General features: G+C 39.1%; 2 protein-coding genes across 27 annotated transcripts; one reads left to right on the top strand and one right to left on the bottom strand.

The window, feature by feature from the left end:
• Positions 1–40,421: 40,421 nt before the first annotated feature.
• On the bottom strand, positions 40,422–116,448 carry LOC148865462 (serine/threonine-protein phosphatase PP1-like). 26 transcript variants are annotated; one of them, XM_088980210.1, is made up of 8 exons: positions 110,978–111,232; positions 110,707–110,847; positions 110,433–110,606; positions 107,031–108,172; positions 106,777–106,848; positions 104,440–104,999; positions 40,858–41,613; positions 40,422–40,770 (listed from the first exon to the last, which is right to left on the bottom strand). In XM_088980210.1, the coding sequence occupies exons 6-7, from the start codon at positions 104,671–104,673 to the stop codon at positions 41,356–41,358; spliced, it is 492 nt and encodes a 163-aa protein (XP_088836336.1). In that variant the 5' UTR covers positions 104,674–104,999; positions 106,777–106,848; positions 107,031–108,172; positions 110,433–110,606; positions 110,707–110,847; positions 110,978–111,232; the 3' UTR covers positions 40,422–40,770; positions 40,858–41,355. The 26 variants fall into 26 exon arrangements, 5 of the variants coding, with proteins under 5 accessions (XP_088836336.1, XP_088836337.1, XP_088836338.1 ...); XM_088980211.1 differs by having other exon boundaries at positions 107,031–108,184; positions 110,707–110,865; positions 110,990–111,232; XM_088980212.1 differs by having other exon boundaries at positions 110,990–111,232.
• Positions 115,958–126,236, top strand: LOC148865461 (uncharacterized). Its single transcript, XM_088980207.1, has 2 exons — positions 115,958–116,096; positions 125,379–126,236. Exons 1-2 carry the CDS (start codon positions 116,079–116,081, stop codon positions 125,898–125,900), a joined length of 540 nt encoding a protein of 179 aa, XP_088836333.1. The 5' UTR covers positions 115,958–116,078; the 3' UTR covers positions 125,901–126,236.
• The last annotated feature ends 17,943 nt before the right edge of the window (positions 126,237–144,179 follow it).

Below are 144,179 nucleotides of genomic sequence, written 5' to 3'. Positions count from 1 at the left end.
GGACAAAAATAGGGTTCTTTTCAGTCTCATCAGTATGTATTAGGTCAAGTGTGCCTGTACATCTTTCAGGTTTACCGTTAAATGGTCGTTTCGTCATCTTGCCTTGTAGGCAAGGCTCACAGGTGGAAAGATCTTCTACATTAAGAAAATCCAAAGGACCATCCTTTACCAACCTTGTGATTCGGTCAACACCGATGTGGCCAAGTCGGTAATGCCACAGACACGTGGGATTAACTGTATCATGGGCTTTCTTCTTGGGGATTTCAGCCGACATAGTTTTGGTTATGTTAGTTTCAAGAGAAGGATGTAGAACATAGAGACCGTTCTCCAGTTCCCCGTATGTGATGAATCTGTTATTTCTTTTAATAGTAATCGTATTACTAAAGAAAATAGAATAACGATCTGCACACAGTTTTGAAACAAAAATCAAATTTCTTCTTCAATTTTGTATATAAAGACAATCTTTGAGTACAATTTTTCCTTCTCTAAAAATTAACTCCACGGTTCCTATTGCCACGGCTACAATAGTTGGAGTAGTCACCAAGTAGAGAGTGACTTCTCCTTCACTCAGCCTTCTGCTTACCTTGAACCCCTGCAGTGAGTTACACGCATGAGTTGAAGCCCCGGAGTCAATACACCAGGATGCAGAAGCTACCAATAAATTGGTTTCTATAACACAAGTTTTGAAATTACCTTTCTTGGATTCTAGGTAGGCAGGACAATTCCTTTTTCAATGGCCGGTCTTCTTGTAGAAGTGACAAGCATCTGATGCTTTGTCTTTCTTCTGCTTCTTTCCCTTAGTGGCTTTCTTCTGAGGCTTCTTTGCCTTCCTCTTTTTCTTGCATGTCTTAGTAGCTTCAACAAGCATAGCTATAGGCTCATCCTTTCTAATCAGTTCTTCAGCTCTTTGCAACATATTGCTGAGCTCTTGCAAACTGACATTCAGCTTGTTCATGTTATAATTCATGATGAACGGATTAAAGGAAGGAGGCAAAGAATTAAGGATAGCATCCATCTGGGTCGCAAGGTCCAGCCCGGATCCAAGAGCCTCCAGTTCGTTGATGTAACCCATCATCCGAAGACAGTGGTTGTGAACTTGTTGGCCCTTGGACATTTGTGTGGTCATGAACTATTTCAAAACCTTTTGTCGAGTAGAACAATTTTGCTCTTCATACATCATCCTTAGACTGTCCAATATGTCCTTGGCAAGTTTGATCTAATCGAACTGCCTTTATATTGGGTTGTCCAAGGAGGCAATGATGTAACACCAGACAAGGGAGTTTTTTCTCCTCCCATTCCTGATAGTCTCTCCTTCAGGCCTTAGAAGCCCTATCACCTGGACGCTCCGAGGCAGGACTCTTTGCCACTTTGTCCAGCTTTTCAGAAGCTAGAACCAACATAAGGTTCCTGTACCAGTTGGCATAGTTTGGTCCCTTAAGCTTGTTGTCATCAAGAAACTTTGCAAATGATCCGTTTGCCATTTTCTGATAAAAGCGCAAACATCAGTCCACAACCTAATTTCATTCATGTTTATTTCATAGATATGGATTTTAATCTACGATCCATTTCCATTTATTCACCTCTGAGATTTCCCTCCTTTCTTAGTGACGGAGACTACGGGTTGTCTCTGGAAATGTGGAGAATCACATAGGGTGCATGGAGCCAACTGTTTCAGTTGCATAACCCCACCACCTTTCTGTGAAGGATCATATCCATTCATCATATGAGTTTTCCCTTTGGCCTCTGTCAAAAAAGGTTTAGAGTCATTTTCAGGTAAACCTTTCTGTCTAGTGAATGCTTACCCATCATATTCGTGAACGCCAAGGTACCGTGAGAGAGTTCCCATTTTCTGGTGAAGCCCCTCCCACATCGGTCTATGACGCCCCTATCATCTTATGAAACACTTAGACAAGCCCAACAGCAAATGGATAGCCCATTTTCTGGTGCATTTCCTCATTACTAAAGGACCCATCCTCATGCAAATGATAGAAGGCCTTTAGAGAGTTCATCATATGAATCTCCCTATCACTTGCACTCATATTAGCTGGAGGGAACAGTTAATTATGCCCTAGTTTGATTTAGGTCAAACCAAAGTTGCTCCCACTGACTTTCATAAAGCCAGATTTTGATGGGCCTTAAATTGGCTAGGGTTCCGCATGTAACCTCTTGATGAGGTGTGGGGCCCACCACTGAGGGAGGTCATCCAATGGCCAAAAGGGACACCATGGCAATGATGTCCATTCAGTCATGGTGTACGTAAGAGCCACTATCGAATAAGCATGGGCCAAATACTTATGGACCATGTACGCAGCACATCACACATCCAAACATCTCATTAAGGTATAAATTGATCCAATCAATTAAATATCTATAAGGCCCATTGGAAGCCCATTTTAAATCCATAATATTAACCATTAATATTATCTAGGTATATAGGCTGAAGTAGGATTACCTAGTTTGGCCCATATAGCTTTATCCTTTGAAGTGAGCTTTACAGGTTGGGCCGAATTAACCATTTAATTAAGTATCAATCCTTATGCCCATTAGTGGGAAATTTAGGGCTGACTTTCAGCCTTGATTAAACCCTAGATTTGGTCCAAACAGTTTGAACCAATCTTGGTTCGAATGGGTCTAGGGTTTGATCTTTAATTAAATCTTTAATTCAAGAAAGTAATCTAAAATTAAATAACTGATAAAAGAAACTCAAGAATCAGTTAATCAGGGCTGTTCGCACATTCCATCCAGCAAAACAGAGGTCAGATCACAGATTGCAGTTTCACAAACTGCAAATCGCAGACAGCGAAAGTCCCATCTACGAAATCTCCTTCTCTGCGCCGCCATCTTCGATCCAAAATTAAAAATAAATAGAAATCCTATTTCTATTAATAATTACATCAGATTGAATGCCAATACATTGAGTCTAAAAATAAAAAAAAAATATTTACAGACCAAATGTAATAAATAAATTCAAGAAACTGCAAATCTTGCAGTTCTCCCTGCGTAAACCAAGAATTCGATTTTCTCTTGTACAAACAACCCATAAATCAAGAAAATCATATAGAACTATTCTAAACAATAATCAGATTTATATAAAATTAATTTCAGATTATTTGCCCATCAATTTTGGGAACAAATTTCCCAAAACCCATATCTGTGCAAATTGGGTAAAACGCCTTCTCCCTATTTGTGCAGGTTATGATCTAAAACAAAATAGTTCAAGATTTGAACTGTGGCTCTGATACCATGGAAGGGATAGGAAATCCATCACATGGATGCCCAAAGATTGCGGAATAAGGGGGCAAATTTCAAAAATTTTTCTCTCCCTTCAACTAGGAATTGAAATCCCCAGTTAGAAAATCATATTTTCAAGGATCATTCTTGAACCATAAACTGAACCAGATCTGAACCAAAAGGAGTAGGGAGGGATAATACCTGATATAGAGAAGTAGTATCTCCCAATGGAGGTGTTCACGCCCAAGGAAGGATCCAAAATCTGCTCCCACTGAAGATGGCACAGTGCAGGGTAACACCTAGTACAGAGAAGTAGTATCTCCCCAGGTTTTGACCCCAGCTAAGGATCTCACTGATTGGTACATCAAAGACAGCCCAATCTAACACCTAGTGCAGTATCATAATCGAGTCTAGGGGTCGGGTGTAACTTTCCAGTTTTGCCCATCAATCTCCAAGGTCCAGGGAAATACTGGAAATCTGGTCCAGTTTAAAGATTCAATTAATCCTACATTGTATGTGCCTAGGGTCTCACCCCGGTAGCTGAGACAAGCCACCCCAACCGACTTGGTGGCACCACAGTGTCAGCCTTGTCAGGATAAGTCTCCCCAGATCGACCCACTGGCTGTGAACATTCTAAACTAACAAAAATCTCAGTAAGTGTTCAGTTTAAGGGTATTACACAGAACCATACCAAGGGAACATGAATCAAATATGCACTTTTATTCATTTACAATAAACTCATAAAGTACATCATTTTGATTGAAGTTAAGGGCATACAAAAATGTCTAACATTTCTTACTGTAGAAGGTCTTCCCACCTGTGAGCCTTGCCTACAAGGGAAGATGATGAAACGACCATATAACAGTAAGCCTGAAAGATGTATTGGCACACTTGACCTAATGCATACTGGTGTATGTGGTCCCCTGAGTGTTAGGACATGAAATCAACACGTGTATTTCATCACCTTCACATATGATTTCTCACGATATGGTTTTGTGTACCTAATGAGACACAAGTCTGAATCCTTTGAAAAGTTCAAAGAGTTTAGACAATAGGTCGAGAAACATTTAGGGAGAGAAATCAAAGCCCTTCAATCAGATCGAGGTGGCGGGTATCTCTCTGACAAGATCAGGGACTACTTAAAGGACAATGGGATAGTATCACAATTAGCTCCTCTTGCTACACTACAACTTAACGATGTTTCAGAGAAGAGGAATAGGACCTTCTTGGATATGGTCCAGTCACTTCTCATACACTCAGAATTACCCACATTCTTTTGGGATTACGCATTAGAGACTGTGATTTACGTGTTGAATCGGGTTCCAACCAAATCAGTTCCGAACACTCCATATGAACTTTGGACCGGAAAGAAACCAAGTATCAGACACTTGAAGATTTGGGGTTGTCCAGCACACATTAAAAAAACCAGTGCAGACTAGTTGGAATCCAAGACCAGCCATTTCCTATTTGTAGGCTACCCAAAAGGCTCTGTAGGTTACCTTTTCTATGACCCAAGTGAGCAGAAAGTGTTCTGCAATCAAAATGCACAATTCATGGAGTTCGATTACATCCTGGACACCCATCATCAGGAAATTGTTCTTGATGAGGAGAGCTCAAGAGCATTGGGAGATGTCCCACAAGTTCCAGGTAGTTACCAAGCTAGAAGATCCACTCAGGTATCCATGCCACCAGTCTGTTATGGTTATGACCAGGATAGTTACCTGGTGGAAACCTTGACTAGTGAGGAGGATCCTGTGACTTATGCGGAAGCTATGTTGGACATAGATTCCCAGAAGTGGGTGGAGGCCATTAGAGCAGAGATGGACTCAATGGAGACCAATGGAATCTGGACTCTCATAGATCCACCCTCTGGGGTAAAAATAATTGGTTGCAAATGGATTTACAAGAGGAAAAAGGGCCCCGATGGTAGGATTGAGACCTTCAAAGCTCATCTGGAGGCCATGCTCGATTATGAGGAAACTTTTTCGCCTGTGGCCATGCTTAAATCCATTAAGATCCTGCTAGCTATATAGCAGCATACCATAATTATGAGATTTGGCAGATGGATGCCAAAACTGCATTCCTGAATGGAGATCTTACTAAAAATATCTATATGCAGCAGCCACAAGGCTTCATAGCTGTGGGTCAGGAAAACATGGTATGTAAACTCAATAGATCCATTTATGGACTTAAGCAAGCCTCTAGAAGATGGAACATCTGTTTTGACTCTACTGTCAAATTGTTTGACTTCGAGCAAAATCCGGATGAACTCTGCATTTATAGGAAGTACAAAGGAGATAAGCTTACTTTCTTGGTTCTGTATGTAGATGACATTCTACTCATTGGGAATGATGTAGGAATGTTGACTATGGTGAAAGTATCACTTTTATAGCAATTCTCCATGAAAGATCTTGGGGAAGCCTCCTATATACTAGGTCTTCAACTCTATAGAGATAGATCGAGTTGGGAGTAGTTTCGTCCAGCACATCACCCATCTCGTTGTTGTGTGACAACAATGGAGCTATTGCTCAGGCTAGGGAGACATGAGCCCACTGGAAGTGCACATCGAGAGCAAGTACAATGTACTAAGGGAGATTGTTGGTAGAGGGGACGTCCAGATTTAGAAGGTAGTGTCAGTGGAAAATGTAGCAGACCCATTGATGAAGCCACTATCACAGAAAGTGTTTGAGAAACACGTGAAAAACATGGGACTCCGGCTAGTAGCTGATTGGACCTAAGTGCAAGTGGGAGCTGTTAGACAGTTTTGTATGCCCTTAGCTTCAATCAAATTGATGTACTTTATGAATTTATTGTAAATGAATAAAAGTGCATATTTGATTCATGTTCCCTTGGTATGTTTCTATGTAAAACCCTTAAACTGGACACTTAATGAGACTCGTGCTAGTTTAGAATATTCACAGCCAGTGGGTCGGTCTAGGGAGACCTATCCTGACAAGGTTGACACTGTGGTGTCACCAAGTCGGTTGGGGTGGCCTGTCTCAGCTGCCAGGGTGAGACCCTAGGCACATACAGTGTAGGATTAATTGAATCTTTGAACTGGACCAGATTTCCAGTATTGCCCTGGACCTTAGAGATTGATGGGCAAAACTGGAAAGTTACACCCGACCCCTAGACTCGATTATGATACTGCACTAGGTGTTAGATTGGGCTGTCTTTGATGTACCAATCAGTGAGATCCTTAGCTGGGGTCAAAACCTGGGTATGTTGGGATAGTCTAAGAATTCATCTGAGTGGGTGATCATAGTGACAGGATCAGCCCCTTTGTCGGACAAAGGTAATGATCGGGGATGCACTCTCATTGATGGAAAACAAGACTGCCGGCAGCCGATTTCAATCGTTGAGATTTGTTTTGCAAAATATATTTAATATGAGATATAAAAGTATATATTATGGTTTCTAAAATGTTTGCAAAAGGTTTTAATTCTCGGGATCCATATAAGCAAAGAGTGCAACATTGTTCCTTGCAACCGAGGGAGAGGTCCTCTCTTGTCGGGCAGTGTATGATCACTATGGGCTAAGAGGTTAAGTTTAAGACCATTGAGGATAATACCTGATGGGCTAATTTTGCATCTGCCCACAGTCATTGGGTGTTACAAGGTGGCTTGGCCCAGGGACCACTTAGGGTAAGTGTTGGGCCCATAGAGCCCATCTAATGGGTTTCAGGGGGTGCACTATCCATAACAATCTATTCGGCTAGGCCTTGTAACAAAGGCTGGGCCGAACCCATGTGACTGATGTGTAGATCAATGTTTGGGTCCCACGCCATACAAGGAAGCCCAACTGGGCAGCAGTTTGGAAGGCTAAATGAATATATAACCTTAAATGGGCCTTAAGCCCATTTCGAACTGGGCTAATTTGATTAGTCACTTAAGGGGTGAATTCTGAGATGGATCAACTGATAGGATTGGGCCCAAACCCTATCCAATTAGAGAGTCCAAGATCTAAATAAGATTTAGATCAGGAAGCCTCGTAATCAGATTAGGGGATGGCTGATCTAATCTGCAGATAAGATAAGGGTTATCTCTTATCACTTAAGGGGACTTCTAATTCAAATATGATTTGGGTTAACAACTCCTAATGGGATTAGGAGCTAATCCCTTTAAGATTATAAAAGGAGGAGGGGGTGGCAGCCTTTAGACATGCAAACAACACACTCTTGTCTTTAGAGCTGAGATTACAAGAGAGAATTTTGCACCCTGCAAATACTCTCTTGCCGCCTCCTTCCTACAACCGTCGCCTCCAGCAGTTCGGTCTCCAGTTCTTGAGAGAAATCAAGATTTGACCTTGATACCAATCTTTTGGAGAAAAGATTGGTTGGAATTGTATTCACAAGCCACCTAGTTGATTCTTGCGAAGGGTCAAGTTCTTTTGGAAGAACAATGTTGATTCTACTCCACCCTGCACTGCGCCATCTTCAGTAGGAGTAGATTTTTGATCCTTCCTTGGGCGTGAACACCTCCATTGGGAGATACTATTTCTCTATATCAGGTATTATCCCTCCCTACTCCTTTTGGTTCAGATCTGGTTCAGTTTATGGTTCAAGAATGATCCTTGAAAATATGATTTTCTAAATAGGGAATTCGATTCCCAGTTGAAGGGAGAGAAAAATTTTTGAAATTCGCCCCCTTATTCCGCAATCTTTGGGCGTCCATGTGATGGATATCCTATCCCTTCACATTTTTCTTTTCTATAACAACTCTCACAAGGGATATTGATGTCTCCACCCCTCCATTGGCCGTGAATATATTGCTCATCATGTTGTTTTTGATGAACTTGATTTTCTTGGGTTTTCTACATCAGATTCCACTTCTACAACTACTTTAGACCTAAGGGGAATTTATATAACTTCTCCTCCAAAATCTGGGCCTTCTCCAACCGAATCTGGTGATCAATCTATTGGTGGAGCTCTATCTAATGCCATTGTTAACAGATCAGCCAGCTCTCCTACCGATAGTACAACACGTGTCCTCTGCCATTCTTCCCCGAGGTAAACGTTTAGTTCAAGATTTATTGAATCAGACCCTTGTCATGCCTCCTCCCATGTACGCGTTCTCATGCACACATCCCATGCTCATGCGCTTGATGACTGGCTCTCTTCATAGCTCTCATCACATCCACAAATATCCTATACCATAAGGACTATTGATTAGCTTGCATGATACCTATGTAGAGCCTTCATGTTACTCTCAGGCTTCTAATGAATCTTATTGGTGTGAGGCCATGACACATGAGTTCAATGCTCTAGTGCATAATGGGACATGGAGTTTAGTCCCTTGTCATGATTACATCAATATAACTAGCACAAAATGGATATACCAAATAAAAAGAAAATCTGATGGTACTATCAATTGGTACAAACGAAGAATAACTGTGAACCCAAGATAAATGCTAAAAGCACATGCATCTTTAATTTATGTGCAAGGCAAGATGCCATGTGGGCTTAATAATTGTATGCCAACCAAACAATGACATCATTTATGCCATGTCAGTTAAGTGGGTCATGAAAGGAAGTAGCACATGCAGATTATGAGAATCCTCAAACGAAAAGGAAGTTCATCCCAGAGAAATCATGGAAGACACGTGGCACAACCCTAGTAGTGTTCCCTAACAATTGACAGTGAATCCAATATTTCCTTTCCTAGAGGGAATCAAATGTTTAAGGCTCCTTCCTTTCAGGACCTCAGTATCTCTCCCTATAAATAGGCATCTTGTAATGAAATAAACATCTTACATTTCACATATGCCCTAGCCTCTAGCTTACCCCCTGCATACGGTCTTCCTTTGTCTTTCAAGGAGACCACCATATGTAGCCTCACCACCTCACTCACAATGGTGACAATAATAAAGGCATCAAACTAGACCCCTGATGGACCCACAACTATCACAGGGGTCATTTCAAACCTTTGGTGAATCTGTAACTCATCAGATACTCATGATGAGCTCAAAGTCATTGTGGACCCGCGATGGACGAAAAGACCATTGCACGATTGCAATGAACCAAAATCACTCACAACAAGACATCTAGAAAACTAAAAAAAATACATCATACTAATTTTAATGTCACCCATACAACGTCGATACCGGAAACCTACGAAGGGAAGTAGTGCACATGCCCTATGAGAATCCATGGACGAAAGGAAATTTCATCCCAAAATGATCTTGTGTGACACATGGTGAATCCCTAGCAATGTCTTAACAACCGACCCTGAATCGAAGATCTCCTTTGCAAATCGGAGTCAAAATACTTTTGGTCGCATTCCTTTAGTGCCTCGGGATCCCCCTTATAAAAGGTGCATAGATCAAAACAAATAAGGGATTTTGACCATAGAAGATCCTCGCCTACTTCTATTATCTGAGACCCCTAGCCTTTCTTCGTCCTTCGAAGAGACTGCCATACTCTACCTTACCACACCACTTACATTAGAATCATTGGTTTCTATCGTTGGTCCTGAAGAGTGGTCATATGAAGAATTAGTCTTTCTCCTATCCTAGAAGAGCAACGTGAGAACTCTAACAACTTTAACATAGAGCTTGAGGATGTTAGACAGTCTTGTATGCCCTTAGCTTCAATCAGATTTGATGTACTTTTGTTATTTAGTGGAAATAAATTAAAGTGCATGTTTGATTCATGTTGTTTGGTATAATTCTGTGTAAGACCCTAAAACTGGACACATATAGAAACTTGTGTTAGTTTTAAATGTTCACAGCCATTGGATGTAGTTACTTTGTTTTCTTTCTTTTTAATTCAAGTATTCATTGGTTCTTGTGCACATTTTTTATTGGATGTTAATGTTAATTAGTCTGACAAACTAAATTAATGTTGATTTTCCTACTGCTATCCATGATTTCGGTGATCCGTAATTGTCACGAATAATGGTACAAGTAGCAATTAGGTTGATATCTTTTTTGGGTCAATTGTTCGTGGCAGCCTTTGACCAATGTTTTAACATGGTTCAACCTAAAAGAATCGATGGAACAAAATTCAGTAATTGCAGCTATCTCAATTATTGTTATTTTGGTTTAACTGTTTTCACAAATCTTAATGCTATCATTGTTTAACATGGAACGCTATCGTACCGAGTTAAGTGGTGATAAGTGTTGATCGAATGCTGGGTTTGGTCAACTGAATTAGGAAAACACAAGGTTTATTATGGCTATCCTAATAACTCTAAGGTTAAATGCTTGAATTGCAAGAATGCTGAATTGTACCTAGGATCGATGGCCAATCGATTCAACCTGAACCCTTGAATCAAAATTCGGTAAGACTGATTTTCTCTTATTTGTTTAGTTTGTTATTCTTTTAATTTTAGTTATTTAATTTTCTCACACAATTACTTTACCCATTCGGCTAAGAGATTACTGATTTGCTCCCTGTGGGATTCGACCTAGAACCACTTTTACTGCAAATATTTTATTGTGGGACTAGTAATAATTTTGAGGGCTTCGACAAACCCGTCACTCATCCTTTCTAATCAGTTGTTCAACTCTTTGCAACATATTGTTGAGCTCTTGCAAGTTGACATTTAGATTGTTCATGTTATAGTTCATAATGAACGGATTAAATGAAGGAGGCAAAGAATTAAGGATAGCATCTATCTAGGTTGCAAGATCCAGCCCAGATCCAAGAGCCTCCAGTTCGTTGATGTATCCCATCATCTGAAGATAATGGTCATGAACATGTTGGCCCTTGGTCATTTGTGCGGTCATGAATTATTTCAAGACCTTTTGTCGAGTAGAACGATTCTGCTCTTCTTACATCATCATGAGACTCTCCAATATGTCCTTGGCAAGTTTGATCTGATCGAACTGCCTCTGTATTGGGTTGTCCAAGGAGGAAATGATGTAACACTGGGCAAGGGAGTTTTTCTCCTCCCATTCTTGATAGTCTCTCCTTCGGGCCTCAGAAGCCTTATCGCCCGGACGCTCCAGGGCTGGATTCTTTGCCACTTTGTCTATCTTTTCAGAAACTGGGACCAGCATAAGGTTCCTGTACCAGTTAAGCTTGTTGTCGTCAAGAAACTTTGCAAATGATCTGTTTGCCATTTTCTGATAAAAGAGCAAACATCAGTCCACAACCTAATTTGATTCATGTTCATTACATAGATATGGATTTTAATCTATGTTCCATTTCCATTTATTCATCTCTAAGATTTCCCTCCTTTCTTAGTGACAGAGACTACGGGTTGTCTCGGGAAATGTGGGAAATCACATAGGGTGCATGGAGCTAACTGTTTCAGCTGCATAACCCCACTACCTTTCTGTGAAGGATCATATCCACTTATCATATGAGTTTTCCCTTTGGCCTCTGTTAGACAAGGTTCAGAGCCGTTTTCAGGTAAACTTTTCTGTCCAGTGAGTGCTTACCCATCATATTCGTGAACGCCAAGGTACTGTGAGAGAGTTCCCATTTTTTGGTAAAGCCCCTCCCACATCGGTCTATGACGTCCCTATCATCTTATGAAACACTCGGATAAGCCCAACAGCAAATGGATAGCCCATTTTCTGGTGTGTTTCCTCATTACTGAAGGACCCATCCTCATGCTAATGATGGAAGACCTTTAGAGAGTTCATTCATCATATGAATCTCCCTATCACATGCAATCATATTAGCTAGAGGGAACAACTAATTACGCCCTATTTTGATCTAGGTCGAACCAAAGTGGCTCCCACTGACTTTCATAAAGTCAGATTTCGGTGGGCCTAAATCGGCTAGGGTTCCACACGTAACCTCTTGATGAGATGTGGGGCCCACCACTGAAGGTGTGGGGCCCACCACTGAGGGAGTTCATCCAATGACCAAAAGAGACACCAGGGAAATGATGTGCATTCAGCCATGGTGTGTGCAAGAGCCACCGTTGATTGGGCATGGGTCAGGCACTTGTGGCCAATGTGCGTAGCACATCACACATCCATACATCCCATGTAGGGATAAATTGATCCAATAAATTAATCATCAGCAAGGCCCATTTGAAGACTGTTTTAAATTCATAATATTAACCATTAATATTATCTAGGTATGTGGGTCAAAAGGTTCAGTCCATATACCTTTATGTGTTAAGTGGGCTTTTAGTAGTTTTAACTATTTAAAACTTGGCCTTTAGAGGTTGGGCCGAATTAACCATTTAATTAAATATCAATCCTCATGCCCATTAGTGGGAAAATTAGGGCTGACTTTCAGCCTTGATTAATCCCTAGATTCGGTCCAAACAGTTTGAACCAATCTTGGTTCGAATGGGTCTAGGGTTTGATCATTAATTAAATCTTTAATTCAAGAATATAATCTGAAATTAAAGTACTGATAAAAAAAATCAAGAATCAGTCAAACAAGGCTGTTTGCACAATCCATCCTGCAAAACAGAGGTTAGATCACAGTTTGCAGTTTCATAAACTACAAATTGTAGATTGCAATTCTCCCATCTGCGAAAACTCCTTCTCTGCAAAATCTCCTTTTCTGCGCTGCCATCCTTGATCCAGGAATAAAAAAATAGAAATCCTATTTCTATTAATAATTACATCAGATCGAATACCTATACATTCCGTCTAAAAAAAATAAAAAATATTTTACAAACCAAATGTAATAAAGCAATCGAAAAACTACAAAATTGAAGGTTCCCTGCGCAAATCAAGATTTCGATCTCCTCTTGTACGAACAACCCATAAATCAAGAAAATCATAAAGAACAATTCTAAATAATAATCGTATTTATATAAAATTAATATCAGATTATTCGCCCATTAATTTTGGGAACAAATTTCCCAAAACCCATATTTCCGAAAATCGGGTAGAACGCCATCTGTCCATTGCACAGGTTCAGATCTGAAGCTAACTGGTTCAAGATTTGAACTTGCCTCTGATACCACTGAAGGGATAGGATATCCATCACATGGACACCCAAATCTTGTGGAATGGACTGGGCAAATTTTAAAAATTTCTTCCATCTTTGCAGGGAATCGAATTCCCTATTTTAGAAAAACATATTTTTCAAGGATCAATCTTGAACCATTAACCAAACCAGATCTAAACCAAAAGGAGTGGGAGGGAGAATGTACCTGATACGGAGAAATAAAATCTCCCAATGGAGGTGTTCACGCCCAAGGAAGGATCCAAAGACTGCTCCCACTGAAGATGGCGCAGTGCAGGATGAAGCAGAATCAACTGGACGGCTTGTGAGTACAACTCCAATCAATCTTTTCCCAAAAGATTGATATCAAGACCAGATCTTGATTTCTCCCAAGAACTGGAGATCGAACTGGAGATAATGGCGACAGTAGGAAGGAGGCAACAAGAGAGATTTCGTAGGGTGTAGAATTCTCTCTTCTTGAGATTTCAGCTTTGAAGACAAGAGTTTTTGGATTGCATCTCTAAAAGCTGCCGCCCCCTTTCTCCTTTTATAGATTTAAAGTGATCAGCTCCTAATCCTATTAGGAGCTGCTGATCCAAATTATATTTGGATTAGAAGTCCCTTTAAGTGATAAGGAAGAACCCTTATCTTATCTGCAGATCAGATCATCCATCTCCTAATCTAATTAGGAGGCTTCCAGATCTAAATCTTATTTAGATCTTGGACTCTCTAAGTGGATAGGGTCTAGACCCAATCCTATGAGCTGATCCACCTTAGAATTCTCCCCTTTTAATTGGCTGATCAAATCAGCCCAGTACGAATTGGGCTTAAGGCCCAATTAAGGTTATGTACTCACTTAGTCTTCCAAACAGCTAACCAGTTGGGCTTCCTTGTATGGCGTGGGACCCAAACATTGATCTACACATCAGCCACATGGGTTCAGCCCAGCCTTTGTTGCAAGGCCAGGCCGAATATACCGTTATGGACAGTGCACCTCCTAAAACCCATCTTATGGGCTCTATGGGCCCAACACTTTGTTAGACAGTTTTGTATGCCCTTAGCTTCAATCAAAATTGATGTACTTTATGAGTTTATTGTAAATGAATAAAACTGCTTAGTTTAGAATGTTCCCTTGGTATGTCCTTAGATTCATATTCCCTTGGTATGTTTCTGTGTAATACCCTTAAACTGGACACTTATTGAGACTCGTGTTAGTTTAGAATGTTCACAGCCAGTGGGTCGGTCTGGGGAGTCCTATCCTGACAAGGTTGACACTGTGGTGCCACCAAGTCGATTGGGGTGGCTTGTCCTAGCTACCGGGGTGAGACCCTAGGCACATACAGTGTGGGATTAATTGAATCTTTGAACTGGACCAGATTTCCAGTATTGCCCTGGACCTTGGAGATTGATGGGCAAAACTGGAAAGTTACACCCGACCCCTAGACTCGATTATGATACTGCACTAGGTGTCGGATCAGGGTGTCTTTGATGTACCAATCAATGAGATCCTTAGCGGGGGTCAAAACCTGGGTATGTTGGGACAATTCGAGAATTCATCTGAGTGGGTGATCGTAGTGACAGGATCAGCCCCTTTGTCGGACAAAGGTAATGATCGGGGATGCGCTCTCACTGTTGGAAACCAAGACTGCCGGCAGCCGATTTCAACCGTTGAGATTTGTTTTGCAAAGTATATTTTATATGAGATATAAAAGTATATATATTATGGTTTCTAAAATGTTTGCAAAATGTTTTAATTCCTGGATCCATATAAACAGAGAGTGCAACACTGTTCCTCGCAGCCGAGGGAGAGGTCCTCTCTTGTCGGGCAGTGTATGATCATTATGGGCTGAGAGGTTAAGTGTAAGGCCATTTAGGATAATACCTGATGGGCTAATCTTGCATCTACCCACAATCCCTGGGTCTTACAAGGTGGCTTGGCCCAGGGACCACATAGGGTAAGTGTTGGGCCCATAGAGCCCATTCGATGGGTTTCAGGGGGTGCACTATCTTTAACAGTGTATTCGACCAGGCCTTGTAACAAAGGCTGGGCCGAACCCAGTTGGCTGATGTGTAGATCAATGCTTTGGTCCCACACCATACAAGGAAGCCCAACTGGGCAGCAGTTAGGAAGGTTAAGTGAGCACATAAGCTTGATGCGCCTAAAGCCCATTTCGAATTGGGCTATTTATTTAGTTAATTAAAGTGGCGAATTCTGAGATGGATTAGTAGATAGGATAGGGTCTTAATCCTATCCACTCAGAGAGTCCAGATCTGAATGTGATTCAGATCTAGAAACCTCCTAATGGGATTAGGATAAAGCTAATCTAATCTGCAGATAAGATAAGGGTTTATCCTTTTCACTAGAAGAGAAGGCTGATCCAAATATGATTTGGATAAGCACCTCCTAATGGGATTAGGAGATGATCTTTTAATTTAACAAAAAAGAAGGAGGGGACGGCAGCCTAGAGAAAAAGAGAGACCAAGAAACACATCAGATCCTCTTTAGTGCTGAAATCAAGAAGAGAGAATTCTGCACCCTGCGAATACTCTCTTACCGCCTCCCTGCTCTTGCCACCCTGTTTGCCAGTTCAATCTCCAACTGTGGGAGAAGTCAATATTGGATCTTGACATCAATTCTTTGAGAAAGAATTGAAAAGGAAGCTGTGTTCACGTTCCATCCTGCTGTTTCTTGCGAAGGACAGAGTTCTTGGGGAAGAACACTGCTGATTCTGCTCCATCCTACACTGTGCCATCTTCAGTGGGAGCAGTCTTTGGATCCTTCCTTGGGCGTGAACACCTTCGTTGGGAGATATTGCTTCTCTGTATCAGGTATCTTTCTCTCCCATTCCTTTTGGTTCAGATCTGGTTCTGTTTAAGGTTCAAGATTTATCCTTGAAAATATGATTTTCTAAATAGGGAATGTGATTCCCAGTTGAAGGGAGAGGAAAAATTTTTGAAATTCGCCCCTTATTCCACAATCTTTGGGCATCCATGGGATGGATCTCTCATCCTTTCAGTGGTATCAGAGCCAAGGTTCAAATCTTGAACCATTCTGTTTCAGATCTGAACCTACGCAATTAGGGAGAAGGCGTTCTACCCAATTTGCGCAGATTTGGTTTTTGGGAAATTTGTTCCCAAAACAGATGGGCAAATAATCTGAAATTATTTTTAAATAAATCTGATTATTATTTAGAATTTTTCTTTATAATTTTCTTGATTTATGGGTTGTTCGTACAAGAGGAGATCGACTTCTTGATTTGCACAGGGAACCTACGATTTTGCAGTTCTTGATTTATTTTGGGTCTGTAAATATATTTTTTTTATTTTCTAGACTCAATGTATAGGTATTCGATCGGATGTAATTATTAATAGAAATAGGATTTTTATTTATTTTATTTTGGATCGAAGTTGGCGGCGCAGAAAAGGAGATTTCGCAGAGAAGGAGATTTCGCAGATGAGAGAAATGCTATCTGCGATTTGCAGTTTGTGAAACTGCATTCTGTGATCTAACCTCTGTTTTGCAGGAAGGATTGTGCGAACAACCCTGATTGACTGATTCTTGTTTTTCCTTTTATCAGTATTTATTTTAGATTATTTTCTTGAATTAAGGATTTAATTAAAAATCAAACCCTAGACCCATTCGAACCGAGATTGGTTCAAAACTGTTTGGACCAATTCTAGGGTTTAATCAAGGCTGAAAGTCAGCCCTAATTTCCCACTAATGGGCCTAAGGATTGATATTTAATTAAATGGTTAATTCGGCCTAGCCTGTAAAGGCCCAGTTTTAAATAGTTAAAACTGCAAAAGCCCATTTTAAAGGATAAAGCTATATGGGCCGAACTGGGTAACCCTAATTTAGCCCATATACCTAGATAATATTAATGGTTAATATTATGGAATTTTAACAGGCTTCCAACGGGCCTTACAGATAATTAATTGATTGGATCAATCTATCCCTGCATGTGATGTATGGATGTGTGTTGTATTGCGTACATGGGCCATAAGTACTTGGCCCATGCTCATTTGACAGTGGCTCATGCGCACACCATGGCTGAATGCACATCATTGCCATGGTGTCCCTTTTGGTCATTGGATAACTTCCCTCAGTGGTGGGCCCCACACCTCATCAAGAGGTTACTTGCGGAACCCTAGCCAATTCAAGGCCCACCGAAATTAAACTAGGGCGTAATTTTGTTCCCTCCAGCTAATATGAGTGCATGTGATAGGGAGATTCATATGATGAACTCTCTAAAGGCCTTCCATCATTAGCATGAGGATGGGTCCTTCAGTAATGAGGAAACGCACCAGAAAATGGGCTATCCATTTGCTATTGGGCTTGTCTGAGTGTTTCATAAGATGATAGGGGCGTCATAGACCGATGTGGGAGGGGCTTCACCAGAAAATGGGAACTCTCTCACGGTACCTTGGCGTTCACGAATATGATGGGTAAGCACTCACTGGACAGAAAGGTTTACCTGAAAATGGCTCTGAACCTTGTCTGACAGAGGCCAAAGGAAAACTCATATGATGAGTGGATGTGATCCTTCACAGAAAGGTGGTGGGGTTATGCAGCTGAAACAGTTGGCTCCATGCACCCTATGTGATTTCCCACATTTCCAAAGACAACCCGTAGTCTCCGTCACTGAGAAAGGAGATAAATCTCAGAGACGAATAAATAGAAATGGATCATAGATTAAAATGCATATCTATGAAATGAACATGAATCAAATTAGGTTGTGGACTGATGTTTGCTCTTTTATCAGAAAATGGCAAACGGATCTTTTGCAAAACTACTTGATGACAACAAGTTGAAGGGTCCAAACTATGCTGACTGGTACAGGAACCTTATCCTGGTCCTAGCTCCTGAAAAGCTGGACAAAGTGGCAAAGAATCCTGTCCCGGAGCGTTCGGGTGATAGGGCTTCTGAGGCCCGAAGGAGAGACTATCAAGAATGGGAGGAGAAAAACTCCCTTTCCCGGTGTTACATCATTGCCTCCTTTGACAACCCGATATAGAGGCAGTTCAATTAGATCGAACTTGCCAAAGACATATTGGACAGTCTCAGGACAATGTATGAAGAGCAGAATCATTCTACTCGACAAAAGGTCTTGAAACAGTTCATGACCGCACAAATGTCCAAGGGTCAACAAGTTCACGACCATTGTCTTCGGATGATGGGATACATCAACGAACTAGAGGCTCTTGGATCCGGGCTGGACCTTGCAACCTAGATAGATGCTATCCTTAACTCTTTGCCTCCTTCCTTTGATCCGTTCATCATGAACTATAACATGAACAAGTTGAATGTCAGCTTACAAGAGCTCAGCAATATGTTGCAAAGAGCTGAAGAACTGATTAGAAAGGATGAGCCTGTAGCCATGCTTGTTGAAGCTGGCAAGACAGGCAAGAGAAAGAGGAAGACAAAGAAGCCTCAGAAGAAAGCCGCTAAGAGCAAGAAGCAGAAGAAAGACAAAGCATCAGATGCCTGTCACTTCTGCAAGAATACCAGCCACTGGAAAAGGAACTGTCCTGCCTACCTAGAATCCAAGAAAGGTAACGTCGAAACTTGTGTTATAGAAACCAATTTGTTGGTAGCTTCGGCATCCTGGTGTATTGACTCCGGGGCTTCAACTCATGCTTGTAACTCACTGCAGGGGTTCAAGGTAAGCAGAAGGCTGAGTGAAGGAGAAGTCACATTCTTCTTGGGGACTACTGCAACTGTTGCAACTGCGGCCATAGGAACCGTGGAATTAATTTTTAGAGAATGAACAATTGTACTGAAAGACTATCTTTATGTGCAAAATTTAAGGAGAATTTTGATTTCTGTCTCAAAACTGTGTGCAGATGGTTATTCTGTCTTCTTTAGTAATACGATTACTATTAAAAGAAACAACAGATTCATCGCATACGGGGAACTAGAGAACGGTCTCTATGTTCTACATCCTTCTCTAGAAACTAACATAACCAAAACTACGTCGGCTGAAATCCCTAAGCTCGTGAAACAGTTAATCCCATGTGTCTGTGGCATTATAGACTTGGCCACATCAATGTTGACCGAATCACAAAGTTGGTAAAGGATGGTCCTTTGGATTTTCTAGCTGTAGAAGATCTTCCCACTTGTGAGCCCTGCCTACAAGGCAAGATGACGAAATGGCCATTTAATGGTAAGCCTGAAAGATGTACAGGCACACATGACCTAATACATACTGATGTATGTGGTCCCCTGAGTGTTAGGACACAAAATCAACACGTGTATTTCATCACATTCACAGATGATTTTGCACGATACGGTTACGTGTACCTAATGAGACACAAGTCTGAATCCTTTGAAAAGTTCAAAGAGTTTAGACAAGAGGTCGAGAAGCAGTTAGGGAGAGAAATTAAGGCCCTTCAATCAGATCGAGGTGGCGAGTATCTCTCTGACGAATTCAGGGACTACTTAAAGGACAATGGGATAATATCACAATTAGCTCCTCCTGCAACACCACAACTTAACGGTGTTTCGGAGAGGAGGAATAGGACCTTATTGGATATGGTCTGGTCGCTTCTCATACACTTAGAGTTACCCACATCCTTTTGGGGTTACGCATTAGAGACTGCGATTTATGTGCTGAATCGGGTTCCAACCAAATCGGTTTCGAATACACCATATGAACTTTGGACCAGAAAGAAACCAAGTGTCTGACACTTGAAGATTTGAGGTTGTCCAGCACACGTTAAAAGAACGAATGCAGACAAGTTGGAATCCAAGACCAGTCGTTGCCTATTTGTGGGCTACCCAAAAGGCTCTGTAGGTTACCTATTCTATGACCCAAGTGAGCAGAAAGTATTCTGCAGTCGTAACGCGCAATTCTTGGAAATCGACTATATCTTGGACACCCATCGTCAGGAAGTTGTTCTTGATGAGGAGAGCTCAGGAGCAGTGGGAGATGTCCCACAAGTTCCAGGTAGTGACCAACCTAGAAGATCCACTTGGGTATCCAGGCCACCAGTCCGTTATGATTATGACCAGGATAGTTACCTGGTGGAAACCTTGACTAGTGAGGAGGATCCCGTGACTTACACGGAAGCTATGCTGGACATAGATTCCCAGAAGCAGGTGGAGGTCATGAGAGTAGAGATGGACTCAATGGAGACCAATGGAGTTTGGACTCTAGTAGATCTACCCTCTGGGGTAAAAGCAATCGGCTGCAAATGGATTTACAAGAGGAAGAAGGGCCCCGATGGTAAGGTTGAGACCTTCTAGGCTCGTCTGGTGGTGAAAGGGTACACTCAGAAAGAGGGCATCGATTATGAGGAAACCTTTTTGCCTGTGGCCATGCTTAAATCCATTAGGATCCTGCTAACTGTAGCAGCATACCATGATTATGAGATTTGGCAAATGGATGTCAAAACTACATTCCTGAATGGAGATCTTACTGAAGATGTCTATATGCAGCAGCCGCAACGCTTCATTGCTGTAGGAGTTAACTAACTTAATAGATCCATTTATGGACTTAAGCAAGCTTCTAGAAGTTGGAACATCCGTTTTGACTCTGCCGTCAAATCGTTTGACTTCGAGCAAAATCCGGATGAACCTTGTGTCTACAGGAAGTACAGTGGAGATAAGTGATGTGTAGCTCATTGTGACACTAGCAAGTGCACTAGCCGTTCAAGTAATAAAGTAGTGAGTGAAGTATCGTTCCCACGAGGATTTAGGAAATAATTACCAATACTAAATTGAGCACTTCTTATTTGATCAACAAATAAATCAAAACTTTAATGAAAGCTAAAAAATCCTAAATTAAAATCTATCTAAATCATTGGCCCAATTGCCTTCAAATCAGGTTAGAAGAGTAAGCAGTAAATGTCAATCTCAGAATTCAGCAATCTATCAATTTGGATCATTCGAATAAATCATGATTGAGCCTTGGTTTGGTGAAACCCCAAGGTCATGAACAACCTCTCTCAAGTGCATGTTCATCCTATGCATGAGTGACGGTTCTTCTATCTCTAGCAAGAACCTAATCCCCATGCATGCATTTCTTCAAACACTTCTAAGGCATCAATTCAAATCTGAATTGATCACCAACTGAATTGTGCAAGTTATCTCTAACCTTGCACTCAATTCAGTTATTGAATAGTAGATCTGAATTCCTAGAGTCTCTCTCAAGCACTCTAGGAATTCCAAGCTGTAGATTAATTCGGTCAATCTGAAAATTGCATATCTGAATTCTCTTTCAAGCAATTCAGATCTTGCAATCTTAGATCTGAGAATTCAAATCTGATTTTTGAAGGTTAGTTGGCCGAATTAATCTACAATAACACCCTTATTCAAGAAACTTCAAGTACAATTCATGACCATTTGAATGAATCAAAAAGAATTAGATTGCTGAACTGAAATTTTACAAGCTGAAATACATCAAGGAAGAATGGAAAAAAAGGAGAAAGAAGAAAGAAAAATATAACAAAAAAACTAAATTCGAATCAAAAGAGAATGAAACTACAATTGATTTATTACAAAAGATCTTTGAATCACAAACCCTCAATTCGAACTCACCTTCTCTTCTAGCTTGCTTGTCTTGAACTTCCTTCAGCCCTTCTTCTTCTTCTTCCTTGCGCCTAGCCTTCTTCTCTTCTCTTCTCTCAAGGTGGCCGAACCTCTAAGAGTGGGAGAACCTTCCTCTCAAGCAATTGAACACCTCTCCCCCTTCCTAGATGCCTCCTTATATAGTTTTTCAAGGGGGCTCTTGCCCCTTCTTGAAGCCTCTAGAATGGGGTGTATTACACCCCTTTCTTGAACTTTCTAGAGCTCTCTTGAAAGCCTCCTAAGGGCTGCTATTTGGGCTGCACTTAGGCTCTCTCTTAGCACATGATAGCTATACATTGAGCTGCACTTTTGGGCTGAGAATGGGCCTTTCTTGCTGGGCCGAATTCTACTCATAGCTAGGCTTTCTTTTCTTGGGTTTTCTCAAGAAATTCACTTGCTCTTCTTGGGCTGAAGTGCTCTCTCTTGCTTCCACGACTGGGCTGAACTGAAATTGGTCTTTTTGAACCTTCTTTTCTTGCCTTTTTCTTTCCTTTTCTTGGATTAATTATCCCTGAACTTATTCTTAGCATTAAGCTAAATTAAGGCAAAAATTAATAAAACCGGCATAAAAATCCATGCTAAAGTCCTCAAAAATTATAGATAAATTGTAACTTTATCAATAAGGTTACCTTCTTGGTTCTGTATGTAGATGACATTCTACTCGTTGGGAATGATGTAGGTATGTTAACTACGGTGAAAGTATGGCTATCACAGCAATTCTCCATGAAAGATCTTGGAGAAGCCTCCTATATACTGGGTCTTCGACTCTATAGAGATAGATTGAAGCGGATAATAGGATTTCCCAATCTGCCTACATTGACAAAATAGTGAAAAGATACAACATGGAAAACTCCAAGAAAGAAAATGTTCCTTTCAGGCACGGAGTCACTCTCTCCAAGAAGATGTCTCCCAAGACTTCTGAGGAGATTGATGGCATGAAAGACGTTCCCTATGCCTCTGCCGTAGGGAGCATCATGTATGCCATGCTGTGCACTCGCCCTGACATAGCTCAGGCAGTGAGTGTAGTAAGCAGATTTCAGGCCAACCCAGGGCAGGAGCATTGGACTGCTGTGAAAAACATACTTAAGTACCTTCAAAGGACAAAAGAGTTTTGTCTAGTATTCGATGGTAGCTCACTACAGATCCAAGGGTATACAGATGTCGATTTCCAGTCAGACCTAGATGATAGAAAGTCTACATCTGGATACGTTTTCACGATAGGATTGTGTGCTGTTTGCTGGAAAAGCAACAAACAGGGGTCCACAGCAGACTCCACAACCCAAGCCGAGCGCATTGCCGTAAGTGAGGCTGCCTTATGAATGAAGGTGTTCATTCATGAATTCGGAATTCAGCACATCACCCATTCCATTGTTGTATGACAATAATGGACCTACGGGAGGATGATAATAAGAGGTAGCATCAGCGGAGAATGTGGTAGACCCATTAACTAAGCCATTGACACAGAAAGTGTTTATGAAACACGTGGAAACTATGGGACTCCGGCTAGTACCTGATTGGACCTAAGTGCAAGTGGGAGTTGTTAGACAGTTTTGTATGCCCTTAGCTTCAATCAAAATTGATGTACTTTATGAGTTTATTGTAAATGAATAAAAGTTCATATTTGATTCATGTTCCCATGGTATGTTTTTGTGTAATACCCTTAAACTGGACACTTATTGAGACTCGTGTTAGTTTAGAATGTTCACAGCCAGTGGGTCGGTCTGGGGATACCTATCCTGACAAGGCTGACACTGTGGTGCCACCAAGTAGGTTGGGGTGGCTTGTCTCAGCTACCGGGGTGAGACCCTAGGCACATACAGAGTGGGATTAATTGAATCTTTGAACTGGACCAGATTTCCAGTATTGCCCTGGACCTTGGAGATTGATGGGCAAAACTGGAAAGTTACACCCGACCCCTAGACTCGATTATGATACTGCACTAGGTGTCGGATTGGGGTGTCTTTGATGTACCAATCAGTGAGATCCTAAGCAGGGGTCAAAACTTGGGTATGTTGGGACAATCCGAGAATTCATCTGAGTGGGTGATCATTAGTGACTGGATCAGCCCCTTTGTCGGACAAAGGTAATGATCAGGGATGCGCTCTCACTGTTGGAAACCAAGACTGCCGGCAGCCGATTTCAACCGTTGAGATTTGTTTTGCAAAGTATATTTTATATGAGATATAAAAGTATATATATTATGGTTTCTAAAATGTTTGCAATGGGTTTTAATTCCCGGGATCCATATAAGTGGAGAGTGCAACACTGTTCCTTGCAGCCAAGGGAGTGGTCCTCTCTTGTCGGGCAGTGTATGATCATTATGGACTGAGAGGTTAAGTGTAAGACCATTGAGGATAATACCTGATGGGCTAATCTTGCATCTGCCCACAGTCCCTGGGTGTTACAAGGTGGCTTGGCCCAGGGACCACATAGGGTAAGTGTTGGGACCATAGAGCCCATTCGATGGGTTTCAGGGGGTGCACTGTCTTTAACAGTGTATTCGACCAGGCCTTGTAACAAAGGCTGGACCGAACCCATGTGGCTGATGTGTAGATCAATGCTTGGGTCCCACGGCATACAAGGAAGACCAACTGGGCAGTAGTTAGGAAGGTTAAGTGTGCACATAAGCTTGATGGGCCTAAAGCCCATTTAGAACTGAGCTATTTATTTAGTTAATTAAAGTGGCGAATTCCGAGATGGATTAGTAGATAGGATAAGGTCTTAATCCTATCCACTCAGGGAGTCCAAATCTGAATGTGATTCAGATCTAGATATCTTCTAATGGGATTATGATAAAGCTAATCTAATCTGCAGATAAGATAAGGGTTTATCCTTATCACTAGAAAAGAAGGCTGATCCAAATATGATGTGGATAAGCACCTCCTAATGGGATTAGGAGCTGATCTTTTAATTTAACAAAAAAAAGGAGGGGGCGGCAGCCTAGAGAAAAAGAGAGACCAAGAAACACATAAGATCTTCTTTAGTGCTGAAATCAAGAAGAGAGAATTCTGCACCTTGCGAATACTCTCTTGCCGCCTCCTTGCTCTTGTTGCCCTGTTTACCAGTTCGATCTCCAGCTGTGGGAGAAGTCAAGATTGGATCTTGACATCAGTTCTTTGAGAAAGAATTGAAAAGGAAGCTGTGCTCACGTACCATTCTACTGATTCTTGCGAAGGGCAGAGTTCTTGGGGAAGAACACTGCTGATTCTGCTCCAACCTGCACTGTGCCATCTTCAATGGGAGTAGTCTTTGGATCCTTCCTTGGGTGTGAACACCTTCGTTGGGAGATATTACTTCTCCGTATTAGGTATTATTCTCTCCCATTCCTTTTGGTTTAGATCTGGTTCAGTTTAAGGTTCAAGATTTATCCTTGAAAATATGATTTTCTAAATAGCGAGTGTGATTCCCAGTTGAAGAGAGAGGAAAAATTTTTGAAATTCGCCCCTTATTCCGCAATCTTTGGGCGTCCATGGGAAGGATCTCTCATCCTTTCACACTTACCCTAAGTGGTCCCTGGGCGATGCCACCTTGTAACACCCAGGGACTGTGGGTAGATGCAAGATTAGCCCATCAGGTATTATCCTCAATGGTCTTACACTTAACCTCTCAAACCGTAATGATCATACACTGCCCGACAAGAGAGAACCTCTCCCTCGGTTGGAAGGAACATTGTTGCACTGTTTGCTTACATTGATCTTGGGAATTAAAACCTTTTGCAAATCATTTCGAAACCATAGCATATATATATAAAAATATATTTTGCAAAACAAAATCTCAACAATTGAAATCGGTTGCCGGCAGTCTTGGTTTCCATCAGAGAGAGTGCATCCCCGATCATTACTTTTGTCCGACAAAGGGGCTGATCATTTCACTATGATCACCCACTCAGATGAATTCTCAGACTATCCCAATATACCCAAGTTTTGACCCCCGCTAAGGATCTCACTGATTGGTATATCAAAGACAAACCAATCCGACAATCGAGTCTAGGGGTCGGGTGTAACTTTCCAGTTTTGCCCATCAATCTCCAAGGTCCAGGGCAATACTGGAAATCTGGTCCAGTTCAAAGATTCAATTAATCCTACACTGTTTGTGCCTAGGGTCTCACCCTAGCAGCTGAGACAGGCCACCCCAACTGACTTGGTGGCACCACAGTGTCAGCCTTGTCAGGATAGGTCTACCCAGACCGACCTAGTAGCTGTGAACATTCTAAACTAACACGAGTCTCATTAAGTGTCCAGTTTAAGGGTATTACACAGAAACTTACCAAGCGAATATGAATCAAATATGCACTTTTATTCATTTACAATAAACTCATAAAGTGCATCATTCTGATTGAAGCTAAGGGCATACAAAATAGTCTAACATGTTTGAGAGTCATTGATCTTTGTAATAGTAGCCGCAAGGTGCTTCACATCTTAGATTGTATTTGTTCCATTTGGTCAAAGCGGGACTTGATTCTATAAACCTTATGGGATAGGACGATGGTATCTGTATGTTCTGCCATCTCTTGATTGTCTTGGTCCTCTGAAAGAATGGTAGGATCCCACTAATTGATGCCAAGAAGGGTGCGGATTGGGGGGCGAGTTTCAAAAAAATTTCCTACCTTCTTCCAACTGGGAATCATATTCCCTAAATTTAGAATACATTCTTCAAGGATCCTATTTGAACCATAAACAAACCAGATCTGAACCAAAAGGAAACAGGAAGGATTATACCTAATCCGGAGAAATAATATCTCCCAAAGTTGGTGTTCACGCCCAAAGAAGTAACCAAGATCCACTCCTGCTGAAGATGATATAGCTGTGGATGGAACGTAACCAACAGGGTGCGTCCTACACACTGAATTCTTCACAAGAACCCTCTGGAAACATTGAACACCGAATCCTTTTGTCTATCTTGCAAGACTATTGTCAAGAATTGCTTTCTTGACTTCTTGTTGCTGCAAAGATCCAATCTTCCAACAGGTAGTGGCGGCGGCTGAATTTGGAGAAGTCTAGGGACGAAGAGGGCAGAACTGTCTCTTCTCTCTAGAGTTTGTGTGAAATCAAATCTCAGATTGCAGGATGTGTATCTTGCTTGCTCAAACCCCCTAGTTCGAAATCTGATATTTCTGCTAGGGTTTTCTCCTATTTCTTCTTGATTAAGAAACCTCACAATATTTTGGGAGTTATCCCAATCCAAATCAGTATTTGGATAGAGGTTAATATTAATCCTATATGCAGATTAAGTTAGTTAACTACTGATCTTGTCAGGAGGTTACCAGATTCAAATCTAATTTGAATTTGGTCTCTTAGAGTGGATAAGGTCAAAGACCCAATCCTTTTACTAACACTAATCTCAGATTCGCCCTATGAACTGGTGATCATACCAGCCCAGTTCGAAATGGGCTTTTGGCCCATTAAGTGTTCAGTGTTTAACTAGTTTCCAACTTGCTACCCAGTTGGGCTTCTTTGTATGGCATGGGACCCAAACATTGATCTACACACCAGCCACATGGGTTCGGCCCAGCCTTTGTCACAAGGGCCCAGCCGAATTCACTTAAAGACTCAGTGACCCCCTTGAGTCCATCACATGGACCCTATGGGACCAACACTTACATTAAGTGGTCCCTGGGCCAAGGGCAGGTGCAAGATTAGCCCATCAGGTATTATCCTAAATGGTCTTACACTTAACCTCTCAGCTCTTAATGATCAAGCACTGCCCGATAAGAGAAGACCTCTCTCTTGGCTACAAGGAACTGTGCCGCACTCTCTACTCACATGGATCCCGGGAATTAAAACCTTTTGCAAATCTTTTGAAACCATACATATACAAATATATATATATATATATATATCTTATTTCTGCAAAACAAAATTCCAACGATTGAAATCAACTGCCGGCAATTTGGTTTCCATCAGAGAGAATGCATTCCTGATCATTACCATTGTCTGAGAAAGGGGCTGATCCTGTCACTATGACCACTCACTCAGATGAATTCTCAGACTGCCCCAACATGGCCAGGTTTCGACCCCCACTAAGGATCTCACTGATTGACACATCAAAGATAGCCTGATCTAACACCTAGTGATGTGTCATAATCGAGTCCAGGGGTTAGGTGTAACTTTCCAGTTTTTCCCATCTGTCTCCAAGGTCAAGGGCAATACTGGAAATCTGGTCCGGTTCCAGGGTTCAAGCAATCCCATACTGCATGTGCCTTAGGTCTAACCCTGATGGCCGAAACAAGCCATCCCAACACTTGGTGGCACATCAGTATTAGCCTTGGCAGGATAAATCTCCCCAGACTTATCCAATGGCTGTGAACATTTAAAACTAACACAAGTTTCTATAAGTGTCCAGTTTTAGGGTCTTACACAGAATTATACCAAACAACATGAATCAAACATGCACTTTAATTTATTTCCACTAAATAACAAAAGTACATCAAATCCGATTAAAGCTAAGGGCATACAAGACTGTCTAACAGCTCCCACTTGCACTTAGGTCCAATCTGGTACAACTCAGAGTTCCATACTTTCCACGTGTTTCTCAAGCACCTTCTGTGTCAGTGGCTTAGTCAATGGGTCTGCAACATTATCCGCTGATGCTACCTTCTGAATTAGGACGTCCTCTCTGCCAACGATCTCCCGCAGTACATGGTACTTCCTCTCGATGTGCTTTGACTTCGAGTGGGCCCGAGGCTCTTTAGCCTGGGCGATCGCTCCATTGTTGTCACACAACAACGGGATGAGTGATGTGCTAGATGGAATCGGTATACCCCAAATTCGTGTATGAATTTCTTCATCCACACGGCTTCCTTGGCATCTTCACTTGCGGCAATGTACTCGGCCTCGGTTGTGGAATCTGCAGTGGACCCCTGTTTTCTGATTTTCTAGCAAACAACATACGATCCTATTGTGAAAACATACCTAGATGTAGACTTTCTATCATCTGGATCTGACTGGAAATCGGCATCGGTATACCCCAAAAATTGTAGTGAACTACCATCGAATACCAGACAAAACTCTTTTGTCCTTCGAAGGTATTTAAGTATGTTCTTCACAGCAGTCCAATGCTCCTGCCCTGGGTTAGCCTGGAATCTGCTTACCACACTCACCGCCTAAGCTATGTCCGGACGAGTGCACAGCATGGCATACATGATGCTCCATACGGCTGAGGCATAGGGAACGTCTCTCATGCCCTCAATCTCCTCAGAAGTCTTGGGAGACATCTTCTTGGAGAGAGTTACTCCATGTCTAAAAGGAACATTTCCTTTCTTGGAGTTTTCCATGTTGTACCTTTCTTGGAGAGAGTCGAAGACCCAGTATGTATGAAGCTTCTCCAAGATCTTTCATGGAGAACTACTGTGACATCCATACCTTGACCGAAGTCAACATTCCTACATCATTCCCAATGAGTAGGATATCTTCCATGTACAATACTAAAAAAGTAATCTTATCCCCACTGGACTTCCTGTAAACACAAAGCTCATCCGGATTCTGCTCAAAGTCAAACGTTTTGATGGAAGAATCAAAACGAATGTTCCAACTCCTAGAAGCCTGCTTAAGTCCATATATGAATCTGTTGAGTTTACATACCATGTGTTCCTTACCAGCAGCAATAAAGCCTTGTGGCTGCTGCATGTTGATATCTTCACTAAGATCTCCATTCAGGAACGCAGTTTTAAAACCCATTTGCCAAATCTCGTAGTTATGGTATGCTGCTACAGCTAGTAGGATCCATTTGCCAAATCTTGTAGTTTTTGCCTATGGTGCAGTAGAGATCAAAAGTCTCGACACAGGTAAGATCTTCAAGGTGAATAGACATCGATTGAAGTTGTTCCATGAGGATGCAAATGTCCCCTCTATGGTAGACATCTCATTGGACATTCCACGGTATTCATTGGATTAAAGGAGAAAAAAGAGGACGTCGAGCATAACGACGTTAAACAATTGCGCTTGTGGGAGGCAACCCATTGTGTTTAGTTAATTTTGTTATTTCGTTTGGTTTTTTAATTTTGTGTTTAGCAGGAACCCAACAAGACAAACAGGAAAGTACCCCCAAATCCTTCTACTTTATGCATAATCACATACATTAGGGACAATGTATAACTTAAGTGTGGGGGGATTATGGAAATCTAATGGAAATTTGGGATACCTTATCTTCTTGAAATTTCTACTCCCTGGAAACTTATCCTTAAACGATTTGAACTTATCAGGAATCATGTGCTTAGGCTGAATAGATAAGATAGGATGCAAGCATGACTAACTGAATCTTTCTTGGCTGCATATGGTACCTCATGATTTTAATCGATCAATAGGCAAGATGCATAAGGGTTTGATTGATTTTCACATAATTATCTGTCAAACATGGGTTGATTATTCTAGAACTTGCTGTGTTAGGCATATAGAGACCACGATCAATGAATTCATGGATCAGGTGGTGAAACTCTATGATTCTTGTGAAAAAAAAAAGAGGGAGTTTGAAACTAAAATCGTGACTAATGTGAGATGGAGCATAAAAGGCACTCACATCTAGAAACAATAAAACAAGTGAGACGGAGCATAATATGCACTCACATCTATAACTGAAAGCAAGTGTGAGATTGAGCATAAAATGCACTCACATCTTGAAAAGAAGGCAAGGGTGAGATGGAGCATAAGATGCACTCACCCTAGAACCCCAACCCCATTCTCACCTTCAGATCCTAGGAATTCACACTAAGTGGTGAAGATGTGATACATAGTAAGATTATGGCAATAAGCACACCTTGTTTTGATTCTAAGGAAAGTAATTGCATTTGGCTGAATTGGTTTGTTAAAAGCAATGAGCACCCGTGCAATCTAAGGAGTTTCAGCCCTGGAAGGCTTGTCTCCTAGACTATCGATTTAACTTGGGACCATGAGGAATGGTGATTTGCGATCACTCTTGGACAAGAAAAAGGGGAGAGAGAGATGAAAAGGGAAAGGTTATCAAGTCTCAACTAAAGCATGAAATGAACCAGGCCTCATGTAGAGAAAAAGAAAGATTGAAAATCAATAGTTATTCTCTCTTGTGTTACTTGAGTTTTTGCCTTGCCCGAGGACGGGCAAAGTTTAAGTGTGGGGGGATTTGATGAGACCAAGAAGAACCCTATTTTTATCCCCTAATATTCACTCTTTTATATTTATTTATCACTTAAATGAACTCATTACTCTTGTCTTTTGATATAGGGCAATAAAGAAGGCAATTGGAAGAAAACAGGGCAAATCGGGTGATTTTGCACAGTTTCGGCGACAATCAGTAATCTGGGCCTAACTCTCAATTCCGGACACCGAATTGGACAATTCAAAAGCATTAGAAAGATGAAAGGAAGGCCCACAACTTTTATGCTTTGGGTTTTGACAGATTCGGCCCGCATCGAGTACGAAAATGAGCCCAAAATCGGAGCAAGTTCGTAGTCAGGCCCATTTCACAACTTAAGACCAACTCGCAGAAGTACCTTGAAGCAGCCCAACTCAAATTCAAGAGTTAAGAGTCTGAATTTCGAATGTATTCTCCAAGGAGAGAGTTTTATCAGATCTAAAGTCTTGAATGTAATCCTAGAGAGATAAGAAGATTGAGATTAGAGCATTAGATAAGAGATAGGATAGGATTAGTTCAAGATAAGATCAAAACTCCCTAAGGATAAGATGATCTCCTAGAAGGAGTTGGAAAACAGCCCTCTCCTTTGGCTATATAAAGACGGGGGCGAACCAGTTCTAGAAATCACTCATTCCAAGATCCAAGAGATCATCAAGAAGACCAAGAAGCAAGAAGGCAGTTCGGCTATGGAGAAGAAGAGCATGGAGATTGCGCAGATCATGAGTAGCTAAGCTTCTTTTTCTGGTTCAAGGGGGGAGGTTCGATTGTGTCATTGTGAGGTTTTGTAGTTACTTTATTTTCTTTCTTTTTAATTCAAGTATTCATTGGTTCTTGTGCACATTTTTATTGGATGTTAATGTTAATTAGTCTGACAAACTGAATTAATGTTGATTTTCCTACTGCTATCCATGATTTCGGTGATCCGTAATTGTCACGAATAATGGTACAAGTAGCAATTAGGTTGATATCTTTTTTGGGTCAATTGTTCGTGACAGCCTTTGACCAATGTTTTAACATGGTTCAACCTAAAAGAATCGATGGAACAAAATTCAGTAATTGCAGCTATCTCAATTATTGTTATTTTGGTTTAACTGTTTTCACAAATCTTATGCTATCATTGTTTAACATGGAACGCTATCATACCCAGTAGAGTGGTGATAAGTGTTGATCGAATGCTGGATTTGGTCAACTGAATTAGGAAAACACAAGGTTTATTATGGCTATCCTAATAAATCTAAGGTTAAATGCTTGAATTGCAAGAATGCTGAATTGTACCTAGGATCGATAGCCAATCGATTCAACCCGAACCCTTGAACCAGAATTCGGTAAGATTGATTTTCTCTTGTTTGTTTAGTTTATTATTCTTTTAATTTTAGTTATTTAATATTCCCACACAATTACTTTATCCATTCGACTAAGAGATTACTAATTTGCTCACTGTGGGATTCGACCTAGAACCACTTTTACTGCAAATATTTTATTGTGGAACTAGTACTAATTTTGAGGGCTTCGACAAACCCGTCACTGGACCATGTCCAATAAGGTCCTATTCCTCCTCTTTGAAACACCATTGAGTTGTAGTGTAGCAAGAGGAGTTAGTTGTGACACTATCCCATTGTCCTTTAAGTAGTCCTTGAATTCGTCAGAGAGATACTCGCCACCTCGATCCGATCGAAGGGCCGTAACTTCTCTCCCTAACTGTTTCTCGACTTTCTATCTGAACTCTTTGAACTTTTCAAAGGATTCAGACTTATGTCTTATTAAGTACACATAACCATATCGTGAAAAATCATCTGTAAAGGTGATGAAGTACATATGTTGATTTCGTGTCCTAACACTCAGGGGACCACATACATCAGTATGTACTAGGTCAAGTGTGCCTCTAGATCTATCAGGCTTACCGTCAAATGGCCGCTTAGTCATCTTACCTTGAAGGCAAGGCTCACAAGTGTGAAGATTTTCTACGGTTAGAAAATCCAAAGGACCATCCTTTACCAGTCTTGTGATTCGGTCAATACCGATATGGCCAAGTCGGTAATGCCAGAGACACGTGGGATTAATTGTATCACGATTCCTTTTCTTGGGATTTTCAACCGACATAGTTTCGGTTAGGTTAGTTTATAGAGAAGGATGTAGAACATAGAGACCATTCTCCAGTTCCCTGCATGCGATGAATTTGTTATTCCGTTTAACAATAATCATATTACTAAAATAAACAGTATATCCATCAGCACACAGCTTAGAAACAGAAATTAAATTTCTTCTCAAGTTCTGTACATAAAGACATTCTTTAAGTACAAGGACTCCTCTAAAAACTAATTCTATAGTTCCTATCGCCGCAGCTGCAACACTTGCAGCCGTTCCCAAGAATAGTGTCACCTCGCCATCACTCAATCTTCTACTAACTTTGAACCCCTGTAGTGAGTTACACGCATGAGTTGAAGCCCTAGAGTCAACACACCAGGACACAGAAGTAACTAACATATTAGTTTCTATGACACAAGTTTTGATGTTACCTTTCTTAGATTCCTGGTAGGCATGACAGTTCCTCTTCCAGTGGTCGGTCTGTTTGCAGAAGTGACTGACATCAGATGCCTTGTTCTTCTTCTGCTTCTTGGGTTTGACAGCTTTCTTCTGGGGCTTCTTTGCCTTTCTCCTTTTCTTGCCTGATTTGTTAGCTTCAGCAAGCATAAACATAGGCTCATCCTTCTTTAAAAGATCCTCGGCCATCTGCAACATATTGCTGAGTTCCTGGACGCTGACATTCAGCTTATTCATATTGTAGTTCATAATGAACGCATTGAAGGAAGAGGGCAAAGAATTTAGGATGGCATCCACTTGCGTGCCAAGATCTAGCCCGGATCCAAGGGCTTCAAGTTCGTTAATGTATCCCATCATCCGAAGACAATGGTCATGAACTTTCTGCCCCTTGGACATCTGCGCGGTCATGAACAATTTCAGGAACTTCTGTCGAGTAGAACGGTTCTGCTCTTCGTACATTGTTCTTAGACTGTCCAATATGTCCTTGGCTAGTTTGATCTATCGAACTGCCTCTGTATTGAGTTGTCTAATGAGGCAATGACAAAGCAGCGGGCTAGGGAGTTCTTATCCTCCCAATCTTGGTAGTCCCTCCTACGGGCCTCAGAAGCCCTATCACCCGGACGTTCCGGGGCAGGATTTTTCACCACCTTATCTAACTTTACAGAAGTTAGGACCAGCATAAGATTTCTGTTCCAGTTGGCATAGTTTGGGCCCTTAAGCTTGTTATCATCTAGAAGCTTTGCAAATTGACCGTTTTCCATTTTCTGATAAAACAGCAAAAACATTAGTCCACAACCTTAGTTTGATTCATATTACCTACATAGATATGGCTTTTAATCTATGTTCCATTACCATTTATTCATCTCTAAGATTTTCCCTCCCTTCTCAGTGACAAAGATGACAGAATGTCTTTGGAAATGTGGAAAATCACATAGGGTGCGTGAAACCAACTGTTCCAGCTGCATAACCCCACCACCTTTCTGTGACGGATCATATCCACTCATCAGATGAGTTTCCCTTTGGCCTCTGTCAGACAAGATTCAGAGCCATTTTCAGGTAAACCTTTCTATCCAGTGAGTGCACACCCATCATATTCAGGTTACGCTAAGGTACCATGAGAGAGTTCCCATTTTCTGGTGAAGCTCCTCCCACATCGGCCTATGACGCCCCTATCATCTAATGAAACACTCTAATAGATCCAATAGCAAATGGATAGCCCAATTTTATGGTGCATTTCCTCATTACTGATGGACCCATCATTGTGCTAATGACGGAAGGCCTTTAGAGAGTCCATCAAATGGATCTCCCTATCACACGCACTCATATTTGCTTGGAGGGAACAAAATTATGCCCTATTTCTAATTTAGGTCAAACCAAAGTGGCTCCCACTGACTTTCATAAAGCTAGATTTCTGGTTGGCCTCAATCGGCTAGGGGTTCCGTACGCATTCCTTTTCAGGGTTGTGGGGCCCACCAAGTGGAGAGGGGTCATCCAATGACCTTAAGGGACACCATGGCAATGATGTGCATTCAGCCATGGTGTGCGCAAGAGCCACTAACGAGTTAACATGGGCCAAGTGCTTATGGCCCATGGTCGCAGCACATCCTACATCCAAACATCACATGTAAAGGAAGAATTGATCCAATCAATTAACTGCTGTAAAGCCCATTGAATGGCCCATTTAAAACTTAAAGCATTAACAATTAATGTTACTAGATGTATGGGCTGAATTGCAGTTAGCAATTCGGCCCATACAACTTTTCTCACAACAATGGGCTTTTGCAGTTTTAACCCTTTAAAACTGGGCTTTATAGGTGGGCCGAATTAATCCCTGTAATTGAACATCAGATTTGGAATAATCAGTGTGAGAAATATGGACTGAAAATAGCTCCCTTCAAATCTCAGATTCGGTCCAAATAGTTTTGGTCCAATCTAGTCCGAAATGGTCCAAAACTGATTTTCAATTCAAGAATTAATTCATGAGAGATCTGAAAATTAATAATTTTTTTATTTTAGACAATCACAAATAAAAAAATATGGACTGTTTGTACCACCTGCAAAACAGAGGTTAATCACAAAAGTTACATTTTCATAAACTGTAAATCGCAGTATGCAATTTCTCCATCTGCAAATCTCCAGCACCGCCATCTTCTTCCTTCTTCTTTAATCAAGAAAATAAATAAAAAAACAGAAATCCTATTTCTATTAATTAATTACATTCTTGATCAAATCCTATACATTCACTCTAGAAAAATAAAAAAAAAAATTATTTACAGACCGAATCTGCACTGCGATCTCCAAGTTCGAATAGTCCATTAAATCAAAAATAAATAAAGAACAATTCTAAATAAATTTTTTGATTTAAAAAATTAATTTCAGATCAAACGCCCTTAACAAAAAACCATTTCTTGAAAAACAAGAAAGCAATCTGCGCAGATCTTGGCAGAACATTTTCTGTTCATCTGCGCAAGGTCAGATCTGATTTTCTTTTGGTTCAAGGTTCGAACCTGTGTCTCTAATATCACTGAAAGAATGGTAGGATCCATCTAATGGATGCCAAGAAGGGTGCGGAATGGGGGACAAATTTCAAAAAAATTTCCTACCTTCTTCCAATTGGGAATCATATTCCCTAAATTTAGAATACTTTATTCAAGGATCCTACTTGAACCATAAACAAACCAGATCTGAACCAAAGGAAACATGAAGGATTATACCTGATCCAGAGAAATAATATCTCCCAAAGTTGGTGTTCACGCCCAAAGAAGTAACCAAGATCTGCTCTTGCTGAAGATGACACAGCTGTGGATGGAACGGAACCAGCAGGGTGCATCCTATACACTGGATTCTTCACAAGAACCCTCTAGAAACCTTGAACACCAAATCCTTTTGTCTATCTTGCAAGACTATTGTCAAGAACTGCTTTCTTGACTTCCTGTTGCTGCAAAGATCCAATCTTCCAACAGGTAGTGGTGGCGGCTGAAGGAGGAGAAGTCTAGGGACGAAGAGGGCAGAACTGTCTCTTCTCTCTGGAGTCTGTGTGAGATCAAATCTCAGATTGCAGGATGTGTTTCTTGCTTGCTCAAACCCCGTAGTTTGAAATCTGATATTTCTGCTAGGGTTTTCTCCTCTTTCTTCTTGATTAAGAAACCTCACAATATTTTGGGAGTTATCCCAATCCAAATCAGTATTTGGATATAAGTTAATATTAATCCTATATGCAGATTAAGTTATTTAACTCCTGATCTTGTCAGGAGGTTACCAGATTCAAATCTAATTTGAATTTGGTCTCTTAGAGTGGATAAGGTCAAAGACCTAATCCTTTTACTAACACTAATCTCAGATTCGCCCTATGAACTGGTGATCATACCAGCCCAGTTCGAAATGGACTTTTGGCCCATTAAGTGTTCAGTGTTTAAATAGTTTCCAACTTGCTACCCATTTGGGCTTTTTTGTATGGCACGGGACCCAAACATTGATCTACACACCAGCCACATGGGTTCGGCCCAGCCTTTGTCACAAGGCCCCAGCCGAATTCACTTAAAGACTCAGTGACCCCCTTGAGTCCATCACATGGACCCTATGGGACCAACACTTACATTAAGAGGTCCTTGGGCCAAGCCATCTTATAAAAACCCTGGGACTGTGGGCAGGTGCAAGATTAGCCCATCAGGTATTATCCTAAATGGTCTTACACTTAACCTCTCAGCCCTTAATGATCAAACACTGCCCGACAAGAGAAGACCTCTCTCTCGGCTACAAGGAATAGTGCCGCACTCTCTACTCACATGGATCCTGGGAATTAAAACCTTTTGAAAATCTTTTGAAACCGTACATATACAATATATATATATATATATCTTATTTTTGAAAAACAAAATTCCAACGATTGAAATCAACTGCCGGCAGTTTGGTTTCCATCAGAGAAAGTGCATTCCCGATCAATACCATTGTCCGACAAGGGGGATGATCCTGTCACTATGACCACTCACTCAGATAAATTCTTAGACTGCCCCAACATGTCCAGGTTTCGACCCCCACTAAGGATCTCACTGATTGACACATCAAAGGCAGCCCGATGATGTGTCATAATCGAGTCCAAGGGTTAGGTGTAGCTTTCCAATTTTGCCCATCTGTCTCCAAGGTCTAGGGCAATACTGGAAATCTGGTCCGGTTCAATGGTTCAAGCAATCCCATACTGCATGTGCCTTGGGTCTTATCATAATCGAGTCTAGGGGTCGGGTGTAACTTTCCAGTTTTGCCCATCAATCTCTAAGGTCGAGGGCAATACTATAAATCTGGTCCAGTTCAAAGATTGAATTAATCCCACACTATATGTGCCTAGGGTCTCACCCGGTAGCTGAGACAAGCCACCCCAACCGACTTGATGGCACCATATTGTTAGCCTTGTTAGGATAGGTCTCCCCTGACCGACCCACTGGCTGTGAACGTTCTAAACTAACACGAGTCTCATTAAGTGTCCAGTTTAAGGGTATTACACAGAAACATGACAAGGGAACATGAATCAAATATGCACGTTTATTCATTTACAATAAACTCATAAAGTACATCATTTTGATTGAAGCTAAGGGCATACAAAACTATCTAACAACTCGCACTTGCACTTAGGTCCAATCAGGTACTAGCCAGAGTCCCATGCTTTTCACGTATTTCTCAAATACTTTCTAAGATAATGGCTTAGTCAATGGGTCTACCACATTCTCCATTGATGCTACCTCTTAACATCATCCTCTCATAGGTCCAGTGTTGTCATACAACAGTAGAATGGGTGATGTGTTGAATTCTAAAATCAGGAATGAACACCTTCATTCATAAGGCAGCCTCACTTACGGCAATGCACTCGGCTTGGGTTGTGGACTATCAATTTGCTACTTAGGACCCCTGTTTGCTGACATTTAAGAAACAACACACAATCCTATCGTGAAAACATATCCAGATGTACACTTTCTATCTTCTAGATCCGACTGGAAATCGGCATCTTTATACCCTTGGATCTGTAGTGAATTACCAACGATTACTAGACAAAACTCTTTTGTCCTTCGAAGGTACTTTAGTATATTTTTCACAGCAGTCCAGTGTTACTGCCCTGGATTGGCCTGAAATCTGCATACTACACTCACTGCCTGAGCAATGTCAGGACGAGTGCACAGCATGGCATACATGATGCTTCCTATGGCAGAGGCATAGAGAACGTCTTTCATGCCATCAATCTCCTCAGAATTCTTGGGAGACATCTTCTTGGAGAGTGTAACTCCGTGCCTGAAAGGAACATTTCCTTTCATGGAGTTTTCTATGCTGTATCTTTTGACTATTTTGTCAATGTAGGCAGATTGGGATAATCCAATTATCCTCTTCGATCTATCTCTATAGAGTCGAAGACCCAGTATATAGGAGGCTTCTCTAAGATCTTTCATGGAGAATTGCTGTGAAAGCCATACTTTCACCGTAGTCAACATTCCTACATCATTCCCAATGAGTAGAATGTCATCTACATACAGAACCAATAAGTTAAACTTATCTCCACTGTACTTTCTGTAAACACAGGGTTCATCCGGATTCTGCTTGAAATCAAACGATTTGACAGTAGAGTCAAAACGGATGTTCCAACTTCTAGAAGCTTGCTTAAGTCCATAAATGGATCTATTAAGTTTACATACCATGTTTTCCTCACCCGCAGCTTTGAAGCCTTGCGGCTGCTACATATAGATATCTTCAGTAAGATCTCCATTCAGGAATGCAGTTTTGACATCCATTTGCCAAATCTCATAATCATGGTATGCTGCTACAGCTAGCAGGATCCTAATGGATTTAAGCATGGCCACAGGCGAAATGGTTTCCTCATAATCGATACCCTCTTTCTAAGTGTACCCTTTCGCAACTAGACGAGCTTTGAAGGACTCAACCCTACCATTGGGGCCCTTCTTCCTCTTGTAAATCCATTTGCAACTGATTGCTTTTACATCGGAGGGCGGATCTACTAGAATATAGACTCCATTGGTCTCCATTGAATCCATCTCTGTTCTCATGGCCTCCACCCACTTCTAGGAATCTATGTCCAACATAGCTTCCGCGTAAGTCCCGGGATCCTCCTCACTAATCAAGGTTTCCACCAGGTAACTATCCTGGTCATTACCATAATGGACTGGTGGCCTGAATACCCGAGTGGATCTTCTAGGTTGGTCACTTCCTGGAACTTGTAGGACATCTCCCACGGCTCCGGAGCTCTCCTCATCAAGAACAATTTCCTAGCGATGGGTGTCTAGGATGTAATCGGTCTCCAAGAATTGGGCATTTCAACTGCAGAACACTTTCTACACACTTGGGTCATAGAAAAGGTAACCTACAGAGACTTTTGGGTAGCCTACAAATAGGCAACGGCTGGTCTCGGATTCTAACTTGTCTGCACTCGTTCTTTTAACGTGTAATGGACAACCCCAAATCATCAAGTGTTTGACACTTGGTTTCTTTCCGGTCTAAAGTTCATATGGAGTGTTCGGAACCGATTTGGTTGAAACCCGATTCAGCACGTAAGTCATAGTCTCTAATGCGTAACCCCAAAAGGATGTGGGTAACTCTAAGTGTATGAGAAGTGACCGGACCATATTCAATAAGGTCCTATTCCTCCTCTCTGAAACACCGTTAACTTGTGGTGTAGCAGGAGGAGCTAACTGTGATACTATCCCATTGTCCTTTAAGTAGTCCCTGAATTCGTCATAGAGATACTTGTCACCTCGATCAGATTGAAGGGTTTTAATTTCTCTCCCCAACTGTTTCTCGACCTCTTGTCTAAACTCTTTGAACTTTTCAAAGGATTCAGACTTGTGTCTCATTAGGTACACGTAACCATATCGTGAGAAAGCATTTGTGAAGGTGATGAAATACACGTGTTGATTCCATGTCGTAACACTCAGGGGACCATATACATCAATATGTATTAGGTCAAGTGTGCCTGTACATCTTTCAGGCTTACCGTTAAATGGCGGTTTCGTCATCTTGCCTTGCAGGCAAGGCTCACAGGTGGGAAAATCTTCTACAGTTAGAAAATCCAAAGGACCATCCTTTACCAATTCGGTCAACACCGATGTGGCCATGTCGGTAATGCCAAAGGCACGTAGTTTTGGTTATGTTAGTTTCTAGAGAAGGAGGTAGAACATAGAGACCATTCTCCTGTTCCCCGTATGCGATGAATCTGTTATTTCTTTTAATAGTAATCATATTACTAAAGAAGATAGAATAACCATCTGCACATAGTTTGAAACAGAAATCAAATTTCTTCTTATGTTTTGTACATAAAGACAATCTTTGAATACAATTTTTCCTTCTCTAAAAATTAACTCCACGGCTCCTATTGCCATGGCTGCAACAGTTGCAATAGTCCCCAAGTAGAGAGTGACTTCTCATTCACTCAGCCTTCTGCTTACCTTGAAACCTTGCAGTGAGTTACCTGCATGAGTTGAAGCCCCAGAGTAAATACACCAGGACGCAGAAGTTACCAATAAGTTGGTTTCTATAACACAAGTTTCGAAATTACCTTTCTTGTATTCCAGGTAGGCAGGACAATTCCTTTTCTAGTGGCCAATCTTCTTGCAGAAGTGATAGGCATCCTATGCTTTGTCTTTCTTCTGCCGTTTGCTCTTAGTGGCATTCTTCTGAGGATTCTTTGCCATCCTCTTTCTCGTGCCCATTTTGATAGTTTCAACAAGCATAGCTACAGGCTCATCCTTTTTAATCAATTCTTTGTTCTTTGCAACATATTCCTGAGCTCTTGGAAGCTGACATTCAGCTTGTTCATGTTATAGTTCATGATGAACGGATTAAAGGACGGAGGCAAAGAATTAAGGATAGTGTCTATCTGGGTTGTGAGGTCCAGCCCGGATCAAAGAGCCTCCAGTTCGTTGATGTAACCCATCATCCGATTCTTGATAGTCATGAATTGTTTCAACACCTTTTGTTGAGTAGAACGATTCCGCTCTTCATACATCATCCTCAGGCTGTCCAATATGTCCTTGGCAAGTTCAATCTGATCAAACTACATCTGTATTGGGTTGTCCAAGGAGGCAAGGATGTAACACCAGGCTAGGGAGCTCTTCTCCTCCAATTCCTGATAGTCTCTCCTTCGGGCCTCAGAAGCCCTGTCTCCCAGATGCTCCGGGGCTGGACTCTTTGCCACTTTGTCCAGCTTTTCAGAAGTTAGAACCAGCATAAGGTTCTTGTACCAGTTGGCATAGTTTGGGCCCTTAAGCTTGTTGTTGTCAAGAAGCTTTGCAAATGATCCTTTTGCCATTTTCTGATAAAAGAGCAAACATCAGTCCACAACCTAATTTGATTCATGTTCATTTCATAGATATGGTTTTTAATCTACGATCCATTTCCATTTATTCATCTCTGAGATTTCCCTCCTTTCTCAGTGACGGAGACTATGGGTTGTCTCTGGAAATGTGGAAAATCACATAGGGTGCATGGAGCCAACTGTTTTAGCTGCATAACCCCACCACTTTTCTATGAAGGATCATATCCACTCATCATATGAGTATTCCCTTTGGCTTCTGCCAGACAAGGTTTAGGGCCATTTTCAGGTAAACCTTTCTATTGAAGGGATAGGAAATCCATCACATGGACACCCAAGATTGCAGAATAAAGGGGGCGAATTTCAAAAATTTTTTTTTCCCTTCAATTGGGGAATCGAGTTCCCTATTTTAGAAAATCATATTTTCAAAGATCATTCTTGAACCATAAACTGAACCAGATCTGAACCAAAAGGAGGAGAGAAAGATAATACTTGATACAGAGAAATAATATCTCTCAATGGATGTGTTCACACCCAAGGTAGAAACCAAAAACTGCTCCCACTGAAGATGGCGCAGTGCAGGGTGGAGTAGAATCAGCAGTGTCCTTCCTAAGAACTTGATTCTTCCTAAGAATCACCTGGACGACTTGTGAATACAACTCCTACCAATCTTTTATGCAAAAGGTAGGAATCAAAATCCAATCTTGATTTCTCCCAAGCAATGGAGATCAAACTGATATAGGAGGCGGCTGCAGGAAGGAGGCAGCTAGAGAGAATTTGCAGGGTGCAGAATTCTCTCCTCTTATGATCTCAACTCTGAAGACTAGACTTGTGTCTATTGGATGTTGTTGTGGATGTCGAAAGGCTGTCGACCCCTGTTCCTTTTATAGACTTTAAGGGATCAGCTCCTAATCCCATTAGGAGTTGCTAACCCAACTCATATTTGGATTAAAAGTCCCTTTAAGATAAGGGATAATCCTTATCTTATCTATAGATTAGATCAGCCAGCTCCTAATCTAATTAGGAAGTTTCCTAATCTAAATCTCATTTTGATTTTGGACTCCCTAAGTGGATAGGGTGTGGGCCCAATCCAATCAGCTGATCTTATCTCAGAATTCGCCCGTTAAAGACTAATCAAATTAGCCTAGTTCGAAATGGGCTTAAGGCCCATTTAGGGTTATGTATTTATCAAACCCTCCAAACTGCTGCCCAGTTGGGCTTCCTTGTATGGCGTGGGACCTAAACATTCATCTACACATCAGCCACATGGGTTCAACCCTGCCTCTGTTACAAGGCCTGGCCGAATACACTGTTATGGACAGTGCCCCACTGAAACCCATCAGATGGGCTCTATGGGCCCAACACTTACCCTAAGTGGTCCCTGGGCCAAGCCACCTTGTAACACTCGGGGAATGTGGGCAGATGCAAGATTATCCCATCAGGTATTATCCTCAATGGCCATACACATAACCTCTTAGCCCATAATGATCATACACTACCTGACAAGAGAGGACCTCTCCCTCGGCTGCAAGGAATAGTGTTGCACTCTCTCAAATATGGATCCCGAGAATTAAAATTTTTTTGCAAACATTTCGAAACCATAATATATATACTTTTATATCTCATATAAAATATATGTTGCAAAACAAATCTCAACGATTGAAATCGGCTACCGGCAGTCTTGGTTTCCATAAGTGAGAGTGCATCCTCGATCATTACCTTTGTCCGACAAAGGGGCTGATCCTATCACTATGATAATCTACTCAGATGAATTCTCAGACTGTCCCAACATACCCAGGTTTTGACCCCCGCTAAGGATCTCACTGATTGGTACATCATAGACAGCCCAATCCGACAACTAGTGCAGTATCATAATCGAGTCTAGGGGTCGGGTGTAACTTTCCAGTTTTGCCCATCAATCTCCAAGGTCCAGGGAAATACTGGAAATCTGGTCCAGTTCAAAGATTCAATTAATCCTACACTGTGTGTGCCTAGGGTCTCTCCCTGGAAGCTGAGACAAGCCACCCCAACCAACTTGGTGGCACCATAGTGTCAGCCTTGTCTGGATAGGTCTCCCCAGACCGACCCACTGGCTGTGATCATTCTAAACTAACACGAGTCTCATTAAGTGTCCAGTTTAAGGGTATTACACAGAAACTTAACAAGAGAACATGAATCAAATATGCACTTTTATTCATTTACAATAAACTCATAAAGTACATCATTTTGATTGATGCTAAGGGCATACAAAACTGTCTAACAACTCCCACGTGCACCTAGGTCCAATCAGCTACTAGCCGGAGTCCCATGCTTTCCACGTGTTTCTCAAACACTTTCTGTGATAGTGGCTTTGTCAATGGATCTGCTACATTTTCCGCTGACACTACCTTCTGAATCAAGACGTCCCCTCTACCAACAATCTCCCTCAGTACATGGTACTTCCCCTCGATGTGCTTCAACTTCGAGTGGGCTCGAAGCTCCTTAGCCTGAGCAATAGCTCCATTGTTGTCACATAACAATGGGATGGGTGATGTGCTGGATGGAACTATTCCCAACTCGTGAACGAACTTCTTCATCCACACGCCTTCCCTGACAGCCTGACTTGCGGCAATGTACTTGGCCTCGGTCATGGAGTCTGTAGTGGACCCCTGTTTGCTGCTTTTCCAGCAAACAGCACATGATCCTATCCTGAAAACATATCCAGATGTAGACTTTCTATCATTTGGACCCGACTGGAAATCGGCATCTGTATACCCTTGGATCTGTAGTGAGCTACCATCGAATACTAGACAAAACTTTTTTGTCCTTCGGAGGTACATAAGTATGTTTTTCACAGCAGTCCAATGCTCCTGCCCAGGGTTGGCGTGAAATCTGCTTACTACACTCACCGCCTGAGCAATGTCAGGGCAAGTGCACAGCATGGCATACATGATGCTCCCTATGGCAGAGGCATAGGGAACATCTTTAATGCCATCAATCTCCTCAGAAGTCTTGGGAGACATCTTCTTGGAGAGAGTGACTCCGTGCCTGAAAAGAACATTTCCTTTCTTGGAGTTTTCCATGCTGTATCTTTTGACTATTTTGTCAATGTAGGCAGATTGGGATAATCCTATTATCTGCTTCGATCTATTGCTATAAAGTCGAAGACCCAGTATATAGGAGGCCTCTCCAAGATCTTTCATGGAAAATTGTTGTGAAAGCCATACTTTCACCGTAGCCAACATTCCTACATCATTCCCAATGAGTAGAATGCCATCTACATACAGAACCAAGAAAGTAACCTTATCTCCACTGTACTTACTATAAACATAGGGCTCATCGGGATTCTGCTCGAAGTCAAACGATTTGACGGCAGAATCAAAATGGATGTTCCAACTTCTAGAATCTTGCTTAAGTCCATAAATGGATCTATTAAGTTTACATACCATGTTTTCCTCACCCGCAGCTATGAAGCCTTGCGGCTGCTGCATATAAATATCTTCAGTAAGATCTCCATTCAGGAATGCAGTTTTGACATCCGTTTGCCAAATCTCATAATCATGGTATGCTGCTACAGCTAGTAGGATCCTAATGGATTTAAGCATGGCCACAGGCGAATAGGTTTCCTCTAAGTGTACCCTTTCGCCACCAGACGAGCTTTGAATGTCTCAACCTTACCATCGGGGCACTTCTTCCTCTTGTAAATCCATTTGCAACTGATTGCTTTTACCCCAGAGGGTGGATCTACTAGAGTCCAGACTCCACTGGTCTCCATTGAATCCATCTCTACTCTCATGGCCTCCACGCAGTTCTGGGAATCTATGTCCAACATAGCTTCCGCGTAAGTCACGGGATCCTCCTCACTAGTCAAGGTTTCCACCAGGTAACTATCCTGGTAATAACCATAACGGACTGGTGGCCTGAATACGCGAGTGGATCTTCTAGGTTGGTCACTACCTGGAACTTGTGGGACATCTCCCACGGCTCCTGAGCTCTCCTCATCAAGAACAATTTCCTGACGATGGATGTCCAGGATATAATCAGTCTCCAAGAACTGGGCATTTCGACTGCAGAACACTTTCTGCTCACTTGGGTCATAGAAAAACGTAACCTACAGAGTATTTTGGGTAGCATACAAATAGGTAATGGCTGGTCTTGGATTGCAACTTGTCTGCACTCATTCTTTTAACGTGTGCAGGACAACCCCAAATCTTCAAGTGTCTGACACTTGGTTTCTTTCCGGTCCAAAGTTCATATGGAGTGTTCGGAACCAATTTGGTTGGAACCTGATTCAGCACGTAAATCGCAGTCTCTAATGCATAACCCCAAAAGGATGTGAGTAACTCTGAGTGTATGAGAAGTGACCGGACCATATCCAATAAGGTCCTATTCCTCCTCTCTAAAACACCATTAAGTTGTGGTGTAACATGAGGAGCTAATTGTGATACAATCCCATTGTCCGTTAAGTAGTCCATCAACTCTTTAGAGAGATACTTGCCACATCGATCAGATCGAAGGGCTTTAACATCTCTCCCCAACTGTTTCTCGACCTCGTGTCTAAACTCTTTGAACTTTTCAAAGGATTCAGACTTGTGTCTCATTAGGTTCACGTAACCATATCATGAAAAATCATCTGTGAATGTGATGAAATACACGTGTTGATTCCATCTCCTGACACTCAAGGGACCACATAGATCAGTATGTATTAGGTCAAGTGTGCCTGTACATCTTCCAGGCTTACCGTTAAATGGCCGTTTCGTCATCTTGCCTTGTAGGCAAGGCTCACAGGTGGAAAGATCTTCTACATTAAGAAAATCCAAAGGACCATCCTCTACCAACCTTGTGATTCGCTCAACACCGATGTGGCCAAGTCGGTAATGCCACAGACACGTGGGACTGACTGTATCATGGGCTTTCTTCTTGGGGATTTCAGCTGACATAGTTTCGGTTATGTTAGTTTCAAGAGAAGGATGTAGAACATAGACACCGTTCTCTGGTTCCCCGTATGTGATGAATCTGTTATTTCTTTTAATAGTAATCGTATTACTAAAGAAAATAGAATAACGATCTGCACACAGTTTTGAAACAAAAATCAAATTTCTTCTTAAATTTTGTATATAAAGACAATCTTTGAGTACAATTTTTCCTTCTCTAAAAATCAACTCCACGGTTCCTATTGCCACGGCTACAATAGTTGGAGTAGTCACCAAGTAGAGAGTGACTTCTCCTTCACTCAGCCTTCTACTTACCTTGAACCCCTGCAGTGAGTTACACGCATGAGTTGAATCCACGTAGTTTCGGTTATGTTACCTTTCTTGGATTCCAGGTAGGCAGGACAATTCCATTTCCAATGGTCGGTCTTCTTGCAGAAGTGACAGGGATCCGATGCTTTGTCTTTCTTCTGCCTTTTGCCCTTGGTGGCTTTCTTCTGAGGCTTCTTTGCCGTCCTCTTTCTCTTGCCCGTTTTGCTAGCTTCAACAAGTATAGCTACAGGCTCATCCTTTTTAATTAGTTCTTCAGCTCTTTGCAACATATTGTTGAGCTCTTGCAAGCTGACATTCAACTTGTTCATGTTATAGTTCATGATGAACGGATTAAAGTAAAGAGGCAAAGAATTAAGGATAGCGTCTATCTGGGTTGCGAGGTCCAGCCCAGTTCCAAGAGCCTCTAGTTCGTTGATGTAACCCATCATCCGAAGACAATGGTCGTGAACTTGTTGGCCCTTGGACATTTGAGTGGTCATGAACTGCTTCAGGACCTTTTGCTGAGTAGAATGATTCTGCTCTTCATACATCGTCCTCAGGCTGTCCAATATGTCCTTGGCAAGTTCGATCTGATCGAACTACCTCTGTATTGGGTTGTCCAAGGAGAGCATAAGGTTCCTGTACCAGTCGGCGTAGTTTGGGCCCTTAAGCTTGTTGTCATCAAGAAGCTTTGCAAAAGATCCGTTTTCCATTTTCTGATAAAAGAGCAAATATCAGTCGACAACCTAATTTGATTCAAATTCATTTCATAGATATGGCTTTTAATCTACGATGCATTTCCATTTATTCATCTATGAGATTTCCCTCCTTTCTCAATGTCGGAGACAACGGGTTGTCTCTGGAATTGTGGGAAATCACATAGGGTGCATGGAGCCAACTGTTTCAGCTGCATAAACCCACCACCTTTCTGTGAAGGATCATATCCACTCATCATATGAGTTTTCCCTTTGGCCTCTGTCAGACAATGTTCAGAGCCGTTTTTAAGTAAACATTTCTGTCCAGTGAGTGTTTTCCCATCTTATGAAACACACAGACAAGCCCAATAGCAAATGGATAGCCCATTTTCTGGTGCGTTTCCTCATTACTGAAGGACCCATCCTCCTGCTAATGATGGAAGGCCTTTAGAGATTTCATCATATGAATCTCCCTATCACATGCACTCATATTAGTTGGAGGGAACAAAAAAATTTTGCCCAAGTTTGATTTAGGTCAAACCAAAGTGGCTCCCACTGACTTTCATAAAGCCAGATTTTGGTGAGCCTTAAATCGGCTAGGGTTCCGCACGTAACCTCTTGATGAGGTGTGGGGCCCACCACTGAGGGAGGTCATCCAATGACCAAAAGGGACACCATGGCAATGATGTGCATTCAGCCATGGTGTGCGCAAGAGCCACTATCGAATGAGCATGGGCCAAGTACTTGTGGCCCATGTACGCAGCACATCACACATCCATACATCTCATGCAGGGATAAATTGATCCAATCAATTAATTATATGTAATGCCCGTTGGAAGCCCTTTAAAATTCCATAATATTAACCCTTAATATTATCTAGGTATATGGGCTGAATTAGGGTTACCCAGTTCGGCTCATATAACTTTATCCTTTAAAGTGGGTTTTTGCAGTTTTAACTATTTAAAACTGGGCCTTTACAGGTTGGGCCGAATTAACCATTTAATTAAATATCCAACCTCATGCCCATTGGTGGGAAAATTAGGGCCGACTTTCAGACTTGATTAAACCCTTAATTGGTCCAAACAGTTTGAACCAATCTTGGTTCGAATGGGTCTAAGGTTTGATTTTCAATTAAATCCTTAATTCAAGAAAATAATATGAAATTAAATAACTGATAAAAGAAAATCAATAATCAGTTAATCAGGGCTGTTCGCACACTCCATCCTGCAAAACAAAGGTTAGATCACAGATTGCAGTTTCTCAAACTGGAAATCGCAAATAGCAAATCTCCCATCTACGAAGTCTCCTTCTCTGTGCCGCCAACTTCGATCCAAATTTAAAAATAAATAGAAATCCTATTTCTATTAATTATTACATCAGATCGAATGCCTATACATTGAGTCTAAAAATAAAAAAAAAAAATATTTATAGACCAAATGTAATAAACAAATTCAATAAACTGCAAATCTTGCAGTTCTCCCTACATAAACCAAGATTTCGATCTCCTCTTGTACGAATAGCCCATAAATCATGAAAATTATAAAGAACTATTCTAAATAATAATCAGATTTATTTAAAATTAATTTCTGATCATTTTTCCATCTGTTTTGGGAACAAATTTTCCAAAACCCATATCTGCGCAAATTAGGTAGAATGCCTTCTCCCTATTTGTGCAGGTTCAGATCTAAAACAGAATGGTTCAAGATTTGAACCATGGCTCTGATACCACTGAAGGGATAGGAAATCCATCACATGGACGCCCAAGATTGAGGAATAAAGGGGGCGAATTTCAAAAATTTTTCTTTCCCTTCAACAGGGAATCGAATTCCCTATTTTAGAAAATCATATTTTCAAAGATCATTCTTGAATCATAAACTGAACCAAATCTGAACCAAAAGGAGGAGAGAGAGATAATACCTGGTACAGAGAAATAATATCTCTCAATAAAGGTGTTCACGCCCAAGGTAGAAACCAAAATCTGCTCCCACTGAAGATGGCACAGTGCAGGGTGGAGTAGAATCAGCAGTGTCCTTCCTAAGAACTTGATTCTTCCTAAGAATCACCTGGACGGCTTGTGAATACAATTCCTACCAATCTTTTTTGCAAAAGATTGGAATCAAGATCCAATCTTGATTTCTCCCAAGCAATAGAGATCGAACTGCTATAGGCGGCGGCTGCAGGAAGGAGGCGGCTAGAGAGAATTTGCAGAGTGCAAAATTCTCTCCTCTTGTGTCTGTTGGGTGTTGTTGTGGATGTCTAAAGGCTGCCACCCCCTGTTCCTTTTATACACTTTAAGGGATCAGCTCCTAATCCCATTAGGAGTTGCTAACCCAAATCATAACTGGATTAGAAGTCCCTTTAAGATATGGGATAATCCTTATCTTATCTGTAAATTAGATCAGCCAGCTCCTAATCTAATTAGGAAGTTTCCAAATCTATATCTCATTTAGATCTTGGACTCTCTGAGTGGATAGGGATAATCCTTTTCTCAGAATTCGCCCCTTAAAGACTAATCAAATTAGCGCAATTTGAAATGGGCTTAAGGCCCATTTAGGGTTATGTATTCATCAAGCCTTCCAAACTGCTGCCCAGTTGGGCTTCCTTGTATGGCGTGGGACCCAAACATTGATCTACACATCAGCCACATGGATTTAGCCCAGCCTCTGTTACAAGGCCTGGCCGAATACTCTGTTATGGACAGTGCACCCCTTGAAACCCATTAGATGGGCTCTATGGGCCCAACACTCCTAAGTGGTCCCTGGGCCAAGCCACCTTGTAACACCCAGGGACTGTGGGCAGATGCAAGATTAGCCCATTAGGTATTATCCTTAATGGCCTTGCACTTAACCTCTCAGCCCATAATGATCATACACTGCCCAACAAGAGAGGACCTCTCCCACAGCTGCAAGGAACAGTGTTGCACTCTCTCAAGTATGGATCCCGGGAATTAAAACCTTTTGCAAATCATTTCGAAACCATAATTTATATACATTTATATATCATATAAAATATATTTTGCAAAACAAATCTCAACGATTGAAATCGGCTGCCGGTAGTCTTGGTTTCCATCAGTGAGAGTGCAACCCCGATCATTACCTTTGTCCGACAAAGGGGCTGATCCTGTCACTATGATCACCCCCTCAGATGAATTCTCAGACTGTCCCAACATACCCAGGTTTTGACCCCCTTTAAGGATCTCACTGATTGGTACATCAAAGACAGCCCAATCCGACACCTAGTGTAGTATCATAATCGAGTCTAGGGGTCGGGTGTAACTTTCCAGTTTTGCCCATCAATCTCCAAGGTCCAGGACAATACTGAAAATCTAGTCCAGTTCAAAGATTCAATTAATCCCACACTGTATGTGCCTAGGGTCTCACCCCGATAGCTGAGACAAGCCGCCCCAACCGACTTGGTGGCACCATAGTGTCAGCCTTGTCAGGATAGGTCTCCCTAGACCAACCCACTGGCTATGAACATTCTAAACTAACACGAGTCTCATTAACTATCCAGTTTAAGGGTATTACACAGATACATACCAAGGGAACATGAATCAAATAAGCACTTTTATTCATTTACAATAAACCCATAAAGTACATCATCTTGATATAAGCTAAGGGCATACAAAACTGTCTAACAGCTCTCACTTGCACTTTGGTCCAATCAAGTACTAGCCAGAGCCCCATGCTTTCCACGTGTTTCTCAAACACTTTCTGTGATAGTGGCTTCGTCAATGGGTCTGCTACATTTTCCGCTGACGCTACCTTCTGAATCAGGACGTCCCCTCTACCAACAATCTCCCTTAGTACGTGGTACTTCCTCTCAATGTACTTTGACATCGAGTGGGCTCGTGGCTCCTTAGCCTGAGCAATAGCTCCATTGTTGACACACAACAATGTAAATGGTGATGTGCTGGACGGAACTTCTCCCAACTCGTGATCTTCATCCACACGGCTTCTTTGGCAGCCTCACTTGCCGCAATGTACTCAGCCTCGGTTGTGGAGTCTGCAGTGGACCCCTGTTTACTGCTTTTCCAGCAAACAGCACACAATCCTATCGTCAAAACATATCCAGAAGTTAAATTTCTATCATCTGAATCCAACTGGAAATCAGCATCTGTATACCCCTTGGATCTGAAGTGAGCTACCATCGAATATTAGACCAAACTCTTTTGTCATTCGAAGGTACTTAAGTATGTTTTTCACAGCAGTCCAGTGCTCCTGCCCTGGGTTGGCCTGAAATCTGCTTACTACATTCACTGCCTGAGCAATGTCAAGACGAGTGCACAGCATGGCATACATGATACTCCCTACGGCAGAGGCATAGGGAACGTCTTTCATGCCATCAATCTCCTCAGAAGTCTTGGGAGACATCTTCTTGGAGAGAGTGAGTCCGTGCCTGAAAGGAACATTTCCTTTCTTGGAGTTTTCCATACTGTATCTTTTGACTATTTTCTCAAAGTAGGCAGATTGGGATAATCGTATTATCCACTTTGATTTATCTCTATAGAGTCGAAAACCCAATATATATGAGGCTTCTCCAAGATCTTTCATGGAGAAGTGCTGTGATAACCATACTTTCAACATAGTTCACATACCTACATCATTCCCAATGAGTAGAATGTCATCTACATACAGAACCAAGAAGGTAACCTTACCTCTACAGTACTTCTTGTAGACACAGGGTTCATCCGGATTCTACTCGAAGTCAAACGATTTGACGGCAGAGTCAAAACGGATGTTCCAACTTCTAGAAACTTGCTTATGTCCATAAATGGATCTATTAAGTTTACATACAATGTTTTCCTGACCTGCAGCAATGAAGTCTTGCGGCTGCTGCATATAGATATCTTCAGTAAGATCTCCATTCAGAAATGCAGTTTTGACATCCATTTGCCAAATCTCATAATCATGGTATGCTGCTACAGATAGCAGGATCCTAATGGATTTAAGCATGGCCACACGCGAAAAGGTTTTCTCATAATCGATGCCCTCTTTCTGAGTATACTCTTTCGCCACCAGACGAGCCTTGAATGTCTCAACCTTACCATCGGGGCCCCTTCTTCCTCTTGAAAATCCATTTGCAACCGATTGCTTTTACCCCGGAGGGCGGATCTACTAGAGTACAGACTCCATTGGTCTCCATTGATTCCATCTCTGCTCTCATGGCCTCCACCCACTTCTAGGAATCTATGTCCAACATTGCTTCTGCGTAAGTCACAGGATCCTCCTCACTTGTCAAGGTTTCCACTAGGTAACTATCCTGGTCATAACCACAACGGACTGGTGGCCTGGATACCCGAGTGGATCTTCTAGGTTGGTCACTACCTCGAACTTGTGGGACATCTCCCACTGCTCCTGAGCTCTCCTCATCAAGAACAACTTCCTAACGATGGGTGTCCAGGATGAAATCGATTTCCAATTTGTCCACACTCGTTCTTTTAATGTGTGTTGGACAACCCCAAATCTTCAAGTGTCTGACACTTGGTTTCTTTTCGGTCCAAACTTCATACGGAGTGTTCGGACCCGATTTGGTTGGATCCCGATTAAGCACATAAATCACAGTCTCTAATGCATAACCCCAAAAGGATATGTGTGGGTAACTCTGAGTGTATGAGAAGCGACTGGACAATATCCAATAAGGTACTATTCCTCCTCTCTGAAACACCGTTAAGTTGTGGTGTAGCAGGAGGAGCTAATTGTGATACTATCCCATTGTCCTTTAAGTAGTCCCTGAATTCGTCAGAGTGATACTCGCCACCTCAATCTGATCGAAGTGCCTTAATTTCTCTCCCTAACTGTTTCTTGACCTTTTGTCTAAACTCTTTGAACTTTTCAAAGGATTCAGACTTGTATCTCATTAGGTACACGTAACCATATCGTGAGAAATCATCTATGAAGGTGATGAAATACACGTGTTGATTTCATGTCCTTACACTCAGGGGACCACATACATCAATATGTATTAGGTCAAGTGTGCTTGTACATCTTTCAGGCTTACCGTCAAATGGCCGTTTCGTCATCTTGCCTTGTAGGCAAGGCTCACAAGTGGGAAAATCTTCTACAGTTAAATAATCTAAAGGACCATCCTTTACCAACCTTGTAATTCGGTAATGCCACAGACACGTGGGATTAACTGTATCACGAGTTCTCTTCTTGGGGATTTCAGTCGACGTAGTTTTGGTTATGTTAGTTTCTAGAGAAGGATGTAGAACATAGAGACCGTTCTCCAGTTCCCCGTATGCAATGAATCTATTATTTCTTTTAATAATAATCGTATTAATAAAGAAGACAAAATAACCATTTGCACATAGTTTTGAGATAGAAATCAAATTTCTCCTTAAACTTTGAACATAAAGACAATCTTTTAGTACAATAGTTCATTCTATAAAAAATAACTCCATGATTCCTATGGCCGCGGCTGCAATAGTTGCAGTAGTCCCCAAGTAGAGTGTGACTTCTCCTTCACTCAGCATTTTGCTTACCTTGAACCCCTGTAGTGAGTTACATGGATGAGTTGAAGCCCTAGAGTCAATACACCAGGATGCAGAAGCTACCAATAAATTGGTTTCTATAATATAAGATTCGAAATTACCTTTTTTGGATTCTAGATAGGTAGGACTGTTCTTTTTCCAGTGGTCGATCTTCTTGCAAATTTGGTAGGCATCCGATGCTTTATCTTTCTTCTGCTTCTTGGTTTGGCAGCCTTCTTTTGGGGCTTTCTCTTTGCCTTCCTTTTTTTGGCCGATTTGCCAGTTTCAACAAGCATGGCAATGAGCTCATCCTTTTTAATCAATTCTTCATCCCTCTACAACATATTGCTGAGTTCCTGTAAGCTGACATTCAGCTTGCTCATGTTGTAGTTCATGATGAATGGATTAAAGGATGGAGGCATAGAGTTGAGAATAGCATCGATCTATGTTACTAGATCAAGCCCGGATCCAAGAGCCTCCAATTCGTTGATATAACCCATCATCCAGAGACAATGGTCATGAACTTGTTGGTTCTTGGACATCTGCACGGTAATGAACAGTTTCAAGACCATCTACCGAGTAGAATGATTCTACTCTTCGTACATTTTCTTGAGACTATACAATACATCCTTGGCAAGTTTGATCTGATCGAACTGCCTCTGAATTGGATTGTCCAAAGAGGCAATGATATAGCAGCGGGAAGGGAGTTTTTCTCCTCCCATTCTTGGTATTCTCTTCTTCGGGCCTCAGAAGCCCTATCTCCCGGACGATCCAGGGCAAGATTCTTGGCAACCTTATCCAAATTTTCAAAGGTTAAAACCAACATAAGGTTCCTATACCAGTCGGCATGGTTTGGGCCCTTAAGCTTGTTATCATCAAGAAGCTTTGCAAAAGACCCATAAAAGAGCAAACATCCGTCCACAACCTAATTTGATTCATGTTCATTACATAGATATGGATTCTAATGTACGTTCCAATTCCATTTATTCATCTTTGAGATTTCCCTCCTTTCTCAGTGACGAAGACTACGGGTTGTCTCTGGAAATGTGAAAAATCGCATAGGTGCATGGGGCCAACTGTTTCAGCTACATAACCCCACCACCTTTCTGTGAACGATCATATCCACTCATCATATGAATTTTCCCTTTGGCCTCTGCTAGACAAGGTTCAGAGTTGTTTTCAGGTAAACATTTCTGTCCAGTGAGTGCTTACCCATCATGTTCGTGAATGCCAAGGTACCGTGAGAGAGTTCCCATTTTCTGGTGAAACCCCTCCCACATCGGTCTATGACGCTCCTATCATCTTATGAAACACTTAGACAAGCCCAACAGCAAATGGATAGCCCATTTTCTGGTGCATTTCCTCATTACTGCAAGAGTCATCCTCATGCTAATGATGGAAGGCCTTTAGAGAGTTCACCATATGAATCTCCCTATCACATGCACTCATATTAGCTGGAGGGAACAACTAATTATGCCTTAGTTTGATTTAGGTAAAATCAAAGTGGCTCCCACTGACTTTCACAAAGTCAGATTTCGATGGGCCTTAAATCAGCTAGGGTTCCGCACGTAACCTCTCGATGAGGCATGGGGCCCACTACAGAAGGAGGTCATCCAATGACCAAAAGGGACACCATAGCAATGTTGTGCATTCAGCCATGGTGTGCGTAAAGCCACTGTCGAATGAGCATGGGCCAAGCACTTATGGCCCATGTACGTAGCACATCATACATCCATACATCTCATGCAGGGATAAATTGATCCAACCAATTAATCATCTGTAAGGCCCATTGGGAGCCTGTTTTAAATCCATAATATTAACCATTAATATTATCTAGGTATATGGGCTGAATTAGGGTTACCCAGTTCGGCCCATATAGCTTTATCCTTTGAAGTGGGCTTTTAGCAGTTTTAACTATTTAAAACTGGGCCTTTACAGGTTGGGCCGATTTAACCATTTAATTAAATATCAATCCTTAGGCCCATTAGTGGGAAAATTAGGGCTGACTTTCAGCATTGATTAAACCCTAGATTTGGTCTAAACAGTTTGAACCAATCTTGGTTCGAATGGGTCTAGGGTTTGATCTTTAATTAAATCTTTAATTCAAGAAAATAATCTAAAGTTAAATAACTGATAAAAGAAAATCAAGAATCTGTTAAATAGGGTTGCTCGCACAATCCATCCTACAAAACAGAGGTTAGATCACAATTTGCAGTTTAATAAACTGCAAATCGCAGATAGCGAATGTCCCATCTGCGAAATCTCCTTCTCTCCGAAATCTCCCTTTCTGTGCCGCCATCTTCGATCCAAAAATAAAAATAAATAGAAATCCTATTTCTATTAATAATCACATCAGATCAAATGCCTATACATTGAGTCTAAAATTAAAAAAAAAATGTTATTTACAAACCAAATGAAATAAATAAATCAAGAAACTGCAAATCTTGCAGTTCTCTCTACACAAACCAAGAATTCGATCTCCTCTTGTATGAACAACTCATAAATCAAGAAAATCATAAAGAACTATTCTAAACAATAATCAGATTTATATAAAATTAATTTCAGATTATTTGCCCATCAATTTTGGGAACAAATTTCCCAATACCCATATCTGCGCAAATTGGGTAGAACACCTTATGCCAATTTGCGCAGGTTCAGATCTGAAACAGAATGGTTCAAGATTTGAACCTGAGCTCTGATACCACAGAAGGGATAGAATATCCATCAAATGGATGCCCAAATATTGCGGAATAAGGGGGGCGAAGTGCAGGGTGGAGCAGTATCTCCCAATGGATTGAAATCGAGATGTCCTAGTGCAGTATAACACCAGTGAGAGTGCATCCCCGATCATTACCTTTGTCTGGCAAAGGAGCTGATCCTATCACTATGATCACCCACTCAGATGAATTCTCAAACTGTCCCAATATACCCAAGTTTTGACCCCTGCTAAGGATCTCACTGATTGGTACATCAAAGATAGCCAATCCGACACCTAGTGCAGTATAACAATCGAGTCTAGGTGTCGGGTGTAACTTTCCAGTTTTGCCCATCAATCTCCAAGGTCCAAGGCAATACTGGAAATCTAGTCTAGTTCAAAGATTCAATTAATCCTACACTGTATGTGCCTAGGGTCTCACCCTAGCAGTTGAGATAGGCCACCCCAACCGATTTGGTGGCACCAAAGTGTCAGCCTTGTTAGGATAGGCCTCCCCAAACCGACCCACTGGCTGTGAGCATTCTAAACTAACACGAGTCTCATTAAGTGTCTAGTTTAAGGGTATTACACAAAAAATACCAAGGGAACATGAATCAAATATGCACTTTTATTCATTTACAAGAAACTCATAAAGTACATCATCTTGATTGATGCTAAGGGCATACAAAACTGTCTAACATTAAGCCCATTTCGAACTAGGCTGGTTTGACCAGTCAATTAAAAAGGGGTGAATTCTGAGATGGATCAGTTGATAGGATTTGGCCTAGACCCTATCCACTTAGTGAGTCCAAGATCTAAATAAGATTTAGATCTGGAAGCCTCCTAATTAGACTAGGAGATCGCTGATCTGATCTGCAAATAAGATAACGGTTATCCCTTATCACTTAAAGGAACTTCTAATCCAAATATGATTTGGATTAGCAACTCCTAATCGGATTAGGAGCTGATCCCTTTAAGATTATAAAAGGAGGAGGGGGCGGCAGCCTTTTGAGATGCAGCCAACACATTCTTGTCTTCAGAGCTGAAATCACAAAAAGAGAAAATTCTGCACCCTGCGACTACTCTCTTGCCACCTCCTTCCTACAGCCGCCACTTCCAGCAGTTCGATCTCCTACTCTCTACAGGATTAATCAAGATTTGATCTTAGTACCAATCTTTTGGAGAAAAGATTGATTGGAGCTGTATTCACAAGCCATCTTGTTGATTCTTGCGAAGGGTCAAGTTCTTTTGGAAGAACACTGCTGATTCTACTCCATCCTGCACTGCGCCATCTTCAGTGGGAGCAAACTTTGGATCCTTCCTTGGGTGTGAACACCTCCATTGGCAGATACTATTTATCTATATCATGTATAACCCCTTCCTACTCCTTTTGGTTCAGATCTAGTTCAGTTTATGATTCAAGAATGATCCTTGAAAATATGATTTTCTAAATAGGGAATGCGATTCCCAGTTGAAGGGAGAGAAAAATTTTGAAATTCGCCCCCTTATTGCACAATCTTTGGGCAGCCATGTGATGGATATCCTATCCCTTTACTTGCGCACACCATGGCTGAATGCACATCATTGTCATGGTGTCCTTTACGGTCATTGGATGACCCCTCCTATCATGGTGGGCCCCACAACCCTAAAAGTGGTTGCATGCGGAAACCCTAGCCAAATTGGGCCACCAGAAATCATACTTTATGAAAGTCAGTGGGAGCCACTTTGGTTTGACCTAAATTAACTAGGGTGTAATTACTTGTTCCCTCCGGTAATATGAGTGCATGTGATAGGGAAATCCATATGGACTCTCTAAAAGCCTTTCGTCATTAGCACGATGATGGGTCCTTCAGTAATGAGGAAACACACCATAAAATTGGGCTATCCATTTGCTATTGGGTCTGTCAGAGTGTTTCATAAGATGATAAGGGCGTCATAAACCGATGTGGGAGGGGCTTCAGTAGAAAATGCAAATTCTCCCATGGTACCTTGTCTAATAGAGGCCAAAGGGAAACTTATATGATGAGTGGATATGATCTGTCACAGAAAGGTGGTGGGGTTCAGCTTTGGTCCAATCTAGTCCGAAACGGTCCAAAACCAATTTTTAATTCAAGAAACAATTCAAGAAAGATTTAAAATTAATATTTCTAATTTTAGACAATCACAAATCAGATATGGACTGTTCATACCACCTGCAAAACAAAGGTTAGTAATCAAGGGTTGCAGTTTCATAAACTACAAAATGCAAAATGCGATATCACAATCTGCAAATCTCCAGCACCACTACCATCTTCAATCAAGAAAATAAAATTACAGAAACCTAATTTCTCTTAATTAATTACATTCTTGATTGAATCCTATACATTCAGTCTAGAAAAATAAAAAAAAAAATATTTTACAAATCGAATAGATTGTACGAACAACCCATTTAAATCAAGAAATAAATTAAGAACATTTCCAAATAAATTTTAGATTTAACAAAAATTATTTTCAGATCAATCACCCACATCCAGAAACAATTTCTTGGAATAAAAACAACATTCTGCGCAAATCCAAGTAGAACAGCTTCTACCCATTTGCGTAGGTTCAGATCTGATTTTCTTGGTTCCAGATTCAAACCTGTATCTGATACTACTGAAATGAGGGAGAGATCCATCATATGGATGCTAAGAATGTAGCAGAATAGGGTGGGCAAATTTCAAAAATTTCTCTCCTCCCTTCCAATTGGGAATCATATTCCCTGATTTTAGAATACAATATTCAAGGATCTAATCGAACCAAACCGAACCAGATCTGAACCAAAGAGAAAGGGAAGGGTTATACCTAATATGGAGTGTCGGTATCTCCCAACGTTGGTGTTCACGTTGAAAGAATAATCCCAAGATCTGCTCCCACTGAAGATGACACAGCGATACTGGAGCAAAACCAGCAGTGTTTGTCCTACGAACAAAATTCTTCACAAGAATTTGATGGAAGCAAAGAGCACCATACACAATCAGCCTTTCAGCAAAGACTGATGTCAAAAACACCTTCTTGATCTTTCCCTCTCAGAGAGATCGAACTAGGCAGCAAATGGCAACGATGGCTGGAGAAGAACTCTGAGATCCTATCTCAAATTGCAGGAGAATTTTTCTACTAAAAACCCTTGGTTCGAATTTTGGTAATTCAAGACTAGGATTTCTCCTCTTTCTTAGTGATTAAGAAACCACCTAATCCTATTACAAGTTATCCCAATCCAAATCTATATTTGGATAGGGAATTATCTTAATCCTATATGTGTTAGAAAGTTTTGTATGCCCTTAGCTTCAATCAAAATTGATGTACTTTATTAGTTTATTGTAAATGAATAAAAGTGCATATTTGATTCATGTTCCCTTGGTATGTTTCTGTGTAATACCCTTAAACTGGACACTTAATGAGACTCGTGTTAGTTTAGAATGCTCACAGCCAGTGGGTCGGTTTAGGGAGACCTATCTTGACAAAGCTGATACTGTGGTGCCACCAAGTCGGTTGGGGTGGCTTGTCTCAGCTACCGGGGTGAGACCCTAGGCACATACAGTATGGGATTAGTTGAATCTTTGAACTGGGCCAGATTTCCAGTGTTGCCCTGGACCTTGGAGATTGATGGGCAAAACTGGAAAGTTACACCCGACCCCTAGACTCAATTATGATACTGCATTAGGTGTCGGATTGGGCTGTCTTTGATGTACCAATCAGTGAGATCCTTAGCGGGGGTCAAAACCTGTGTATGTTGGGATAGTCTGAGAATTCATCTGAGTGGATGATCATAGTGATAGGATCAGCCCCTTTGTCGAACAAAGGTAACGATCGGGGATGCACTATCACTGATAGAAACCAAGACTGCCGGCAGCCGATTTCAATCGTTGAGATTTGTTTTGCAAAATATATTTTGTATGAGATATAAAAATATATATATTATGGTTTCGAAATGATTTGCAAAAGGTTTTAATTCCCGGGTTTCATACTTGAGAGAGTGCAACACTGTTCCTTGCAGCCGAGGGAGAGGTCCTCTCTTGTCGGGCAGTGTATGATCATTATGGGCTGAGAGGGTAAGTGTAAGGACATTGAGGATAATACCTGATGGGCTAATCTTGCATCTGCCCACAGTCCCTAGGTGTTACAAGGTGGCTTGGCCCAGGGACCACTTAGGGTAAGTGTTGGGCCCATAGAGCCCATCTGATGGGTTTCAGGGGGTGCACTGTCCATAGCAGTGTATTCGGCCAGGCCTTGTAACAAAGGTTGGGCTGAACCCATGTGGCTGATGTGTAGATCAATATTTGGGTCCCACACCATACAAGGAAGCACAACTGAGCAGCAGTTTGGAAGGCTAAATGAATATATAACCTTAAATGTGCCTTAAGCCCATTTCGAACTGGCCTAATTTGATTAGTCACTTAAGGGGTGAATTCTGAAATGGATCAGCTGATAGGATTGGGCCCACACAATATCCGCTTAGAGAGTCCAAGATCTAAATAAGATTTAGATTTGGAAACTTCCTAATTAGATTAGGAGCTGGCTAATCTAATCTGTAGATAAGATAAGGATTATCCCTTATCTAAAAGGGACTTCTAATCCAGATATGATTTGGGTTAGCAACTCCTAATGGGATTAGGAGCTGATCCCTTTAAGTCTATAAAAGGAAGAGGGGGCGGCAGCCTTTAGACATCCAACAGACTCACCAGCAACAGTCTTGTCTTCAGAACTGAGATCACAGAAGAGAGAATTCTGCACCCTGCAAATACTCTCTAGCCACCTCCTTCCTGTAGCCGCCGCCTACAGCAGTTCGATCTCTAGTTCTTGGGAGAAATCAGGATTGGATCTTGATTCCAATCTTTTGGAGAAAAGATTGGTGGGAGTTGTATTCACAAATCGTCCAGGTGATTCTTGAGAAGGATCAAGTTCTTTTGGAAGAACACTACTGATTCTTCTCCACCCTGCACTGCGCCATCTTCAGTGAGAGCAGATTTCGGATCCTACCTTGGGCGTGAACACCTCCATTGAGCGATTATCAGGTACTATCTCTCCCTACTCCTTTTGGTTCAGATCTAGTTCAGTTTATGATTCAAGAATGATCCTTGAAAATATGATTTTCTAAATAGGGAATTCGATTCCTAGTTGAAGGGAGAGAAAAATTTTTGAAATTTGCCCCCTTATTCCGCAATCTTTGGGCGTCCATGTGATGGATTTTCTATCCCTTCAGTGGTATTAGAGCCAGGTACAAATCTTGAACCATTCTGTTTTAGATCTGAACCTGCGCAAATAGGGAGAAGGCATTCTACCCAATTTGCACAGATATGGGTTTTGGGAACAAATTTCCCAAAACAGATGGGCAAATAATCTAAAATTAATTTTAAATAAATCTGATTATTATTTAGAATAGTTCTTTATAGTTTTCTTGATTTATGGGCTGTTCGTACAAGAGGAGATCGAATTCTTGGTTTGCGCAGTGAGAATTGCAAGATTTGCAGTTTATTGAATTTATTTATTACATTTGGTCTGTAAATATTTTTTTGTTATTTTTAGACTCAATGTATAGGCATTCGATTTGATGTAATAAATAGAAATAGGATTTCTATTTAATTTTAATTCTGGATCGAAGATGGCGACGCAGTGAAGGAGATTTCGCAGATGGGAGACTTAGAATCTGCGATTTTGTGAAAATGCAATCTGTGATCTAACCTCTGTTTTGCAGGATGGAGTGTGCAAACAACCCTGATTAACTAATTCTTGATTTTCTTTTATCTGTTATTTAATTTGAGATTATTTTCTTGAATTAAGGATTTAATTAAATATCAAACCCTACACCCATTCGAACCAAGATTGGTTCAAAACTGTTTGGACCAAATCTATGGTTTAATCAAGGCTGATAATAATCCCTAATTTTTCCCATTAATAGGCCTGAGGATTGATATTTAATTAAATGGTTAATTAGGCCCAATCTGTAAAGCCCAGTTTTAAATAGTTAAAAATGCTAAAAGCCCACTTCAAAGGATAAAGCTATATGGGCCGAACTGGGTAACCCTAATTCAGCCCATATACCTAGATAATATTAATGGTTAATATTATGAATTTTTAACGGGCTTCCAATGGGCCTTATAGATAATTAATTGATTGGATCAATTTATCCCAGCATGAGATGTTTGGATGTGTGATGTGTTGCGTGCATGGGCCATAAGTGCTTGGCGCATGCTCATTCGACAGTGGCTCTTTCGCACACCATGGCTGAATGCACATCATTGCCATGGTGTCCCTTTTGGTCATCGGATGACCTCCCTCAGTGGTGGGGCCCACACCTCATCAAGAGATTATATGCGGAACCCTAGCCGATTTAAGGGCCATCGAAATCTGGCTTTATGAAAGTCAGTGGGAGCCACTTTGGTTTGACCTAAATCAAACTAGGGCGTAATTATTTGTTCCCTCCAACTAATATAAGTGCATGTGATAGGGAGATTCATATGATGAACTCTCTAAAGGCCTGCCATCATCAGCATAAGGATGGGTCCTTCAGTAATGAGGAAACGCACCAGAAAATGGGCTATCCATTTGCTGTTGGGCTTGTCTAAGTGTTTCATAAGATGGTAGAGGCGTCATAGACCGATGTGGGAGGGGCTTCACCAAAAAATGGGAACTCTCTCACAGTACCTTGGCGTTCAAGTATATGATGGGTGAGCACTCACTGGACAGAAAGGTTTACATGAAAATGGCTCTGAACCTTGTCTGACAGAGGCCAAAGGGAAAACTCATATAATGAGTGGATATGATCCTTCACAGAAAGGTGGTGGGGTTATGCAACTGATACAGTTGGCTCCATGCACCCTATGTGATTTTCCACATTTCCTGAGACAACCCGTAGTCTCAATCACTGAGAAATGAGGGAAATCTCAAAGATGAATAAATGGAAATGGATCATAGATTAAAAGTCATATCTATGAAATGAACATGAATCAAATTAGGTTGCGGAATGATGTTTGCTCTTTTATCAGAAAATGGCAAACAAATCTTTTGCAAAGCTTCTTGATGACAACATGCTTAAGGGCCCAAACTATGCCGACTAGTACAGGAACCTTATGCTGGTCCTAGCTTCAGAAAAGCTGGACAAAGTGGCAAAGAATCCTGCCCTGGAGCGTCTAGGTGACAAGGCTTTTGAGGCCCGAATTAGAAACTATCAGGAATGAGAGGAGAAAAACTCCCTAGCCCGGTGTTACATCATCGCCTCCTTGGACAACCCAATACAGAGGCAGTTTGATTATATCGAACTTGCCAAAGACATATTGGACAGCCTGAGGATGATGTATGAATAACAGAATCGTTCTACTCGGCAAAAAGTCTTGAAGGAGTTCATGATCATTCAAATGTCCAAGGGCCAACAAGTTCATGACCATTGTCTTCGGATGATGGGTTACATCAATGAACTGGAGGCTTATAGATCCGGTCTGGACCACGTAATCCAGATAGATGCTATCCTTAATTCTTTGCCTTGTTCCTTTAATCCGTTCATCAAGAACTATAACATGAACAAGTTGAATGTCAGCTTGCAAGACCTCAGCAATATGTTGCAAAGAGCTGAAGAACTGATTAAAAAGGATGAGCCTATAGTTATGCCTGTTGAAACTTACAAAACGGGCAAGAGAAAGAGGAAGGGATTAAAAAGGATGAGGCTGTACCCACTAAGGGCAAGAAGTAGAAGAAAGACAAAGAGATGCCTATCACTTCTGCAAGAAGACCTGCCACTGGAAAAGAAATTGTCCTACCTACCTGGAATCCAAGAAAGGTAATTTCGAAACTTGTGTTATAGAAACCAACTTATTGGTAGCTCCTGCGTCCTGGTGTATTGACTCTGGGGTTTCAACTCATGCGTGTAACTCACTGCAGGGGTTCAAGGTAAACAGAAGGCTGAGTGAAGGAGAAGTCACTCTCTACTTAGGGACTACTACAACTGTTGCAGCCGTGGTAATAGGAACCGTGGAGTAAATTTTTAAAGAACAAAAAATTGTACTCGAATATTGTCTTTATGTACAAAACTTAAGAAGAAATTTAATTTCTATTTCAAAACTGTGTGCAGGTGGTTATTCTGTCTTCTTTAGTAATATGATTACTATTAAAAGAAATAACAGATTCATCGCATATGGGGAACTGGAGAACGGTCTCTACGTTCTACATCCTTCTCTAGAAACTAATATAACCAAAACAACGTCAGCTGAAATCCCCAAAAAGAGAGCCCGTGATACAGTTAATCCCATGTGTCAGTGGCACTACCGACTTGGCCACATCGGTGTTGACCGAATCACAAGGTTGGTAAAGGATGGTCCTTTGGATTTTCTAACTGTAGAAGATCTTCCCACCTGTGAGCCTTGCCTACAAGGCAAGATGATGAAACGGCCATTTGACGGTAAGCATGAAAGATGTACAGGCACACTTGACCTAATACATACTGATGTATGTGGTCCCCGGAGTGTTATGAGACGAAATAAACACGTGTATTTCATCACCTTCATAGATGATTTCTCACGATATGGTTAGGTGTACCTAATGATACACAAGTCTAAATCCTTTGAAAGGTTCAAAGAGTTTAGACAAGAGGATGAGAAATAGTTGGGGAGAGAAATTAAAGCCCTTCGATCTGATCGAGGTGGCGAGTATCTCTTTGACGAGTTCAGGGACTACTTAAAGGACAATGGGATAGTATTACAATTATCTCCTCCTGCTACACCACAACTTAACGGTGCTTCAGTGATGAGTAATAGGACCTTATTGGATACGGTCTGGTCACATCTCATACATTTAAAGATTTGGGGTTGTCCAGCACACATTAAAACTGCTACACCACAACTTAACGGTGCTTCAGTGAGGAGCAAATAGGACCTTATTGGATATGGTCTGGTCACATCTCATACACTTGAAGATTTGGGATTGTCCAGCACACATTAAAAGAATGAGTGCAGACAAGTTGGAATCCAAAACCAGCCATTGCCTATTTGTAGGCTACCCAAAAGGCTCTGTAGGTTACCTTTTCTATGACCCAAATGAGCAAAAAGTGTTCTACAGTCGAAATGCCCAATTCTTGGAGACCGATTACATCTTGGACACCCATCGTCAGGAAAATATTCTTGATGAGGAGAGCTCAGGAGTAGTGGGAGATGTCCCACAAATTCCAAGTAGTGACCAACCTCGAAAATCCACTCGGGTATCCAGGCCACCAGTCTGTTATGGTTATGATCAGGATAGTTACCTGGTGGAAACATTGACTAGTGAGGAGGATCCCGTGACTTACGCGGAAGCTATGTTTGATATAGATTCCCAGAAGTGGGTGGAGGCCATGAGAGCAGAGATGGACTCAATGGAGACCAATGGAGTCTGGACTCTAGTAGATCCGCCCTCTGAGGTAAAAGCAATCGGTTGCAAATGGATTTACAAGAGGAAGAAGGGCCCTGATGGTAGGGTTGAGACCTTCAAAGTTCGTCTGGTGGCGAAACGGTACACTCAGAAAGAGGGCATCGATTATAAGGAAACATTTTCGCCTGTGGCCATGTTTAAATCCTTTAGGATCCTGTTAGCTGTAGCAGCATACCATGATTATGAGATTTGGCAATTGGATGACAAAACTGCATTCCTGAATGGAGATCTTACTGAAGATATGTATATGCAGCAGCCGCAAGGCTTCATAGCTACGGGTTAGGAAAACATGGTATGTAAACTTAATAGATCCATTTATAGACTTAAGCAAGCTTCTAGAAGTTGGAACATCCGTTTTGACTCTACCGTCAAATCATTTGACTTCGAGCAGAATCCGGATGAACCCTATGTTTACAGGAAGTACAGTGGTGATAAGGTACTTTCTTGGTTTTGTATGTAGATGACATTCTACTCATAGGGAATGATGTAGGAATGTTGACTACGGTGAAAGTATGACTTTCACAGCAATTCTCCATGAAAGATCTTGGAGAGGCCTCCTATATACTGGGTCTTCGACTCTACAGAGATAGATCGAAGCGGATAATAGGATTATCCCAATCTGCCTACATTGACAAAATAGTCAAAAGATACAACATGAAAATTTCCAAGAAAGAAAATGTTCCTTTCAGGCACGGAGTCACTCTCTCCAAGAAGATGTCACCCAAGACTTTTGAGGAGATTGATGGCATGAAAGACGTTCCTTATGCCTCTGCCGTAGGGAGCATCATGTATGCCATGCTGTTCACTCACCCTGACATTGCTCAGGCAGTGAGTATAGTATGCAGATTTTAGGCCAACCTAGGGTGGGAGCATTGGACTGCTGTGAAAAACATATTTAAATACCTTCGAAGGACAAAAGATTTTTGTCTAGTATTCGATGGTAGCTCACTAGAAAAACAGCAAATAGGGGTCCACTACAGACCCCACGACCGAGGCCGAGTACATTGCCGCAAGTGAGGCTGCCAAAGAAGCCGTGTGGATGAAGAAGTTCGTTCACGAGTTGGGAATACTTCCATCAAGCACATCACCCATCCCATTGTTGTGTGACAACAATGGAGCTATTACTCAGGCTAAGGAGCCACGAGCCCACTCAAAATCGAAGCACATCGAGAGGAAGTACCATGTACTGAGGGATATTGTTGTTAGAGGGGACGTCCTGATTCAGAAACTGCATCAGCGGAAAATGTAGCAGACCCATTGACAAAGCCACTATCACAGAAAGTGTTTGAGAAACACGTGGAAAGCATGGGACTCCGGCTAGTACCTGATTGGACCTAAGTGCAAGTGGGAGCTGTTAGACAGTTTTGTATGCCCTTAGCTTCAATCAAAATGATGTTCTTTATGAATTTATTGTAAATGAATAAAAGTGCATATTTGATTCATGTTCCCTTGGTATGTTTCTGTGTAATACCCTTAAACTGTACACTTAATGAGACTCACTTTAGTTTAGAATGTTCACAGCCAGTGGGACGATCTGGGGAGACCTATCCTGACAAGGCTGACAGTGTGGTGCCACCAAGTCGGTTGGGGTGGCTTGTCTCCGCTACCGAGGTGAGGCCCTAGGCACATACAGTATGGGATTAATTGAATCTTTGAACTGGACCAGATTTCCAGTATTGCCTTGGACCTTGTTGATAGATGGGTAAAACTGGAAAGTTACACCCGACCCCAAGACTCGATTATGATACTACACTATGTGTCGGATTGGGCTGTCTTTGATGTACCAATCAATGAGATCCTTAGCGGGGGTCAAAACCTGGGTATGTTGGGATAGTCTGATAATTCATCTGAGAGTGTGATCATAGTGATAGGATCAACCCCTTTGTCGGACAAAGGTAATGATCGGGGATGCACTATCACTGATACAAACCAAGACTACCGGCAGCCGATTTCAATTGTTGAGATTTGTTTTACAAAATATATTTTGTATGAGATATAAAAATATATATATTACGGTTTCGAAATGATTTGCAAAAGGTTTTAATTCCCAGGATCCATATTTGAGAGAGTGCAACATTGTTCCTTGCAGCCGAGGGAGAGGTCCTCTCTTGTCGGGCAGTGTATGATCATTATGGGCTGAGAAGTTAAGTGTAAGGCCATTGAGGATAATACCTGATGGGCTAATCTTGCATCTGCCCACAGTCCCTGGGTGTTACAAGGTTGTTTGGCCCAGGGACCACTTAGGATAAGCGTTGGGCCCATATAGCCCATTCGATGGGTTTCAGGGGGTGCACTGTCCATAACAGTGTATTCGGCCATGCCTTGTAACAAAGGCTGGGCTGAACCCATGTGGCTGATGTGTAGATCAATGTTTGGGTCCACGCCATACAAGGAAGCCCAATTGGGCAGCAGTTTGGAAGGTTCAATGAATATATAACCTTAAATAGGCCTTAAGCCCATTTCAATTTGGGCTAATTTGATTAGTCACTTAAGGGGTGAATTCTGAGATGGATCAGCTGATCTAATCTGTAGATAAGATAAGGATTATCCCTTATCTTAAAGGGACTTCTAATCCAGATATGATTTGGGTTAGCAACTTCTAATGGGATTAGGAGCTGATCCCGTTAAGTCTACAGAAGGAAGAGGGGGCAGCAGCCTTTAGACATCCAACAGACTCACCCGCAATAGTCTTTTCTTCAGAGCTGAGATCACAGAAGAGAGAATTCTGCACCGTGCAAATACTCTCTAGCCGCCTCCTTCCTGCAGCCGCCGCATACAGCAGTTCGATCTCAAGTGTTTGGGAGAAATCAGGATTGGATCTTGATTCCAATGTTTTGGAGAAAAGATTGGTGGGAGTTGTATTCACATGCCGTCCAGGTGATTCTTGAGAAAGATCAAGTTCTTTTGGAAAAACACTACTGATTCTGCTCCACCCTGCACTGCGCCTGAAAGGATGAGAGATCCATCACATGGACGCCCAAAGATTGCGGAATAAGGGGCGAATTTCAAAAAATTTTCCTCTCCCTTCAATTGGGAATCATATTCCCTATTTAGAAAATCATATTTTCAATGATAAATCTTGAACCTTAAATTGAACCAGATCTGAACCAAAAGGAATGGGAGAGAATAAAACCTGATACGGAGAAGTAATATCTCCCAACGAAGGTGTTCACGCCCAAGGAAGGATCCAAAGACTGCTCCCACTAATGATGGTGCAGTGCAGGATGGAGCTGAATCAGCAGTGTTCTTCCCCATGAACTCTGTCCTTCGCAAGAAACAGTAGAATGGAACGTGAGCACAGATTCCTTTTCAATCCTTTCTCAAAGAACTGATGTCAAAATCCAAACTTGACTTCTCCCAAAGCTGTAGATCGAACTGGCAAATAGGGCGACAAGAGCAGGGAGGCGGCAAGAGAGTATTCGCAGGGTGCAGAATTCTATGTTCTTGATTTCAGCACTGAAGAGGATCTGATGTGTTTCTTGGTCTCTCTAAAGGCTGTCGCACCCTTTCTTCTTTTGTTAACTTAAAAGATCAGCTCCTAATCCCATTAGGAGGTGCTTATCCAAATCATATTTGGATCAGCCTTCTCTTCTAGTGATAAAGTTAAACCATTATCTTATCTGCAGATTAGATTAGCTTTATCCTAATCCCATTAGGAGGTTTGTACATCTGAATCACATTCAGATCTGGACTCTCTGAGTGAATAGGATTAAGGCCCTATCCTAACTGCAAATCCATCTTAGAATTCGCCCCTTTAATTAACTAAATAAATAGCCTAATTCGAAATGGGCTTCAGGCCCATCAAGCTTATGTGCTCACTTAACCTTCCTAACTGTTGCCCAGTTGGGCTTCCTCGTATGGCATGGGACCCAAGCATTGGTCTACATCAGCCACATGGGTTCGGCCCAGCCATTGTTACAAGGCCTGGTCGAATACACTGTTAAAAATAGTGCACCCCCTGAAACCCATCGAATGGGCTCTAAGGGCCAAACACTTACCCTAAGTGGTCCCTGGGCCAAGCAACCTTGTAACACCCAGGGACTGTAGGCAGATGCAAGATTAGCCCATCAGGTATTATCCTCAATGGTCTTACACTTAACCTCTCAGCCCTTAATGATCATACACTGCCCGACAAGAGAGGACCTCTCCCTCGGCTGCAAGGAACAGTGTTGCACTCTCCACTTATATGGATCCCGGGAATTAAAACCTTATGCAAACATTTTAAAAACCATAATGTATATACTTTTATATCTCATATAAAATATACTTTGCAAAACAAATTTCAACGGTTGAAATCGACTGCCGGCAGTCTTGGTTTCCAACAATGACTGTGCATCCCCGATCATTACCTTTGTCCGACAAAGGGGCTGATCCTGTCACTATGATCACCCACTCAGATGAATTCTCGGATTGTCCCAACATACCCAGGTTTTGACCCCTGCTAAGGATCTCACTGATTGGTACATCAAATACAGACCGATCCGACACCTAGTGCAGTATCATAATCGAGTTTAGGGGTCGGGTGTAACTTTCCAGTTTTGCCCATCAATCTCCAAGGTCCAGGGCAATACTAGAAATCTGGTCCAGTTCAAAAAATCAATTAATCCCACACTGTATGTGCCTAGGGTCTCACCCCGGTAGCTGAGACAAGCCACCTCAACCGACTTGATGGCACCACAGTGTTAGCCTTGTCAGGATATGTCTCCCCAGATCGTCCCACTGGCTGTGAACATTCTAAACTAACATGAGTCTCAATAAGTGTCCAGTTTAAGGGTATTATACAGAAACATACTAAGGGAACATGAATCAAATATGTACTTTTATTCATTTACAATAAACACATAAAGTACATCAATTTTGATTGAAGCTAAGGGCATACAAAACTGTCTAACAGCTCCCACTTGCACTTAGGTCCAATCAGGTACTAGCCAGAGTCCCATGCTTTCCACGTGTTTCTCAAACGCTTTCTGTGTCAGTGGCTTAGTCAATGGGTCTACCACATTCTCCGCTGTTGCTACCTCTTACTGTCATCCTCCCGTAGGTCTAGTGTTGTCATACAACAATGGAATGGGTGATGTGCTGAATTCCAAATTCATGAATGAACACCTTCATTCATAAGGCAGCCTCACTTGCGGCAATGCGCTCGGATTGGGTTGTGGACTATTAATTTGCAACTTAGGACCCCTGTTTGCTGACACTCAGAAAACAACACACGATCCTATCGTGAAAACATATCCAGATGTACACTTTCTATCTTCTGGGTCTGACTGGAAATTGGCATCTGTATACCCTTGGATCTGTAGTGAGCTACCGTCAAATACTAGACAAAACTCTTTTGTCCTTCGAAGGTACTTAAGTATGTTTTTCACAGCAATCCAATGCTCCTGCCCAGGGTTGGCCTGAAATCTACTTACCACACTCACTGCCTGAGCTATGTCAGGATGAGTGCACAGCATTGCATACATTATATTCCCAACGGAAGAGGCATAGGGAACGTTTTTCATGCCATCAATCTCCTCAGAAATCTTGGGAGACATCTTCTTAGAGAGAATGACTCCGTGCCTAAAAAGAACATTTCCTTTCTTAGGGTTTTCCATACTATATCTCTTGACTATTTTGTCAATATAAGCAGATTGGGATAATCCTATTATCCGCTTCGATCAATCTCTATAGAGTCGAATACCAAGTATATAGGAGGCTTCTCCAAGATCTTTCATGGAGAATTGCTGTGACATCCATACTTTCAACGTACTTAACATACCTACGTCATTCCCAATGAGTAGATTGTCATCTACATACAGAACCAATAAGGTAACCTTATCTCTACAGTACTTCCTGTAGACACAGGGTTCATCCGGATTCTGCTCGAAGTCAAACGATTTGACGGCAGAATCAAAACGGATGTTCCAACTTCTAGAAACTTGCTTATGTCCATAAATGGATCTATTAAGTTTACATACAATGTTTTCCTAACCTACAGCAATGAAGCCTTGCGACTGCTGCATATACATATCTTCAGTAAGATCTCCATTCAGGAATGCAATTTTGACATCCATTTGCCAAATCTCATAATCATGGTATGCTGCTACAGCTAGCAGCATCCTAATGGATTTAAGCATGGCCACAGGCGAAAAGGTTTCCTCATAATCGATGCCCTCTTTCTGAGTGTACTCTTTCGCCACCAGACGAGCCTTGAAAGTCTCAACTTTACCATCGGGGCCCTTCTTCCTCTTGTAAATCCATTTACAACCGATTGCTTTTACCCTGGAGGGCGGATCTACTAGAGTCCAGACTCCATTGGTCTCCATTGAGTCCATCTCTGCTCTCATGGCCTCCACCCAATTCTGGGAATCTATGTCCAACATAGCTTCCGTGTATGTCACGGGATCCTCCTCACTACTCAAAGTTTCCACCAGGTAACTATCCTTGTCATAACCATAACGGACTGGTGGCCTGGATACCCGAGTGGATCTTCTAGGTTGGTCACTACCTGGAACTTGTGGGACATCTCCCACTGCTCCTGAGCTCTCCTCATCAAGAACAACTTCCTAACGATGGGTGCCCAGGATATAGTCAGTTTCCAAGAATTGCGCATTACAACTGCAGAACACTTTCTGCTCACTTGGGTCATAGAATAGGTAACCTACAGAGCCTTTTGGGTAGCCTACAAACAGGCAACGGCTGGTCTTGGATTCCAACTTGTCTGCACTCGTTCTTTTAACGTGTGCTGGACAATCCCAAATATTCAAGTGTCTGACACTTGGTTTCTTTCCGGTCCAAAGTTCATATGGAGTAATCGGAACCGATTTGGTTAAAAACCGATTCAGCACATAAATCGCAGTCTCTAATGCGTAACCGCAAAATGATGTGGGTAACTCTAAGTGTATGAGAATTGAACAAACCAAATCCAATAAGATCCTATTCCTCCTCTCCGAAACACCGTTAAGTTGTGGTGTAGCAGGGGGAGCTAATTGTGATACTATCCCATTGTCTTTTAAGTAGTCCCTAAATTCATGAGATAGATACTCGCCACCTCGATCTGATCGAAGGGCCTTAATTTCTCTCCCTAACTGTATCTCGACCTCTTGTCTGAACTCTTTGAACTTTTCAAAGGATTCAGACTTGTATCTCATTTGGTACACGTAACCGTATCGTGAAAAATCATCTATGAAGGTGATGAAATACACGTGTTGATTTCGGGTCCTAACATTCAAAGGACCACATACATCAGTATGTATTAGGTCAAGTGTGCCCGTACATCTTTCAGGCTTACCGTTAAATGGCCGTTTCGTCATCTTGCCTTGTAGGCAAGGCTCACAAGTGGGAAGATCTTCTACAGTTAGAAAATCCAAAGGACCATCCTTTACCAACCTTGTGATTCGGTCAACACCGATGTGGCCAAGTCGATAATGCCATAGACACGTGGGATTAACTGTATCACGAGCTCTCTTCTTAGGGATTTCAGCCAACGTAGTTTCGGTAATGTTAGTTTCTAGAGAAGGATGTAGAAAATAGATACCGTTCTCCAGTTCCCCGTATGCGATCAATCTGTTGTTTCTTTTAATAATAATCATATTACTAAAGAAGACAGAATAACCATTTGTACATTGTTTTGAGACAGAAATCAAATTTCTACTTAAATTTTGCACATAAAGATAGTCTTTCAGTACAATTGTTCCTTCTCTAAAAATTAACTCCACGGTTCCTATGGCCGCGACTGCAACAGTTGCAGTAGTCCCTAAGTAGAGTGTGACTTCTCCTTCACTCAGCCTTCTACTTACCATGAACCCCTGTAGTGAGTTACAAGCATGAGTTGAAGCCCCAGAGTCAATACACCAGGATGCAGAAGCTACCAACAAATTCGTTTCTATAACACAAGTTTCAAAGTTACCTTTCTTGGATTCCAGGTAGACAGGACAGTTCCTTTTCCAGTGGCCGGTCTTCTTGCAGAAGTGGCAGGCATCCAATGCTTTGTCTTTCTTCTACTTCTTGCTCTTATCGGCTTTCTTCTGAGGCTTCTTTGCCTTCCTCTTTCTCTTGCCTGTCTTGCCAGATTCAACAAGCATGGCTACAGGCTCATCCTTTCTAAAAGGGACACCGTGGCAATGATGTGCATTCAGCCATGGTGTGCGTAAAAGCCACTGTCGAATGAGCATGTGCCAAGAACTTATGGCCCATGTACGCAGCACATCACACATCCATACATCAAATGCAGGGATAAATTGATCCAATCAATTAATTATCTGTAAGGCCCATCGGAAGCCCGTTAAAATTCCATAATATTAACCATTAATATTATCTAGGTATATGCGATGAATTAGAGTTACCCAGTTCGGCCCATATAGCTTTCTCCTTTAAAATGGGCTTTTGCAGTTTTAACTATTTAAAACTGGGCCTTTACAGGCTTAGCCAAATTAACCATTTAATTAAATATCAATCCTTAGGCCCATTAGTGGGAAATTATGGTTGACTTTTAGCCTTGATTAAACCCTAGAATTGGTCCAAACAGTTTTGAACCAATCTTGGTTCGAATGGGTATAAGGTTTGATTTTTAATTAAATCCTTAATACAAGAAAATAATCTGAAATTAAATACTGATAAAAGGAAAAACAAGAATCAGTCAAACAGGGCTGTTTGCACAATCCTTCCTGCAAAATAGAGCTTGGATCATAAAATGCAGTTTCACAAACTACAAATCGTAGATCGCATTTCTCTCATCTACGAAAACTCCTTCTCTGCGAAATCTCCTTTTCTGCGCCGCCAACTTCGATACAAAATAAAAATAAATAGAAATCCTATTTCTATTAATAATTACATCATATCGAATACCTATACATTGAGTCTAGAAAATAAAAAAAATATTTACAGACCCAAAATAAATCAAGAACTGCAAAATTGCAGGTTCCCAGCGCAAAACAAGAAATCAATCTCCTCTTGTACGAACAACCCATAAATCAAGAAAATTATAATGAACAATTCTCAATAATAATCATATTTATTTAAAATTAATTTCAGATTATTTGCCCATCTGTTTTGGGAACAAATTTCCGAAAAACCAAATCTGCGCAAATTGGGTAGAACGCCTTCTCCCTAATTGCGCAGGTTCAGATCTGAAACAGAATGGTTCAAGATTTGAACCATGGCTCTGATACCACTGGAAGGATGAGAAATCCATCCCAAAGACGCCCAAAGATTGCGGAATAAGGGGCGAATTTCAAAAATTTTTCCTCTCCCTTCAACTTGGAATCACATTCCCTATTTAGAAAATCATATTTTCAATGATCAATTTTAAACCTTAAACTGAACCAGATCTGAACCAAAAGGAATGAGAAAGAATAATACCGGATACGGAGAAATAATATCTCCCAACGAAGGTGTTCACGCCCAAAGAAGGATCCAAAGACTGCTCCCACTGAAGATCGCAGTCGTGTTCTTCCCCAAGAACTCTGTCGTTCGCAAGAAACAGTAGAATGGAACATGAGCACAGCTTCCTATTCAATCCTTTCTCAAAGAACTGATGTCAAGAACCAATATTGGCTTCTCCCAAAGCTGGAGATTGAACGGGCAAATAGGGCGACAAGAGCAGGGAGGCGGCAAGAGAGTATTTGCAGGCTGCAGAATTCTCTCTTCTGGATTTCAGCACTAAAAAAGATCTGATATGTTTCTTGGTCCCTCTCTAGGCTGCCGCCCCCTTCCGTCTTTTGTTAACTTAAAAGATCAGCTCCTAATCCCATTAGGAGGTGCTTATCCAAATCTTATTTGGATCAGCCTTCTCTTCTAATGATAAGGATAAACCCTTATCTTATCGGCAGATTAGATTAGCTTTATCCTAATCCCATTCGTAGGTTTCTACATCTGAATCACATTCAGATCTGGACTCTCTGAGTGGATAGGATTAAGGCCCTATCCTATCTACTAATCCATCTCAGAATTCACCCCTTTAAATAATTAAATAAATAGCCCAGTTCGAAATGGGGTTCAGGCCCATCAAACTTATGTTCTCACTTAACCTTCCTAACTGCTGCCCAGTTGGGCTTCCTTGTATGGCGTGGGACCCAAGCATTGATCTATACATCAGCCACATGGGTTCGGCCCAGCCTTTGTTACAAGGCCTGGTCGAATACACTGTTAAAGACAGTGAACCCCCTGAAACCCATCGAATGGGCTCTATGGGCCCAACACTTACCCTAAGTGGTCCCTGGGCCAAGCCACCGTGTAACACCCAGGGACTGTGGGCAGATGCAAGATTAGCCCATCAGGTATTATCCTCAATGGTCTTACACTTAACCTCTCAGCCCTTAATGATCATACACTGCCCGACAAGAGGGGACCTCTCCCTCGGCTGCAAGGAATAGTGTTGCACTCTCCACTTATATGGATCTTGGGAATTAAAACATTTTGCAAACATTTTACAAACCATAATGTATATACTTTTATATCTCATATAAAATATACTTTGCAAAACAAATTTCAACGGTTGAAATCGGCTGCCGGCAGTCTTGGTTTCCAACAGTGAGAGCGCATCCCCGATCATTACATTGTCCGACAAAGGGGCTGATCCTGTAACTATGATCACCCACTCAGATGAATTCTCGGATTGTCCCAACATATTCAGGTTTTGACCCCTGCTAAGGATCTCACTGAATGGTACATCAAAGACACCCCGATCCGACACCTAGTGCAGTATCATAATCGAGTCTAGGGGTCGGGTGTAACTTTCCAGTTTTGCCCATCAATCTCCAAGGTCCAGGGCAATACTGGAAATCTGGTCCAGTTCAAAGATTCAATTAATCCCACACTATATGTGCCTAGGGTCTCACCCCGGTAGCTGAGACAAGCCACCTCAACCGACTTGATGACACAACAGTGTCAGCCTTGTCAGGATAGGTCTCCCCAGACCGACCCACTGGCTGTGAACATTCTAAACTAACACGAGTCTCAATAAATGTCCAGTTTAAGGGTATTACACAGAAACATACCAAGGGAACATGAATCAATTATGCACTTTTATTCATTTACAATAAACACATAAAGTACATCAATTTTGATTGAAGCTAAGGGCATACAAAACTGTCTAACATGTACTCCCCACGGCAAAGGCATAGGGAACGTCTTTCATGCCATCAATCTCCTCAGAATTCTTGGGAGACATCTTCTTAGAGAGAATGACTCCGTGCCTAAAAAGAACATTTCCTTTCTTGGAGTTTTCCATACTATATCTCTTGACTATTTTGTCAATATAAGCAGATTGGGATAATCCTATTATCCGCTTCGATCTATCTCTATAGAGTCGAAAACCAAGTATATAGGAGGCTTCTCCAAGATCATTCATGGAGAATTGCTGTGACAACCATACTTTCAACGTACTTAACATACTTACGTCATTCCCAATGAGTAGAATGTCATCTACATACAGAACCAAGAAGGTAACCTTATCTCCACTGTACTTCCTGTAGACACAGGGTTCATCCGGATTCTGCTCGAAGCCAAACGATTTGACGGCAGAATCAAAATGGATGTTCCAACTTCTAGAATCTTGCTTAAGTCCATAAATGGATCTATTAATTTTACATACCATGTTTTCCTAACCTGCAGCAATGAAGCCTTGCGGCTGCTGCATATACATATCTTCAGTAAGATCTCCATTCAGGAATGCAGTTTTGACATCCATTTGCCAAATCTCATAATCATGGTATGCTGCTACAGCTAGCAGCATCCTAATGGATTTAAGCATGGCCACAGGCGAAAAGGTTTCCTCATAATCGATGTCCTCTTTCTGAGTGTACTCTTTCACCACCAGACGAGCCTTGAAAGTCTCAACCTTACCATCGGGGCCCTTCTTCCTCTTGTAAATCCATTTACAACCGATTGCTTTTACCCTGGAGGGCGGATCTACTAGAGTCCAGACTCCATTGGTCTCCATTGATTCCATCTCTGCTCTCATGGCCTCCACCCAATTCTGGGAATCTATGTCCAACATAGCTTCCGTGTATGTCACGGGATCCTCCTCACTGGTCAAGGTTTCCACCAGGTAACTATCCTGGTCATAAATATAACGGACTGGTGGCCTGAATACCCGAGTGAATCTTCTAGGTTGGTCACTACCTAGAACTTGTGGAACATCTCCCACTGCTCATGAGCTCTCCTCATCAAGAACAACTTCCTAACGATGGGTGTCCAGGATATAGTCAGTTTCCAAGAATTGCGCATTACAACTACAGAGCCTTTTGGGTAGCCTACAAACAGGCAACGGCTGGTCTTGGATTCCAACTTGTCTGCACTCGTTCTTTTAACGTGTGCTGGACAACCCCAAATCTTCAAATGTCTGACACTTGGTTTCTTTCCGGTCCAAAGTTCATATGGAGTATTCGGAACCGATTTGGTTAGAAACCGATTCAGCACATAAATCGCAGTCTCTAATGCGTAACCGCAAAATGATGTGGGTAACTCTGAGTGTATGAGAATTGAACAGACCAAATCGAATAAGGTCCTATTCTTCTCCGAAACACCGTTAAGTTGTGGTGTAGCAGGAGGAGCTAATTGTGATACTATCCCATTGTCCTTTAAGTAGTCCCTGAATTCATGAGAGCGATACTCGCCACCTCGATCTGATCGAAGGGCCTTAATTTCTCTCCCTAACAGTATCTCGACCTCTTGTCTGAACTCTTTGAACTTTTCAAAGGATTCAGACTTGTGTCTCATTTGGTACACGTAACCGTATCGTGAAAAATCATATGTGAAGGTGATGAAATACGTGTTGATTTCGGGTCCTAACACTCAGGGGACCACATACATCAGTATGTATTAGGTCAAGTGTGCCCTTCAACTTGTTGTCATCAAGCAGTTTTGCAAAAGATCCGTTTGCCATTTTCTGATAAAAGAGCAAACATCAATCCACAACCTAATTTGATTCATGTTCATTTCATAGATATGGATTTTAATCTACGATCCATTTCCATTTATTCATCTCTGAGATTTCCCTCCTTTCTCAGTGACGGAGACTACGGGTTATCTCTACAAATGTGGAAAATCACATAGGATGCATGGAGCCAACTGTTTCAGCTGCATAACCCCACCACCTTTCTGTGAAGAATCACATCCACTCATCATATAAGTTTTCCCTTTGGCCTCTGTCAGACAAGGTTCAAAACCATTTCCAGGTAAACCTTTCTGTCCAGTGAGTGTTTACCCATCAAATTCGTGAACGCAAAAGTACCGTGAGAGAGTTCCCATTTTCTGGTGAAGCCCCTCCCACATCGGTCTATGACGCCCCTATCATCTTATGAAACTCTCAGACAAGCCCAACAGCAAATGGATAGCCCATTTTCTGGTGCGTTTACTCATTACTGAATGACCCATCCTCATGCTAATGATGGAAGGCCTTTAGAGAGTTCATCATATGAATCTCCCTATCACATGCACTCATATTAGCTGGAGGGAACAAAATTACGCCCTAGTTTGATTTAGGTCAAACCAAAGTGGCTCCCATTGACTTTCATAAAGCCATATTTCGGTGGGCCTTGAATCGGCTAGGGTTCCGCATGCAACCTCTTGATGAGGTCTGGGGCCCACCACTGAGGGAAGTCATCCAATGACCAAAAGGGACACCATGGCAATGATGTGCATTATGCCATGGTGTGCGCAAGATCCACTGTCGAATGAGCATGGGCCAAGTACTTATGGCCCATGCACGCAACACATCACACATCCATACATCACATGCAGGGATAAATTGATCCAATCAATTAATTATCTGTAAGGCCCGTTGGAAGCCCGTTAAAATTCAATAATATTAACCATTAATATTATCTAGGTATATGGGCTGAATTAAGGTTACCCAATTCGGCCCATATAGCTTTCTCCTTTAAAATGGGCTTTTGCAGTTTTAACTATTTAAAACTGGGCCTTTACAGGCTTAGCCAAATTAACCATTTAATTAAATATCAATCCTTAGGCCCATTAGTGGGAAATTATGGCTGACTTTTAACCTTGATTAAACCCTAGAATTGGTCCAAACAGTTTTGAACCAATCTTGGTTCGAATGGGTATAGGGTTTGATTTTTAATTAAATCCTTAATTCAAGAAAATCTGAAATTAAATACTGATAAAAGGAAAAACAAAAATCAGTCAAACAGGGCTGTTTGCACAATCCTTCCTGCAAAATAGAGCTTGGATCATAGAATGCAGTTTCACAAACTACAAATCGTAGATCGCATTTCTCTCATCTACGAAAACTCCTTCTCTGCGAAATCTCCTTTTCTAAGCCGCCAACTTCGATCCAAAATAAAAATAAATAGAAATCCTATTTCTATTAATAATTACATCAGATCGAATACCTATACATTGAGTCTAGAAAATAAAAAAAATTAATTACAGACCCAAAATAAATCAAGAACTGGAAAATCGCAGGTTCCCTGTGCAAACCAAGAAATCGATCTCCTCTTGTACGAACAGCCCATAAATCATGAAAATTATAAAGAACAATTCTAAATAATAATCAGATTTATTTAAAATTAATTTCAGATTATTTGCCCATCTGTTTTGGGAACAAATTTCCCAAAAACCAAATCTGCGCAAATTAGGTAGAACGCCTTCTCCCTAATTGCGTAGGTTCAGATCTGAAACAGAATGTTTCAAAATTTGATCCTTGGCTCTGATACCACTGAAAGGATGAGAGATCCATTACATGGACGCCCAAAGATTGCGGAATAAGGGGCGAATTTCAAAAATTTTTCATCTCCCTTCAATTGGGAATCACATTCCCTATTTAGTAAATCATATTTTCAAGAACAAATCGTAAACCTTAAACTGAACCAGATCTAAACCAAAAGGAATGGGAGAGAATAATACCTGATACGGAGAAGTAATATCTCCCAACGAAAGTGTTCACGCCCAAGGAAGGATCCAAAGACTGCTCCCACTGAAGATGGCGTAGTGCAGGATGGAGCAGAATCAGTAGTGTTCTTCCCCAAGAACTCTGTCCTTCGCAAGAAACAGTAGAATGGAACGTGAGCATTATCCCCTATCCAAATACTGATTTGGATTGGGATAACTCCTAATAAGGAGGTTTCTTAATCAAGAAGAAAGGAGGAGATTTAGAACCAAGAAAATTCGCAAGAAAGGTTCCTACGAATTCAGATCAGATCTCATACTCTCCAGAAAAAGAAAAAAAAGCAGTTCAGCCTTTTTCGTTTTGGAGATCTCCTCCTGCCGCCGCCATCTGCCATTACAAGATTAGATCTTTGCAGAAAAGAAAGTCAAGAAATCTGTTCTTGACATCAGTCTTGCAAGAAAGACTGAAAAAGATTCAGTGTTTAATACTTCCAGAGGATTCTTGTGAAGGATCCAGTGTGTAGGACGCACCCTGCTGGTTCTGTTCCATTCACAGCTGTGTCATCTTCAGCAGGAACGGATCTTGGAGCATTCTTTGGGCGTGAACACCAACTTTGGGAGATACTGCTTCTCCGGATCAGGTATATTCCTCCCATTTATCTTTTGGTACAGATCTGGTTTGATTATGGTTCAAGTAAGATCCTTGAATATTGTATTCTAAATTTAGGGAATATGATTCCCAGTTGAGAGAAGGTAGGAAATTTTTGAAATTCGCCCACCCATTCCGCAACCTTTATGGCATCCATTAGATGGATCCTACCATTCTTTCAGTAAGACCATTGAGGATAATACCTGATGGGCTAATCTTGCATCTGCCCACAGTCCCTGGGTGTTACAAGGTGGCTTGGCCCAGGGACCACTTAGAGTAAGTGTTGGGCCCATAGAGCCCATTCGATGGGTTTCAGGGGGTGCACTGTCTTTAACAGTGTATTCGACCAGGCCTTGTAACAAAGGCTGGGCCGAACCCATGTGGCTGATGTATAGATCAATGCTTGGGTCCCACGCCATACAAGGAAGCCCAACTGGGCAGCAGTTAGGAAGGTTGAGTGAGCACATAAGCTTAATGGGCCTAAAGCCCATTTCCAACTAGGCTATTTATTTAGTTAATTAAAGGGATGAATTCTGAGATGGATTAGCAGATAGGATAGGGTCTTAATCCTATCCACTCAGAGAGTCCAGATCTGAATGTGATTCAGATCTGGAAACCTCCTAATGGGATTAGGATAAAACTAATATAATCTGCAGATAAAATAAGGGTTTATCCTTATCAGTAGAAGAGAAGGCTGATCCAAATATGATTTGGATAAGCACCTCCTAATTGGATTAGGAGCTGATCTTTTAAGTTAACAAAAAGAAGGAAGGGGGCGGCAACCTTTAGAGAGACCAAGAAACACATCAGATCTTTTTTTAGTGCTGAAATCAAGAAGAGAGAATTCTGCAGCCTGCGAATACTCTCTTGCCGCCTCCCTGCTCTTGTCGCCCTGTTTGTCAATTCGATCTCCAGCTGTGGGAGAAGTCAAGATTGGATCTTGACATCAGTTCTTTGAGAAATGATTGAAAAGGAAGTTGTGCTCACATTCCATTCTACTGTTTCTTGCGAAGGACAGAATTCTTGGGGAAAAACACTGTTGATTCTGCTCCATCCTGCACTGCGCCATCTTCAGTGGGAGCAGTCTTTGGATCCTTCCTTGGGCGTGAACACCTTCGTTGGGAGATATTGCTTCTCCGTATCAGGTATTATTCTCTCCCATTCCTTTTGGTTCAGATCTGGTTCAGTTTATGGTTCAAGATTTATCCTTAAAAATATGATTTTCTAAATAGGGAATGTGATTCCCAATTGAAGGGAGAAGAAAAATTTTTGAAATTCGCCCCTTATTCCGCAATTGGGAAGGGGGATGTGGGTAAAACTTTGATAAGTAATGAAGTTTTGAACATAGATAATGGGAAAAGGAAGAGTCGAGTGGACTTAAGGAAACTAGTGGAGAGGGATATTGAAGTTGGTAAATCTGCAGGCCTATTCTTTTTGGGTGGTGAGGCTTTTGCTAGAAGGGTTTTTGAAAGAGTTCGAGAAAAAGAAAAGGCGAAGTGAAAGAGCAACACTCAAGAGGAAGGTGGAGAGGCATGGGATGAGGGAGAGGGTCGGGATTTCAGACGTGGAGGACTAAGTGCGATTGATGGGAGGAGTTGTGGAAGTTTGATCGGCTGGTTTTTACAGGAGGCGGATGCTGTTGTTTGAAGTGTTCAAGAGGGTTTTGGTTGGAGGTTTTCTCATCTTGATCAGGGCTAGTGTTGCTTTGTTTAGTTCTTGGAATATGGTTTTAGTTTAGTTTTGTGTATTGACCATGGATTTGTGCTGTAATTTTTTTTTTTATCTTTTGTTGTTTACTGTTGTGGGAGTTTTTTTTTTTTTTGCTTTCAGATGATGTTTTATCACCTTTTAATTGTAATCCCTTGTTTTCTTTTTTAATGAAATTTACACTTGAAAAAAAAATATTTTGTTCTCTACGCTCCTCATATGGTGTTAAATGAGTTCAAAGACTACTACTGCTTTAAAGTGTTCTTTCTGCATATAATCTGTGGGGGTAGTTTTGTAGTGCCCTTGTCCACCTTACTTGTGTTTCTTCCATTTTTTTAAAATACTTTCTTTGTTTTTTTTTTATTGTACAGTTAATGTTTAGGAGTTCCTGGTATTTGGAGTTTTTAAAATAGCTATTGCCCACCTTATCCCATTCTTCTGTTCCTTCTCCTCCTAATCGTGTTTGCTCTTTCGACCCAAGTCCATACTCTAATTTTATCCTGACACATATATACATGCATTGATAGGCCGAATAAACTGAAAATCCCCTCCAATTTATTGTTGTTTATTAAGTGAATTCCAATAGGGAATACAATGAGTGAGAGAAATCTTTGTAAGTGTGAGACTCTATTCTTGTGAATGATCCAAACTTATCACAATTCATGATGTTAAGGAAGCTGAATATGACTTTCACCATGACCAGCCCTAACTACCTTCATGTGTACAATGCACTTGATTGAATAATTGATAATCGTTCGAGCTTGTTCACATCTGAATTGCTAATGCATGAGGTTCAACAATTGAAAAAGAGAAAAAGAAAGGGACAAAGTCCAAATGACTCTGCTGGCATGAAGTGAATAGTAAAACTAGCGGTTTATGACATGAATCAGTCTCAATTCCGCTATTCCGAGCTGGGGTATTTGCTTCAAACCTATGACCAGTGTGAGATGGAGCATAAAATGCACTCACACCAAAAACAAAAAGAAAAGAAAAAGAGAAAAGAAGCAAATACCCCGTGTTAGATGGAGCATAAAATGCACACACAGAAAAAAAAAACAAAGAAAAGAAAAAGAAGAAAGAAGCAAATACCCTGTGTGAGATGGAGCATAAAATGCACACACAAAAAAAAAATAGAGAAAAGTAAAAAAAGAAAGAAGCAAATACCCCGTGTGAAATGGAGCATAAAATGCACTCACACCAAAAAAAAGAGAAAGAAAAAAAAAAATTAGGTGACGGCTGAGGTTCAAAGGGACAAAATGTGGTTAAACACTCAATGAGGTGCAGTGACAGATTTGAGACCAAGCTCAAAGTAAGGGTTAAATTTGGCGGTCAAGGAGTTGATTTACATATTGAATGGAAGTGAATGTTGGGGCATGAAAATTTTCATATTCTCCCCTTCATTAACTCTTATGTATGTGATAAGAATGACAATTCAGATGAATGAATCAGAATACCTACACAGGTTTCCCAACCACTCAATGTATTCTCATCCTAGAATTCATCCGGTAAATGGTAATAATAAGGGAGGATGATCAGTTTATGGCTGAGGTCTTTGCTTGAGGACAAACAAAAGCTTAACCCACTTGTGAAGGGGTACCTTTCCCCTATGCCCAGTCCTTGCCAATGTTTCCTTGAAGGGTGCAATGCCTACCTTCATCTCATCATACAAAGGCACCATCGCTCTATGGAAACTCTACATTGGCTAACCATTCTTGGGTGATGGTGCCCCTCATGTGCATTGAAAACAGAGATGACACATCCTCTGCTGATATCCAAAACTCCCCAAAAGGCCCAAAAAATGTGTGTATAACAGCAATGGCCCAGTAATGGGTCCATACCTTTTTGATAGGCAAGTACTCTCTTTCTTTGTTTTTCGGTTGTTCTAGAGATTAGTGATTTTAGTTCAAGTTGGTTCAGAATGATGTGCTTTGCCTAAGTTTTCTAACTCAGTTATAATACAATTTTTAGTCTTTTTTCTTGGTTACACTAAGAACAATTGTTTGTGGTAGTTTGCAATAAATTATAGAGGTTTAAGATAGTTTTAGGGACTTGTTAAATGCTTGGATTTTGTGGTTTTTATTCTATTTTCCTTTAGAGTTGTGGTTCAATCGTGCAATCTCTCTCCTCTCTCTCCCCGGGTGAAGTGCTTGTTATTTTTGCTTTTTGAGTACCATAACTTAATCCAGTTGTGAAGGGGTACCTTTCCCCTATGCCCAGTCCCTGCCAATGTTTCACTGAAAGTTGCAATGCCTACCTTTATCTCATCATACAAGGGCACCATCGCTATGGAAGACACTCCGCATTGGTTAACTATGCTTGGTTGATGGTGCCCCACATCCTCTGCTGATACCCCAAACTCCTCAAAATATCCCAAATGTGTATATAACAACAGTGAGCCAATATTGGGTTCATATCTTTTTGATGATTATGTACAACTTTAATCTTACAATGCTGGGCTTTCTGCGGGAATGGCAACCTATATTGTTGGTGATGATGGAATCAGGTAACTAGGTAATGCTTCAATTGTTTTAGAGATTAGTGATTTTAGTCTGTGTTGGTTCACATTGATGTGCTTTTTCCAAGTCTTTTTTTGTCCTAGTTAGACAGAACAATTGTTGCTTGTATTTTGCAAAAATAATAGAGGTTTGAGATAGTTTAAGGACTTGTTAAATGCTTGGATTTTTTTCTCATCGATTCTTATTTTCATTGGTCATTTAAATGTTTAGAAGGAAATGCTATCTGATTTCAATCAAGGAGCAAAAAAAAAAACGAAACAAAAGTAAAAGCAAAAAAAATAAAAAGTTCCTAGCAAGGAAAAATTCAAAAGAAATCACAATCAAGGGGCAGAGAAAAGATAGAAAAATGAAAAGTGGCAAGCAGTGGAAAAATCAAAATGCACAAAAATCAAGGGGTAGAAAAAAAGTAAAATAATGATGATGAATGTCAAGCAAAGGGGAGAAATGAAAAAGCACCGCCAACAAGTGGTTGATGCAAAGAGCCACAAAGAAATTCAAGCAAGGGCAAGAGTTTCGTTTTGGGAGATGACGTAGTAGTTTCCTAACTAAGGCAAGACATGTGCTTTGAGCCAAATTTTCTTTGGAATCCATAAACCTAAGAACCTCTTTATAACCTATATCTTGAGGCCAAAACATGGCTAGACTCTTCGAATTGGCGACGATGGAATTTGACACTTGAAGTAGGGGAACCCAAGTGTTGTCCATTTGAACTACATATGGCCTGATTCTTGGGACTTAGCTTGAGGAGGTGATTCAGGTGCGGTCAATTTATTTGGGTTTTGTGCCATTTATCCTTCTTTGATGAAACCTGACCTAAGACCTCCCGGAGGTGTGTACACTAGGGGCATGAAGACATTTCCTTTCAAACTAGGGCAAGGGTGCTCAATTACTCATTTTGAGTCCTAGAGGTTTAGAATTTACTTGGGCAAAAAAAAAAAGATCAAAAAAGGAAAGGAAAAAATGGAAAGTAAAGAAAAAATAAGAAAATAAAAGTGAGGTAAAGGGGAAGAGATGGAGTGTTACTTTTGGCTTAGTCTAGAAATGCATGATAAGTGTAATGTTGAGAACGTCATTGACTATTTGTTACCCTTTTAAGGAAGAATGAATCATATCAACCCTCTTGGGTCAGGTTTAAAGATATATCAAATATTGAATTGTTATTTATAAAAAAAATATAAACAAGGGAGGGGAAGTGGAGTTATGGGTGAAAGGATTTATGTTTGAAAGTAGGGAAGCCAACATGGCAAAGGTGTTTCTGATTGGAGAAGAAGCTATGGGATGGTTTCAGACTTTCATGGAGGAAAGGAAACTTGTATGTTAAGAATCATTTGAATTTCCTGGGAGGAGGTATGTAGTGGAAAGAAGGGGAGTATTTTGGGGAAGGAAAAAGCTTGAAGGAGGAAACTAGAGAAGATAGAAGAGTGGAGACTCTGAACTTGTAGAAGAAACACAGGAGGTTACTGGAGACTCTGAAGTGGGAAAGCAGAAGGAGAAACCCAAAAAAGAAATAGAAATGAAAATTTTGGCTAAAGCAGCAAAGGATTGCAGAATGGTAGAAATTTATTGTAAGTTTGATAGTACCACCGCAAGATTGCAAGAAGAATTGCTGAATTGTTGAAGTTAACCCCCTTTGAAAAATGTAAAGCCCTTCTAGAGTTTTTTTTTTTTTTGACGAGTAAAGAGATAAGATTCATTAATAGAGAACTAAAGCAACAAGCTTCCCATGGAGAGGCACGAGTTGCGTCCTCTCCAAATAGCAGGGAGAAAGACAAAGGGAGACAGAAAACAGAAACCAAAAAACTGAAAACAGTAAACAGATTCAATCTATAATTGAGCCCAATATATGCTTTCCCTATTTACCCCTTGCTTTGCAAGCCATAGAGTTAGCAGAAATCCCCACCCATTGTATTCTCACTGCCAAACTTCTTGTTAGACAGTTGAATTTTTTAATTTCATTCTTAGAGCACCACACTATAGAGTCCGGGTTTTGTAGCCATCCCAATACCACCTTGTTGTCCCCTTATATTATCAGATGCTCCACACCTATCTGCACAGCTAGCTGTACTCCTTGGATAGCAGCTGCGAGTTCCGCCCTAACAGAGTTTCTAGCTCCTATGGGCCCCAAGTAGATAAGAACCACATTCCTAGCCTCATTCCTCAATACCCCTCCCACCCCTGACGGACCTGGGTTACCAAAACTAAGTTAGCTGAAGACAATCACTTTGGATACAAGAGAATCCTCAAGCACACAAACATACAATAAAGACCAAAAGCAGTTTCACCTTACTGCCCCCCCCCCCCGGTTTAGCAAGTACTGCAGCAAAAGTGTCAAAGAGTTGGCACTTCTCACTTCCATATTATGGGTCCGCCACTTAAATATAAATATCAATTTTTTGATTTACACAAGTCCTTTTTGTAGCCAATTAGAAACGAACTTAGAGTCATCTTCAACAATTAATCTCCTAATATTTTGCTCTTTTGGCCTTTGCATTCCTTGCAGTATCAACTCTAAGTGAGTCACCTGTACCAATTGGCCTCAAAAACAAAGCCAGAACTTTTCCTTCATCTTTGAAAACACCTCCAATTTGTTGTATTATATTAGTAATTTAGGTATCGAAAGTTCTGAATTAATTGTTCTATGCATTTCTATAACCTTACATAGTTCCAGCTTTAGAAGATGGAGTGACAATTATGAAAAGATGATTGGTTGGTTTTATAAGAAAAATAGGTTTGTAATTGGGTCTGATTTTGATCTGATCCAAAATCCACTTTATTATGTATAAAATAAAGAATATTTTAAATGCATTTTCAAAAGTTAAATGCTTTTTAAAGCATACACATATAATAAATTTATAGAAATATAAAATACTGAATTGTTATTTATAAAAAAAATATATAAAGAAGGGAGGGGAGGTGGAGTTATGGATGAAAGGAAATTTCAGAAGAATGAGGTTTAAAGAAGACCTCTAAGGATTGTTCTGTTTGAAAGTAGGGAAGCCAACATGGCGAAGGTGTTTCTGATTGGAGAAGAAGCTATGGGGTAGTTTCAGACTTTCATGGAGGATGCTATTCAGGTGCATAGGAGCTTGTATGCAAAGAATCCTGGTAGGAGGTATGTAGTAGTAAGAATATGCCAGCTGAAGAAATCACTTAAGAACTTCTTTTTTGAGTTAACCTAACCATTTCTCTATTTTAAATGACTTGCTAGTTGGGATATTTATGTTTTATGCTTTTTGCTTGTCATTAGTTATGAGACTTTCTTTTATTATTGATTTTAGTGCTGGCCACCCTACTAAGGGCCAAAAATTTCTTTTTATTTAATTAGATAATGCTATCGAACCATTATGATTCCAATAATATACATGCTTGCCCATGGTTGCTCATGGTTGGGTCATGCAACCTAATCCCTTGCCCTCAACTTTATTCAATCATAGAATTTCATACTCAGCTTGGATATTTATTTATTAAATTATTCAAAAACTTTTATTTATTTGATTTTCCCAATAACAAATGATTTATTTATTTAATTTTCTAAATTATTTAATTTTGTAAGAAATATTTCCCTCTCGCTCCCTTCCTGAGTCCAATATTTAGGGTTGCCAACTAGTTGGGTTGGGTTTTAGATAGATAGGAAATTTATTTATTTTTTACTTTATTAAATTAATTTAATTATATTGATTTAGTTTAATGAATTCTTCCGTAATTGCTTTATTTTTTCTCCCTCCCTAGAGCCTAAATTTTAGGGCTATCAACGAGTTGGGTCTTGTGTCGTGTCCGAATATTTTGTCTCAAAATTATTTATTGAATTTACTAAATTATATACTTTAATAAACAATCTCCTCCTCTCTCTCACTTTCTCTCTCTCTCTCTCCCTCTCCCTCTCCCTCCTCGAGTTAGATATTTACGACTATCAATGGGTTGGTTCTGGAATGCTTGGACCAGTCTTGCACCAATAATAAGTGAATATTTATTTATTTATTTATTATCCATAGATTTGTTTTTACTTAATTTACTGAATTCTATAATTAATTAATTAATTAATTTCCTAACAATAGGGTCTCGGTTGATTTCCCTTCCTTTAGCTATTCTTTCATTAATACAAGTTATTGATTTATTTATTTTACAAACTTAAGTAAATTGTTATTCATAGATTTCTATTTATTTAATTTACTAAAAAGTAACCCGAGCCTAATATTTAGAGCTCTCAATTGAATAGGTATCGATTGGGATTAAACCTTTTTTATTGGTCGGGCCACATTCAGGTCGGGCTTTGCCTTTATATCAATAGAACTAATTCATGCCCAAGTCTAAGCTCGGGCCATCCATCAGGCCTAGATTTTGATCCTGTGCCCAGCCATCATATAAAGCTCTAATTGCGAAAAGGAAATGTCTTATTTTCTTGCCTAAGTAATTAATTTCAAATATCAGTAGCAGAAGTAGTTTCTGACCATAATTACTCTCTGTATTAAAATTTGTGCCCAATGCTGGTTCTTTGAGATAATAGCTGCTATCGAAATCTCTCTCTCTCCCCCTAACCTAATATTTATAGCTATCAATTGGATAGGTGAGGAAGAGAAGATAGAAGAGTGGAGACTCTAAAGTTGTAGAAGAAACACAGGGGATTACGGGAAACATATTCAATCTATAATCGAGTCCAATATATGCTTTCCCCGTTTACCCCTTGCTTTGCAAGGCCATCAGCCATAGACTTAGCAGATCTCCCCACCCATTGTATTCTCACTGTCAAACTTCTTGTTAGAAACAAATAAATCAATAATTTTGTATCGATAGCTTGTTGATAACCATAAAACTTAGGCCCTTTAGAGGGAGAAAAAATTATGTTAACAAATAAAATTAATTTATTAAATTATCTAGGCTTGATGGTTGGACCAGGCTGACTTGGGATGGAATAAGTTTTGTTGATATGAAGGCAAATACCGGCCCAAATGCGACCCGACCAATGGAAAGGTTTAATCCCAACCGATACCTATTCTATTGATAGCCCCATTATACACAAATATGTAAGTTTAAATATATGTGGGCCGGGCCAGGCTTGAAGTATTAATCCCAAGCCCGACCCTAAAATTTGCAAAACTGATGTGGGCCCGGTCCCGGGCCGGGCTTGAACACAAAACCCAGGCCCAAGCCTAGAATTTCCGGGCTGGGCCGGGCTGAAAATTTGACAACCCTAAATATCTAACTCGAACAAGGGGAGAGAGAGAGAGAGAGAGAGAGAGAGATTAATAGTAAATAAATTAGTAAATTCAATAAATATTTTTTAACTTAATAACATATAAATGAGAAAGAAACAAAGATCATGGATAATAATTTACTTAATTTTGTCATAAATAAATGAATAATTATCCAAGCTACCCCACCCATTGAAAACCCTAAATATTGGACATGAAGTAGTAAGAAAGAGAAGGAGATAATTAAATAATCTAGTAAATTAAATGAACAAAATCTATTAACTTATTAAAAAAAGTATATAGTTAGGATAAGAGAGAATAGTTAGTAGTTTATTAATTGTATCATTGTAAATAGTTACATGTTTATTAAAAAGAGATTACTAGAAAGTGAGAGAGAAAGAAAGAATAAAAATTTCCTTTTCGCAATCCGAGCTTTATATGATGGCCAGGCATAGGCTCAAAATCTAGGCCTGTTGGTTGGCCCGAGCTTAGACTTGGGCATGAATTAGTTCTATTGATATAAAGGCAAAGCCGTGGCCCAACCAATAAAAAAGGTTTAATCCCAACCGATACCTATCCAAGTGAGAGCTCTAAATATTAGGCTCGGGAGGGGGGGGGAGAGAGAGAGAGAGAGAGAGAAATTACTAGTTAGTAAATTAAATAGATACAAATCTATGAATAACAATTTACTTCATTTTGTAAAATAAATAAATCAGTAACTTACATTAATGAAAGAAGTTAAGATCCATTTATTATTGGGAATTGGTTGAATCAAATAAATAAAAAACTTATGGATAATTATTATATTTATTAAAATAAGGAAATTATTCATTTGGTTTAGTAAAATAAATAAATAAAAGTTCATTTATTCATTTATTATTGGGACTCCACCTCACCAAACATATTGATTGCCCTAAATATAAGCTCTAGGGAGAGAGAAAAAACTGATCGATTTTTTAATTAAAGAATTCAGTAAATTAAGTGAATTTCTATGGATAGTAATTTACTTAATTTTGTAAATAGATAAATCAATAATTAACTTTAATAAAATAAATAAATATTGGTGCAAGACTAGTCCCAGCAACAAATAAAATAATCAAACAAAATTTTAGTTATTACTGGGACAAGATATGTACAGCCTATTTGACACCAAAACTAATTTCATTTTATAAAGGGAGAAAGAAACAAAAATAAAAGTTTCATAATTTAAATCATTAATTAGTTGAATAATTTAGCTAAGTAAATAAATAATAATTTACTCAATTTTAGTAAAATAAATAAATATCCAAACTATCTAGGTCTAAACCCAACCCATTGACAACCCTAAATATCTAACTCGAGGAGGGAGAGGGAGAGAGAGAGAGAAATTGTTAATAAAAGTAATAATTTAGTAAATTCATTAAATATTTTCTAACTTAATAACATAAATATATAAATAATTAGGAAAGAAAATGAGAGAAAAAATAATTTCCTAATGGATAATAATTTAATTAATTTCGTCAAATAAGAAAATGAATAATTTTAATTTAATAAAAGAGAAATAAATAAATAAATTTTTATTTATTATTGGGACAGAATAGGTATAGCCTATCCCACACTTGACCAAACATATTGATTGCCCTAAATATAAGTTCCATGGAGAGAGAAAAATAATTTGTTAGGATAATAATTGATTAATAAATTAATTAAATAATTCAGTAAACTAAGTAAATAGAAATCTATGGATAATAATTTACTTAATTTTGTAAATTGATAAATCAATATTTGACATTAACAAAATAAATAAATAAATATTCACTTATTATTGGTGCAAGACTAGTCCAAGCAATTGAGAAACAAACCCGAACCATTGACAACCATAAATATTGGTCAGAGCTTGAATTAAATAAATAATAATTTATGGAGAATAATTTATTTCCTATTCACAATCCGTGCATTATTTGATCGTCGGGCACGAGCTCAAAATCTAGGCCTGATGGTTGGTCCAGGCCTAGACTTGGAGTATTAATCCCAAGCCCGACCCTAAAATTTGCGGGACTGATGTGGGCCCGGGCCGGGCCTAAACACAAAACCAGGGCCCAAGCCTAGAATTTCCGGGCTAGGCCAGGCTGAAAATTTGACAACCCTAAATATCTTACTCGAGCAAGAGAGAGAGAGAGAGAGAGAGAGAGAGAGAGAGAGAGGGAGAGTTAATAAAAGTAAATAAAATAGTATATTCAATAAATATTTTTTAATTTAATAACATAAAAATGAGAAAGAAACAAAGATCATGGATAATAATTTACTTAATTTTGTCATAAATAAATGAATAATTATCCAAGCTACCCCACCCGTTGAAAACCCTAAATATTGGACATAAAGTCGTAAGAAAGAGAAGGAGATAATTAAATAATCTAGTAAATTAAATGAACAAAATCTATTAACTTATCAAAATAAGTATATAATTAGGCAACAAAATAAGAGAGAATAGTTAGTTGTTTATTAATGGTATCATTGTAAATAGCTACATGTTTATTAAAAAGAGATTACTAGAAAGTGAGAGAGAAAGAAAGAATAAAAATTTCCTTTTCGCATTTCGAGCTTTATATGATGGCAGGGCATAGGCTCAAAATCTAGGCCTGTTGGTTGGCCCGAGGTTAGACTTGGGCATGAATTAGTTCTATTGATATAAAGGCAAAGCCCGGCCTGAATGTGGCCCGACCAATAAAAAAGGTTTAATCCCAACCAATACCTATCCAATTGAGAGGTGTAAATATTAGGCCGGGAGGGGGGGGAGAGAGAGAGAGAGAGAGAAATTACTAGTTAGTAAATTAAATAAATACAAATCTATGAATAACAATTTACTTAATTTTGTAAAATAAATAAATCAATAACTTATATTAATGAAAGAAGTTAATATTCATTTATTATTGGGAATTGGTTGAATCAAATAAATAAAAATTTATGGATAATTATTATATTTATTAAAATAAAGAAATTATTAATTTGGTTTAGTAAAATAAATAATAAAAGTTCATTTATTATTGGGACTCCTACACCTCACCAAACATATTGATTTCCCTAAATATAAGCTCCATGGAGAGAAAAAAAATGATTAATTTATTAAGTAAAGAATTCATTAAATTAAGTGAATTTCTATGGATAATAATTTACTTAATTTTGTAAATAGATAAATCAATAATTAACTTTAATAAAATAAATAAACATTGGGGCAAGCCTAGTCCCAGCAATAAATAAAATAATGAAACAAAATTTCAGTTATTATTGGGACAAGACATGTATAGCTTATCTGACACCAAAACAAAAATAATTTTTTTATAATTTAAATCATTAATTAGTTTAATAATTTAGTTAAGTAAATAAATAATAATTTACTAAATTTTGGTAAAATAAATAAATATCCAAGCTATCTAGATCTAAACCCAACCCATTGACAACCCTAAATATCTAACTCGAGGAGGGAGAGGGAGAGGGAGAGGGAGAGAGAGAGAGAGAGAGAGAAAGAGAGAGAGAGAGAAATTGTTAATAAAAGTAATAATTTAGTAAATTCAATAAATATTTTCTAACTTAATAACATAAATATATAAATAATTAGGAGAAAAAATGAGAGAAAAAAAGAGAAACAATTAAATAATCTAGTAAATCAAATCAACAAAATCTTTTAACTTATTAAAATAAGGCAGAATAGTTGGCGGTTTATTAATGGCCAGCATTGGGCTCAATTTTTAACATAGAGTGAGAGTAATTATGGTCAGAAACCACTTCTGCTAGTTAGATACAGTAGCACAAACAATTGGAAAGTAATTATTTAAAAAAACTGATAAGCTCTAGAATAAAGGCAAAAATAACAAGCTAACTCACCTAGAGAGAGGGATTGCACGATTGAGGGAGGTTAGGCCAATGGTTCCCTTGTATGATGGATAAATAGTTACATGTTTATTAAAAAGAGATTACTAGAAAATGAGAGAAACAAAGAATAAAAATTTCCTTTTCGCAATTCATAATTACGATTCATTTATTGATATAAAGGGAAGGTCCAGCCTGAACGTGGCCCAACCAATAAAAAAGGTTTAATCCCAACCGATACCTATCCAATTGAGAGCTCTAAATATTAGGCTCGGGGAGAGAGAGAGAGAGAGAGAGAGAGAAAGAAAGAGAACATAAATAATGAGAGAGAATAAAGAATTTCCTCATTGATAATAATTTAATTAATTTTGTCAAATAAATAAGAAAACCCTAAATATTAGGCACGAAGTGGTAAAAAAGAGAGAAATAATTAATTTGGTCTAGTAAAATAAATAAATAAATAAATTTATTGATTGCCCTAAATATAAGTTTCGAGAAGTGAGAAAAATAATTTGTTAGGATAATAATTGATTAATTAATTAATTAATTAAAGAATTCAGTAAATTAAGTAAATAGAAATCGATGTATAATAATTTACTTAATTTTGTAAATAGATAAATCAATCAATAATTAACTTTAATAAAATAAATAAATAAATATTCACTTATTATTGGTGCAAGACTAGTCCAAGCAATCTAGAACCAAACACGAACCATTGACAACCGTAAATATTGGTCAAGCTTAAATAATAATTTATGGAGAGCAATTTATTTAATCTATTAAAACAAATAAATAAAGAAATAAAATTTCCCAAGCAATCTAGAACCAAACACGAACCATTGACAACCGTAAATATTGGTCAAGCTTAAATAATAATTTATGGAGAGCAATTTATTTAATCTATTAAAACAAATAAATAAAGAAATAAAATTTCAGTTATTATTGGGACAAGACAAGTACAGCCTATCTGACACCAAAACTAATCCATTTTATAAAGAGAGAGAGAAAGAAAAATAATTTGTTTATAATTTAAATCATTAATTAGTTGCATAATTTAGTTAAGTAAATAAATAATTTACTAACTATCTAGATCTAAACCCAACCCATTGACAACCCTAAATATCTAACTCGGAGAGGGAGAGGGAGAGAGGGAGAGAGAAATAGTGTCAATAAAAGTAATAATTTAGTCAATTCAATAAATATTTTTAACTTAATAACATAAATATATAAATAATTAGGAAAGAAAATGAGATAGAAAAAAAGAATTTCCTCATGGATAATCTAATTAATTTTGTCAAATAAATAAATGAATAATTTAAATTAATATAAATAAATATCCAAACTACCCCACCCATTGAAAACCCTAAATGTTGGACACGAAGCGATAAAAAAGAGAGAAATAATTAAATAATCGTAAATCGAATCAACAAAATCTTTTAACTTATTAAAATAAGACAAAATAGTTAGCGGCTTATTAATGGCATCATTGTAAATAGTTACATGTTCAAGAACAAATATGAAAGAGAGATTACTAGAAAATGAGAGAGAAATAAAGAATAAAAATTTCCTAACCACACTTTGGGCTTTAAATGAAGATCGGGCTTAGGCTCAAGATGTAGGCCTGATGGTCGACCCAGGCTTAGACTTAAGTTTGAATCTGTTTTGTTGATATAAAAGACAAAGCCCAATCCAAACCTAGTCGGCCCGTGAACAGGTTTAATCCCAACTGAGGCCTAACCTATTGATGGCCCTAAAATATTAGCTTCGGGAGAGATGGTGAAATAACTTATTAGTTAAATTAATTATTAATTACTTGAATAATTTAATAAATTAAATAAAAAGAAATCTATGGATAAAAAATTACTTAAATCTTATAAAAGAAATATGTCAATAATTTATTTAATAAAAGAAATAAATATTCATTTATTATTGACCACCGATTCAAATCAAATAATTAAAATTGTGTAATAATTTACTAAAATAAATAAATAAAATTTCATTTATTATTCGGATAGGATAGGTACAAGCTATCCCACACAAGACACAACTCGTTGATAGCCCTAAAATTTAGGCTCTAGGGAGAGAGAAAAATAATTCGTTAGTAAAATAAATTATTCATTAATTGAAGAATTCATTAAACTAAATCAATATAATTAAAATAATTTAAGAAAGTAAAAAATAAAAAAAAAAATTCCTATCTATCTAAAACCAAACCCAACTCATTGGCAACCCTAAATATTGGACTCAAGGTGGGAGCGAGAGGGAAATAATTTGTTAAAAAACAACTTGACGACAAAATGATAGAGTAGCAAAGAATAATAACTTCCTGGCTAGACTAGACACAAGATCTAGGCTCGATTGATGTGACATCGAACTTGGGCTTAAATATGTTCTGTTGATATAAGGATGAAGCCCAACTTGAACCTTTACCTGTGAATAGGTTTATTCCCAACCTAGACACTAACCTATTAATAAATTATAAATTAATTGAATAATAGAAATCTATGGACAATAATTTACTCAATTTTATAAAATAAATAAAAGTTATCTAGAACCAACCCAACCCATTGACAACCCTAAATATTAGACTCGGGGCAGAAAGAGAGGAAGGGAAATGATTTGTTAATAAAATTAAATAATTTAGTAAATTAAATAAAAAAAATAAAATCAGTACGCTCAAGATCTAGGCCCAATGGTCAGCTCGGGCTCAGACTTGGGCTTGAATACGTTCTGTTGATATAAAGGCTAAGCCCAAACTGAGCTTCGCTCGGCCCGTGAATAGGTTTAATCCCAACCGAGACCTAAGCTATTGATAGCACTAAATATTAGGCTTGGCAAGAGAAAGTGAAATACCTTATTAGTCAAAAAAATTATTAATTACTTGAATAAGTAAGTGAAATAAATAGAAATCTATGGATAATAATTTATTTATTTTTGTAAAACAAATAAATCAATAATTTTGTACCAATAGCTTGTTGACAACCCTAAAACTTAGGCTCTTTAGGGGGAGAAAAAATTTTGTTACTAAATAAAATTAATTTATTAAATTAAATAAATAAAATGTATAGATAACAACTTAATTAATTTAGTAAAATAATAAATGAATAAATAAGTATCCCAACTATCTAAATCCAAACCCGACCCATTGACAACCCTCAATATTGGACTTGGTGAGGGATAGAGGGGAATAATAAGTTAATAAAATTAAATAGTTTAGTAAATTAAATAAATAAAACTTTTCATTTACTAAATTAAATATATAAATAAATTGTCAAGAAAATGAGAGAGTAATAAAGAATATTAATTTCATGGTTGGGTTGAACTCAAGATCTAGGTCTGATGGTTGGGTCGGGCTCAAACTTAGGCTTGAAAATATTCTATTGATATAAAGACAAAGCCCAGCTACCCAACCCGTAAATAGGATTAATCCCAACTTGTTAATAAATTATTGACTTTGAATAAATTAGTAAATTAAATAAATACAAATCTATGGATAATAATTTACTTAATTTTGTCAAATAAATAAATGAATAATTTAATAAAATAAAATAAATAAATAACCAAGCTACCCAACTAATTGAAAACCCTAAATATTAGACCCGAAGTGGAAAGAAAGTTAGTTGTTTGTTAATGGCACCATTATAAATAGTTACACGTTCAACATCAAATATGAAAAAGATTAGAGAAACAAAGAATAAAAATTTCCTTATCACAATCTGACGTTTATATGATGGTCGGGCATAGACTTGGGCTCGAATAAGTTCTATTGATATAAAGGCAAAGCTCAACCCGAACATGGCCCAACCAAAGAAAAGGTTCCCTAAATATTAAGGCTATAAATAAAATTTGATTTATTATTGGGACGGGACAGGTACATGCTATCCCACCTAAACATATTGATTGCCCAAAATATCGGCTATGGGTGAGTGAATAATTTGTTAGGAAATTAATTAATTAATTAATCAAAGAATTCAATAAATTAAGTAATTAGAAATCTATGGATAATACTTTTGTCAAGCAAGAGGCCGCGAATGCAGGGGTCATTATTGGTGCAAGATTTGTCCAAGAATTCCGAAAGCAAACCCGAACCATTGACAACCATAAATATTGGTCACATGTTGAATTAAATAAATAAATAAATAATTTATTTATTATTGGGACAAGACCTGTATAGCATATCTGGCACTAGAATTAATCCATTGATGATAGCCTTAAAAAGGGGGGAGAGAGAGAGAGAGAGAGAGAGAGAATGTTCATAAATTAAATCATTAGTTTAGTTAAGTAAATAAATAAAATCTATCGATAATAATTTACTTAGGCAAGAAAATAAGACAGAACAGTTAGCGGTTTATTAATGGCATCATTAGGCTTGATGGTTGGCTTGGGCTTAGACTTGGGCTTGAATAAGTTCTGTTGATATAAAGGCAAAGCCTGGCCCAAACGTGATCCGACCAATGGAAAGGTTTAATCCCAACCGTTACCTATTTTTTCATAATTTAAATCATTATTTACTTGAATAATTTAGTTAAGTAAATAAATAATAATTTACTAAATTTTTGTAAAATAAATAAATATCCAAGCTATCTAGATCTAAACTAAACCCATTGACAACCCTAAATATCTAACTCGAGGAGGGAGAGGGAGAGAGAGAGAGAAATTGTTAATAAAAGTAATAATTTAGTAAATTCAATAAATTTTGTCAAATAAGTAAATGAATAATTTAATTTAATAAAAGAGAGAGAAATAATTAATTTGGTTTAGTAAAATAAATAAATAAAAGTTTCATTTATTAAAACATATTGTTTGCCCTAAATATAAGTTCCAAGGAAAGAGAAAAATAATTTGTTAGGATAATAATTGATTAATTAATTAATTAAAGAATTCGGTGAATTAAGTAAATAGAAATCTATGGATAATAATTTACTTAATTTTGTAAATAGATAAATCAATTAATAAATTAAATAAATAAATAAATATTCACTTATTATTGGTGCAAGACTAGTAGTCCAAGCAATCCAAAACCAAACCCGAACCGTTGACAACCGTAAATACTGGTCATAGCTTGAATTAAATAAATAAAGAGAGAAAATTAAGAGCTCTAAATATTAGGCTCGTGTTACTTTTTAGTAAATTAAATAAATAGAAATCTATGAATAACAATTTACTTAATAATTTTGTTAAATAAATAAATCAATAACTTATATTAATGAAAGAATAGCTAAAGGGAAATCAACCGAGACCCTGTTGTTAGGAAATTAATTAATTAATTAATTATAGAATTCAGTAAATTAAGTAAAAACAAATCTATGGATAATAAATAAATAAATAAATATTCAATTATTATTGGTGCAAGACTGGTCCAAGCATTCCAAAACCAACCCATTGACAGTCGTAATAATCTAACTCGAGGGAGAGAGAGAGAGAGAGAGAGAAGGAGAAGGAATTTGTTTATTAAAGTATATAATTTAGTAAATTCAATAAATATTTTTTAATAAATAATTAGGAGACAAAATATTCGGACAGGACACAAGACCCAACTCGTTGATAGCCCTAAAATTTAGGCTCTAGGGAGAGAAAAAATAAAAAAAATTATCGAAGAATTCATTAAACTAAATCAATATAATTAAATTAATTTAATAAAGTAAAAAATAAATAAATTGTTGGCTACCCTAAATATTGGACTTAGGAAGGGAGCGAGAGGAAAATAATTTTTTAAAAAATTAAATAATTTAGAAAAATAAATAAATAAATCATTTATTATTGGGAAAATCAAATAAATAAAAGTTTTTGAATAATTTAATAAATAAATACCCAAGCTGAGTATGAAATTCTATGATTGAATAAAGTTGAGGGCAAGGGATCAGGTTGCATAACCCCACCATGAGCAACCATGAGCAAGCATGTATATTATTGGAATCATAATGGTTCGATAGCATTATCTAATTAAATAAAAAGAAATTCTTGACCCTTAGTTGGGTGGCCATCACTAAAATCAATTATAAAAGAAAGTCTCATAACTAATGACAAGCATAAAACATAAACAGGACTCAATTAAACTATGGCCCTCAAATTAGGATTACTGATTTTGCATTTTAATTGAATAGGATTCAGTAGTTTTGTTTGGCTCCAGTAGCTCTAGCCAAGTTAAACTGAATGGTCCTAGGAGTGACTCAAAATGAGGGCAAGAGTGGAGAGGGGATTAGCTTTACAAGATGTGTTAAATATCTCAACTAGCAAGTCATTTTAAATAGAGAAAAGGTAGGGTTAACTCAAAAAGGAGCGACTAAACAGAAAAGGGTGAATGACTAAACTGAATGGTCCTAGGAGTGACTCAAAATGAGGGCAGGAGTGGAGAGGGGAAGCTTTACAAGATGTGTTAAATATCCCAACTAGCAAGTCATTTAAAATAGAGAAATGGTTGGGTTAACTCAAAAAAAAGTTCTTAAGTGATTTCTTCAGCTGACATTCTTTCTACTACATACCTCCTACCAGGATATTCAAATGACTCTTTGCATACAAGCTTCCTATGCACCTGAATAGCATCCTCCATGAAAGTCTGAAACCACCCCATAGCTTCTTCTCCAATCAGAAACACCTTCGCCATGTTGGCTTCCCTATTTTCAAACAGAACAATCCTTAGAGGTCTTCTTTGAACCTCATTCTTCTGAAATTTCCTTTCATCCATAACTCCACCTCCCCTCCCTTCTTTATATTTTTTTTTTATAAATAACAATCAGTATTTTATATTTCTATAAATTTATTATATGTGTATGCATTAAAAAGCATTTAACTTTTGAAAATGCATTTAAAATTTTCTTTATTTTATACATAATAAAGTGAATTTTGGATCAGATCAAAATCAGACCCAATGACAAACCTATTTTTCTCATAAAACCAACCAATCATCTTTTCATAATTGTCACTCCATCTTCTAAAGCTGGAACTATATTGAGGTTATAGAAATGCATAGAACAATTAATTCAGAACTTTCGATACCTAAATTACTAATAAAATACAACAAATAGGAGGTGTTTTCAAAGATGAAGGAAAAGTTATGGCTTTGTTTTCGAGGCCAATTGGTATAGGTGGCTCACTTAGAGTTGATACTGCAAGTAATGCAAAGGCCAAAAGAGCAAAATATTAGAAGATTAATTGTTGAAGATTACTCTAAGTTCGTTTCTAATTGGCTACAAAAAGGACTTATGTAAATCAAAAATTTTTTATTTATATTTAAGTGGCTGACTCATAATATGGAAGTGAGAAGTGCTAACTCTTTTGCTGCAGTACTTGCTAAAACGAGGGTGGCAGTAAGGTGAAACTGCTTTTGGTCTTTATTGTATGTTTGTGTTTTGAATCTGTTTTGTTGATATAAAGACAAAGCCCAATCCAAACCTAGTCGGCCCGTGAACAGCTTTAATCCCAACTAAGGCCTAACCTATTGATGGCCCTAAAATATTAGCCTTCGGGAGAGATGGTGAAATAACTTATTAGTTAAATTAATTATTAATTACTTGAATAATTTAGTAAATTAAACAAAAAGAAATCTATGGATAATAATTTACTTAATCTTATAAATTAAATACATCAATAATTTATTTAATAAAAGAAATAAATATTCATTTATTATTGACCACTGGTTCGAATCAAATAATTATAATTTTGTGTAATAATTTAGTAAAATAAATAAATTCGGATAGGACAGGTACAAGCTATCCCACACAAGACACAACTCGTTGATAGCCCTAAAATTTAGGTTCTAGGGAGAGAGAAAAATAATTCGTTAATAAAACAAATTATTCATTAATTGAAGAATTCATTAAACTAAATCAATATAATTAAATTAATTTAAGAAAGTAAACAATAAATAAATTTCATATCTATTTATTTATTTTTGTAAAACAAATAAATCAAAAATTTTGTATCGATAGCTTGTTGATAACCATAAAACTAAGGCCCTTTAGAGGGAGAAAAAAAATTGTTACTAAATAAAATTAATTTATTAAATTATCTAGGTTTGATGGTTGGACCGGGCTTAGACTTGGGCTGGAATAAGTTTTGTTGATATGAAGGCAAAGCCCGGCCCAAACGCGACCCAACCAATGGAAAGGTTTAATCCCAACCGATACCTATTATATTGATAGCCCCATATAATGTAAAATAACATGTATACATTATACACAAAATGTGTAAGTTTAAATATATGCGGACCGGACCAGGCTTGAAGTATTAATCCCAAGCCCGACCCTAAAATTTCCGAGACTGATGTGGACCCGGGCCCATGCCGGGCCTCAACACAAAACCCAGGCCCAAGCCTAGAATTTCCGGGTTGGGTAGGGCTGAAACTTTGACAACCCTAAATATCTAACTCGAGTAAGGGGAGAGAGAGAGAGAGAGAGAGAGAGAGAGTTTATAATAGTAAATAAATTAGTAAATTCAATAAATATTTTTTAACTTAATAACATAAGAATGAGAAAGAAACAAAGATCATGGATAATAATTTACTTAATTTTGTCATAAATAAATGAATAAATATCCAACCTACTCCACTCGTTGAAAACACTAAGTAAGAAAGAGAAGGAGATAATTAAATAATCTAGTAAATTAAATGAACAAAATCTATTAACTTATTAAAATAACTATATAATTGGGCAACAAAATAAGAGAGAATAGTTAGTTGTTTATTAATGGTATCATTGTAAATAGTTACATGTTTATTAAAAAGAGATTACTAGAAAGTGAGAGAGAAAGAAAGAATAAAAATTTCATTTTCGCAATCCGAGTTTTATATGATGGTCGGGCATAGGCTCAAAATCTAGGCCTGATGGTTGGCTCAAGCTTAGACTTGGGCATGAATTAGTTCTATTGATATAAAGGCAAATCCCGGCCTAAATGTGGCCCAACCAATAAAAAAGGTTTAATCCCAACCGATACCTATCCAATTGAGAGCTCTAAATATTAGGCTCGGGAGGTGGGGGGAGAGAGAGAGAGAGAGAGAGAGAGAAATTACTAGTTAGTGAATTAAATAAATACAAATCTATGAATAACAATTTACTTAATTTTGTAAAATAAATAAATTAGTAACTTATATTAATGGAAGAAGTTAATATTCATTTATTATTGGGAATTGGTTGAATCAAAGTGAATTTCTATGAATAATAATTTACTTAATTTTGTAAATAGACAAATCAATAATTAACTTTAATAATAATTGGGACAAGACATGTACAGCCTATCTGACACCAAAACTAATTCCATTTTATGAAGGGAGAGAGAAACAAAAATAACTTTTTCATAATTTAAATCATTAATTAGTTGAATAATTTAGTTGTTAAGTAAATAAATAATAATTTACTAAATTTTGGTAAAATAAATAAATATCCAAGCTATCTAGATCTAAACCCAACCCATTGACAACTCTAAATATCTAACTCATGAAACATGCACTAATATAGACCATGATTTGATGTTATATGCATAACTGAAATCTATAGGCCAAGACATAAGCCGATAGATGCATATGTTAATGAAGTAACAAAAGTTGATTAAGCAAGCCAAAAGAGCCAGGGTATGGCATTTGAATCATATCTACCTGACGAGCACGGCAAATGAGATCTAGATCATGTTTTTGAAGGAATTCAGTGACCTTGTCAGCTCCAAATGTATAAGATACACCTCTATCATTTTCTCCCCATCCTTGTATATCTTTATCAGGATCAGCCCATAGCAAATCACAGAGAAGTCCCTGATTGGGCACATCAACAGGGCGAGCAATATTCCGTATCTGATCCAAGTTCTTCAAGTCAGGGGACAATCCTCCATGCATGCAAAAGATCTTGTCATCAATAAGAGCAACCACTGGCAGGCAGTTGAAGCAATCTATAAATGTTTTCCAAAGGTGGACATTAAACCTTCTCTTGCACTCGTCATAAAACCCATATATTCGGTTGATGGAAGCACACTCATGGTTGCCCCGAACAAGGAAAAAGTTCTCCGGGTATTTAATTTTGTATGCAAGGAGAAGGCAAATGGTCTCTATGCTCTGCTTACCACGGTCCACACAATCCCCAAGGAAGAGATAATTTGCTGCAGGTGGGAGTCCACCATATTCAAAAAGCTGAAGAAGATCAGAATACTGACCATGGATATCTCCTGCCAAAGAGTCAAGTAGTTCAGCAATGGAGATTTCATTATTAAAGCAAATGAGTGGAGCTACACTTTTACTCCACACAAGATATTTGCAGTTTAACAGAAAATGTTGTAATTGAATTAGAGAACTTGGTAAATATGATAATTATCTTTATGCATTTGCATCGGCTGTGTAGACACATGGGTAGATGCCCAACAAAACAAACAACTTGCTCCTTCCGGTACTTAATAAAATTCAAAATATGGATGCCTTTGCTCCGAGATATTCATTACTCAATCGAAATCCACAATCATTTTTCTCAAATATCAATCAAAACAATCATAAAAGCATGTAGATAATGGGAGTTGTCATTTTTGTATCTAAGATAGCAGGCTTTGGAAAGGCAAACATATGCTGTTACCATGTGTTAGACAATGTCTGTTATAAAATCTGATTAATCTTAACACCTATGATGCGACACATAGGATGAAGTCAACAAAAAGATAAATGCTTAGATATGAATATTTGTCCGCTATTAGTTCTTTATTGGGTAAAAACCAACCTGGTGGAGTTTGTGGATGAGACACTGATCCTGAACATTACAGGAGTTGGTCCATGAGGGTCCCCCATGTTTCATTGATCTTGACTTGTTCAACACTTGATTGTTCTAAACATGTTCACCAAATAGTTTGGCTAAGGCAAACAACATCAGGGAAAGAAAGTTGGATGTGAGTGTGAATTCACATCCAATTAGTCTTCTTGGCTCTATGTTCCCTGCTCTTCCAAGCCATTTGAACGACTATCACCAATCTTGTAGTTCTTTCCATTGGCCCTTTACTCCCAATCTTTTCTTCTCTCTTTTGCCCTTCCATCTCCCTTTATTCTCCTTTACTTTCTTCTAAAGTTCATCATGGATCTTTCCATGCTACAAAATGGAGAAAATCTCATTTCATTTGAAGCTAAAACCTTTCCCTCCATCATATCTCTGACCCTAGTGACTCAATCTTTCAATGAGGGAGAGTAGTAGAGAGAGACGTAATTACATGACATTCAGATTTTCTGCTCACAGGCATCTGATCTAATACATCTCCAAAACTATGGGATAAGTTCCTTGGAATCTTGGACAGAATAAGCATTTTTTATGGTAAAGAAAAATTCATTAAAACAAAATGAAGACACAAAAATAGGTTGTAAGGAATTACCCACAAAGGACAAGAGAACCAACAAGCATCCTAAACTCCCCATCATGACCAATCAAATAAGAACTTACATAGACTAATGGCGGTATGGCACACATAATGGGTATGGCACACTTTGAAAACTATGACCCAAATATAAGAACTTACAAACAAGAAAAAACAAGGATTCTCTCAGACCTCTATCCAAAAACCATACTCCAGCCATCAGAATCGCCCTCATCAGGTATCAAAAATGTGTCTCCAAATATGGTTACCGGTGTCAACTAAACTCCTACCCCATTCTTTTTTTTTTTTTTTTGATAATTAACTCCCACCCATTCTTTTCAATTGACCCTCACATAGTGTTCTGTTTCTAAAACACCCCTCCTAAATATAACACTCCCAACACTTCCCTCATTTCAACTTGAGTTTCTTTACCAATGACTTTCTTCAGAATAAGCATTTTTTTAAGTGGTATATGATTATATTGCTGTAAAGCAGGGAAACTCCTACTTCATTTATAATGGAGTATTGAGATATATACTCAGATGAACAAAACAAAGAACAAAATGTACACAAGGCGACTTGCATCAAAGAGAGAGAGAGATGGAATCCCAGTTACATTGGATTGCTTAGCTGTAACCCCTGGAATTGCTGAGTCCCTCTTTGCCAGCAGATCAGGTATCACTCAGTCCTATGCATAACAACCACATGGAAGCTTTTGAGTCAAAGATCTGGCTGTAGCACTCTTTCCAGATAGCTTAAAAAAGAGCAAATGGTGTTACTTTATTTTAATTTTTGAGAAAGGATAACAAAAATTTTATTAAAAAAAAAAGGTAGTACATGAGAAGATGTACATCAGAGAAAAAGACATACACAAGGTGATGAGGACCAAATCGCGTTGAGTCTCTGCTGGCAATGACAGCTCGAACAATGTGAACCAAGGTCATCAAGTCGTATCTACAAGATCAAACACATCAAAGAGCCCGAGAGGATGACCCAGGCAAGGGGACTCTAACAGGCAAGTTAGTACCAAGCTGCCAAAGAGAACCAGAGCTAGTGGGCAGAGAATCAGAGCCGAGAGCTTAGTAAAGTAAGTGTATGTCCAATATGTCCAAAGGTGATAAGCCTTATCCACCCGTTGCTTACAAAGTACGCCCTCACAGAGTCATGGTGGCCCTTATCTGGTTCCTAGCAAAGCGGAAGGAGCCAAGTTTAACATTGCTAGGTGAGCATCGTGTCCGCAGACTTTCCAGGGGCACTCAGTGGTGCGAATGGATGAGGAGAGACATGCCCCATAGGCTGGATCCATCCTTAGGTAGGAGGCTGTTGAACAGAAACCCTGCTAGAAAGGCCAATTTATAACCCTGGCAGGAAATTTTTGGTAAGGGAGGAAAAAGGAATGTGTATATTCCGATAGGTAGAAGGTTAGAACTTAGAAGGGTGGGATGTTTTCTGAAAATCTTGATGAGCTTCCCAACTCTGCTGGGTAAGATAGATAAGGAATACATGCATGGAGGAACAGAAAAAAATAATAATGGGTCTCAAGAAACAAAGAATCCCATTCTCCACAAACTCTCTCAATGTTTTTAAACAGTGGTATTAAGGGCTAAGGAGAGTTCCTATGGCGTCTAGGAGTCAGGATGGATTATCTCTTACATAGAAAGTATTGAAATGGGCTATAGTGGCCACTGCCATTAAGATAGCTGATCCTCACTGCAGAGATCATCTGAGACCATTTGAAGCAAATAAAACTTTTTTCTTTCCAAATCCTGGTTTTGGCCTTCTAAAAGGGAAGTGCTAGTCATGGAGCTGAGAAATGCATTCTTTACCAAATAAATGCCTGGAAGTAACACGATTTTAAAGCCTTTCTTTCCAGATGTAAATTGTTTGCTTCCCTTTCGACCAGAGGTTGCTAGAGATTTTCACTTGAATCAGGGAGCTATATAGAGGTATTGTAGGTGTTGGATAGAGCACATTGATGCTCTGTGACCTCAAGATGGATATGATCAGGGTGTCTGGCAACAAAGCTATAACAATTCCTCAGTCAACTAGCTCAGTTCTGTTAAAAATTGTTATCACAAAATGCAATGCCCAATCATCTCTACCGAGACCAAATTTTTTTTTATATGACTGCTTAGACCTGATCAAATTTAATCATGCCTCAACATATAATATATAAGCAAATGAGTCTAATCTCTTTGGTAAGATTATGCATGTTATAGATGACATAGTAAGACAGAAGGCATTTATACTAATGAGTTCTATTTGCAAATTTCAGGTGCAAATATAATTATCATTTCCATTTTCAGGATTTGACATTGGAGAAAGTAATTTTGCTTTGTTATGGAGAACAAAAAAAGGAACCTCCTTCTAAAACCATTTCCAATAAGTTTCAGATTTATCGTGACACGATGCATTGCAATGTTTTGAGAAATTGGTGCAAAACTGCATCAAATTACTTGCAGAAAATAATGGATTTTTAGCTCCTATAAAGTGCTACAAGAAATGGTAAAGTGCAAAAGGCATCATCAGGCTGGCATAGAGATACAAATGTGGACAACCAGAAGCAACACCAAAAAAACTTAAAAATTATTTTCATTTGAGTCATAAATCACAGCCATAAAATCTAATAGACCATTCAGGTATTGAATGGTCTTTATATTTATTTATTTTAAAAGCCAATAGACCATTACTACTAATATAAACAGCAATAAAAGGTACTTGACAAGTTGACAAACCATTACAAAGGCATATAACACAAAAGAATCTACCAAACAAAATATAAACAAAGGAAGGCATTTTTAAAATAGGTGCATGCCTTTTGAAAAGGGCAATGCCATGGTACCCTATGTTTCAAATCCAGAACAATCATCCAACAAGCCAAATTCTCTGAAAACTGGACTCAACTTGATTCAGTTCAACAGAGACATATACCAATTATACTGGGTCAGCTATATTTATCATATCATAATTCCAGCCCATCCTAGGTCCCTATGCCAAACCATGAGTCATCAGGTCATTTCTCAGTTTTCACAACCTCGACCCATAGCTTTTGGCATTCTCCTAGTACCTGGATGACCATCAGCTCGCATCAAATAACTCCTTATTGGTGCTCTAGATGGTTTTTGAGAACATCTCCAAGCCACTTAGTCCGCTTCTCATATTTTGTGTAGAAGATGCTTTAGTTCAAGTTATTTTTATTAGCACTTGAATGTACAATGTCCTCATCTGAAATGGAATCATTTATGGTCATTAGGGAAAAGTTCATTGCTTGATATCTTGAAGCGATCACATCCCCATCTTGACTTAGAATCCAAAACAATAAAGAATGCAATGAAATCATTTTATTGCAGATGCCAAGCACACCAAGGTTCAAAGTGGTTTTCAGGGTCACTGATACTTTAAATAATAAGGGTTATGTGATTTTAATTGTTTTAAATATTAATAACTGATTAGACATGTCCACTGTCAAATTGTCAAACCAACAGACTTAAAAAAAAAAAAAGAGTATTGATAGAAATAAACTCTCTAGAAATTTTAAGTAGCATGTTGCTGATCAAAACTGAGGAAGGGGTAATTTGGCAGCTAAGGAATGAATTCAGGCACTTCAAACAGCTTTCTACAAATATGCTCATCCAAATAAGATGGATTAGAAGATCTGCAAACAGTATGGCAGATGGCCTAGCTAAACAAGGAATTCAGAGACAACCCATGTTTTGGGCTTATGTGAAAATTTGGGCTGCCTTTTTGGGTTTGCTGTTTTTTTTACAACCTCTAGTTGTATCTTTCTATTCTAAATTAATATTTCAATTTTTCTGTTGCTGATCAAAAAAACAAAAAAAAAAAAAAAAAATTGCTTATCATGTTACTTTGAACAGTGAAAGAAACAGGGCCTTTTACCTCTTCTGACCGCACTATATAGCCCTCCCCCCTCCCCCATAACAGAAATATTTTCCTTCGATTCAGTCCTAGATCCTAAACATCCTAAAGACCACCACTTTAGATTACATTCTATCATTTATGGGCAATAATTGGTGACAGTTGCTGCATTACATACTAATACGATTTTATGCCCATTACTCGCTGTCTCGGAATCAAAGCATCTACTGGCCAACGTAAAATAGAGTTACACATAGTACACCTTTACACATATCATAGAAAGATCATTCGCTATGATCTTTTACAATCTCAACCCAAAACCATAAACTGCATAAAAAAATGAATTCAAATTCAACGTTTACGCATTCAAGCTGCAGATCCTATAATAGTACTCACCCGAAGGAAGACTTCAAAATCCTATACCTCCTCGTCCATGTCCCGATACGATTCGATCAAACACGCAGCCCTCTCTTCCTCAGTCAAAGACTCTCCAACGTTTTTCAGCTCCGACGTCCTGGAAAGCAAGTTTCTGATTGTCACTCGCCCGATCTCCCTCCTTATTGAGAGGAACTGCAGAAACCAGCCGCCAAATCAAGAAAATAGACAAAACATCGAAGTAACCCACAAACAAGAAAGCTACTTGGGTTTTAGGGTTTTGAGGATTACTCACATAGGAATTCAAGCTGCGAAGCTCCACCTGAGTGAACTGGCTCTGGAGCCATGGATCGCCATTCGCAGGTAAGTCTGAGGAAATCGAGTGGTTTTGTTCTCTGCTTTCTCTTTTCTAAGAAGCACGATATCGAGCTCTTCTCTGAATGGAAAACACCAACTATTATATAGAAATTAATCGATGATCTCAGGTCGATTGATAAGGATTTAGACCGTTACAAAATCAATTTAAATGACAAGGCAAAGCCTATCAAAGATTGCAGAATAAATACCACGATTCTTACAACGGTATGTTTAAAATTCTAACAGAATTATTCATCGAGCGGTGGTGGCCTTCGAGAATTACCGTGTCCTTTGGGAATAAGCAGCCAGACAGAAAAAGAGAACGGAATGAGGAGAGGGAATTTTCAGAATGTCCAACGACTGTTCATTGGTCGGGCTTGGGCTTGGGTTTGGTCAAAATTCTAATGGGCCTGGCCAGAAGTCCGAGTCCGAGATAGTGTGAAGTTAGGATCAGAAGTGACCACATTGGCATTTCGACAAAAACACTAATATTAATGGGTGTTCAGCCGTTAGCTGAACAAACCCAGTTTAACCACCGCAAAAGGACAAATTTCAAAAACAGGGATTCTTTCAAAAGTTTTAAGGTCATTCGAACTCTCCCCTCCCCATCTCTTGTCCTCATCTTCTTCGAGCCCCAACCCGAGCATCCCGTTGGCCACTCACCACACACCGGCGCATTGGACTGTGGAACAGAGTGGTGAGAGGGAATTTTGAGAATGTCCGAACATAAAAGAGGGACTCTATCATAATACAAGGTATGATTTGAGAATTCAGAATATGACGAAAGTGTCCCTTACATAACTGTTTAATTTATATGACAAGTAGGGGTGTACATTCGGTTTGGTTCGGTTCAAACCGATGACCTAACCCACTATTTAGTTTGGTCATATCCCTCAACTGAACCGAACAAAACAGGGTTTAAACTGAACCAATCCACACCGTATTTAAAAAACAAAAGGACTGAGTTAGTAGAGAAAGGGAAAAATCAAACAAGAGTTAGTAATTAGTAAATACTAATTAGTAATTACTCTTTGATAGTTTGACTCCTAACCCAACTCGGCCACTCCAATGTGGTTGTCTTTTGTGTTTCCCACTTACTAGTTATTAGTAATTACTAAATACTAATTAGTAAAGTAGTAATTAATTTAAATTAGTGTTCTTATTTAGTATTGATACTAACAAAAATTCCGATTGGGCTCAATGCCTAAAGGGAGATTTAAGAAAAAGAGTAATATGTAAAACAATAATTAAATTAAGGGAAATTTCCTAATTAGTACCGTATACTTTGGGCCTAGTGTCACTTTGGTCCCCAAACTTTAAAACATGAATTCAATACCTGAACTTTCAAAATGTGCCAATCCAATACCTATCGTTAACCAACCCATTAAACAGTCGTTAAGTGGCATTTAAAAAGACATAAACACCCTTTGAGTGTCATCTAATTGTCTTTAGCAACCATCCAAACGTTGACGAAAAATGAATAGTCTCAAATCATTGTCTCTTATCTTCATGAAAGTTGGGGTCATGTCTTAGTGGGCATTACAGTGACTCCAACTTTCTTGAATAGAAGAGGCAAGGACTTGGCACTGTTCATTATTTTATCAACATTTGGATGGTTGATAAAGAGAATTAGATGACACACAAAGGGCATTTGTGTCTTTTTAAATGCCACTTAACGCATGGTTAATAGTAGGTACTGATTGGCAAGTTTTGAAAGTTCGGGTACCGAATTATTGTGTTTTAATGTTTAGGGAGTAAAATGACAATGGGACTAAAGTACAAGGTAGTAATCGAGAATTTTTCCTTAAATTAGTGAAACATAATACAATTAATATAAATAATTAATTATATAATATACAATTTTATATAGTGTAGTAGTTTGGTTTTTTGTTCGATTTTATTAAATTTTTAACACATCAAAAACCGAAACAAACCAATACTTGAATTAGCTTATTCAGCTTGGTTCAGTTCAGTTTTCGGTTTTTGATCCAAATTTGAGCACCCCACTTTCCAAGGGAGAGGATTAGAGGTGTAAATCAAGTTGTTCTGGGCCATAACAAGATTTTGGACCAGACCTACACACGGGCCGTGCTGGGCACAACACAATCATGTGGATCATGTTGGGTCGGGGGTTTCAAGCCCATAGGCCTACATGACACAGCCTAACAAGTAGCACAACCTACAAGCCCGCAATGGATCGAGTGTAGCCCATTCAAGAAACTAGCCATTGGGGCCATTGGGGCCCTTGGGGGACACCCCCCCCCAAACAACTATCAACTTTTTTTCAAGGGGCTTTTACAGACATACCACCTCAATCATTAACTATAAGCCTATAAATAGCTAGTTTGGGACAATAATGCCCCTTCAATAACTATATCCTATAATTATATATCAACTAGTTTGAGACATTTGGGGCATTTGGGTAAAGTGATAGATACTTTACAATAACCAAAATACCCCTCTCAACAACTGAAAAACTGCTAGTATTTAGGGTATTTTAGGCAATAGAATTATTTTCAATTCCTATAAATAACCCTATCCTCCACTATTCTCACCACACCAATTTAGCAATTCTTTTCTCAATTCTCATACTCACAATCTCATCTCATACAATCGCATACTGTCCTACACTTAGCAATTTAGGAGGCTTTGAGGCTTCAACTGTTAAAATCAAGTTGAGATTCTAAACTGGTAATCCGATCATGCAAGTAATTGCAATTAAATAAATTTTTATTTGTTAGAATTAAAAAAAATAAATGGTTGGCTCCTCCTCCTAGCCATTTGCCAAAAATGTAGGATTGGCTTTAACTTTAGTAGCAAGGGTAGCATTAGTCACTTGGATATACATTTGCTCTTCTATGAGAAACAAGAAAAAGACATCTACTTCAAAGATTATTTGTTAGATGTTAATGATAAATTACAAGACAAAGGAGGTCATGACACTACTACACTTGATGGAGCACATGATTAAAGTCATGGAGATGGAGTAATTTTTTCAATTTTATTTAAATTATTTGTTATTTTTCAACAATGTAATTTTTTATTTTCAATTTATAATTTTTATATTTTAAATGAAATAAAATTCCTATTTTTTTACAATTTGTTATCCATTTTGTATTTTGGTAAACATTTTTTTTTTCATTTCTTTGTTAGATTTTTTGTTTTTTCAATTTGTTCCCAAATGAAAGTTAAGTATTTTAGTTTTACTTAGCAAAAAAATAAAAATAAAAAAACAAAATGTCAAAATGACAACAAGAAAAATCAGTATGGGCCTTTCTGGCCCGATTCGGCCCAGGCACAAAGCCCGACCCATATTCCCAATTAGTACGACTTGTAGCTCGCTTGTCCCAAACCTGCACGGGCTCGAGTTGTGGATCGTGTTGGGCTAACCCCACAAATTATCCCAAGGGAGGGAAGCACGGTCCGGCTCGGCCCACAAGCCAGCATGACACAATCTACTCTTTGAGCGATCTACATGCGGACAGTGCCATGCTGGCCCAACATGACCCGATTTACACCTCTAGTTAGAGGATACTAAGCTTCATGCAACAATGTTGTTGTTTGCAACATACAATTTTGACCACAAATCTGTAATCATTTGTATCAAGACTTTTTCTTTCTAGTTTCAAGGGTCAATTCCAAAATTTTCACTATCCAATTCATTAACCATTGCATACCCAAAAAAAGAGTTGTTTGATCACTCAGTTTTTTTTTTTTTTAGGAAAAGGTGAAAACAACTTCGAAACCAAGCTTTTTGATCATTCAGTTTAATTTTATAGATTTCAACCCTTTAGGCATGAAGTTTGGAAGACGAAATTTAAGTAAAACACAACCCTTGATAAAGGGAACAAATTGAGATTATCATAAAACACTAAGACTAGATGCATAATACTAAACAAATCATAAGTGTCGTTAACTTGTTTAGGTTATCTACGCTTATCAGAACTTTGATTTTCAAGTTGCAAATGCGAACTTGCATATGTAAATTCACAACACATCCCCCACCACCACTAGGGGTGTTCACGGGTCGGGTTGGGTCGATTTCTTGGGATTTTCCCAACCGACCGGACCTGGTCGGGTTAGCTAAGGTGGGAACCGAAACCGACCCACTGACAGGCCAAACCGATCTAGTCGATTTGAGTCGATTGGGTCGATTTCGGTTGGTTTCGGTTTTGTTCCTGTACAAAGCCAAATAAAATCTGAATTAATTGATAATTTGATATTCAAGAGTCTAAGATAAATCTAAATTTAATTCAGGTAAAGAATAAAATCAATATATTCTTCATGTAAAAACAAGTGTCAATAATGGGCTTTCTAGAGTAAAAAACTAGGTAAATCTAGGTAGGTAAATCAATAAAATAAAAATTTATAAACCTTCTAAATTCTAATCTAGGTAAAAAACTAAAAAAGGGCACCTAATTGAATCCTAATTGTAATTGCCTAATGGACCTTCTAGAGTTCTAGTTCTAGTAGAAGTTTAAAAGTAGAAGACTAGTAAGAATTAGGAAACTACTCAAACTAGGAAGTAGGAACTACCAAACTAGTAGAATACTAGTTCGGTTCGGGTTGGGTTAGTTTCGGTTTTCATGCAAGAAAACCGAAACCAACCCGAGATTTCAGTTTATGTATGTGCCCAACCTAAAACCGATCGGTATGGATGAAAACCCGGCCGACTCGGGTTGGATCGGTTCGGGTTGGTTGGGTTGGGCATTCTTATGAACAGCCCTAACCACCACTAGAATAAAGATAATAAAACAAAAAGAAATTCTTCGAATGAAGTTGGGAAAATATTTATATATATTATATATATATATATATATATATAATAAAGATAATAAAACAAAAAGAAATTCTTCGAATGAAGTTGGAAAAATATTATATATATATATATATATATATATATATATATATATATATATATATATATATATATATACCTACATATCATACTAGATGCACAATCAACATGTCAGACCATGTTGACGTGGCACTGTCTGATACTCACCCGAAGGAAGACTTCAAAATCCTATACCTCCTCGTCCATGTCCCGATACAATTCGATCAAACACGCAGCCCTCTCTTCCTCAGTCAAAGACTCTCCAACAGTTTTCAGCTCCAACATCCTGGAAAGTAAGGGTCCGATTGTCACTCGCTCGATCTCCCTCCTCATTGAGAGAAACTGCAGAAACTAGCCTCCAACATCGAAGTAACCCACAAACAAGAAAGCTACTTGGGTTTTAGGGTTTTGAGGATTACCCACATAGGAATTCAAGCTGCGAAGCTCCACCTGAGTGAACTGGCTCTGGAGCCATGAATCGCCATTCGCAGGTAAGTCTGAGGAAATCGAGTGGTTTTGTTCTCTGTTTTCTCTTTTCTAAGAAGCACGATATTGAGCTCTTAGACCATTACAAAATCAATTTAAACGACAAGGTAAAGCGTATCAAAATTGCAGAATAAATACCACGATTCTTACAACGGTATATTTAAAATTCTAACAGAATTAGTCATCGAGCGGCGGTGGCCTTCACGAATTACCGCGTCCTTCACCTCCATCCAAAGTATCCAGACAGAAATACTTATGAAAAAGGGAATAAGCAGCCAGACAGAAAAAGAGAACAGAGTAGGGAGAGGGAATTTTCAGAATGTCCGAAACCTGTTCATTGGCCGGACTCGAGCTTGGGTTTTCTCAAAATTATAATGTGCCCAGCCGGAAGTCCGAAACCGAGATAGTGTAAAGTTGGTCCCAAAGTTCGGATTGTGAGAGTCCACGTTTTGTGCACCCGTAGATTTACTGGATGGTGACCACATAAGCACTTCGTAAAAGCACTAATATTAATAGATGTACAGCCGTTAGATGAACAAATCCGGTTCAACCACCCACAAAAGGACAAAACTCAAAAACAAGGCTTCTTTCAAAAGTTTTAAGGTCATTCGAATTCTCGCCTCCCCATCTTTTGTCCTCATCTTCTTCGAGCCCCAACCCGAGCATTCCGCTGGCCACTCACACCACACACGGCATTGGACTGTGGAACAGAGTGGTGAGAGGGAATTCTGGGAATAGACTCTAAACATAAAAGAGGGACTCTATCATAACACAAGGTATGATTTGAGAATTCAGAATATGACAAAAGTGACCCTTACATAACCATTTAATTTATACTATTTAGTAATTACTCTTTGATAGTTTGACTCCTAACCCAACTCGGCCACTCCAATGTGGTTGTCTTTTGTAATTACTATTTAGTAATTACCACCTTCGGGGAGCCCCCCCAGGTAAACAGCTAGTTTCAACTTTTTTTCAAGGGGCTTTTATAGACATACCACCTCAATCAACAACCATAAGCCTATAAATAGCTAGTTTGGGACAATAGTACCCCTCCAATAACTATATCCTATAATTATATATCAACTAGTTTGGGACATTGGGGGCATTTAGGTAAAGTGATAGATACTTTACAATAACCAAAATACCCCTCTCAGCAATTATTTTCAATTGCTATAAATAGCCTTATCCTCCACTACTTTCACCACACCAATTTAGCAATTCTTTTCTCAATTCTCAATTTAGCCCAGCATGGCCCGATTTGTACCTCTAGTCAGAGGATACTAAGCTTCATGCAATGATGTTGTTGTCTACAACATACAATCTCGACCACAAATCTGTAATCCTTTGTATCAAGACTTTGTCTCTCTGGTTTCAAAGGGTCAATTCCAAAATTTTCGCCATCCAATTCATTAACCATTGCATACCCAAAAAAAGAGTTGTTTGATCACTCAGTTTTTATGTCTTCTTACATTGAAACTAGGGCTTCAAATGGTATCTATTGACCTTAAATAAATTTCTACATAGCAATATCTTGCACTTAATGCTTTGGAATTGATTGATGTTAAATTCAGAAAAATACATGGGCATTGCTTTTTTTTTTTCTTTTAGCCTCAAACTATACTCTAGAAAACTACAAGGGAGGCTACTTAGCCCCCTAAACCTAGCGACACATCTCTCCCTCTCACTGTCAACCCTACCCATTACAATACAAACAAAACCAGAAAAATAAAACTCCCTATTTTCCATTTTATCCTGGCTACAGGTAATCCAATGTAGTAGTCCTAATTGGGAGTCTTTTCCCTCTTTCCAGCTCCAATCTCATCCTAGTGAGGGCACATGAATATAGGGCCAAGGTCTTTTTGGCCCAAAACCATGTTTCTAATGGATGATTCTGGGGTCATTTGTTATATGTTTTGTCATGAAGAAAGCAAGAAAAAAGAAAAGACAATATAGTTTTCTTTTAGGAGTTGGGTGAGTGCTTTCATCTCACACTCCACTATTTTCCTCTACTTTCTCTACCTTTTAGGAGAGAAAGTAAAAGAAGTTCAGAAGAAACTTTGCCTTTCTATTTTGTTTTTACTTTCTTTTGTCTTTTGGCTCCCCTTATCAGCCAAATCAAGGAAAATGTAGAAACACAAAACTTATTATCGTCTCACTTAGTAATAAGACAGAACCCTCCAATATAATAATAAAGATTGCATTAATAAAGATTAGTTATGGATTTGAATTTTATTGAGCCAGAAACAAGAATAATAAATATTAGCACAAAAGGTATAGAAACTAAGTATTACAATGACCTCCCAAAAAGTGAAAACATTGTTAGACCCATTGCTACCCCTCAAGTTGTAATTGCAAGCCCCAATCTAAGAACATTGTTGAAATGTTGTTATTTTGTATGTTTAGTACCACAGGGGTACTTTAGTCCTTTTAGCATGTTTTATTTTAAGTTGTATTGCCCTAGTATAAATAACTACAAAGCTAGCACCGCCAGAAGTTTTTTGAGACTCCAAATTTTTGTCTCTTCTCTCTCTCTCTCTCTTCCTTCTCCTCTAGATAACATGGTATTAGAGTGGGACTGTTAGATCCAAAAGAAGAGATCAAGCACACATTCCCTGTCTTCTCCATTTGCCAGATCCAGATCCAGATTAATTGTAGATCTAGGTCTAGATTCAGATCAGACTAAAGTACTCTCTTACCCTTCTCTTTTTTATTTTTTTTATTTTTTTTGGTCATGTGCCAGGATAGAACCTATAATAGGTTTCGACTGTTAACGTGAGGCGAGCAGTCCCTCTTCTTTCCTTTTTTGTGGGATCGGTTGATCCTTGTAATAGACTGTAGGTCAATAATGACCTTTACATGCTGAGACAATAGCCTTTTGGTGAACTTCTAGGTCAAGTGATGACCTGTATATGCTGTAATAGCAGCCAAATCGATTTGTAGGTCAAGAGAGGACCTGTATATGCTGCTACAACAGCCATACCTAATTTATGGTAGGACAGCGATGACCTGTGGTAACAACAGCTAATTTTAATTGAAGATCTGAGTTTTAAAAGAAGGGAAAGGAGGGGAGTGGTTGTCTCTAATTCCCTAGTACAAAATATTTTTTTGGGTGTTTGGTTGCTTCTTTTTGGCCTTCCTTGTGTTCAGTTGAAGTGTAACCCGAAGTTGATTATGAGTGGTGAAGACTCTGCCACATATGGAGTCTCCTCAATATAGAACGAAATAAGTGGGGGAATAGATTTATATCCTTCTCCATGGTTGTTATACCCCTGAATGGTCTGAATTACTTAGAATGGTCGAGGGGGACAAGTTATACATTACTGCAAGGGGAAAAATAGGATATATAAATGAGAGAATTAAAGAACCGAATTCTGGGAATGCTGAGTATGATAGATGGAACTAGGAAAATAGCATGGTTATGTCCTGGCTTTTGGTGTCTATGCAACCTCTGGTGAGAAGAAACTTTATATGGGTTGAAACGACTTATGAGATTTGGGAGCAGGAAAAATTGACCTATTCTGATCTGCGTCACTACACAAAAATCTAGCAGTTATAAACAGAACCATCCACTTGTAAACAAGGGGAAATGAACCTTTCTGCATACTATTTAGATTTGACCACCATCTAGGAGTTAGATCACTATCAGAGTGTAGATTTGAAGTGTGATGAAGATGCAAAAGCATACAAGAAGCTTTTTTCCCAATAGAAAGTATTTGCATTTCTCCATGGTTTGAATCCATTATATGAATCCATCAGATTCCAGATCCTATGCAGCAAGGATCTTCCCTCTATCCAAGAAGTTTATTTATTGGTACAGTCGGAAGAGAGTAGAAGAAATTTAATGAATAGCTCTGAAGGGGATGTAGTTGTTTGGCAGCAATACCATAAGTGAGGGAAATTTTTTTAAGAAGGAGGACCCTCAGAAAAGGGTGGAAGACAAAGACAAATTATGGTGCACCCACTGCTAGAAACCCCAATATACCCAAGAAACATGTTGTGATCTTCACAAAAAGCCCAAATGGGCCCAGGATTTAAGCAAGAAGCAAGGTTCAGACCTGAATAAGAAGCCAAGGCAGCAAGAAAGTTCACCACCATAGCAAATGTGGCTTCTCAAGAGAATTAGCCCCCTACTACTGCTATGACTCATACATACACTTCTGGTTCTGACCCGATGGAGGATATTATCAATTCCATCCATGACCATTTGGAACTCTATGTTAGAGCAATTCGTCAGATGGATTCTTCTCCTCCTTTAACTTTATTTGCATCTACATCAGGTAATTCTGCCATAGCTTTCCATGTATCATCTCATCTCCTTGACACTCCTTGAATAATTGATTATGGAGCATCAAAAACGTATGAATGGTAAATCCACTTATTTTCATACCTACCACCTCCTCTCTAGAAGAGACAATGTGAGACTAGCTAATGTTCATATTCTACCATAGCTGGTCAAGAAACCATCTCTCTTCCCTTTGGCATCACCCTGACTAATATCTTACATGTTCTAAAATTCCCTATTAATTTGTTCTTTGTTGTGTACTCCAGGATTTGGCCTCAGGGAAGATGATTGGTAGAGGATATGGTGGACGGACTCTACGTGCTAGAGAATAAGGCTGGTCTTATAGTCACAGAGTCTAAGAGTCAGTCTAGTACAAGTCAGATCTATTTATGGCATAGTCGTCTCAGTCATTTGTCTATGGAGTCTTTAAAATTGGTGTTTCCAGAGTTATTTAAGTCAGTGTCAGTGCCACAATTTACATGTCAAACTTGTCAATTGAGTAAGCATTGTAGAACTCATTTTTCTTCAAAGAATAATAAATCTGAATTTCCTTTCCATATTATTCATTTTGATGTTTGAGGCCCTATTATTTTACCGTCCGATAGTGGCTACAAATATTTTATTACCTTTGTTGATGATTATTCCAGATACACATGGATATATCCTATGCAAACCAAAGATGAAGTTCCCAAAATTATCCAAGATTTCCACCGAATGATCTTCACTCAATTTCAAACTGATATCTAAATTTTCTAATCTGATAATGCAAAAGAATATTTTCATAATGATCTCACAAAATTCTTTGCTTCGCATGGATCACTTCACTGTAGCTCCTGTGCCCAAAAATCACAACTAAATGGTGTTGTTGAAAGAAAGAACTAACGCCTTCTTGAAGTGGATAGGGGTTTACTCATACATATGAATGTACCAAAACTTTTTTTGGCTTGAGGTGGTCCTTTGTGCTACTTATCTCATTAACCGTATGCCTCCTCACTGGTTAGAGTGAGAGGGCATACGGTGAAAGTTGGACCCTCATGCTAGTCCTTGCATCTTAGGGTACTCCCTCACTCAAAAGGGGTACCGATGTTTTGATCCTATCTCCCAGAGATATTATGTTTCTATGGATGTCTCTTTCTTTAAGAGTGAGCATTTCTTCTCTGTTTCTCCTTAGGGGGAGTGTAGAAATGAGGAGAAACTAGTTTAGTTGCCCCCTATTCCTGATCTTCCTTCTTTTCGTGTTTTCTTTCAACGTCACAAAAGCCAACCAAGTTCAAGAGCTATGGAGAATTCAGAAGTTGTACCACCAATACCATCAAACTCTCCAAGGTGGATCCTTTCCAACAAGGTACCTTGGTTTCCATTGATGTTCTTGACCCTATTGTCATTGATACTTCTATTGTTGATGACCTTAACCTTCCTATTGCTCATTAGAAAGGTGTTAGGTCTTGCACCACTAAACACTCCATGTCCCACTCCGTTTCCTATGAGAACATTTCACTGTCCTTTTGGGCCTTTCTCTCTTCCATTGACAATGTTCTTATTCCTAAGAATGTGACAGAAGCTCTTTTGCATACTTGAACGGACAAATGCTATGAAAGAAGAGATTAATGCTTTACATAAGAATGGTACATGGGAACTTGTAGATCTTCTTGAGAGTAAAGAATCAGTTAGGTGTAAATGGGTTTTCACAGTAAAACATAAGGCTAATGGCACTGTGGAGTGGTATAAAGCTCGTCTACTAGTGAAGGGGGTTACACAAGTGTATGGAGTGGATTATGCAGAAACTTTTGCACCCATTGGTATGATGAACTCCATTAGAGTTCTTTTCTCCTTAGTTGCTAATATTGACTGGGAACTTCATCAACTTGAAATCAAGAATGCATTCTTGAATAGTGACATTGAAGAGGAAGTATACATGGTGCAACCTCTTGGTTTCCAAGCTCAAGGAAAAAGCATAAAGGTTAAAAAAATCATTATATGGCCTAAAACAATCACCAAAAGCCTGGTTTAGTAGATTCCATGTAACATTTCAGTAAAAAGGATACAAGCAATGTTAATTTGATCACACACTGTTTGTGAAAAGAGGGGAAGGAAAGATTGTAGCACTAATGGTATATGTTAATGATATAATTATCACTGGTGATTGGAATGATGAAATTCAAAAGTTGAAGAATTTCCTTACTACCCAGTTTGAAGTAAAGGATCTAGGTTCTCTACTTCCTTGGAATTGAAGTGGCCCGCTCAAAAAAAGGTATCTTCATTTCCTAGAGAAAGTATGTCCTAGATCTACTCCAGGATATAGGAAAATTGGGAGTGAAGCCCGTTGATTTCCCTATTGATCCTAACCACAAGTTAGGAGACTGTCAAGATGAACCCGTTGAAGATATGAAACAGTTTCAGAGACTTATAGGAAGACTGCTATATCTTTCTATGACTCGACCAAACATTACTTATGTAGTGGGAGTTCTTAGCTAGTTCATGCATGCCCCTAAGACTACCCACCTTGAAGCAGTAGAAAGAGTTCTCAGATATCTTAAGAAGTTCCCAGGTGTAGGCTTCTTGTTTCAAAAGCATGGGCATTTGAAAGTTGAAGTGTATATTGATACTGATTGGGTAGGATCCTTGAATGACTGGAAGTCAACAAGTGGCTATTGTACCTTTATAGGTGGGAACCTAGTTACTTGGAGAAGCGAAAAGCAGAATGTGGTAGCTAGGTCTAGTGCTGAAACTGAATAGCGGGCAATGTCTCATGGAATGGAAAAAATCATGTGGTTAAAGAATTTGTTGAGTGAGTTGGGCTTTCCAGTTGATGGACCTATGAATCTTTACTGTGATATCAAAACAGCCATAAACATCGCTTCTAATCCTGTGTTGCATGATAAAATTAAGCATATCGAAGTTGTCAAACATTTCATCAAAGAAAATGTTGTTACAGGGTAAGTGTGTACTCCCTATGTCAATTCTGAAGACGAACTTGCAGACATCTTCACAAAGGGGTTACATCACTTGCGACATTGTGATTTATGTGGAAAATTTGGTATGATTGATATCTATGTCCCAACTTGAGGGGAGTGTTGAAATGCTATTATTTTTTGTGTTTAGTACCACAGGAGTATTTTAATCCTTTCAGCATGTTTTATTTTAAGTTGTGTCGCCCTAGTATAAATAACAACAAAGCTAGCGTCGCCGGTAGTTTTCTGAGACTCCAAACTTTTGTCTCTCTTCTCTCTTCTCTCTCTCTCTCTCTTCCTTCTTCTCCTCTGGATAACAAACACAATTTTTTATTTCATGAGTATGTTCCTCAATAAGTGTCTACTAGCTCCTTTTCTTGATAAAGCATCAAAAACATTATTTGTCGATGCACATTACATGTAATATATCCACTAGATTAATGATTCAAGTCTGCAACACTTGTGTATATTTGCTACCATCTACGCACATAATATATGCGCATTATCTATGTAAACAAATTTAATGATTCAAAAATGTTTTGTGAAGTTTTTCCAAATTTCATGCATTTTCTTCATGGTTGGATTCTTCTCCCTTACTAAATTTCCTGTCTAGAACCATTAATACTAAATCAACCAATTATGTTACTTTGCAGATTATTGAATTTGAAAACTTGTTAAAGCCCGTCCTTTATGCTTAGAAAGCTCCAGGTTAAGATGTTTTCTAATGAATTTAATTCATACTCTCAAGTTCAGTTGCATTCTTGTCGAAGACATTTTTTTTGTTTATTTATTTTAGAAAATTAAATCAGGATTTTGACCATATAAGATCCTAAAAATGATCTCTCTCTCTCTCTCTCTCCTTTTAGATTTTTTTCATTTTCACCTAGATAGGAAAGTACAAGGTTATCCTTTCTGTTACAAATTTAAACCAAGATAGAGTCCAGATGTTAAACAGGTCCCACTATTATCCTTCTCTCCAAAGTAAAAGGTTGGCTTCCTTCTGTGGAAAAAACAACTCAAAAGCAAACCAAAAGACTAGGCCATTGTCATACAACCTGTTATGGTACTTAGTGGTAAGAGTATTTGTTTAAAAGTCAATTTTCTTGCAAATAAGAACAATATAATAAAGAAAAAATAAAGAATTAATTGGTTTTCATGAAATCATTTTGCCTAATCAATGATTTCCAAGTCTTTTTCCTTCAATTCTTTGGGCATGCCAGTAGTTAAATCCAGCTTCACCTCACCCACCCAAGTCTTTCTCCCCTCTTCTTGTATCCCAAGAATCTTCTTGTATCCCCAAGAATCTCATGAAAGCTCTTGGCTCCCATCTCTCATTTTGTCCTTTCTATCATTAAGAATGGGAAAGTGGTAAAGTGATGAGGTAGTATACATGTTTTGTTCCTAATTCTTTTCTCTTTTTTACTTTGTAGGAGAGAGTATAGTTTTCCTTATCTATTTTCTTTCTTATTTCTAGCTTTTACAAGTATTAAAAGGATAGGAAGATCCAGATGGACAACATTCAGTCCCTTCCCTACATGAAGTCCCCCTCACTTAGGCATGCGGAGTGATGATATATCTAATTAGACTGTGCATTAAATAGGGAGATCCAAATGGACAACATTCTATTTCAATTATGATAGCTGTGAAATCTGCTCTGTTCAACTCTTTCCTTGTTAACATTTGTCACTGAAAGAACAAATTTGACACTAAGGCTAAGTTTGGAAGGAGTACAAATATGTACTATATTATTAAGGTGTTTCACATTCTGCTACTTCTTATATCACTATTGTCCCACATGATGAGGTGCCCAATTGATTCAATATTCCATTTTATTTATATTAAGATAAGATTGTAGCTAGGATGTCACTGTTTGACATTCTGTTACTTCTTAGATCTTAAGAAATGCAACTTCTTGATGCATTAACACTGCTTAACTCAAAAGGAACCAAATTAATTTTTATTCTTAGAAGACTGCCATGCATAACACATTCTCTTCACAAATGATGGGATTAACAAATAACTTTTTTTCCTTTTATTTTTACCTTTCACAGGCACTAGAAGGGTTAGGAGAAAGTCAAGCTGTGAGATCACAAGATGTTGGGTTGTTGAGGTCAGACCTTACAAGTGAGGCTGTTGTATTTGATGACAAGGAAGGAGATATATTCTCCAGAGCTAGTGTAAGCAGCAACTTGGAGTTTCTGGATGTTGGTGAATTTTCATTGCAAGCTGATGGATGGGTTTCTCCTCTTGATAGTATCTATAGTGAAAGCCCCAATTCTGGCATTGCATCACTTGAATCAAGTCTTCTTGACAGCTATAATGATCTGAGAAATGTTATGGAACAGTTTTCACATGGATTCAGCAATGGAGAAACTATAGACGATTTGAATGTTGTTTCCTTGTCTGGTACTGGTTATCAAGAATGGTCAATTTTTGTGCAGCTAGAATCCAATTATGTTGAAGTCAGGAATGTTGGTACTAAATTTGTCAATTTTTGGCACCATCAATTGATGAAGTTACACCTGACATTGACTCTTTACATCCATTGGACAAGGAAAAGTCAGAGGAGGTGACTTTGGGAGATAAAGGTGAAGCATCCACATCAAACCAGATCAAGGGTTCTGGGAATCATGAAGCTCCTCTTCTCCATACAGATGGTGGTATTTGAATAACAAGGGTTTTGGGAATCATCCACATCTAGAGGATGAAACTGTATACTTTACTGAGCTATAGTTTGAATCATTATGCATGGCAAATATTCAATGAACCACAAGTGTTTTGAGAATGGATTATGAAATTTGTATTAGAGAATGTATCAATTTGAAACTTAACATGTATTAATTTGTGATTTGGATGTATTAATTTTTTTAGTAAAAAAATATTTTGAATGGAAGTAGATCTTTTAAATTGTATTTGTATTGACTTTTTTACTTCATTCCAATTTAGATGAATGTAGACAGCACAAGTTATTTGAAGCAAAGTAGGAATAATTTAAAAACAAATTATGAATTTGTAGAGAAGATGGGCCGAATGGCCCATGGGCTGTTTGTCTTATTTTATCATTTTATGTTCTTTGTTGTAATGGGCCTCAATTTGGGTCTTATTTCTCTTATGTTATGTTTCTTAAATATCTACCCCACTAGGGTCTCTTTGTAAATTACTAAAGTTTAAGTTAATGAAATAAGATTAGGGGTGTAAGAGGGGATTAAGTTTGAAATCTCTCTTTGAACCCCTATTGCCACCACCTTCTTCTTCCTCTTCTTTCTTCTTGAAACCTGATTTCTGCTACGCTCAATTGATTCTCTGCAATATTTTGAACAATCATTTCATTTCAAAAGGCTATTTTTCTTCTTGGTACCAAGCAAGCTCTTCGTCTCTTTTTCACCTCTTTTTTCCCATACATAGTGTGTATGGAGAACTAAATCGTATGAATAGTTAAAGAAACCTGTATAAGCCCAATTGTTAGTGTTTTCTGGAGAGGAGTCTGTTTTTGTCAGCCTCTTGACAGCTTCAAGTGTGTTGCCCGAAACCCTAATTTTTGGAGAAATCTGATTGTGGGCTCCATAGGGAGTATGACCTGTGTGCTCAGTGACTGAAAGAATTCTTATTCTTCATATTGAATATCGATTCAAGTTGCTTAGTGTTTTGTGAAGTCTACAAAGTGTGGTTGAGTTTTCTCTGTTTTTCCTGGGTTCCGGGTGTGACACAAGTTAAGCATAGATATCCATCATGCCTAGCTTGCCCATATAATGAACCGGCTTTCCTTTAGGAATGAATACCTTTTGTCAAAACATCAGCCAACTGTTCTTCAGAAGCAACAAATGGTAGATAGACTTCTCCTAAGGCAATTTTCTCTCGTATAAAATGCTTGTCAACCTCAATGTGTTTAGTTTTGTCATGTTGAACATGATTGTGTGCGCAATGTTGATAGTAGCCTGGTTGTCACAATATAACATCATTGGCTTCTCATAGTCTATACCCAATTCATCTAAAAGTGATCTCAACCACCGAAGTTCAGAAACTCCATGTGCCATTGCCCTGTATTCTGCTTTAGCTGAAGATCTTGCCACTACAGATTGCTTTTTATTCCTCCATGATACAATGTTCCCTACTACCATAGCACAGTAACCTGAAGTAGACCTCCTATCATCAATACATCCGGCCCAGTCAACATCAATGTATGCTTCCAGCTTCATGTGTCCATGCTTAGCAAAAAAGATACCTTTCCTTGGAGTCCCTTTTAGATAGCACAAAACTCTCTCAGTAGTTGCTAAATGTGTATCAATGTGAGAATGCATAAACTGGCTGATTACACTAACTACATAGGAGATATCTGGCCGAGTCATGCAAAGATAAAGTAACTTTCCAACTAGTCTCTGGAACACCCCCTTATCAAGTAACAATTCACCTTTAGTCGCCGACAACTTATGATTTAGATCAATAGGAGTAGAAGTAGGTCGAGCCCACAGTTTCCCGATCTCTGCAAGGAGATCAAGAACATACTTCCATTGAGAAATGAAGATACCATCCTTAGATCTGGCAATTTTAATTCCCAAGAAATATCTGAGTTCTCCCAAGTCTTTAATTTAAAACTCAGTGTTAAGAAAACTCTTGAGATGAACAACTTCCTGAGTATCAATTCCTATAACCACAATATCATCAACATAGACAATCAGGAGGGTCAATAAAGAGTCTCTCCTCTTAATAAACAAAGTATGATCCGACAGAGTTTGTGTGTATCCAAAAGCAACAAGAGCAGCCAAAATTTTGTCAAATCAAGATCTAGGAGACTGCTTAAGGCCATAAAGAGGCTTCTTCAGTTTATAAATCTTTCCTTGTATCTCCTTCCCATACACCCCCGGAGGTAAAGGCATATAGACTTCTTCCTTTAGGTCCCCATTCAAAAAGGCATTCTTTACATCAAACTAATGAAGAGGCCAGTCAAAAGTAGTAGATAAAGATAGCAAAACCCAAACTGAAGTCATATTAGCTACTGAGAAAAATTTTTCCAAGTGGTCAATACAATACATCTGAGTATATCCTTTAGCAACCAAACAAGCCTTATATCTCTCAACAATACCATTAGAATGATACTTAATAGTGAACATCCATTTATAGCCAATCGGTTCCTTTCCCTTAGGTAAATCCACAATTTCCTAGGTATTGTTCATATGCAAAGCATCTAGTTCAGTCATCATAGCATCTCTCTATTCTGGTTTGGACAAGGCATCTAGGACAGACCCGGGAGTTACATGTGTGGAAACAAATGCAAGGAAGGAATCGTAGGAAGGGAAAAGGAGGTTGTAGGATAGGTGTTTGGAAATACAATGAGCTATGCATTTTCGTTCGCCTTTGCGAAGGGCAATAGGGAGATCAAGGTCAGGGATGGTATCTGAAGTGGTAAAAGAGGGCTAACATGTTATCTCAGTAGTGATGAGAGGAGCAAGAGACACATCTAAAGGCATGGAAACAACTTGCATGTCTCTGAGTCTTTGTCTCTGGTGCCACCTTTGGATAATAGGATGGGAAAGAAAAGAAGGGGGATGAGTAGTAGGAGAAGGGGGGAGCAAGGATAGATGACTCAACTGGAGTAGACTCTATGAAAGATTCAATGGGGATTGGAAGAGGAATAGATGGTAACAATGCAAACAACTTCTCTGAAAGCTCCCCCTCAAGAGAAATAGCAAAAGAAAGGGACTAACTCTGCAAATGTGACATCTCTAGAAACAAAGCGAGTGCCATGAATTGGATCAAACATCAGTACCCCTTTTGTGTTGAGGCATATCCCAAAAAGACACACTTGTGCACTTTAGGCTCAAACTTATGTCTTTGATGACTGTGAACATGGACATAGCAAGTGCACCCAAACACCTGGAGAGGAAGAGAAAGCAAATCTTCATTTGGAAAAAGCAAGCTAAAGGGAGTTTTAAACCTCAGAACCCGAGAAGGCATTCAGTTTATCAAGTATGTAGCTGTAAGAATAACATCACCCGAAAATTTAACAGGAACATGGAAAGCAAAATAAAGGCTCCTCGTAACCTCAACCACATGTCTATTTTTCCTTTTTGCCACTCCATTTTGTTGAGGAGTGTAGGAGCAGGAACTCTGATGAATAACTCTAAAGGTATCAAAATAAGAGGAAAGACTCTTCTCAAAATATTCCTTTACATTATCAGATCAGAATATTTTGATCCGAGTGTTAAACTAGGTAAGAATAAGTTCATGAAACTTTCGTACAATATTTGGTACTTCATCTCGGGATTTTAGAAGGTAAATCCATATGTAACGAGATAAATCATCAATGAAAAGAATAAAATATTTGTAGCCCCCATAATAGGTAAATGATCTGGACCCCACACATCAGAGTGCACAATATGAAAAGGAGAAACTGATCTTTATTACTCACTTAAAAAGATTGTCTACAATGTTTAGCAATTTCACATGACTCACAATGAAGACTCGTTAGGGATATTCCCTTAAACATTTCTGAAACAAATGACTCAAAGCTGAAAAAGACAAATGACCAAATCTGAAATGACATATCATGATTCTATTAACTGACTCTGATAAAACAAACTTTAAAGAAACTCCACTAGGTAATCCAAGACTTTGATCAGAGACATCCAGCAAGTAGGAAAGAAAGTTATGTTGCAGTTCAATGATTTGGTTAAACTACTAACAGATAAAAGGTTAGTGCTAAGTTTGGGAACATGAATGGTAGATGATAAAATAAGTGAATCTGAGGCTTTAATATTCCCCTTGTCAGATATGGGAGCAAGAGACCCATCAGGAAGAAAAATCTTCTCTCTACCCAAGAGGAGCTGGTATGAGTAAAAGAGGTTGGGTAGGCTAGTCATATGGTCTAATGCATCGGAATCTATAATCCAAGGAATTCTACAATTGCCTGAGACTGTAGCATGATTTAAAGAGATACGAATACCTGAATTGGAAAAAGCAGATGTAGAGGGGGTGCCTGAGGAGGAAGATGCAACAATAGACTCCAAGTGATTTACCAAATTCCCATATCTCTCAAATTCTACCTTCACTACTGCAAACTGTTCCATAGTAGATTTTTCTTCACATTCAGACACTGTTGCAACATTTGCATTCTTAGGGTTTTCAAACTGACTACCCTTCTTAGAGTTGTTGTTGTTCTGGAACCTCTCAGGAAGAAGATCTGGATGAAGCTTCCAACAAGAATCCTTAGTATGTTTCGGCTTCTTGTAGTATTCACATATCACTTCCTTTTTCTCATTCATGCCCTTTGGTTTTATTCTTGCATGTGCAAAATGTTCTGGAGGAGGTGGGGTCTATAGTTGTATCTATCGTCTGCACCCTTCATTGCTCACCATAGAGTATGCTTGCACAAGTAACATATCATCCTTGGCCAAGATATTCCACCTTATAATATCAAATTCAAGATTGAGTCCTGTAAGGAACTCAAACACCCTGTTTCTTTCTACAAATTTCCTAAAAATTTCAGCATCTTTGTGCTTTCCCATGCAAATGTTTCCATAACATCCAACTCCTACCATAGTGACTTTAACATCAAATAATAGACAACCACACTCTTCTCCCCTGTCTTAAATTCTTCACATCACTCTTTAGTTTATAGGCCCTTGCAACATTTAATTTCTGAGAATATGTCTCTGTCACACTATCCCAAATCTCCTTGGCTGAAGTCACCCACAGATAGTGTTGGCTTATATGGGGCTGCATAGAATTTACCAACCACCCAATAACTGTGTAGTTATCCTGCATCCATTTCTCATATGTAGGGTTAGACTCATCCAGCATCACCTTACTATCCATTAGAAACCCTACTTTACCTATACTATAGACATGGATCTTAATGGATTTTGCCTACGCAAGGTAATTTGCTCCATCAAGTTTAGTTGTAATCACTCCTATAGAAAAGGAATCCATGGGACCAACCCCCGACATCGGGATCTGCTTCACCTCACTTCTAGATTGCTCAATCTATCAAATGAAAATAAAAAAACAATGTTTTTAACCTTTATAGACCTAACTAAGGTCATTCAGGCACTCAAAAGCTCAAAAACTAAGGTTTCACCGTACCTAGCCTCCGAGGAGAAAGAGAGAAGAGGTAGCCGCTCAAACCAGAGCTATCCAAATGACTTCCAACTGCAGCCACCCACATTTGGAGATAAAAAGGAACCCTCTAAGACTTGAGCGCCACACCCAAACAGCCTCTTTAACCTGCAACCGGAAATTCTCTAGTTGGCTAGGGTTTTGGGAAAAAATTGCAGTCCCACTTTCTTGGCAATCTTCGACCAAATTCTGACCCTCCAAACCCTCTACCAACTAGGCAAACAAGATCTTTGAATAATCAGCAATTTATCTCTCCATACACCTTTCAATTAGAAAAAAGATGTATGGAAAAAAAGAAAAAAAAAGGAAAGGGAAGAGAGACTTACTCTGATACCAAGATGTGATTCAAAACTAATAGAATCAGTAGAATATTTCAAAATAAAGTAAAAGAAATCTAAGAAGAAGAAGGAGACAACAAGAGGAAGGAGGAAGATTGGAGAAGAAAGGAGAAAGGAGCAGTTCGAATTTCTCCTATTTCCCCTACTCTTATCTTTTATAAAACAAACTTAAGTTACATAAATTACAAGGAGGCCCTTAAGTAGGCATCCACATCAGCACTAAACTTAGAAAAACATAAAAAAAAAAAAAAAAAAAAACTAAAGGTCCAATAAGAAAACATAACATGAAAGAACTAATAAGAAAGACACTAATGGACTAGGGCCCATTCGGCCCAGTCTCTCTACACAACCTATTCCCATAAATTAAATGTAGCAAGAGTATACAAGCTAAGGAGTGAAGTGAAGAATTTGAGATAGGGGGAGAAACCTTTGGCTGTTTATTTCTCAATACTAAAATCTCTATGGCAAGAAATTGATTTGATGGAATTTGTAGCTTGGAAAAGTACAAATGATGTTGAGACCTACAAGAAACTTGTTGAGAGAAATAGGGTGTTTGAGTTTTTGACAGGGTTGAATCTAGAATATGACATCGCAAAGCAGAATATCTTATCCAAGGATAGTGTTTCACTGTCTCAAGCCTATGCCTTGGTAAGTAGTGAAGAAAGCAAGAGACTAGTCTAAGTTCAAGGGGCTGGTCTAAATGATCACTTTGCATCGGAGTGAAACCTAAGAGAGTTATAGGAAATCTAGTTGGCTCAAGGAAGAAAGAAATTATTTGAGTACTATAATAAACCAAAACACACAAAAGACAAATTCTGAAAATTGCATCCAGAGCTTCTTCCCCTTTGTTTTCAAAAGAAGTCTGATAATATGAAGGCAAGGAGTGCCAATATTGCTGCTGGTTCAGATAGTGATAGGTGTTTAAATGAAGAGAAAACTGCTAGTGAGTAGTTAACATTTATGAAGACAGAGTATGAGAAGTTTAGAAGGATTATCAGTCACCTAGAGGATGTGGCCTCTTCTTCCAACCCTCCAGGAAATTCAACATCTTCTATATTTTCTCATTCAAGTGTACAGGTATTTGCCAATCATGCAACTATCTCAAATAATCATAGGATCCCTTGGATTATTGATTATGGTGCTTCTAATCATATGACCATCATTTCTACTTTGTTTGTTTCTTATAATTTACTCCCTGGCCATGACAAAATCACCCTAGTCGATGACTCTCTTGCTCCTAGCTCTAGCAAGGGAACCATCAAAGCTACAGACTCTTTGGTACTTCCTTCTAAGGTTTAAAATGTTGATGTTGACGGAAATGTCACTTACCAAAATATAGGACATATGTTGGAAATGTCAGAAATGTCGAGGGGAAATATTGTAAAAATTAGAGACGTTGTGGAAATATGCAATGATATTTTGTAAGTAGCCTAACTAAGTCTTTGAACTGTTGTGTATCTTTTTTTCCTTCCTACTTTGTTTTTCAAGACTTGGAGTCTTAAAAAGTGATTGGGAGTGGCCATGAGCAAATGGAATATATCTGCTAGACACTCCTAGATAGGGCCATGGACAACCTGGTAAAGATGCTTTTGGATTTACATTTTCAGAGTTTGTCAGTCGTGTCATGTTATGTCATTTTCATTTGGGTCATCTTTCTTTTTCTACATTAAGTCATTTATTCCCAGAACTATTTAAGGAAATTAATTTGTCCAGTCTTCATTGTGAGTCTTGTGAGTTGTCAAAACATTGTAGAAGCGGTTACCCTTTGAGTAATAAAAGATATTCTTCTCCATTCCATATTGTGCACTCTAATGTGTGGGGACCTTATCACTTACCTTCTATGTGTGGCTACAAATATTTTATCTTGTTCATTGATGATTTTTCATGATTCACTTGGATATTTTTTATGAAGTTTCATGATGAAGTTCCTAGACTTGTGAGGCAATTCCATGAATTTGTTCTAACCCAGTTGGTACCAAAATTAAAATTTTTAGATCTGAAAATGCAAAAGAATATTTTGAGAAAAATCTAACCTATTATTTCACTGATTTGGGGGTTATTCACTAGAGCTCTTGTGTTAGGACCCCAGAACAAAATGGAGTTGCTAAAAGAAAAAATTCACATGTTGTTGAAGTTGCAAGAAATATCCTGTTTGCCTCACATGTCCCTACAAAATTTGGGGTGATGTTATTCTCACTGCAACCTACCTAATTAACTGTATGCCATCCAGAGTATTAGGGTTTAAGTCTCCCTTCAGTCTTCTTCATCCAGTAAGGACTTTTTTCCTATTTCACTCTGTATCTTTGGTTGCACATGTTATATACATGTTCTAAGTGTCTAGGGACATAAATTTGAACCAAAAGCCCACAAGTGTATTTTCCTTGGTTATTCCCCCACACAAAAGGGTTATTATTATTTTGATCCAAAGACTAGAACTCCATATGTCTCAATGAATGCCACATTTGATGAGCTTTCTTCTTTTTATGATTCTTCTCGGAGAGGCATTGTCCAAAAGAGGAGAATTTGTCACAGTTGTTTGCTCTCCCCCTTCCTATCCTAGTTGAGCCTTCTTTTAAACCTCTTCCTCTTTCAAAAAAATCAAGGGAGGACCACTCATCTCATTCTCATTCTAGTGTTCTTATCCCTCCTCCATTACCTCCTCATCCTCTTTTGATCCCAGGTTGTACCAACGATAGAGAACTAGAAGTGAGCAGATTGTTTCCCTTACACCACATGAGCCTCCTACATTTCCAGTCACAAAAAAGACAAGTACTGATATAGCCCCTTTGGAGCCATCCTTCCTAAACCTTGATATCCCTATTACTATCAGGAAAGGAAAAAGGTAGTGTACTACATATAACGAATGCTATGGCGAAGTAGGGATGAAATAAGAGAAATTGTTGGACTGATTTGTATCAAAAGAAAAAAGATAGGGTTTCAACAAGGAAACATGAGGTCATTTTTCTTCTTCTTGCCTTTACCTAATTAATTAATTCATTTTTCATTCATTCAGTACTATATTGATTCATTCCTTAATTCCTTCATTAAAATTTCCTTGTCATTCTCACATTTATGCATACATTTATTGAGGTGAATGCATGAATGTAACCATATGAACGAATAAATGTATGAATGAGTGGATGCTTGATGCATGAATGCAAAGGAAGAATGAAGCAATGAATGCAAGAACAAATGTGAGAATGAATTCATTAATAATGAATGAATCTATGATTCAATCCATATGCATGAATGCACAGAGGAATGGATGAATGCATAATTTAATGAATGAACTAATGTGAATTAAGGAATTTAGGACTGAATCAATGTAGAAATGAATGAATCAACTAGGTAAGGAACAAAAGGAAGAAAAGAAGAATGAATGAATGTAGGATGGAAACAAGGAAGCAAGAAAATAAACAAAGCAATAAAAGAAAAAAAAAGAATGCAGGAGAGGTCTTGTTGAGTGGGGTTCGATTGTGTTCCATGTGGTTTATGTGGGTGAAATAACTGGTGTAAGGCAGTCAACAGATGGTACTCTGTACTCTGATCCGAATTCTTAGGGATTGACTAGGCGGTTGAACTTAAATACAGGAAGAAAAGGATCAAGAGAAAGTGGTCAGACCCCAAAGGACTATCTACATACCCATTGGCAAGGGATCATGACATTGTAGTTCACAGGAGTTGGAATTCTGGCAAAGATGGAGAAAGATGGAGAGCAGTTGTTTAAGGGATGGAAAGTGGTTAAGATGGAAGGAAGGAAGGAAGAGGGAACACTGATGGTTCAAAGGTAAATGTTGAACCCCCCAAAAGTCCCTTGAATGCAATGGGAAATTTGAAGACTTGGACCAGTCTATACCACAAAGGAGAGACTTTGAACTGAGGCATGTTGCTTTAAGTGATCACATGCCAACATAGCAATTAAATGGGCTGATAGATTATTCATAGCCCAATACATATTCTATGCGAGAGTCGAAGTTAAAAAGGCTTAGGGCCCTTGCTGATTCTAAAAAAGAAGAGACATGGGAGTTGTTACCATCCGTCAAGCAGAATTTTATGTGGGCAGGGACAACAAAAGAAATATGGGAACAAGTGAAAGCAATATACTTGAAAGAAGCTTATTAGCTTACCATTTTTCCCTCACTTCAATTAGGAAAGAGTGGGATTACTACCAAAGTAGAGATTGGGAGAGTGAGAAAGATACACAAGCCTATAAATAGTTGGTTTCCCAATATGTGTTTCCTTTTCTACTAGGACTTAAACCCATGTATGAACCCATTTGGGTACAAATTTTGGGAAGCAAGGGTCTCCCTTCTATCCAAGATGTGTATATGCATTGGTTTAGAGCAAAAAGACAAAACTAGATATTCACCTTGGCCACCTTGCATCTCATGAGTTTCATAGTGGTTTCTTTACTACCAGATTCTTTGAAAATAAGTACTTCAAGGACTTAAAAAACATATGGCCCAAACGATTGTCCCATGAAATGACTTCACTTACACTACCCTAACTCAAAGATCCTAAGACCACAAGGCTAGCTTTATTCTCCAGCACATATAGACCTTCAACCATGATCCTTCTAACAATTGCCTTCCAGGAGGAGAAATCTTGAAAAACACAAGAATGAGGAAGAAAGGTTACTGAGCAATTGAAGGAATATGTAATACTATTAATGGGCAACTTTGAAATATGAATGCATTTGAAAATGAAAGACCAAAAAGCAAAAATATAGATCATTGACCAACAATGGAGGACAAAGATCCATCAACTAACCTCACTTTATCTTTGTAGAGGGAAAGGTGTAGGACTGAAAAAGGTTGACTTACTAGTTGCATGGTTGGAGTCACCGGAATCAATAATCCACAGGAATTCCAAGGTATCAATTGCTACATGGAAAACAAAGGCTAACCTTGCTCCCCTCAATATTTGCATTCTTTTTCTCTCTCTTCCCTTTTTTCTTCTTTCAAAATTCTTAAAGGCCTTCCTGCAAAATTCATTGCCAACCCAAAAAAACAAGCCCAAGCTTTTTCCAACTATAACTTCTTTATCCACTAATATTTTGTTAGTCACATCACTTGAGTCTTCCATCATTGTCATTCTCTTGCGACATCTAGGCTTAACTAGTATTAGAATTGTTAGACATTTTTGTATGCCCTTAGATTCAATCAAAATGATGTACTTTATGAGTTTATTGTAAATGAATAAAAGTGCATATTTGATTCATGTTCCCTTGGTATGTTTCTGTGTAATACCCTTAAACAGGACACTTAATGAAACTCGTGTTAGTTTAGAATGTTCACAGCCAGTGGGTCGGTCTAGGGAGATCTATCCTGACAAGGCTGACACTATGGTGCCACCAAGTCGGTTGGGGTGGCTTGTCTCAGCTACCAGGGTGAGACCCTATGCACATACAATGTGGGATTAAATGAATCTTTGAACTGGACCAGATTTCCAGTATTGCCCTGGACCTTGGAGATTGATGGGCAAAACTAGAAAGTTACACCTGACCCCTAGACTCGATTATGATACTGCACTAGGTGTCGGATTGGGCTGTCTTTGGTGTACCAATCAGTGAGATCCTTAGTGGGGGTCAAAACCTGGGTATGTTGGGACAGTCTGAGAATTCATCTGAGTGGGTGATCATAGTGACAAGATCAGCCCCTTTGTCGGACAAAGGTAATGATCGGGGATGCACTCTCATTGATGGAAACCAAGAATGCCGGCAGCCGATTTCAATCGTTGAGATTTGTTTTGCAAAATATATTTTATATGAGATATAAAAGTATATATATTATGGTTTTGAAATGTTTGCAAATAGGTTTTAATTCCCAGGATCCACATAAGAGATAGTGCAACACTGTTCCTTGCAGCCCATCTGATGGGTTGAGAGGTTAAGTGTATGATCATTGAGAATAATGCCTAATGGGCTAATCTTGCATCTGCCCATAGTCCTTGGGTGTTACAAGGTGGCCTGGCTCAGGGACCACTTAGGGTAAGTGTTGGGCCCATAGAGCCCATCTGATGGATTTCAGGGGGTGCACTGTCCATAACAGTGTATTCAGCCAGGCCTTGTAACAAAGGCTGGGCTGAACCCATGTGGCTAATGTGTAGATCAATGTTTGGGTCCCACGCCATACAAGGAAGCCCAATTGGGCAGCAATTTGAAGGCTAAATGAATACATAACCTTAAATGGGCCTTAAGCCTATTTCGAGCTAGGTTAATTTGATTAGCCACTTAAGGGGCGGATTCTGAGATGGATCAGCTGATAGGATTGAGTCCACACCCTATCCACTTAGAGAGTCCAATATCTAAATAAGATTTAGATCGGGAAACTTCCTAATTAGATTAGGAGATGGCTGATCTAATCTGCAGATAAGATAAGGGTTATCCCTTATCTTAAAGGGACTTCTAATCCATATATGATTTGGGTTAGCAACTCCTAATGGGATTAGGAGTTGCTCCCTTTAAGTCTATAAAAGGAAGAGGGGGCAGCAGCCTTTAGACATCCCAAAACAATCACAAGCAAGCAATAGATAGTCTTGTCTTCAGAGTTGAAATCACAGAAGAGAGAATTCTGCTCCCTACAAATACTCTTTTGCCGCCTCCTTCCTGCAGCCGCTGCCTACAGCAGTTCGATCTCCAGTTCTTGGGAGAAATCAAGATTGGATCTTGATCCCAATCTTTTGGAGAAAAGATTGGTGGGAGTTGTATTCACAAGCCATCCAGGTGATTCCTGAGAAGGATCAAGTTCTTTTGGAAGAACACTGCTGATTCTGCTCCACCCTGCACTGCGCCATCTTCAGTGGGAGCAGATTTTGGATCCTACCTTGGGCGTGAACACCTCCATTGAGAGATATTATTTCTCTGTATCAGGTATTATCTCTCCCTACTCCTTTTTGGTTCAGATCTGGTTCAGTTTATGGTTCAAGAATGATCCTTGAAAATATGATTTTCTAAATGGGGAATTCGATTCCCAGTTGAAGGGAGAGAAAAATTTTTTAAATTCGCCCCCTTATTCAGCAATCTTTGGGCGTCCATATGATCCCTATCCCTTCAAGAATCAATATCACTAGTCTTGTTATTAGGAAGATTTTCCTACACTGTGGAAGCCCGTGACTGGTCTTGCACCTTCTCTCCCCCTCTTTAGACCCATTTGTACATTTTTGTAGGTCCTGACCCTCTCAATCCTAGTTTTAAACTAAAAAAGGGAATACCTATTTTGTCCCAGGAGTTAAAGTTAAAAAGGCCCAAGGCCCTTTTTCTTAAAGACACACGAGTTACTTAATATACATGTGTTTGAGGAAGTTAAAAAGGCCCAAGGCCCAAGGCCCTTTATCGAGCTCTTTTGCTCGTAGTTGCAACTCAGGCGTAGCTTCTCCCTCAAATAGCTATCTCTAGTGGGCACTTCTTAATGTCTGCTTAGAGGGAATTACATGGAGTTCAAAGTACCTAGGTATGTTGTTATGTTGAAAGAATGTTATGCTAAAGTAGGGATAAAAACGAAGAAAATGTTGGATGATTTATATCAAAAAAACAAAAGACAAGGGCATTTATCTTCTTTGTGTTTTTTTTTTTATCAATAACTAGAAATTTCATTAAAAATGAGCAAAATACAAGAGAACATCTAGGAGAGAGAGAAACTCTCTTAACTCTCTCTGAGATGACAATATTGGACAGCAATTATAGAGCAGCCCAAAAAAGTTGATCCCTTTTCCCACACCTTGCTATTCCAAGACATTGAAAATAGCATTCACACTCCTTTTAACCCACTACAACTCGATCTCTATATCTTGAGTTAAAAACTTAAACTTCCACTTTTCATTAGCAAATTTCCACTAGGCATGTTGCTTTAGCCAACTAAAATAGAAAAGAGGAGTTTGAACCAAGGCATGTTGCTTTAAGGATAACATCCCAATGAAGCAATTAAATGCGCTGGCAAATTACTCCAAGCCCAATACCTCTTCTATCCCAAAAGTTGAAGTTTAAAAGACCTAGGGCCACTTTATTGATGCTAATAAAGTTGAGACACATGAGGAAATTAGTATGCACATGTCTGAGGAAAGTAAAGTTATGATAAATGAGATACTAACCTTGCTGCAGCCTTAGCCCTCCCATCCAGTGTATTCCTCAAAGGGCTGTCAACGATTTGGGTCTGCTTAGTGGGCCTGAGTAGACCAAGCCAATTACAAAGGTTCTGGTTCCATGTTTATACCAGAATTGGTAATTGGTTCAGTTCTGATTCCCACACCCCAAAACTGGTTCATACCCAAAACCGTTTATTATGCTCATTCTCTACAACATTTCCAACATTTTCTTATAATATTTATCATACCATAATTTTGAAATGCCAATGATGATAAATACATACATAATGGTGTTCATCAATCTATCATATAAAAGATTTAGAAATTTTCTATCAATTTTATTAACTCTATATTATCAAATTTTAAAATTTAGGTTAACATTTAAATAGAAAAACCGGTTTCGAGTTTGATCGGTTCAGTTTTTATCCTATGTGATTGTATAAGCTATCCTTTACATTAAGAGTGATGGTTTTGGGTCTACAAATTTGTCCCGATTGAGGATCGATTTGGTAGTGCTTTTGATTTGGTCAGACCAGAACCCCTTCCCGTTGACAGCCCTGTCTCCAATGGTAGCCAACTTTCATTCAGCCACCACATAAAGCGTGATAAGATGAGAAACAATCAGTCACTGATCCAATGGAACAAAAAGAATTTGAAAGTTCATTGAACATTGGCGTGTCTTATACTCACATTGTTATCGAAGCTGGAAGGAGTAAACTACACATACAACCCAAGCGAATTAGAAACCCACACAACCACAAGACAATGCCAAATGTAGCGGGGAAGTGAGATGGTTACAATGAAGATCGCATTGGCTTTTTTATAGTAATGCTATAAGAGGTTGCGCAGCACTCCTGCAATTCCTACATTCTTGGTGTGTGAACTGAAGGGAATGAGAGATCCATCCCATGGACGCCCAAAGATTGTGAAATAAGGGTGAATTTCAAAAAAATTTCTCTCCCTTCAACTGGGAATCACATTCCCTATTTAGAAAATCATATTTTCAATGATCAATCTTGAACCTTAAACTGAACCAGATCTGAACCAAAAGGAATGAGAGAGAATAATACCTGATACGGAGAAGTAATATCTCCCAACGAAGGTGTTCACACCCAAGGAAGGATCCAAAGACTGCTCCCACTGAAGATGGCGCAGTGCAGGATGGAGCAGAATCAGCAGTGTTCTTCCCAAGAACTTTGTCCTTCACAAGAAACAACAGGATGGAACGTGAGCACAACTTCCCTTTTCAGTCCTTTCTCAAAGAACTAATGTCAAGATCCAATCTTGACTTCTCCCACAGCTGGAGATCGAACTGGCAAACAGGGCGGCAAGAGCATGGAGGCGGCAAGAGAGTATTCGCAGGGTGCAGAATTCTCTCTTCTTGATTTCAGCACTAAAGAGGATCTGATGTATTTCTTGTTTCTCTCAAGGCTGCCGCCCCCTCCTTCCTTTTGTGAACTTGAAAAGATCAGCTCCTAATCCCATCAGGAGGTGCTTATCCAAATCATATTTGGATCAGCCTTCTCTTCTAGTGATAAGGTTAAACCCTTATCTTATCTACAGATTAGATTAGCTTTATCCTAATCCCATTAGGAGGTTTCTAGATCTGAATCACATTCAGATCTGGACTCTCTGAGTGGATAGGGTTAAGACCCTATCCTATCTGCTAATCTATCTCAGAATTCGCCCCTTTAATTAACTAAATTAATAACCCAGTTCGAAATGGGCTTTAGGCCCATTAAGCTTATGTGCTCACTTAGCCTTCCTAACTGCTGCCCAGTTGGGCTTCCTTGTATGGCGTGGGACCCAAGCATTGATCTACACATCAGCCACATGGGTTCGGCCCAGCCTTTGTTACAAGGCCTGGTCGAATACACTGTTAAAGACAGTGCACCCCCTGAAGCCCATCAAATGGGCTCTATGGGCCCAACACTTACCCTAAGTGGTCCCTGGGCCAAGCCACCTTGTAACACCCAGGGACTGTGGGCAGATGCAAGATTAGCCTATCAGGTATTATCCTCAATGGTCTTACACTTAACCTCTCAGCCCATAATGATCATACACTGCCCGACAAGAGAGGACCTCTCCCTCAGCTGCAAGGAACAGTGTTGCACTCTCCACTTATATGGATCTCAGGAATTAAAACCTTTTGCAAACATTTTAGAAACCATAATATATATACTTTTATATCTCATATAAAATATATTTTGCAAAACAAATTTCAACGGTTGAAATCGGTTGCCAGCAGTCTTGGTTTCCAATAGTGAGAGTGCATCCCCGATCATTACCTTTGTCCGACAAAGGGGCTGATCCTGTCACTATGATCACCCACTCAGATGAATTCTCGGATTGTCCCAACATACCCAGGTTTTGACCCCCGCTAAGGATCTCACTGATTGGTACATCAAAGACAGCCCGATCCGACACCTAGTGCAGTATCATAATCGAGTCTAGGGGTCGGGTGTAACTTTCCAGTTTTGCCTATCAATCTCCAAGGTCCTGGGCAATACTGGAAATCTGGTCCAGTTCAAAGATTCAATTAATCTCACACTGTATGTGCCTAGGGTCTCACCCCGGTAGCTGAGACAAGTCACCCCAACTGACTTGGTGGCACCACAGTGTCAGCCTTGTCAAAATAAGTCTCCCCAAATCGACCCGCTGGCTGTGAACATTCTAAACTAACAAGAGTCTCAATAAGTGTCCAGTTTAAGGGTAATACACAGAAACATACCAAGGGAACATGAATCAAATATGTACTTTTATTCATTTACAATAAACTCATAAAGTACATCAATTTTGATTTAAGCTAAGGGCATACAAAACTGCCTAACATGAACATATCAGAACCGAGGAAGTTATTGCCTCTACCGCACCCAAAAATATTTTCTCCAAAAATGATAAATGCTTTGATTCCAGGCAAACTACATCATGGACATACCTGTGCCACTTCCAAGTCCGTTATCACATCCGAGTCCCGTTTGCGTGCACACGACAATCACCTGTCAATAATATCCAATCAAAAATGGTTGGAATAGGAAATGTCCAAGAAGTGAATACAAAGGAAAGAGGTTATAGTGGCTCATTCTGGACTCCAGTGTATGTGAAGCAATGGTTCACACCAACTCCGGTTCGAACTCCTAAATCATCTCTGCTCAATGCAAAATAGTAGAAGTGCCAATACCTGAAGATGTACAGGTGAGTTTAGAAGAGTAAGAAAAATTAGAAGGGCAGCAATGACAAAAAATAAATGGCAGCCTTGTAAAAAGTGTTAGCATATACAAGCAACAACAGCTTACAAGGTCGCAGTTGTTGCTAAAACCATAGTAGGCGGTGCGAGCTACTAAGAATGCGCCTGCAGTGACAATGTTGAATTTGGTTTAGAGATATTTATTCATCTGTGCATGTCCAAAATCAACACCACATGACAAAATCATATGCAACCATAGCAAAAGATTGAACATTGAGTATGGGTTGGAACAGTCATTACCTAGATTAGCAGATTCCAAAGGAGAAGAGAAAGAGAAACCAACCTTGCTGCAACATTAGCCCTCCCATCCATTGTATTCTTCAAAGGGCTGTCAACGATTTGGGTCTGCTTGATGTGCCCGAGTAGACCAAGCCAATTACAAAGGTTCTGGTTCCCTGCTTATACCAGAATTGGTAATTAGTTCGATTCTGATTCCCACACCCCAAAACCAGTTCATACCCAAAACCGTTTATTATGTTAGTTCTCTACCGCATTTCCTACATTTTCTTATAATTTTTATCATACCATAATTTTAAAGTGTCAAAGCTGATAAATACATACATAATGGTGTTCATCATTCTATCATATAAGTAATTTAGAATTTTTCTACCAATTTTATAAGCTCTATATTATCAAATTTTAAATTTTAGGTTAACCGGTTTTGAGTTTGATCGGTTCGGTTTTAATACAATGTGATTGTATAAGTTATCTTTTACGTTAAGGGTGACGGTTTTGGGTATATCTCCCGATTGAGGATCGAATCAGGAGTGCTTTTACCAAGGTCAGACCCGAACCCCTTCCCACTGACAGCCCTGTCTCCAATGGGAGCCAGCTTCCATTCTGCCACCACATAAAGTGTGATGAGATGAGAAACAATGACTCACTAATGCAATGGAACAAAAAGAATATGGAAGTACATTAAACATTGGCATGTCTTATACTCACATTGTTATTGAAGCTGGAAGGAATAGTAAGTCACATGAGTAGACAAGTCCTTCCCCAAAGTAGCAAGACCTCGAAAAATCCTAAACTGCACATACAACCCAAGCGAATTAGAAGCCCACACAACCACA

This window comes from Nelumbo lutea, chromosome 3 (assembly GCF_056320005.1).
Source record: "Nelumbo lutea isolate HS-2025 chromosome 3, American lotus-T2T, whole genome shotgun sequence".
NCBI lineage: Eukaryota > Viridiplantae > Streptophyta > Magnoliopsida > Proteales > Nelumbonaceae > Nelumbo > Nelumbo lutea.
This window is presented reverse-complemented; position numbering and strand designations above follow the sequence as displayed.

Coding starts and splice junctions, on each gene's coding strand:
- LOC148865462 (XM_088980210.1), bottom strand. CDS start 104,673: ATGCATGGAGGATTGTCCCCTGACTTGAAGAACTTGGATCAGATACGG. Junction 41,614..104,439: donor TCATTTGCCGTGCTCGTCAG/GTAGATATGATT, acceptor CTCTTTTATCAG/AAAATGGCAAAAGGATCATT.